The following is a 144,179-nucleotide window of genomic DNA, read 5'->3' as shown; positions in this document are numbered from 1 at the left end:
GAGGGGAAGAGGAGAGTGTCTGGGGCTGATGAGGAAGAGGTGAGCAGAGGGGGAGGGGGAGGGGAGGGGTTGGCTTCTCTCCACCCAAGATTCGTGAGGACATTGGGAGCGATGAGTTTGTCTCATAGCAGGCAGCAGATCCATTTCTGTTCTTTATCGCTCTCCTTTTTGTACTCTTCCTTGATTTACACTGAAGATGGAACTTCAAGGCTGTCTGTCGCTTTACCACCTCCTCCCCAGAGGAGGTCCACCTCCTCACACCCAGATGACCGCCATGGCCTGGACGCTGACTTCCCTGCTTTCTCACCTCTGCTCACAGCTGTCCAAGGGCATCCTATCCCACTTAAAACAAAAAAAAGACTCCTCACTATGGTCTGTATGGCTCGATCTGTTTTTTAAAACAGCTTTATTGAGATATAATTCACATGCCATACAATTCACCCATTTAATGTTACAGTTCAATAAAAGTCTTTAGTATATTCAGAGTTATGCATCAGTTTTAGAACATTTTCCTTCCCCCCAAAAGAAACTCTGCACCCCTTAGCCATCACCCTCCAATGTTCCCTCTGCCCCAAGTTCTAGGCAACCACTTACCGACTTTATGTTTTCGTAGATAGGCCTATTCTGGAAATTTCATATAAATGGAATAGCATCATGTGTGGTCTTTTGTGACTTTTCTTTCACTCAGCATGATATTTTCAAGGCTCATCTCTGTTGTATCATGTATCAGTGCTTCACTCGTTTTTATTGCTGAACAATATTCCATGGATTGGATAGACCACATTTTATTTATCCATTCATTAGTTTATGGACATTTGGGTTGTCTCCACTCTTCCACTGTTATGAGCAATGCTGCTATGAACATTCATGTGCAGTTTTTTGTGTGGACATATAGGTTTTTATTTCTCTTGGGTATGTACCTAGGGGTTGAATTGCTGTATTATATACTAACCCTATGTTTAACCATTTGAGGAACTGCCAGACGTTTTTCCAACACAGCTGCACCATTTCACATTCACACCAACAGTGTAGGAAGGTCCGATTTCTTCACATCCTCACCAACACTTGTTATTATGTGTCTTCCAATTATAGCCATCCTAGTCGGTGTAAAGTGGTATCTCACTGTGGTTTTGATTTGCAGTTCCCTAGTGACTAATGATGTTGAGCATCTTTTCATGTGCTTATTGGCCATTTGTATGTCTTCTTTGGAGAAATGTCTGTTCAAGTCCTTGGCCCAATTTTAATTGAGTAATTTGTCCTTCTATTATTGAGCTGTGATCTTTTTTATACATTCTGGATAGAGGGCTCTAACTCTTTTCAACGTAGGCACAGTTCTTGTACTCTTTCTTAAATGAACAAAGATTACTATTACTTCAATTTAAAATACCCCCCATCTTTTAGAGTATTTTCCCGTAGTGCTTATCACTGCTTCACATTGCACTGTACACTTATTGTTTCCTTGGCTCTGGTTTGGCTCCCAAGAATATAATCCCAAGAATATAATTTCTGTCTTGTCCATCCTTGCTTCTCCATCTCCTCTCTCATGATGATGAAAGGTTGCTGTGATTAAACACATGGACCTTGCAGCGTGAGTCCAATTCCCAGGGCTTCTCATCAAGAGCTGGGTGACTCTGGGCAAGCATTTGACTTCTCTGTGTTTTAATCTCCTCATTTGAAAGATGGGGAAAATTAATAATCCCTGATTCACTTAATTGTTGTGCAAAATGAGTTAATGTATAAAAATATAAAGCATTTACAACAGTATCTAGCACAAAGAAATAATAGAATGAAAAAGTCAACGAAGATTTTTGAATGAATACTTCATGAATTTTCCCACTAACAAAGAAAATGGTCTGTTAAATTTCCAAAGATTTAATCAGCCTCACCAACACATGTCCTCACCATGACCAGGCAGGGTTATTAATTGGGTACCACCTACCTGTGGGCTTTGCATGAAAACTGATCTCTTTGGGGATCATGGCGTTTTATAGAATTTGTACTGTGTGCCATGCCTTTTATGAGTGACATCTCATAAGTCCTCACAGCTCTAGAGGGAGGTTCTATTATGGTATCTTTTTAACAGATGAAGAACCTGAAGATCCAGGGAGGTTAAATACAGACCTGAGATCACAGAACTACCAAATGTTAGAGTTAGGATTTAAATTCAGGTTGGCGTCACCCCTCTACACCTGCTGCCTTGGGCCAGGGCTCAGGGTCTCCTGTCATCAACAAGCATTTCCCAGGTCATTTATCACTGTATTTCCCCACATATGGTTTTATGGTTTTTACCGTATTTCAGAGTCTCCATAATCTTAGCACGCATTACTGATTGTCTAAACATTCTATCCCATTATTTTCAGTCTAAACGAAGCACAGAAGTTCTCATTCCTTGAATTCGTGGGTCTTTCCAGGGTTTGCTCAAAGAAAGACATACAGGCTCCACCTGCCATTTTAGCCAGTGCTACATGGCAGGAGAGACCCTGGCATCGCACATGGTCTTGAGCACCAGCTCAACTTAAATTAGGAATAATAATGTCACCCTCCTTAGGTTGTTGTGAGGCTTAAGTAAGATAATACGACCATGAGATGCCCAGTCTGGTGTGTGAATCAACATCCAGGCACGATTGATGGCAGTGATCGCTGAAAGCCTCCTCTGACTTTGTGTTTACGTCTTGCCTCCTGCAGATCACGTAAAGCATCGTCCACCACTTTCTACTCCCCACCACCTCCTCTGTCTAATTTGAGATCAACATGTTGCTTAGCACATGCATGATTAATAATACTATGTTTCTTCTATTACCTTTTATTTTATTTCATGACATTTTAAGAACTGCCCAATTAAGTTTCTTTAGGCATTTGTAACATGCCAGTCACTCTTCTATTTTTAACACATGACTGAACTGGCAGTGACAGTCCTTAAGTTTTAATTCCCCCCCCCCCCACTTTGAGTTAACATCAATGGTTATTAAGGTTATTAATAGTTATTAATAGTTACATAAGTTTTTTGTCCGTTTTTAATTTGCAAAGTTATTTTTAATTTGTAAAGTTAATCTCAATTCACAAGTAAACTGTTCATAAGATTGTTATTCTGTACATCACTCGTTTTCAGATATTAATAATCTACTTTAAGCATTACGTTTATTAGTCTTACAAGTTGATCTACCCTGTATGTTTTCACCAGCATAACTTTTTGCTACATGCTCTGGATACTTTCATGCTTTATCTCTAGATATTTGATCCATTGTTTTCCTAAAATTCATGTCCCAGAGGCAGTGCCTTGATCACAGTTCCCTATTTTCTTAATAATTGGTCAGTGGTCCTCAAATAGTCAACACTCTCAGTGGGCTTCTGGACTACGGAGAAAGCAGAGAGGAGATTGTCCCGGCCCTGCAGGAGCCTTCAGTGAGCAGGGGAGAGCATGTCGAGGGTGATACATTATGGGGTTAGGGGGGCTTCCTTTGGGAACACAGAACCACGCTTGGGAGGAGGAGTTAAAAGGTGAGAGGAAACCCATCCAGGTTACTTGGAGGCCAAGTCCTCATTTCATGAGCGTTCTCATTATTCACTTTGAAAACACACTGTATAAATTAAGTCTTTAAAAGCAGGAATTCCGTAGTTCTTCCAAGGAATTTTCTTCTTGTACACTTTTCGAAAAATTTAAAGTACCCCCAAAATACGTAGTCTGTTACCTCTGATGGAAAACTAAGATCAGATTCCCTCAGTAACCTGCCACAGATAATGAAACACTGGAATCTAGAGAGAAACCAGCAAAAACGAACGAAAACCAATAAAAATAACAGACCAGAATTGGATAAGCACAGGACAAAGTGCCTGACGTGAACGGTCCTGACCTCTCTGTACAACCAGATGTTCAAATGACCGAAGGCTCTTATTTAGTCTGATTCATTGTAACTCTTAAAAACCGCCCAAGCAGAGAGATCGGTTAGGATCTTGACCCTCACAACAGTCAGCCATGACAGCACCGTGCACAACTGACCTGAATTTGTAGGATTATGAGTTCTTCTCAAACTATACACCCTGTTGTTTGTGCTTCTGCAGGAGAGAGCTCGTCAAACCCATCAGATGGTTCTCCCAACCTACCAAGAAATAAACGCGGCACCCTCTTCTCAAAGATTTTCATTTTATCGCCTCTTTGCTTTATTCGACAGAAGTATCTGTGCTATGAGAGGGGCACACACCTTACACCCCTCTCCACTCTACAGGACCCCACCTGTTTATATAAACACTTTTCCCTCTTCTCCAGAAGAATAGGTGCTTAATGAAGACTTGAGCGAATAAGTTAATGAGTTCATTCAATAATACTGTTCTATACGGAGAAGGTTGGTTATACCGGCATTAATCAAATTCCTTATTTGTGACATTATCTTGTATTTAGATGAGGTTGATACTTTTAAAGTAGCTTTGTTAAATAAATATCAGTGGGGTAGCAAGACATAAGAGGCGGTGAGAATTCAGAAGGGGCATTGATTCCTTTAAAATTGTTCTCATTTGTGAACAAACTTCTGGTTACTGGGGGGGAAGGGTTGGGGGGAGGGATAGATTGGGAGTTTGGGATTGACATGTACACACTGCTGTTTTTAAAACAGATAACCACCAAGGACCTACTGTATCTCACAGGGAACTCTGCCTAATACTCTGAAATAACCTAAATGGGAAAAGAATTTGAAAAAGAATTTGAAAAAACTGTTCTCATTTGCTTCCTGCTATTTCTTATATTGAGCCATATTCTCCCAGCTTTACTGGAGTGTTGTTTAATAAGTTCACGTTTCAGGGCACTAGATAGTTTTTCCTGGCCTGAGCACATCACTGCTAAAGCACCTAACTTCTGCTCCGTGAGTCATTTTCTGTTTGGAGAACCACCCTCCTTCTCGTTACTAAAACACTCTTCACCAGTGTTTCCTTCTACAATTTATTTTACTACCATCTGCTTGTACTCCTAGTTCTAAAATATGTATTCCAATGAACAATGTTGAAAAATGACCTTGTAAGAGCTTTGTCACTGAGGTGTTTACCAGGACAGCGATGTAAATTCATTTTTAGTATTAGATGAAAAGGTGTTTTCATCCTTTGAGAAGTTTTCGGGATAATGTGTTCTTCAAAATAGCAGCGATCAGAACACTTCACGTAGCGTCTATGAGAAACTCGCTGTGCCACTTAGAAATAAGTCAGAATTTACTAGGGCTGGTAAAACATAGAACGTCTCAAGGAAATACGCATCATTGCTTGACATGGAAATTCATTTTTATGATATCGTTTTTAATTAATTCATCCTCTTATTTTATTCGCTTTGGGCCAGTTTAAATGCTGTGCAGTCTTAGATCTGTAATTTGTGAGCTTACATTTGATAATGGCACCTGTAATGAAGAAGTACATAATTGCTGTTTCTTTCTCAACATGAATGGCTTCAACTGAAGGGAAGATCAAGTTCAATAAGCTATAAAGTGGTTCTCAGAATGTACTCCAGTGATGGGCCAGAACATTCACTTTTTATCTGTTCTTTTCTATCATAAACTATTAAATACAGAGCAAATACATAGCTCTGGAATAGAGTGGGGAAGTGCCTCTGTTCCATGTGGATGCAGGGGATTTAGCCTTTGGGATTGGAGTTCTTCAAAGCCTGTATTAGTGACTCTCTAAGGCAACGGTTCTCGAAGTGTGGTCCCCGGACCATCAGCACCTGCATCACCTGGGAACATGTTGAAAAGGTACACTCTCAGGCCCTCTCCAGACGACCCTGCAGGTGACTCTGGCGCTGGCTGATGTTTGAGAACCACTGCTCTGACACTTTGCTGTTCAAAGTGTGGCCTGTGGAGTAGCAGGAGCCCCTGGACCCTCATTAGGATTACAGGGCCTCGGGGTGTCGGAATCAGGACCTGCACTTTAACAAGACACCCAGGTGACCCTGATGCATATTAGCACCTGAAAGCCACTGACCTGAGGGTTAGAGCAGGAAACCTACAGGGGAGGGTACCTGCCATTCAGGGACATTTGGGAGGCTGTCAAAGTGGGATCAGTGGATGCTTTTTTTTCACTGCCCAAAATATATTCAAACACCCTAATTCAACTTATTTATATTAGGGAACTGTGGGAATAACCCTGAGAGTACAGAAAGAAATGTTTACAGATAACAGCATGAAAAAAGAAAAGAGTTCATGTGTTTTGCTTATTTTATAAAGTACTTAATAGGTCATTCAGCCAACAAAATACAAAACCACGATGAAATATTACCTTTAAACCTTAATTATTTTCAAGGCAGTATTACCCATTAAATGTTCCCTAGCTTTTTATATTGTGATTTCTATTTTTTAATTTCTTTTGGTAGAAGTTGTTAATTTTATTCTAGTGTTTACCTTACATCAATATATCAATACTTATGTTTTCTTCTTTATTTCTCTCCTTTTTTAAAAAAATATAATCTTTTACTCTCTGGTTTGTATATTTTAAATGATACACTTTGAATCCCAGATATTATTTATACCACTTCATACCAGTGATTTCATTCCATTTTCCAGTTTTTCTATCCCTTGTCAGAACAAAAAACACTTACATAGTATTCCTCTATCTATAACTCCATCCTTGTTTGTCTTCATTTTGCAATTAAATAAATGAAATTCTGACCATCTATCTTTTTGCCAAAACTTTCAGTCATCTCTAATAGAGGGCTTGGCAAACTACACACATTTTTGTTGAGTGGGATCAGTGGGTACTTCACTGTTTGTGGATCCCTCTCAGTTCCTTCTGGAATAAAAAGGGCGAAGAGATGGGTAAACCTCTTGGCTACAATGTTCAAAAATATGTAAAGGCACCCTGTCTACATTGTGAGATGGAGAGCAGAACCATGATATGAGTAGCAGAGCTATTAACCGGATAATAAATCATATGTGTGCATATATACACACACACATATATACATATATACTCATACACACATATATAGACACATATATATCAATATATCCCACAATGGCCTAGACATTTTAAGAGAAAGCATAGTTTTCGAGTCTAATTTTTTTTGAAAACTCAATTTTCTAATTCACTTTTCATGTACAAATAAATCCAAGATGTGTTTGTGTCTTTCTATCTTATTTTCTACCCTCGAATTTAATTTTCTGGAATGAATCTTTTTAGAAAGTCTTTTTACCAGGGAAGGAGGTTGCAAACTTTCGAGTCCTGCCTCATCCCCACAGGGTCGTTGTTACGATGCTGAGGAATCAGTAAGACAAAGCTTTCTGTGGAGGCCGTGAAGTTTGCCTCTTTCCAGGACTCGGCATTTTCCATCTTCTCGTAGTGAAGCCAGTGGGCAGAAAAGAATAGTTGACCAAGTAAAATCTTATTTGTAAGAATATTTTTAGCGTGGAAACACATGAAAATTAAGGGATCTTTTTTTTTTTAAAAAGCCTTTGGAAATCTTTGCACAACAAACACCCCCATATGTAAATAAGACTGTCACTAGCTGTTTGTCCACAGCGAGGCCTCCAGATGAAGCAGGGCTGTGCTCTGACAGGGACAGCTGACTCATTAGCAGAGAGCAGTGAAAGGTAATTAACCCTGGGAAAAGTACAGCTGCCGTGCGGGCTGTTCCTTTCTGTAGGATCTGATTAGAAATTAGTGTTAAACCACTGATTCTTTTTTTTTTTAAAGAAAAAAAAAAAAGACTGTCATTGATAATTCACTTTCACTCTCAGGTGTGTCCCCAGAAAAGGTTCTCAAATGTACTTGTAGACAAAAGGACTCAAATCTAAAAAGCATTTTCTGATCACAGTAGACACCTGTTTTTCTTGTTGAGGGGGGAGTTCTTTCAAATGAATATTGTTGAACTATTGAAGATTGGTTTGTGCCCTGATCTGTTCTCTCATAGTCAGTATGTAAATTACTTGAAAAGATTGTTTTATACAGTTAATAAGCTGTAGATAATTACCATTTAATTAAGTTTCTCTTTTTCTTTCCATTTTCCCTCCGATGATGCTTCTCGTCACTAGCAATGGAAACTCTCCAGTTCAAATCCAGTGGACGCTAGGGAAGGTAAGCGAAGACTATTTAGAAATAAACTTTCCCCTCCAAAGGAGAAGTATCCCTAACTTTTCAATGGCCTTCGAAAACTTGAGAATTTAAGGAACTTGGTTTTAGGGGACAACCAAAGATGCCTGATTTTGTTAATGTTGGTCTCATCCTGGTCATTTGAGGTACAATTGTGTATTTTTTTTGAGAAGTGTGTACACCTGTTCATCTTGATTTATGACTTCACTTGTCTCATATGAGGAGTATTAATACTTTAACACAGTCAGGATTTACATATGTGGCTGAAGAATGTGGTGGGTAGCATAATGGCCCCCCACCAAAGCATCTATGTCTCAATTCCTGAAACCTGTGAATACGTTACCTTACATGCAAAGGGAGTGTGATTAAATTGCGAGTCTAGAGATGAGGAGATTCTCCTGGATTATCCAGGTGGGCCCAACTAATCCCAGCGACTTTAAGAGAGAAGCAGATGAATGAGTCATGCAGATGCAGACTGAGAAGGACTCAATTCCATCAACCGTTGGAAGAAGGAGGAAGGGATCTTGGGCCCCAGAAAGCAGTGGCTTCGAGATGCTGAGAACGGCCACTGAAAAAACAGGGACCTCAGTCCTATGACAGTAAGGAATTCTGACCTGCAGCCTCCAGCAAGGAGCTCAGCCTGACTTGATTTCAGGCTGGTGAGACCGTCCCAGACTCCGGACCCCCAGAGCTGTAAGATACTGACTTATTTGTGCTGTTTTAAGCCACACAGTTTGAGGACTTTTGTTACAGCAGCAACAGGAAACTAATACAGAAGATAAGCCAACCTATAGATGGGACGTATTTTACAGCTGACAGTATAAATCCTATGAAGAATTTCTTGTGTTTGAATGAAGAGAAGAAAAATTTCTTGAGAGGCCAAGACTAATAAGTCGTTTTTAGGAATTGGAATCTGTAGATTGTAATGATGGTTATCACTAAATCTGAGATTTCTGTCTTCTGCATTGCAACACCCCTGCCCACACCAAAAATGTTCTCCATGTGATATTTTTGTAAACATGATGCCTGTATCCTCTAAGGTACAAAGGAGTACCTGCTTTATTGGAGTGGTGAGTACGTCTGTGTTTCACTGGGCTTGGGTGAGAGGAATGGAATGTCCGTGGGAAAGGCGACCTCTCTGATGCAGAGAGAAAATTGATCTGACCGTTGCAGTGTACGCGGAGCCTGGCGCCTAGAACCACAGGGCTGTCACGCAGAGCCTGGTGCTAGCGTGGGGACGCTGATGTTGTTCCCTTTCTTCACTGTGAAATGGGTAGAGTCTCCCCATAGGCACGGGATGGTGACAGGAAAAGAGTGCATCGTGGTGCTCATAAGAGTGTCTTTCACGGGGTGAGAGTTCAGTCAAGGTGAGCTCAACGTATTTAGAAAATACCATATCATTTTACTATCTTGATAAAAAATAATGGATGACTTTTGTCTTTCCTCGTGGTTCCATTTTTATCTCCAATAGAAAAGTCATCAGTTTGGAGTATATGGACGTACGTTGTTTAACGTAAAACGTAAGTGCGTAGTGGTTAGGACCCTGGCCATACTGACAAATTTTAAGTAAGAAAAGTGAGGTATAGAAACTGGAAACTGGATGGAGTTTAAGTGAGTTGGAGATCTTCCTAAATGGTTTTCTTGCCAAATTTGGAAAAATAAGACTAATACTTCTGTTTTACCTTTGGGTTTTATCCCCACAAAGGGACTGATTTAAATCACATACTGTCATTTTTCATGCAAATTAGATGAAAGTAGACATTGGGGAAGAAATCTGACCATAAAATCTGTTACAATCTACGCTTGCTCCCCTTTGTGTTACGGGAGCTGACTTTTTAACACAAGGGAAGACAACATTGAAGACAAAATCGTGAATTCTGCTTACCTGGCATTGCAATCAAACAGACAAAATCTATAAGTTCCAGATGTTGTGCTGAGAAGTTATGTTCTGAATACAATTAATAGGATAATATCTCAAGCATTTGAAGAGTATTATCTTTGGCTTATTTTAATTGAATTCAGTAATAATATATTGAGCACCTACTTTGGCCACAACATCATGTTGCAATGAAAGGTCAACGCTACACAGCCCCTCACGTCCGTGAGCTTTACCAGCGCCAGGACGATAAAGTGACCTTGAGTCAGCGTGGCGTCAGGCAGCACCTATGAATCCGGGTGGAGGTGCCATCAGAACAGGACTTGGACACAGAATTCTGTGAGATGCGGCCTCTTGCAGCACAGCATGGATGACAAATTGCATTTCAACAGACAGATTTCTCAGCTCTGAAACTGAAGGGAAAAGTTCCTTTGGAAGTTACGAATAACATCAACACATTCTAAACATTGAATTTTAGCTCTGTCATTTGACCAGCTGGTCTCCTTGGACCCTCGCGTAACTATACAAAAATATGGCTTTAATACATTGTTTCACCAAGCCAAGTATGATTTCGACTGTTTGTATTTTTTTCAACTGGTCTTTAGGGATGTTTACTTATTTTAGCCAAAGTCTCTGAATCTCTCAGGATGAATTCTTCAGGATTCATCATTTCTGGAAGCGTTTCCAGGCTGCACTCCCGTCGCTGTTTCTGCCTCTTCCGTTATCATACTTTCTTTCTTTCTTTTTTTTTTTTAACTTGAGAATTTAGGTGTTTTTTTTTAAACTTCTTATTTTATATTGGAATATAGCCAATTAACAATGTTGTGGTAGTTTCAGGTGCACAGCAAAGGACTCAGCTACATATACATGTACCCATTCTCTCCCAAGGCTGCCACATAACATTGAGCAGAGTTCCCGGTGCTATACAGTAGGTCCTTATTATTAGAGAAACGCAAATCAAAACTACAATGAGGTATCACCTCGCACCAGTCAGAATGGCCATCATCCAAAAGTCTACAAATGATAAATCCCGGAGAGGGTGTGGAGAAAAGGGAACCCTCCTATGCTGTTGGTGGGAATGTCAACTGGTGGAGCTACTATGGATAAGAGTATGGAAGTTCCTTAAAAAACTGAAAATAGAGCTACCATATGACCCTGAAATCCCACTCCTGGGCATGTATCTGGAGAAAAACATGTCCCAAAAGGATACATGCACCCCAATGTTCACTGCAGCACTGTTTACAATAGCCAGGACATGGAAGCAACAGTTTTCATACTTTCCACATCCTACTGGAATCCTCAGTTTTCTGGTTTGTACCACGAGGGCAGGAGCTGTGCTTTCTATATCTTTTGATGCCCGAGACTAACATGGAGTTCCCTAGATCAGTTCTCAATAAAAGTGTATTGACCCAATAATAAGTAAAGTGTTTAGGACAAAGAGACTTATATTAATAGAATCCATATTAAATTAAACACTGTAATGAGAACAAAATCCAAAAATCATTCTGCAAAAATCCAGTGCCCATTGGCTTCAGTGTTTGAGAATCAGGTCATTTCTTTGTAAATTTCGTTAGATTCGCCCATCCCGTATTTCCTAGTCAGACAATAAAGATAAATGACTTTATTCTTTTACCTTAATTCAATTGTACAGAATATGGTGAAGACTTTAATGCAAAACGAACAGTTCCTGTTGGGAAAAGCAGCACACTTGTTGAAAAAAAAAATCTAAAAAACCTCTTAAAAACGGGCAAGGAAAATAGAAAATGTCTTAGGATATCAAGCATATTGTGTAACAATCTATAGACTAAAACAGCTTAAATAGAGAAAATTCCCTTTACATAATAAAAAACCTCATTTCTGAATCAACAAGTGCTCTTTGAACGTTATTTAAACTGTTTTGACATTATAGGGTTGTTTAGTATAGATTTACTCAAAATAGCACATTTACTTGCAACACAAGCCTTGAAGTTAAGTGGTTAGTTTGATAAAACAGAGTTTCCATAGTTACCACAGGAGAACAGAGGATAACTTTTATTTCTTTGGAAGCCAGGAAGGGGCTTTAGAGAAAAGATTAAGCAAACAGACCCAAGTAGGTTCATTACGCAGGGCTTTACACCTGATTGGCTTTTTAAAAGCGGAAACTTGATATTACAGGAAATAAAGTTTTCCCACTAAAATCTATAGCAGCACACTGAGAAGTCTGCACATTCCCTTTCCCTGGGCATTTCCAACTAGGTTCTGAGTCAGAGGGAAAGCTAGTTTAATGAGATGATCTCTGTGAGATGCATGTTTGCTCATAGTGTTTTGTTAAGAACCATGCCATAAACAAGTGGTTGAAAAGCCACGCAGGAGAGAGCGCTGCCTTGCTCTCCAAGGCAGATCCTGCCATCTCAGGTCTAACTTGGTTATTCACGATCACCATTCTGTCGAAAGGCCTGATGAAGGGGAAACGGAAACCCACGCTGGCGAAGCCCCCCTCGTGCCAGCTTCACTGAGATGGGCTCTGCGTGCTAAAGACAGTCATCGTTGCGGTGTCCTCTGATGTTTGTAACCCAAGGAGTTCTTCACCGTTGACTGTGGAGAAGCAGAATGACGTGGTTCCTACTGTCTCACCTTCAGCCCGTGAGCAGCAGTGATTAAGAGGACTTTTCCAAAGTTTCTATGTAGTTACAAGGACAGTTTCAATCTTCTGTCATTTTTTTGCATTAGCTCTGATTATGCTTTTACCAGAAAAATGCATTTGTTTTAAAGGTAACAATACAGACTAGGAGAATAGCTTATGTTTCATCTATATTTATCAGCACTCACTGTACATTTGTGTCTTCATTACCAGGAAATATTAAGGGACATTGTGCCATCGATTCCTGTTTACAGTTTATTATGCAGAGATAGGAAACACTTAGCATGTAAAATGAATGTAGAAATTATTCCTGGATAGAAACACGGACATTTCCCACTCGTTGGCTCTTTCTCCTCCATCACCGGATCAGAGTGTAATTGTCAGTAATCAGGCCTGCTTGCTGCTGATAAAACCACTCTGAATGCTAGCAGCCTTCTTTGTGTGATGACTCAATTATTCCAGAAGTGCCTCATCAAATCTGCCCCATCAGCTGGGCTAATAAATAAGGAGAAGAAACTGGCCCCCCAAAGCAAATTATAAATCCATTTGCATTAACCATTTCGCTGGTCCATGATCTAGGCAGAAATAAGCATGGCAGATTGTGTTAAGCTTATTTGAATATGTTTATAATGTTTACAGCATGCAACTTTCTTTCCCCACAAGGTGTTGGAATTATCAGTCATGAATGGCATCTGAATTCAGCTATGTTAATTGCAGCAAGGCTTTAAGTAGCTTTGAGGGCTATTTTGTTACTTAAATCAGGTGAAAGTTAAATCCTCTTGCAGGGAAAGAATCGGGGTCTTGCACAAGTTATTGGCATTGCGTCAGAGTTTAAGGAGAAGAGGCCTGTGGTTTTTTTTATTTTTTTATTTTTTTTATTTTTCTATTTTATTTTATTTTATTTATTTATTTATTTATTTATTTATTTATTTATTTATTTATTTATTTATTTATTTATTTATGGCTGTGTTGGGTCTTCGTTTCTGTGCGAGGGCTTTCTCTAGTTGCGGCAAGCGGGGGCCACTCTTCATCGCGGTGCGCGGGCCTCTCACTGTCGCGGCCTTTCTTGTTGCGGAGCACAGGCTCCAGACGCGCAGACTCAGTAGTTGTGGCTCACGGGCTTAGTTACTCCGCGGCATGTGGGATCTTCCCAGACCAGGGCTCGAACCCATGTCCCCTGCATTGGCAGGCGGATTCCTAACCACTGCGCCACCAGGGAAGCCCCTGTGTTTTATTTTTACAGGTGATGGAAGGACAAACACAAATAATACAATGCCTGCTAGTACAAGGATCAGATGACTTCTTATCCATCTCAGTGGAAACCAGAAGTTATTTTGACGCTCTGTATGACTACAGCAATTTGCAAAGCAAAAAATTACATTTTCTAGAGAAGACCAGAGCTGCCATAGCATTCCTTGTACTTCAAATTCCTTGAAAGACTCCATAGGGCAGAGATTTCAAAAAGCCAGGCAAACCAGTAAAAATCAATTAAATCCGTCAATGGAAATTTTGTACATTGACAAACCTTATTTCTCCTCTTCTTGTAAAATAACAAACTCTACTGCATAACAAGAAGTTTTGTTTGTATTTGAACTTCAGTGATCACTTGGGGGAGCAGAAAAAGTTCAGAATGGATCATGAAAAGCAATTTGGTTGCTGATATCAAAGAATTAGTCTTGTTGAAAATGCAACGACTTGAAATCCAAAACATCCCCCCTAACAGTAAGTGGTACCACCACCCCACTTTGCAGTGGGAGCTGCTTTTCGTGCGGAGCTGTTCCAGTTTTGATGCAGCTCTTCTTTCTACTCCTACGTTGACCAGGAGCCTAATTCTGGGCTGATGGTCAAAGTAAAGCTTGTGGCCAATCAACAGTATATTTCTTTGCCTACAACGACTTAAAAGAAACTCACCACTTCTCTTCATTTGCCCCAGCCAATGAAGCCTAACCCCCTAATATCAACCTGGAAAGCTAAGAAGAAGAAAGTCATCTTTGATGGCATAAATATAAAGTGGCAGTAGGCGAACGTAAATTGTGTGCATCAATTTCTAAATATATAATCTCTTGCTATGATAGGAAAGGCAATTCTATAGCTCATTGACTAGAAACATCAAAATACGGGGTTTAAATTTTCATTCGAAATTTAGTGGCACAACATGGCAAACGGAAAGCCAAAGAATTCGATTGTCTGTCCTGGCAGATTTAAACGAAATTTGACTCTCACTAAAATTATCATGGTGATTAATATAAAAATAATGCTGGAAACTTAGAACTATAAAGGACTTGCCTTCCCATTAAAAGGAAAAAACAAGCAAGAATAATCCCCCTTTTTCATCGTTTCAACTAATGAACAATTGGTGAAGATCCCGAAGTTAGTGACTGAGAGGTAAAAAGTGTGAGAGGTTAGGAGACAGGACCTCAAGGGTCAGCAGTGCTGAGGTTAACATGCTGGCATTCTCCTGTTTTCATTTTACTTGGCAGGAAACTAAATCTGAGAGTGGTGTTTGGAGCTTGAATTAGCATCCCAAACTTCTGAGCCGGCCATGCATTTTGCATCCCACCTGGTTCTGTTGGTAAGCAAATTCCCAAAATAAGAGTTATATCACAGGGCTACCAGTGCTACGACATTTCGTATTCAATGTGCTTGCCCTTTCACCAAATTTTTCACTTCGAGTTTAGTTTGGAGGATTTTTTTTTAATATAGAGTTTTCTTTGAATCGTAAGTAGATCTATGGTTCTCTGCTTTAAGGACACAATTGACGGTTGCATTCTATCACTTTAGGTCACCGCACCACCACCACCAATAAACTATAATCTGATATACCCTTTTTAAAAAATAACATCGCAGATTCATTACATTATATTATAGGTTTAAAGAACCGTCTTTTTCTGAAGCGAGTACTTACCCCTGAAGCGGCTGTAAATTTAGGACTCCATCCGCTATTATTGGCATATGGCAGAGCAGACAAATGGAGAACTCTGTGATGACTCCATTTAACAAGGGAAGCCATGTCTTACTTACTTAGAGCACACACTGAAGGACTGTGTAGCCCATTCCCAACTCCTTGGGTGTCATATAGTTTTACCTTTTAAGATTGCTGTTTCATGAAGAGATGGGCTTCAATAGAAAAGTGTCCATCCTGGTAGGTGGGGGATAGAACTAACTCAGTTACAAGTTGGGGGAGCTTGGTCAAGATTCCAAGTCTTAGGTTAACCGTCTTCCAAAATGTGTATCTCCTATGAAAATTTTAGGAAGTCCTTAAGTTTCACAACATGGTTTAAGGTCATCAAAGAGATGAAAGATGGCAATGAATAAAAATGGGTTTTTTAAGGTATCTCTTTGATATAATAACAGGACACAAGCAGGGAATGGAGGGAACCGATTGCAGTGGAAGATTCCTTTTGGTGTGTTTCCAAAAGGCGGTGGGTGGAGTTACGAATGATGGACGCCTGGAACGGCGAGCGTCCGCGGGCCCCTCTTTCCCATCCGTATTTTGGTGCACTTGGACTTCCCAGCCCGTTTGTGTCAAATCATATTTCTAAACTTATATGTTGTCGGCGCCCTCTGTGCACGGCTCCACGTGGATCTCAGCTGTGCTGCCTTAACTCTCATCCCCCGGGAGGGGAGAGACAGCAGATGGGGTTAGGGCAGAGGGCTGATGCATCTGACAGCAAACGGCCGGGTTGTTGCGTGAAGCCGCGAGCGTCAGGAAGCTACTTTTCCCCTGAGAACCAACTAACCACTGAAGAAAGTTGAAAATGAGCCCTCTGAGAAACGCTATTAAAAGTAGTAAAAAATTGCAATTGTGCAGATGATGTGCTGCTGTGTGCTTATTCGGATGCTAATGAGTTTGACATTAGGGAACTCAGAGGGTTTACAGCTACTCCCTTATGTGATTCAGTTCTTTATTGGCAATCTTTGAGAAAATAAATGGAAAATGTATTGCTAATAAACACACAACACGATAGGGTGTAGACAAAAAGCCATTACTTTCAGGATTTAGAAAGAGCTCTGCCCACCAGTGTTTTCTGGGATCTTTTGTCTTAGGTTAGAGTGTGGCAAACAAAGGGGACAGGCAGGTGGACCGAGGGTGAAGGAGGAGAAGCCAAACACATTTGTAGAGAAAGCTCTTTTTCTTTTTTTTTTTTTTTTTTAGTTGCAATCAAACAAACTAAGAAGTCCCGAGTCCTGTGCTACTTTTCAATCCTTACATCCTGTGCGATAATCTGCTCTATCTCTTGAGGGTTTTATCCGCATTTTTCCCCAGGAACTAGAGTTGCTGAGTTGAGTTGAAGAAGCATCTGCTTAATGTCTGGTCAAAGCTTTCAAGTAACACAGAAACCCATGGTTAAAAAGCCGGGCACGCCAACCTACTGCAAAGGGTAAAACACGGACGAGAGAAATCTTCTGCCAGGAAGGTTGGTGACTTGGGTTCTAGTATGTCAGAATTGACGGGTGAACCATTGTAAATGTGCATTAATATAGATAGTATACGTAGAGTGTTTGTACCAATAGCCACTCTCTTATCAGGCTGAGTGTATTACATTGAGTTTCAGAGTATTCTCTCAAGGGCCAAATGGACTGAAGACAGATTCTATTCCATCCCTGGGACCAAATAGAGGTGACGCAGACCTGTGTATTATGTCTGAAAACAAGGAAGCCACGTGCAAATTGTTTCCACAGGAAGCAGGTTAAAACATTGGCAAAAAGCGTTAGTAGCCTTTTAAGACAGCCTCATTCAAGAGCACCCTGAATACGGATGCCTTTGGAATCTTGTCTTTTGTGACTTCTTGAGTATAACACGTGCCAGACCGTGTCTGAACTTTTTCTTCTGGTGGTTAAAAGTAAAAAATGACAATAATGATACTGAGAATCCCTATTATCCAATTTTCCTAGTAAATTGAAGGCATAACATAAATTATAGAGAGAGAGAGAGAGAGAAAGAGAGAGAGAAAGAGAGAATTTACCAGTTTTTGTTTGGTAAGAAAATTTTCTTACCAATTTTTGTTTGGTAAGAAAAACAAAAATTAATTTGGCTTACCTTAAAAAAGCTAAACATCGTTTTCCCATTGATATGTTAGTATGAAATTTTCATTCTGTTTGTAGTATAGTCCACCAGAATTATAGGTAATTGTTTATTGTTCACTTCACTGTTTATTATTGCTCTTCTATTTATTTGTTCTACCTTATATGCCTTCTCTTACTTTTTATCTTAATAGAATGAATTGCAGGATTTCTCACTAAAGCAGACAAAGGTATTCAGTCACTCTGAGAGAGGAGGGCAAACCAAGTTAGCGTACAAGTTACCTGGAGAAAGAGAGAGGTAAGGCAACGTTTTTATTAAAGAGTAGAATATATTGAAATAAAATGAGTCCGATCAAAGCATTTATATAAAGGCTCTCTTCTACAACAGCGCTTTATCTCTGCCCATTTGCTTTGACAGAAATTTACTGTTAACGCCCAATTTAGAATTATGATCTTTTTCAGAAGTATGGTCACTTTAATCCTTTAAAAAATTAAACAGGTGAAGTTCTCCTCACCTACAGACCCTTTTGCATGTTGATTGGTATGTGTTACTTGTTTAAACACGTTTGCCCTTAGAGAAAGATTCAGCATTAAAATAGTTTTAAAATTCCAATTTGAATTCATTTGTATTTGAAATCAGTTTACTTGAGGATTAAGAGTAAATAAGTGAGATATTTTAAAACATGTTTTTAAAAGCACTATAGCTGACATCTAGAGTTCATTCCTACAGACACTAAAAAGTAAGGAATTGGGTTGTCCTTGGGAAAAATTCTATTTAAAATAACTTATCCCGGTATGAAGGAGCTTGTTTTCTAACATTTACACATTTTTCAACACATGCCTCTCAAAATATCAGCAAGAAAAAAATTTTTTAAGGCCCTTTTAGGGTGTTCCTTACACTGAATTATCTTTAAACAGGGCATATGAAAAAATTTTTTAAGTCTCCGAAAACACAAAGCTGGCGATTGCCCCCTTAGATCACAAAGCTGTGACTCAGAGTCCGTGGTTCGGCGACTAATAGAAATCGTTGGCACACGCTGTCCACCTAAGGGAATAATAGAACTATTTGCTGGAGTCGTTAGGCAAAAGGACACAGACGTATGGCTTTGGTTCATGGTCACGTGGCCACTTGTGCAAAGTTAGAGGGTTAGTCTACACACGGGAGCCGCAGAAACTCCGAAATCAGAAGCAAGAATCAAAACACCTCAGCCTCCTCCTAAAGCCACCCAAGCTCTCCCAGGCCCAAGGTTTCCTTCATTTCCACTTGACTCTAGAAATTCCCTTTGAAAAGCATCTCCTCTGTTGGGGATGTGATGCCCTTGGCCTTCGGGAAGAGCTCTTTCCAGACAGCTGTGCTTCGTCTGAGAGAGCGCTGAACCTGCTTTTCCGTTAGGTGTGGTGTTTGCCAGGCTGGGAGGGATCAGGGGACATGAGACGGGTCACCGATGTAAACGGTACCATCATTCAATTCTTCAGCTTTTTATGCAGAATCAAAGGCAGTACAAATAGAGACGGACAGGAACAGAGAGCTGACATCAGGGATCCTGTGCCCTAAATAGAGGATTCAGAAAATTTTCATTTCATTTAGGATAAAGCATTCAGAAAAGGTTCAGAAAGTTATTAACATGGCATCAAGGGTGATGTCAAAGCTCCCGATTTTATTCATTTAAATGTTTTTACGTTTACTTTCTGAATTACTCTTCCTGAGGAATTAATAAATGTATGAAAGGAGAACCAGGAAAACAATAAAAGGGTAAGAACAGAGAAAAAACATACTTGAACATTCAATCTTGGTATTCTCATCAATGAGTCAAGTATTCTTTTAGGATCACAACTCATTTTCCCCATCTTTTTCTTGTATAACAGGGAAACATCTTTTGCTGCCGTTTTGGGCTGATCCAAAGCTATGTTTAAAACAAAATAATGCCAGAATCATCAAAAGAAAGGGCACTCGGTGTAGGGTTCTTTGTTCTTCAATCTGGCCAAGTTTCATCCCAAGGTACTGGCATCATTTAGCTGTTCCATTTTCTGGGTTTAGCCTTTTCCAACTTCCTGAGTTTCTCTTTGTCGTTTTTTAAAAAATGATTTTTGTAAAGAAAGCATCCGCTGAGGATAAGGTGCTCCTTGTGGGGAGGACCCCTGGACCTCCTCTGGGCAGGCACAGAGCTAACTTCCTCTCGCCGTTGCCGTGAGTTTCCTAAGATTGAAGGGGCAGCCCACAAGAGTCATGAGACACGACAGACAAAACTGCTTTGTCAGTTCCCAACTCTCAGGAGAGGAACACAATGAAATCTTGTTAAAAGTGGGACTTATTATTGCAAATTGAATGTATGTGAAGGACTTCTCAAATTAAAAGTAGCTACCGGCATGAAATTATATGTCACTAAACAGTATGACAGTTAATTGTATAAGGATTTTGAGAAACTATCCTCAAAACGTTATGATCACCATGGCTTTTCTACTAATATTAAGAAACTCAAGACTGCTTATAAATATATATTGAGGACATCAGTGTCCAGAGTTCTGTTGAAAGGAGAAATAAAATGTAATCATTACCGAGAGATTTGTTTTCCCCAAATCTTAAGAAGTGATTAAATATTTACTTGGAGGTTGTTTTTGTTGACAAATAATTTTGTTTGTTTAACCATTAGGTTAAAATAGGATTTTTGAGTGAAAAATAAAATCAAAGGGAACTAAATCTCCTCACATACCTGTAGTTTGCTTGTATGAATGAAAGCAAAATTGAGTTTATCAATTTGGTGTCCTGCTCCTTGAATCTCTCCCTTCCACAAATCAGCAGTTCCAGGGGTCCCTCTTCAGCCCAAAAGAAGGCACCAGATCTGTGCCTTGGAGCGATGCAGAAGGAAGATCTCCTGATCGCCCCTGATGTAACTAACTAAGCACCAGGAGGAAAAGGGGGTCAAGTCCATGTCACTAGGGCATTACTGTGCACACCTGTATGTAGGTCTGTAAATATCTGACGATAGTAAATGAAAGCTTTCCAAATTCAACTAAGTAGTGAAAATTTATTTTATCGTCATTTTTCTTCTTCATCGCCTATCTGCTTATCTCCGTTGTTGGTGCTGGCATATCCTTCCCCCAAGTTTTGCTTCTTTGCCTTCTGTATTTTATAAGTTTCTTTCCCTCTTGCCTCTTCTTGTATTAACTCCTCTCCCCAGAGAACTGGGGAAGAAAGTCTTTAAAATTTTTTTTCACGGCTTTATTATGAAATAGATAGCAAGCAGGAACACTTTTTTTCCTTTCTACATAAATATTATACATAACATATCCATAATTATAGGTTAAAAGGACTTTTCTTAGTTTCAGGAAAAATAAGAGTGGCAAAACTTGCCTTTAATATTTTATCTCGATTGAGTAGATTGTCAAAGCCAGGAGGAACCCATGATAGGAATGTCAGAAAATGTCTTGTCTTGTTCCCATCCATAAACAATGGGATGGAGATAAAGGTCCTAAGAAGTGAGGAGAAGGACAGCTTTTTAGAAAATCAAAGCTCTATTTTGGGAAAAGAAATGATTCTTTAAGTTTCACAAAATCAGTTGCAGGCTTGTCGATAGAATTTGGGACTTTGGTAGTAAAGATGGCCAAGTGTCCTTTTCCAATAGAAAAAAAAAAAAACCCACGTCCCCAACAGGAAGTGGAGTTTTCAAGATACAGGCCATGTGAGTTAGGTCATTGTCCTGAATCGTACGTACTGGTGGCCTCTTCTGTAACGTGGAGAGCTTGAAGGGGTGGCCGTCCCCCTGCCCCGCTGCACGCCCCCTGGGTCTCAGCACCAGCAGTGGGGTAGAACCTCTTTCCCCTTGAATGAACCATCACTGGAACATGGTACCCACTGAATCCGAGGTCCGATTTTACAAAAATTAAGTCTTCCCTTTGGCAATTTATTAACGTCCGTGAGAATAATCCATACAAAGAATATTTAGAGATTCCTGCTCCCATGTGTAAGGTTTTTGAGAACAAAGGCTTATTTTTAAGCTGAGATCTACCAGAGAGCGAGCTTTCTCATGATTGTTGCCCCCCAAAGAAAAGCACGTATGCTCTAGGTGTCTGACGTTCTCATTCCCAAAGAGCTGCAAGACATGACTAGACCCTGAACTTAGTAGCAGCTACGGTCCTTCAGGTGTGAACAGGAGAGAGGAGGTGAAATGGATGGATTGTATGCTGGGGCCTGATCCATCCCACACCTACAACCTGGCCCGCAAGTTAAAGTGAACGCTGAGCTTCGTGGATGAGTTGCCAGTTCTTACAGGGCTTGTGTGGGACGTATGTGCTCCACCAGCAAGAGGACAATAGCCCCACAAAATGCAGGCGTGAGGCTGGCGCTCCAGGCCCCATCAAGCAGAGGCGCATGAATATTTATGCCTCCCTTCCGATGACTTTAACGGGGAGGTGGCTGCATGGGGCGGTGGCAGTCCCCTCAGGTCCTCGGGTAGCTGAATTGTGAAAGAGCACGAGTCTTGGAGCCGTTATGAAGAAGGTTATGCTTAAGCAGTTTTCTGACATTTCTATATGCCTGCTGGCACTCTGCACACCATGTTTCTGTAAAGAAACTCGTGGAGTTCAACCTTCACCTGTGTTTGGGGGCGGGCGAGGGTGGGGACGCCCAGAGTGGCGGGGGGAGCTATCAGAGCACCTGCACGCAGGGTGACTGCAGACCCGTGTTGAGGCGTTGCTCACCCACGGGAGGAGCTCCCTCGGAAATAGTTGATGGTTTGCACCATTTTAACCCTCAAGCTACTGGTTTCTCCTAATCCAGTGACTCGTTTAGCACACAGAAGGGAGTTTGCGTGAACTGAGCCACTTTATATGCAGCAGAGACCCTCACGGAGGAGGACTTCACAACGCGGTGGTCACCGTCCTGTGTAAACCAAGCCACGTTAACCCCAGGCAGTGTCTCATCTGTCATAAGTCTGTGTGGTTTTAGAAGAAGGGAAATCTACAGGAGGAAAAAAAAAAAAATCTCCTCTGTTTTCCTGTTGTTTTCTCTTATCATGTAGTTGGAAAATATTCGTTAACAATGGACCGTTTTATTTAGACTAAAGCAACGGCTGCTCAAAAAAGCAGCGGACACTTTTGTTGGCTAATTTGAAAAACAGTTCAGCGATCGGTGTGGTGTTTATTATGAAATGATGACAAAAGGGTGCTGGTGGTTTTAATAGTTTTAGCTTACGAGAGCTGTCATTAATTTTGTCTGTAGTGTTGCAGGTGAAAAAATGCACAATGGATAAATAGTCTATATTGGTTTAACTGAACATAATATATAGTGTGTTCTGGAGTTGTTTGTCTCAATAGACTATAGTAATCAAAAGTAATGAACCTATTATGTGCAGGACCTTGGAGAGCGTCGAATGGCAGTAAAAGTGTGGCACATAAAAGGTTTATTAAAGGAAATTAAAGTCCATCATTGCCACACCTGCTCCCCTATTATAAGTCTATGGCAGGTCAGTGCTTTCCATCACAACTCAGCCTCGGAAAGCAGAGATGCGTCTCCCATTCTCACTGCAGTCACACCGCATCCCTGCCGGCGTCGGGATTTAAGGATGAGCCACAGAGAGCGCCTTCCGCCTGCTTCTGATCTTCAACAAGCAGAACAACTTCCTTCTGCTTAAGAATTCCTTCTGATAAAGTGCAAAAGTGAATTAAACTATGAGATACTTAGAGGATCCTAGTGGAATGGTTGGGTGTAGTCAGGTCAGACTCTATCTCCGTGTGGACAGAAAGAACAAGCTTTTTATGTCTTGGCATCCCTTTGATAATTAGCTTGATTATATTTAAAATCATTAGTAATGATGTTTTAGGGAATTTGATAGTGACAGACACAACACTCAAATTTTACTCTCCTTATGGATTTGGACGATTATAACCCACATTTATTCTGGAATTATGGGAATAAATGTATGCCATTGTTGATCGTAAACATTTCCAGTGGTATTTTACAATGAGGGCATTTCAGTGTTTTGTGTTCATGTTGGATTTTTACAGTGGGAATTATTTTTCCTAACTTAGAAAGAGGCATGTAGCAGAAAGTTTCTAGAAATGCAAAGGAATCTGGTTTAGTAAATTAATCTGAAACCTTTTGGTTTGGCATTTGAGGTTTTGTCTCTTTCACCATCACTGTTAATCAGACCATCCCTCTTTCTATCTTTGTAATGCCGGAAGTGTTTGAATCAGTAGCAAACACTTGTGGGCAAGGACATCTGCCCTCTTGTCCCTTCCGTCTGGTTCCGGCATCTATAGAAGTGTTTCCAGAACTCATGGGGTGTGAGGCAGTCACAGCCCTATCTCTTCAGAGTCAGATGCTGTTCAAGAGCATGAAAGGCTACTCTGCTTTTCATAATGACCTTCAGAACTTCTAGTGACATGTGTTCGTATTTTGGTCAATGTCAAAGCAGTGACCTCAGGACTTTGTGCTCACGTTGCAGATGGACGCAGAGGCTGAAGATAAAACGCTGCGTACCCGTGCGAAAGGAACCAAGGGTGAGTTAGCAAGCAGATTCCATGACACCGTGCTCAGCACACCATGAAATGTGGGCGTTCCGTGCTCAGTCCCTGACGTGTAGTCAGAAGAATTACAACTTCCTCAGGGCTTCCATTTTTAAATCAAGCCAGGACATTGGATCATGGCATTGAGAGGCTAAGTACTACGAACCAGGAGTAGAGGACTCAGAATAGTCCAAATGATGTAGGATGCTAATTTTTACAAAATGCAATCATGAGTAGATTTAAACATCGTGCAAAATAGCATAAGGGTCAGCAAGGGAAGAACACTTCATGGAGACCTCAAATTATTGACGTGACCTTTAATGTCCAAGGGAAAAGACCGAATTGTTCGTTTATTGCCAAAGCAGGTTTTGATTTTTATGTTATCCGGTTTAGTGGCTTCCAGTCTAAACTTAGTTCAAGTAAAATGACGATGTTTGTTTTTGGACTGTCCCTGCTGGGAATTTCCAGCAGCTCTGCGAAGTAACGTCTGAAAGGTTTAACTTGTCAGTTATCCCTCTCTTTTTGTAACCAACAGATGGTAATGTAATATTGAAATATAAACAGGCCCTTGATGATCTAAACATCTGGAAAACAGGATTGACTGGCAATAATACCCCTAAAGGAAAATAACTTTTATTATAATTAACTATATTTGTGTGACCCTTCATTCTAAATGGAAGGTTCAGCCTGGCCTCTGGAAGGAAGCTGGGCAGCTGTTCCCCACCTGACCCTCCTCGCGTTGGTCTTGCTGAGGAAAGGTCGGGTCGGACAGTTATCAGGCAGTCATTTGTAAGCGTTTTGAGATTTACAGTTGAAAATGTCTAATCAAATTCAATGCTTTCATTAGCTTTGTTTATGTGTGTAGTCAAGGTAAATAATTCCTGTTTCAGTAAAGTCCAGAATCCCCCATTTTTTTAAGATTCCAGGATGATTTTTTTTTTTCAGTTAAAATACAACCCTGGTTATCATTAGCCAGGATAACCAAAATGCGGAGTCATGCTGTACAAGATACGGGACTTTTCTCTACCCAAACTGAAGTTTTACAGTGTTCTATTTTCCAGGTTTAGTTTAAGTTACTTTAAAAGTAATGACATCATATATCCTAATATTTGGAATGCAGTTTTGGAAATATCACATTTTTATGCAGCAAGCTTCTCTATGGAATACAGGTTTTTAAAACAAGAACAGTTTTATCATTATTTAGCATAGGCTCACGTCTGCCATAAACATCAGCATTCTAGGAACTGTGTTTGGATTATTCGAATCTCTTATTCTGACTTCTGAAAGCACACAACTCTATCATACTTCTAAAATGTGAGTATTTTAATTTGCCATTCTTTTTGGACTTTGGATCCTTTTGGCACATACATATACACCCTTAAATAGAGCCAAAATGTTCTTTGAGAACTGAAACAACTGTTTCTTATGCAGCATGAGTCATCTAAAACCACCTGTTGTCTCTCTCAATATGCTGCTTATCCTGGTGTAGGCAGGTATTTATAAACATGAACTTCTTTAGTTCCCATCATCTCAGAAAAATCAAAGCTCTTTTTTTCTATAAATATCTTATTTTTAATAGGATGTTGAAATTAATGTGACTAAAACTTCTCTTTCTACAGGGAAGAAATTGAAGGAACAGAATCTTAGGATATTTATTAATAAAACTTTGCCAGTTTTATTTAAATGCTTGTTTAATGTCAATAAAAAGGTAAAGAGGATTCTTTTGAAATTTTTCCTAGAGACAGTAAAATTGATTTAAAAAATAGTTCAAGTCCTTCGTACTCCTGTACTTTTTCAATGAATCTCTAAAGACAGGTATTTGGAAGTCCAATCCATGACTTCGAAGTCCCAGGGTCACCTGAGGCACTAATCTGGAACCATCTGTTCTGGGCCATGATCACCTGTCCTCTTGTTTCCAAAGAACCAGAACCAGAAAAGATGAATCGGCCCAGAGGGAAATTGAGTGGGGTCTGCACTAATCATACATTGGTCGTTATCTCTAGGCGGTAAGAGGTTTCTGTCATACAGTTTTCAAAATTATAAACTGATTTTCCTTTTCTTTCTTTCTTTTTGTCAATAGCACCAATGGATTCTCTAATCCAGGAGCTCAGGTAAGGGTTGCCCTACTTTACTTTTTCTAAGATTGATCAACTTTAATTATTAGAATGTTTTGTACTTTTCAAGCCTCGGATCCTCATTTTACTGTGAGGAATAAGCCAACAGGCCTATTTCACTTGGCCTCTGTCTCTACACCAAAGAAACTGAGAAAGGGAGAAACTACTGATTGTCGATCCGAAACAATTCAAGCTAATATTTTGATAACAAAACACAAAAACGCTGTTCTGTAACATGGGAAAATCTCCACTTTTTCCTTGGAGGGTGCACTGCCTCTGTGCACACACCCGTGTGTGGTTTGTTTTCCTGCTGATGGAAGTAAGGAACTGAGCTCATCCGAGAACATGAGTGAGGAATAACCCAAGTCCAGAATGCTCCATGTTTCTTTTTAATAATTAGATAATTCTGTTTTAGATTCCACATATAAGTGATATCATATGATATTTGTCTTTCTCTGCCGGGCTTACTTCACTCAGTGTGATCATCTCTAGGTCCATCCGTGTGGCTGCAAATGGCATTATTTCATCCTTTTTTATGGCCGAGTAATATTCCATTGTATCTATGTACCACATCTTCTTTATCCATTCCTCTGTCGATCGACATTTAGGTTGCTTCCATGTCTTGACTGATACAAACAAACTTATTTACAAAACAGAAATAGAACCACAGACATAGAAGACTTATGGTTACCAAAAGGGAAGGGGGAGGAGGGATAAATTAGGAGTTTGGGATGAACAAATACACACTACTATGTATAAACTAGATCATCAACAAGGACCTACTGTGTAGCACAGGGAACTGCACTCAATATTTTGTAATAACTCTATAATGGAAAAGAATATGAAAAGTATGTATATGGTATGTATATATATATATATATTCAGATATATATCTGAATTATTGTGCTGTATACCTGAAACTAACACAACATTGTGAATCAACTATACTTCAATATTTGAAAAAATTTAGATAATTCTATCAGATAATCACGTGAATTTTTGACAGTAGACATTTGAAGATAATGTGATGATGGGGTTTGGGGTGGATCTGAGCACTTCCGCCTTAGATACTGTGCTACGCGCCTCGGGCAATGCTCTGGAAATTCCACCTGACTAGGTTTTGCAGAATAAACTCCAAGTGGGTTTTCTTTCACAGAGTCTTTGCAAGGTATAGTTGTTGTTTTTTCTAAGTGCATATTTAAAGAAACGCATGCTGCCAGTACATTTTCTGTCCTGATGCTACTTTGTAGTGAAATGTTTCAGGAGCAAGAGGAGGCCCTTGTCTCCTCTCTAGGTTTGCAAGCCCAGGAAGCCCCAGACTCAGGGTCTAATCCACCTTTCTGAAAACAGCGATGGTCTATGTGTTCCTCTGGGAAATGTGTGAAAACTGGAGCATGTGTAACAGTGTCTGGATGTGTAACAGTGTCTGGCACACCTTGACGTTTACAATGTATGCATTTATGATTTACGTGGTTGTTTTCCAGGCCACTGTGCTCTGTGATTTCCTTTGGAGGGCTAGCTTAGTACCTTCATTCTGCAAGTTTCGGTTCATCAACTTAGTGGAACTGGATCTATCAGAATTGGGTGCAAGCTTTCATGCTGGTGCTCTTCTCTGTGGAAATGAGTTTGTAGGAAATCCATGGCCCTGCATCTGTTGTCGATTTTATCGTTGAAAATATTACATTTTAAACTACTTTTATGTGAGCAGAACATAGATATACCCACACATCGGGACAGGATTAAATGGCCGGAGTGTCTGGCTGCCTTACGTTCTTGCTTTTTACATCTGCTCTCGTTAACAATTCCTATTTGTCTGGAGACTTGATGTCCTTGTAGAATGATGGAGAGAAGTTGAAAATGGTCAAGACTCCAGAAGCCTGCCATGTGTGCCCTCCCAGGGTGGGTTCCTCGGGCATCCCACAGCTGAAGAACTGTGTTTCCAGTTGGAGTCTTTTTAGGGAATCAAACTATTCAGAGGAGGGAAAAGTCCTTTAGAGTAATGTGTCTTGAAGAATAACTTGAAAAGAAAAAGAGAAATTTGAAGGAATGAATACGTTGTATGCTTTGGATTAAGGAGAAATATAAAATTCATAGAGAAAAAGAAGACATTAGCAGAGAGAAGCAACTTTGAGAGGAAAAATGTTTAATATGACCCTCCTGGAGACACAGAAATTACTGTTTAAGCACTTTATTAGCATCAATAATTACAATAAAACTAATATTTATTGAGACCCAGGCAGTCCTGAGGGTCCTGGAGCAATCTGTCTCATCAATCCTCCAAGAACCTTAGAAGGTAGAAACGATGATACTTCCAATTTTCAGATGAAGAAAGTGAAAATAAGCAGTTTACATAAATAGCCTAAGATTAAACAACTAGTAAGGAATCCAGACTTCTGACTCAGGCCAGCTTCCCACTCACCAGGCCGAGCTTTCTGTCATGCGCGGTTAATACTAATTGTCTAGAATATAGATCAAAAACACGGTCCATTGTTGATGTCCTCAGAACCTGGATTCTTAAAATTCTGCAGTTTAACCCTTATGGTTTATTTTTCAAAGCCTAGTTTTCTGAAATTCAAAAAAAAAAAAAAAAAAAAATTTTAATTAAAAATAGCATTTCCTAGTCTCCTAATTCTCTAAAAAAACTTTTTGTCAGATATTCAATTTTACCTAATTTGTCATTAGACCAATTCAGGAAGCTGGTGATAGATTCTGGGAAAATTCATAAACAAAATGAATTCACCTATTTTTCTTTACTAACAACGAGTTTATAAAAATTACTGATTACTGTTAATTTGATAATTACTTATTTTCAACAGCCGGATCATGCTTAGGCTAAATAGGTCTCAAGTTGTTTCTTAAATGGTTTAAGTTGACCCAGATATGGACCCGAAATGCCATTGTACATAAATCTTGGAAAAAAATTCTGATTCATATGGAAGGTTTATTTTTAGTGTGTTTTTAATTCTGTCCAACTTTATCCATTTGCTACAACTGTTCCTCCAGTTGATTCTGCAGCTTTGTTGTGGTCCAGAATCCAGCATTTTTGTGCACCTGAATTCTGAGTATCTCAGGAAATGTGGCATATTTTCCTCAGTGTAAAAGTTATGGGTCTTTTGTGGAGAACATTGGCAACTTTATTTAGTTCTTCTTTTTAGAATGCGTTGGACATGTTATTGCTTCCAGAGCTACTACCTATAAAAATACTAATACAAATGAAGCTGATTTAAATATACGGCATATTGTTCCTGACACTAATAAAAATTGATACTGGCATTCTCATCTTCTTATGATACTCTGTCTTCACCATTAAAAAAGCAATTTATAACCCCAGACCCACCGTTAATCACGTGCCTTATTAGCATTTCCAGCCTTTTCTCCAGCACAATTCAGGTTACAGGTGGTGCTGCGAAGGCTCTCGTGAGCCCGTCTAAATCATGACCATTGGATTTTCTCTGCTCTTTTCTTTTATTACTATTATCTTTAATCTGATCTGCCTGCAATTGCATCTACTAATATTGGTAATTGTGTCGTGCGTTGGCAAAGTGTTTTATGCCAGTCCCGGCCCCTCTCCTCTAATTAGGAAACTACATTCCAGCCTCTGAAATGGCTTTCCTATGTGACTCCTTAGAGGCACAAGTGAATTCAAGGCTCTTAATTATATTAGAGGCACTTCCCACTGTCCTTTCATGGTCTTCTTGCTGCCTCCCAGTTGGCTTAAGGTTTGTAATAAAATTTTAATTTAGTTGTCTCTTTTTATTTTATTTTACATAATTTGTTCCTTCATTCAAAACCTTATCACTTGGTATTTTCTTGTAAGTTTTAAAATATTAAACATTTTATGAGTTCTATAATCAGCTATAGATTTAATAACAATATTTAATTGACGTGAGAATATTTTGCGACTTACAGGTTTAGATGGCTTTCTCTTCTTTCTTCTATCTTATTTCATGCACTGAAGTCTTTATATCAGTTAAATATGTAATACTTAGTAGTTTTCTTTCCAATTTTTCTTTTTTTCTTGAGACTAAAGTTTCCTTTAATGGTCATGATTTTCTTGGAACTACTTGTTGCACAGAATTTCTGGAGAGGACGTTCAACTGAAGGAAATACACTGAACAGAAACTGATTTCTAAAGTTAAGTGTCATAAATCTATTATCCAGGTTAAAGGAAATACGTTGTTTTAATCACAAGGTTGGAGAAAAGAAGGAAGAAACTCTCTTCTTTCCTTTATTGCTGTGATTTCCAAATGCACGGCTCAGTGCATGTTTGGGATATTTAATAACATATCATATCTATTATGTTCCCGTTAGCCCTGTGTCTCTCTAAATGTGGCCAAACCTATAAATTAGAATCCAAGGAACTGACACCTTAAGGAAAACCCATTTTCCTAAAACCCCTTTGAGGGGAAGTGAGACTGATAACCAAAGAAGGAGATGATAAGGACTTAATTTGGAAGAGAAGTCTCCAGCAAGGGGGTGCCTGAGGCATGACTGTCCATCACCCCCCCGTCCTGGTGGCCCTCATCCGCCTCCGTGTAAAGGGCAGGGGGCTGGTGTCCAGCCTGCGCCTCGGGGGCATGAGTAATCCTTCCAGAGAGTGAGTTAGTTTGTTTTCTGTACTGTACTTACCGGGGTAAGAAAGTGTCTTAAGATATCTTAGGGAGGCTTTCAACAAGAATAAAAATTTGAAAAGAGTTCATTGTTTAACAAGAAAATTCCATTAACTGTGTGCCAGCAGTACTTATGGGCCTGCATTTAGCACTGAGCCTGCCATGAGCGGCCTTCAGTAGGTGTCTCTCGAGTGAGGGGTGGAAATAGTGCGCAGGATCTGATTAGATCCCTACAACCAGCCCTTAGGGTCACTGGGACAAGTGACATTGTCCACAGTTAACTCACAGGCCGGGTTCAGGGAAGTTACATGCTTTACACACGCAAGGTCTTTGACTAAGAAGAGACTGGACCAGAGGCAGAACTTAGGGCCCGTCTGTGGTCCAGGGTGCACCCCACGCCTCCCCAGACCCACTGCAGCCACTGTATTGTCCTCTGTTACTGCAGACCCTAGCATTCCTTTCTTTCCCCGATAGACTTTACTTTTTAGAGCGGTTTTCGGTTCACAGCAAAACTGAGCAGAACAGACAGAACTTCCCACAGACGCCCAGCCTCCTCCACCATCAATATCCCCACTAGGTGGTATGTTCGTTACAACTGATGAACCTGCATTGACACACTGGAATCCTATCTTATCATCCGAATTTTGGGGGAAATATTTACTTCAACTTCATCAGTAAATTGATAAATCAAGGTGGAATATATCAGACCTACAAACTAACCCCAGCACATTTTCTTTCCTTTTTTTTTTTTTAACGTCTTCATTGGACTATAACTGCTTTACATTGTTGTGTTAGTTTCTGCTGTATAACAAAGTGAATCAGCTATACGCATACATATATCCCCATATCCCCTCCCTCTTGCATCTCCCTCCCAGCCTCCCTATCCCACCCCTCTAGGCGGACACAAAGCACCGAGCTGATCTCCCTGCCAGCACATTTTCTTGATTCATAAGAAATATTCACTGCCGATTATAAAGAGGCCACTGTCCTTTCCTTCTGGATTTTTTATTCCATGAACTAATTATGTGATTTTAAGTCTGTTAAAATACCTGGATTTGATACAAATCTCTGTTCGTTCTAGTTGTTTTTCCTTTCGAAGTGCTTCCTCCCAGGTGATGAGCTATCGTGGGCCTTGCCCTGCGGAGACTGATTTCACAGAGTGGCAGGTGTGTGTCCTTTCTGCGTCCACGTGAGGTCAAGGACAGGCATTTAGAACTGGGCCGGCAGCGGGCTCCTGTCCCTTCACAGCTGAGCTTAGAGGCTGAACAGCTATGTGTTTTCCAGTCTGCATATACAAAACGATGATTGCATGGGGCAGAGTGCGCCCTATCTTAACTGTATATGTTTTATTTTACATCATAATGCCCGCATTATGATGTAAAACACCATGGGGCTTATACGTAAATATTCAGTGAAGTTTCTCGGGGGAAAAAAATAAGAACAAGGAAATGCGCTTTCTTTTCTTTACCTTTTCTTTCCATGTTCCAACGTTATCCCAAGGATATCGGTGGCCTGTGTCAGCCAACGGTTCTAGGAATCTAAGGCGCAAACATCTCCAGAAATCAGACCTTTTCTAAAACCGTGACACATGCCACCCCTGCAGGCTGCACATGAAGATTCACTTCACCGTGGTTTTCGGATTTGCAGAGCTCACCCACAGAGATAATTTTTTTATCCATTTAGCTCTTCTTTTCTTGTAACACAAATGAGGGGAAAGAATATCTCCATCTATATTTGTTGCTTCAGCACTTCTTCTGCCCCAGTGTAGTACCAGGTACTGCAGTGGAGACAAAATTAGCGCATGGATGTAATAAACCAGGGAAGTATGTGATAAAAACACTGTGGGTGACACTGCAGCGGGAGAGGTCCCCTCCCACTCGGGGATCACGTGTTACCCGGAGCCAAACCGGCTGCTCCGAGCGTCCCCTGGGCGCTTATTAGAAACGCAGGCTCCCAGGCCCACCCCAGACCGAGTGAACCTGCGTGCTAGCGAGATCTCTGAGCTGTTATCCTGCATATTAAAGTTCCAGAGGCACCCACAAGCTTAGACTTCACTCCGTACTTGGAAAAGCTCTTCTCTCCATTGTTAATTTTCATGGCATGGGTTGGCAGGGAAAGACAAGCGTCTGGGTTTCTTTGGAATTTTCTTGGTCTGTGAACTCTTGGGTTAATGTTAATGACTGTTTGCATTTCTACTTGATGGAGAATAGCAGAACACTGAACAAACAAAACGTTGACAGTAGTGTGGCAAAAAGCACAAGCCTTGGTCTTTTGCGAGTCTTTGTTTTAACCTCTTGGACATGTTTGAAATCAACCAAATCTTCCTTAAATATTTTCCACAGATCATTAGAAAGAGAATTCGTGTAAGGATGCGTTTAAACACCACTTTATATGCCTCTACAGTCATCTAGAGTGTGTTCTCAGGGGATGTCATTATTATGTTTCAAACAAAATCCAGACTCTCCGTCGGCTTCCATAGGTCACGTGACTGCCTTGTCACCTTGATGTATCGATAACCAACGTGCTGAGGTTCCTTTCAACCCACCCAGAAAGTCACAGGTTAGGATGTGGTCGTGATCTTCTCACCCTAATGTGTTCTAGAGCATCTCTAGTGCAACGTGAAACTATTGAATTCCATCTCTTGTTTCTCCTTCATCTTCCGTGAAGGAACGATTAACTTGAATCGCCAGGCAGAGCTCTTCATTTCTGCTGTTATCTCTTAGGTAAGCTAAACCCACTTGAAGTCCCGTTTCAATTACCGTGTATGTTTGCAAACATGAGATTTCTGACAATTGTCGTGTTTTTCCTGCTTGAAGGGTGAACTGAGATAAATGTGTCCCTCAATGTTGACACATCAACTTCCTGCAACCAAAGCGTGTGTGTGCTTTAGTTTTCAGTGTTTCCTCTCCATGGGTGACTTCTCGTAACTCTAACACAAACTTGGACTTTGACGGGTGCGTGTGGTGGCGAGAACGTGGGTGAACAGCAGCCCTGGGTTCTGGGGGTCCGGTCAGACCAGCTGTGGGACCTTGGAGACACGTTCAGATGTCACGTCTTTGCTGCCTTCTTGACTAAGGAAACTGTTCCATACGGCGCTTTGAGTCTTGGCCTCTGGGTTCACCTAACTGCTCCCGCCATCTCCAAGCAGAGCTAAATTGACCTCTGGCTTTATTCAGACGTATCTTCTGATTCGTCTTTGCCATTGAAGCTCTCCTTTGCTACATTTTCACTTGTTTATTTTTCCCCTTGTGTGATCCTTCTCCTTGTTTATTTTATCCTCCTTGAAGGAGAAAGTCCTTTTTTCGAATCACCTCCACTTCCAAATGTTCTTCTTCCAATCTCATCACCAGACTGTTTTCTGCAGGAAATCCCAAGCCTAAAGCTACTTCTTATTTTATTTTATTTTATATTATTATTTTACTATTTTATTTTATTTTATTTTATTTTATTTTATCTTATTTTATGTAATGCTTTTTCCGTCTCAACTCTGTTACAGTCTGTTCCTGGCAAAATTCTTCCCTTCATCTAATCCCCTATGGGATTTGTACTCATTCTTTAAGGCTAATGACTAATGTCATCTCTGCAATGAGCTGTCCCATGACCTCCCAGGCTGACTAATACTTTTTTCCATTGTGTCCCCAAAGCGTTTCTTTTCTTGTCTGTTTTAAAGCACTTATGACTTTGAATTGTAGCTATTTTATTACTCATCCATCCGTCTGTCCACGCATCCAGAAGAAAGCAGATCCCCTGCCTTCAAGTTTAGAATTTGGTTGGGGAGACATCAAAAAAAAAGAATAAACTATTTGAAAAACTTTAATTCATCATATATAATTCTTTTTGATACACTGTAAACTTTTTAAAGACAAGAAATCTATTTTATTCACCGTTGTATCCCTAGGACATGATGTTACTTGAGATATCTTATTTTACATTGTCTACCAATATTTGTTTTGAGAATAATGTAGTTAGGAACTCACTGCCAAGGAATTTCTATTTAACATGTTGATTCTCTTTATCTTTTTACAATGCCTGTAACCTCTTTCCTTCCAGTTCTTAGATTCTTCCCCTACGTCTGTCCCTTTAAAGTCTAGACTGTTTAGTCAACAAAGCTTCTACCGGCCCCTTGACTACAAACCATGCTACTCTTGCTATAATAATCATTTCTAATTTATTTTTCTACCATCAATACATGTCTTCCTCTACAACATAAAAATGAGGTGCTCTTAATTCTGTTAACTTCTCCCTTAGTTTTCATTTGGTCATTTTCAGTCCAGAAAAGAAATCACAACTAGAACAGAAGTGCCTACTGCCCATTTCTGAGTTGCTTGTAGGAAGGAATCAGCCAGCGAGTCTGTGGACAGGAGACCCTGAGGCCACAGGTCAGCAGGTGAAGCCGCCGCTGCTGGACGTGTGAACACTTGGGAGAAACCGAGGGCCGGGGCATCTGATCCTTAAAGGTCCTCACCGTGGTCCCCACCTGAGGTCGGGAGCGCATCCCCACCTGTGGGATCTTCTCGTGGGGTGAGGATGTTGTCCAGGGCTGCGGCAGTAAAACTTGTAGGGAAATGACGGAGCACGCCCGGGGGGACCGCGGAGTGGGCTCTGCTCTTCCCGGTGCCCCGTGAGAACTGAGGGAGTTCAGACCCCTCTGCCCGCGAAGGGTCCGTGGAAATTGCTCCAGAGCCCCTGAGGGCCCATGTCCTTGGAGGTGGAGGCCGACACAGAGCCTGCCGTCTGTCCTGCGATCACGGGGCTCCGCGTTTATTGTACGGGAGGCTTATTGTGCAGGAGCACGATGACATGAGCAGTGAATTCCGGCCAGGTTTTGACCTACGTTGGGAGGGTGAGAACGTGTCCACCCAGGGAACTCCTACGGGCAGGAAACAGGCACTCGGTTAAACCAGATTTAACCAAGGCAGACTCTTCCAGCGGCCTGGTTCTGGGCCAGCTGGGGGTTTGGGTGGCAGGGGATCAAGGGGGAGGGACAGATGAGAACAGAGGGGCGTCCCTTGAGTGTAGATGAAGGCCAGTTCCCTCCAGGACTTCAAACCCACTTCCTCAACAAGATGGCCCCATGTTTTTAAAAGCGATGACAAATCACGTACCAATAGAAAGCCTGGGCTCTGAGATCCCAGTGTCTTCCATTTTGTGCTTCAGTGAATTAAGCTTTGATGTCCAGTTTATTTCTACACCTAAAACAGATGCAGGACAGTTTCTTGACAACACTGTAGACCAAGCCTGCACACAGGTTTCTAACTTCATGATTCCTACTAACCATGGAAACATCTCGAAAACAATGACTTACAGGATAGCTCCCAGCCAGCATGGGGGTGGAACGGTAAAACGGGGGTCCTGAGCACTTCTGGGCCCTGAAGCACTGCTGTGTCTCAGGGGCCACTGTCCACGTCGTCTCGAGGAGTGAACTCTGGCTCGGAAGCGGGTTCCTATCGCTTGGGTGTTCTCAGGGAAGCAGTCGTACAGTATTCTGAATGAGAATATGAATTTCTAAAAAAGGTTACATGATGGAATAGTAAACTACGAGGCAGGCACGGGCAAAGTAGTCACTCCGCCCTGCGCCCACCAGCGAATGGGAGTAAGGGCATCCTGTGAGTGGTCCAGGAAGACGGCCGCCTGCCGGGTCCGGAGGTGGCAGAACCATGTTGGGGCCGAGCCTGCCTGACTTGGTGGGGCCTGGGGACAGAGGTGGGCCAGGAGGGGGGGGGGTCCTCAGGAGCTCTGATGGGAAGGATGGCACAGATACGCTTAAGGGGTGCCTTACGGGAAGTGACGTGTGGATTTGCAGGCTTAATGTAGAAGCTTGAGAGCGTCTAGATCAGGAATAGCCCTTAAAAGCAAGTTATTTCTGATTCAGTTGGATACTTGGCTGCCACAACACTGCACAGATTTGTGTGTGTACATATATATATATATACTTACACATACACATGTATAGCGAGATGACACACATTTATATACACGTAATTTTAATAATATAGCAAAGGAGGTAATCCCTACTAATTCAGCACTCACTTGACTAAAAATTTTAACAGTTGATCCCCCTTTTAAATATTTCTCCGGCATGACAGCAAGTTCTGTGAAATGACTCATAATGTGTCTTGGTGAAGTCGAGAAGGATAAATGGATACCGTCCAAACATCAGATGACCAAAGACCTTGTGTGTATCTGTAGGTTTCTAGTTTTTTTTAGTTCAGGGTACTAAGAACGGAACTGAGATTTATGGACCAAGTATCTGCATTCAGGTAAATGTCAAGAAATAAAATCGGCATTTACGACAGTAGTCATAAAAGAGCCACATGGTCTTAAAGAGTCTTTTGTCATCGTCATGTTAAAAGCCAAAACATTGCCGTATTAGTTGATGAAGTTGTGTCTCTGTGTCTGTGTGTGTGCCTGGTCTGTTTGTTTTCCCTCGGTGGGTGTACCTCTCCCTCGTGTTGGTTGCTTTCGGTGTCTATTTCTGCTGGTCTTTGACATTGTGCCCCCGGCACACGAGGACACGCACACACGCGCGCGCGCCCACACACCCACACACACACACACACACACACACACTTAGTTTCCGCCCCTCCTCCCAGCCTCCCTGCCTCCGTTCACTGACTCTTCCGCCTAACACTCTCTCCCTCTCTCTCACTTTCCTTCTTTTCATATTATCTTTCCTTCTTCTGCAAATTTCTACTCTAAATATTTCTGCTAGACCCCATGCACATACACTCAAAACTGAGAAAACCATTCTTTTGAACATTGAGAAATATCTATAGTAGAAACCACAACAGGAATGGCCGGAAAAAGAAATCAATGAATAATGAAAAAGGTCAACATTGATGAACTCTGTTCTAGGTGACAGAAATAATGTGGCTCTCCTTCTTACTACAAAAATAATCAAATGTAAAGACTACCTGACAAAAGTATTCATACATAAATTTCATCTAAAGAAGCGAATTCATTATATTTGAAAGAGAATGAAGCCACTATGTTAGTTTCTAATATGCAAAATATGGTTATAATTATCTATTGCATGTAAAACCATGTTATTCTTACATCATATTTTTAAACATATGAAGCCTTACTCTGTGTCATTCTCAACAGCCCTTCAGAGCCTGTTCCTTAGAAAGAGTTCACATCTGCACATCTTGGGAAAAAGAAAAAATAAATAAATGTTCACAGTAGAGAACAGAGGACACCTATACTTTACTCATTACGGTGCTAAATAGCTGGTACTTTATGCTTCCTGGTCTTCATTTAAAGATACCGAATGTACTTAGTTTTACTTCTGTGGCCCTGAGGTGAGTTTTTCCGGGAGTGAATCACCCACGGTAAAAAAAAAAAAGGCTACAAACCCCATCACTAGTCCGTGATCTTTACTTTGTGAATAAATGAGATCGTTTTCATTTCCTAAGGATGTGTCTGTGCCACAAACATAAATAGGACCTTGGTATTTGATAGACTTGGACCTGGTGCATAATAGTGTCTTTTATAAGTTGCCCACGATAAACATTTTTCCCCCTGAGTTGTCTGGCTGATTCACACATGATCCTGAGTTTATTCACATGATCGTGAATGAAATATCAATTACCTTTATTATTTTGGTTCAAGAGTAACTTTTGGAGCAGACTTTTCAGTGTGACTTTTACAGTCACTGTCACGTACTCTGTCTGATGTTGCCAGTCAAAGATGAGGGTTGAAATGGCCTTTCTGAACTGAAATTGTTTCCTGTGCCTGGATCCTGGTCCAGCGTTCTAGTCAACAACCTCTGTAAAAACTTAACCTTCTCGTTCTGATTACCAAATAATCAGATTATTCAAATTCACTTTGAATTCCAAGTTTTATGATGAAGTTAAGTGTGTCTTCTTTCCTTGGAAGTGTGCGTGGAAGGTTTCTGGTCCTCGTCCAACTGTAGAAAGTGCTCGCACGGTGCCTACATGATCGTAACCAATGCTCCGTGACCTCCAGGAAGGCCCTGAGTTACACACATGCACATGCATAAAGTACAGATCAGTGTCATAAGGTATAAAGCCAGGGACGAGACATGCAGGATGTCAGTCTCCTGCACGTCTCCAAGCAAGATGAGGTGGGATGCTGATGAAATGGCAGGGTGAATGAAGCATCTCATTCATGGGGGTGACGTGAAAATAACGTGAAGATGCTGGCATTTAAGATTTCTCTTTCTTTCAAGTTTGGGACTTACAACCCTTTCCCCAGGGACGAGCTGAGCAGCACAGCTGGTTCCTCCACAGCAAGCGGGGGCGGGGGAGGGAGCCTGGCAGCCGGCAGCCTGACCATCCAGCCTGGGGAGCAAGGGCAACCCCAGTCCCTGCTGACAGCACCCAAGCCTGTTGCTTTTTTTTTTAATCGAAGTAGAGTTATTTTACAATGTCTCTTGAGTTTTAGGTGTACAGCAAAGTGATTCCATTATACATATATATATTTTTTCAGATTCTTTTCCCTTACAGGTTATTACAAAATATTGAGTATATTTCCCTGTGCTATACAGTAGGTCCTTGTTGGTCCTTTTTTTAATTTAACCATTTTTGCAAGCATATTGTGCTAATAGAATTTCTGCTGGTAACTCAATTGCTACATAAAATTATGTAAAATACTGTGCTAGGGAAATCAGAGGGGATTGCTTTAATTTCTTCTAAAACTAGGTATTTGTGAATACGCACAAAAATGAATGTATATGGTCTTACCATATACTAACATGTTACACAAAGATAATGCACAGTATTTTTATCCTCATTATCATGGAATTTCACCACTCTCATTATTTTATTTCATCTTAATTTTTGGATAGGAATACAAACTAAGTAAAAAAAAAAAATTTCAGATTATTGCCTAATTCATTAAAGCGAAAAGAGTAACTTTGAACTCAGTTCTGCAAATGCATTTAACTTAAATTGTCAAGATGCTATTATTACTCAACCGCATTTAATTTTTTTAGCAGATGCAATCTATGGTAAAATACTTATCAGAGCAACTAAGATGATGTGATAATCATTTAAAGTTTTCTTTTAAAGTAAGGCCATTTTAGGTATCTTCTCCTCAAATATGATATTTTGTTAAGGCAAACATTCATGAACTCTGTGAATTTCATTTTTATATTTCTTCATGATCAAAATAAGATCATTGTTTAATTTTTCTTAATACTTTTAGTTTTATAGTGCTACTTGACAAAGTTAATATAAAACCATATATATCTTATTGTTTTATATACTTTAGAACATATATTTGAAGTATTACTCAATAAATTAAAAAAACAAGCAGTGTGGCTTTAATGAAGCCAAATTTGCTAGCAAACAACAACAAATCTCCTTTTGTGTTGAAGTTCTTTGTGAATTCTTTTGGTATCCTGATTCTAAAATCCACATAATAACCACCTCTTACTGTCTTTACTTTCTAATTTTATCTTAATAGATCCAACTTCTCTTCTTTCGGGGAAATCCCTATGACCTATCATGTTATATTTCTGAAGAGGCCAATGGGCTATTTATGTATTGCATGGCTAAGCTGTGGCTATACATTAATGAATCAATTAGTCAACCTATAGGCAATTACAAGGAACTTGGCAATTCCACATTACTTCACTGAGATGCATCCTTTTCCTTTGGGTATAAATTGGAGGACATTTATATTTTGTTAGACTGTATTCCAAATTTTGGTGTATTCGTTTGTGTTTTAGTTGATGATTAAATATTGTTTCTTTTAAAATTTTGGTTCATGTGAGGATTGAACTGTCTTTAAAACTGACTGATTGTTCTGCCTTCTTGGAGAGCAGAGTTTGGGAATGACCACTTGGTCATTTGGTCAATCCTTGTGTGGGCCAAGTAGGATTTCCTGAGTTATCTGCTCCTGTTAACTTAATTCCCCCTACCCCCCGTACAAAAGCTGGTGTGGATCTGTAACCTTTTGTTCCAAGAGGGTGGGCGGCCACATGGTCTGAACAGCCAATGGGTAGCTTTCTCATGACTCTCCTGGGGAAAGGCAGTTGCATCCAAGTCATCTTTATACGCTTGCATCTGGGTGGAGTTCAACTTCCGGGCACATTTACCAAGCGTGACACCAAGACCCAGGCCTTACAGATGCCCAGGAGATAAGAAATGAACAAGAAGCAGTCTCCGTTCCCTTGTAGATGGTTCCAGTTTCTTGGGAGAGACAATGACAATTCAGAGGGCTAAGTTTTATAATCATGGAAAATGCCAAACCCACAGTGGCGTAAAAAGGATGTGTTCTGACAGCGTTTCCAGAATGACATCCCAGAGGAAGGTGTGTCCGGCCAGCGGGGGGCTGAGAAGGTGGTGGGGCAGCAGGAGGTTTGAGGGAGTCTTCTTACCTCCTTCCACTGTTACTCAGGATTCAGAGCAAGTTTTATCATTATTATTATTATTAATTATTATTATTGCAATGTGGCTTTTAACGGCTCGACTATTTTATGAACAAACTGTTGTAGATGTTATGCAATTAATTTATCACTCATAAAACTTAATCCCAATTAAGTGAGGAAAAAGCATCTATTAGCTCTGGCCTTATGGGAAGAAAAATTCTCCCCTCTTATAAACCTGATATTATCAAATAACCTTGCCAATGGAGTCAGTGTTCCATGACAGCAAACCAACCATCGACAGATAGCAACGACTTAGTCGCTGAATTGATGACATGAGTCATAGGAGAAGCTTAATTATAGGTGTACTGCGGGGTGCACGGCTCAGCTCTGTGAACACGAGCGCAGGCACAAGTTTCTCCGATGCGGCTGAGAGAGCTGGGCGTGGATTCAGGGACCATCCTCCAAGAAAGAACAGTGTCTCAGAGTCTTGTCTGTGTAAAAGTAAATTTGTCACTTGCGGTGGCCTGTACCTCTTGGGAATCAGGAGGCCCGTTTCCAATGAACAAGGGCTTAACTTCCCGCAGGGGCCTGTCTCTTGATTTCGTAAAAGCTGGTCCAGTAGCCATGAGAGGACAGGGCAGAGTGGGAAGCAGACTGCAGTGCAGTTGCTGCGGAAGCCAAGGCCGTTCCTCCTGGGCGCCCTGGGGCTGGGATTGCTCCTCAGAGTTTGTCCCAGTCATTCTCTACTTTCTCTTCCATCCTTGGAAGGAGGCCCTCCCTCCTTGCCAAGCATCTCTGCTCATCTAGGCGGCTTACCTGGCAGTGGAAGTGAGACCCTCGTCCCTAAGGGAGCTGAGCCCTGCTCCCCAGGACCTTCAGATGCTCTGGCTGCCGTCCATGCTGGTTGGCTGTCAGGGCTGGGCCAGAAAGAACCAGGAGACGCCTCAGTGGGTCACTCAAGGGCCAGATGTGTTCTTCTCTGCTCCCCTAAGGTAACAGCAGCCTTGCCGCTCCCAACAATCAGGGCCCATTACGCCTGCCAGGATGGTGACTCTCTCCCTGGCCTGCTGGTCTCCCAGCCCAAGAAGCCCAAGTGACCAAGAGGCAGGCAGAGCCGAAAGTTTGATTGGACTCTTATGTGTCCCCTGGTAGAAGCACTCCCTCAGGGGACCAGGATCTTTAGACCCACGGGGGGTAGATTTGGGGTGAGGGATGTACAGATCCTTCAAGCTGGTCATTGGGAGTCATGGTAAACCAAACCATCCCTAATTCCTGTTAGTTCTTGGGCCCATGTATTCAGACTGTGGAGGGCGTGGCATTACGTAATGATCATCAAGCGTGCATATTGGCCCCAAAGAAGGCACGCCCTCTTGGCAGGGTATCTCCTTCAAGCCAGCATCTCAGCTATGCCTTCGAGAGGTTGTTCTATCACTCCATCAGGACCACAGTTTCCAGGATGTGCGATATGTGATGCCTACGGTGTATCCAATTATTCTCTTCCCATGGTCGTCTTCCTAACTGGGTCTCTTGGTCCGTGAGACGTATGAGAATTCTCGTTGATAGAACATTCAGATAGCGGTACTGTCTGAGGCTCTGAAGACGGGCCAGGCAAATCCATACCCAGAATATGTGTTAATTCCAGTCAAGTTGAATTGCTGCCCCTTCCACAGTGAGAAGTCCAGCGGCTGGTTGGCCTTCTCAAGAGATGGTGTCGTGTTGGGAGGTTGGCATTTATCTCTTCTGCTGACAGGTTGGACGATGGGCTGCGAGAGTAGCTAAATCGGTCTTAGTGGGAGCCCTGCTGTGGGGCCTGTCCTGTCCCTCCATCCCTGCCATGATGTCTCCTCCACTATCAACTCCAGCGTAGGAAAGCCGAAGGCAGAGGCTAGCTGACTTCTCCTGACCAGGCCACTCTGTCTGGTTGGTGGTTGAATGCTTTTTCCCGGGTATGTGCTCTCTGGTGGGTGTCATGCAAGGAAAGACCTTCTCATCTCAATCTAACTCTCACAGGTCCACCGGCAGGCGTCTTCCTTAGATCCCCTCGACCCTGATCTTCTAGGTAAACCATTCATGTCCTTGTCCCTGCTTGACGTTATGACTTAGTAGGTCTAATAGAAACCAGTTCCTGATGGTCAGCTCTGGCCTCCCGGTCAGGGATTCTATCTCTAGAATGTAGTAGTGTAGTTCTTTGCCGCAAATGACGTGGCCTTGCTTCAGAAACCTGTGTCTCTGTGTTGCGATCCTTCCATGAGATCTTGCCGCAAACTCTGTGAGCACCTTTTCCTTTGACCACAGATGCCTACAGACATACCATAGGCTCTACCAGGTTTTATGTCCAACCAGCGAGGCTGTCCTCAGTGCAGCCGGGACCTGCTCTGCAGCCCTGTCAAAGCTGGCCACCTTCCTTGTCACCCAAGCACGAATCAGCGCGGTAGTCCCGAGGGTGCAATATGTGGTCCCCAGAACCTAATCAGGCAATCTGGCATTGTGCCTCCTTCCCAGTGGTGGGAAGAGTAGATGCAATACTTTGTCCTTTATTATCACTGGGGACACCTGAAATGCCCCAGGCCACTGAGCCCTCAAAGTGTCACTGATATGATGTGCCCCTGAATCTTTGCCGGTTTATCGTCTACCCTCTGGGGCACAGATGTCTTCCCAGAGCTTCTAAAATACTTGCCACTTCCTGCTTATCTGTTCTCATCAACACGATGTTATCAACCTCATCTACCCACGTGGTGATTTGTGGGACGCACGGATCGCCCAGGCCCCTTCAGACTGTATTACGGCGGAGGGCAGCTGAATTGGCACACACCTCAGCAGGACTGTGGATCTGCCCTCTTTTCTGTGTTACTGGAATGCTAACACTCCTGGTTTCGCTCTCTGATGGAGATGGAAAAGGATGTAATTGCCGTGTCAGTGACTGCAAAGCACGTAGTTGAGTCTCTGTTAATCTGCAAAGCAAAGATCCCATGTTTCGGTCTAGCAACTGCAGTTAGAACTATTATTTGTCTGGGTTTGTGGCTGCCCGCTCTTAACCCCCAGCATCAGTCTTACTAGGGTCTGCACTGGTGAATTTCAGGGAGAAATTGTAGGGACCACCAGCCATGCATCCTCTAAGTTTTAAGGGAGGCACTAATCATTGTCCTTTCTTCTAGAATATGATGTTTGGGTTTGCTGTTTTGATGATGAGAAGGAGAAGTTTTAAAGGATTCCACTTATAATTCCACTTTATTTGTCAACAAGCGAGTTATGTTTTTGCATTTACCTGGAGAGGAAAGAGCCTGAGCGCCTCTTCATTTGGGTATCAGTTCTTTTGCGATGTGCCTGCCATGTCTTTGCCCACTTTTTAAATTCATTGTCATTTTCTTATTTATTTGGAAGAATTCTTTCTCTTATTGGCCTTTTAATAACTGTTTTGGAGAGTGTAACACACCTATAGAAGCACGTACTTATCATTAAGAGTAGAGCTCAATGAATCTTTATGACCTGAACAAGCTCATGTAAACAGATCAAGAAACAGAATATTGATAGAAAGCTCTCCTTACTGGCTGGTATCTTTTGATGAATAAAGGTCCTTAAGATTAAGGTGTTCTAATTTATCAGTCTTTTCCTTTAAATTAGTGCTTTTTGTAAACTGCTTAAGAAGTCTTTGCCAAGGTCATGAAGGTATCTTCTCACATTTTTTTCTAGAAGTTTTATTGTTTTCCAGTGCATGGTTTAAATCCTTTGGGAATTGTTTGCTGTATATACCGTCAAGTAGAATCAAGCCTTTTTTTTTTTTCAGATAAATATCCAATTGACCCAGTGCCAGTCACTGAAGAAAGAACCCTTTCCCCAATGACACCTTTGCCATAAATTGACCATATATGTGTGAGTCTATTTCTGAACCCAGTAGATGGAACATCTACTCTGTTCCTTTGCTCTATTTTTGTATGTTTGCACCAGAAACACCTATCTCAAGTACTAAGTGTGGCTCATGATAACTTTTACATCCAAGATGCTTTTTGCTATTCTTGGTTCTTTTCATTCCCATTCAAACTTTAGAGTTAACTTGTTAATTGCTAAAAAAAAAAAAAAAAAAAATTCTTCATGGGATTTTGTTTGGGATTGCATTAAATCTAGTAGATAAATTTGAGGAGAATTGAAATCTTGCAGTACTGAGTCTTTTACTCCATGAACATTTTTTATTTCTTCATTTATTAAGATCGTCTTTAATTTTCTCAAAATGTTATTTGTTTTGTGTAAGTTTTACATGTCTTGCGTTAGATTTATTCCTCAGTATTTGGTATTTCTATGCATCATAAATGGTTTTATTTTAAAATTTTTTCTAATGTTTTTATCACTGGTTTATAGAAGTTCAAATCATTTTAATAGTGACTTCACTGAAGTTACTTCCTTATTTTAATATTTTATCTGTAGATTCTTTGGGGTTTTTCTCAAATACAGTCATGTCTCTGAAAATAATAATGGTATAATTTTTTTCTTTTTCAATCATCATACCTTTGTTTTTTCCTGCCAGTCTTTTAAATTCAAATTCATACTTCCTGGTCCCTTCCCATGAGTCTGTGGTATTCTGCCTGATTAAAAGAAATCAGTAGGAATACCCACTATGAATTTTCCATGGAAATGTTGGAGCATGTAAATAGTTTCCTTAGACTCAGGGATTTATAACTTCCATTTGTTTTTCTATTTTATTCTTTTTGGGGGATGTACCCAAAATGTATCTATTGCTGAACCTACATTTTTTAAATTAATTTTTATTGGAGTATAGTTGATTTACAGTGTTGTGTTAGTTTCTGCTGTACAGCAAAGTGATTCAGTTATACGTATGCATATATCCACTCTTTTTTAGATTCTACTCCCATATATGAACCTACATTTTTAATTGTGTTACATATCTTTTGGTAACTTGCATTGAGGATTTATTACTGTGGAAAGTGGAAAATAAGCTGGAAAATCGTTCTAGAGTCCAGTGTTCATTATACAGATTTGGGGGGATTCACAGTTCCCCACTTTATTGTGCTCTCTCCCAAAACCTGAAAGGTCAGTGAATTTGACTTCTAAACAGACCTCCAGCAATGAGACTATCATTAGTGTTATTGACTGTTGTTTTCCTCTATCACCTTTTGAATAAAATTTCAGCCATATGTTGTCATCAAAGGGAGTACCGTTTCCAATTAGAATTCGAGTTTCTACATGGAAGCATTTTTCAAATAGGTAACCAAAAATTTCAGGTAAAACTACAGATCCTTTAAAGATGTTTTAATAAAATCAAAACTGCAGATATGAAATATGGCGCTGAAAGGTATTTGGCTCATTGGTAACGTCCCCTGGAGGACTCTGAATGTTTAAAGCAACAGTTTGATTGAATGGAACAATAAATGCAGGGCTGAGTGTGCTTTTTCCCTTTCTTTCCCATCTACTAGAAAAATATAGATAATAGAGCTCATTTATTTCCTTAACATTTCAGAGCTCCACAGATGGGAAAACACAACCCAGTGGAAATTATTTCTGGCAACCTTGAGAAGATATGTTAGCATTTTGTGGCATTTCTTTCAGTGACATGTAAAGCCTGGCTTTCCCTCATTGCAGTGTCACAGTGAAGTGTCACAATAAAGCCAAAATAGTGTGCCCTCAGGGAAGACGCGGGAAAGGGACCATTTTCCATGCACACACAAAGGGTAATATTTATTATAAAGCCTTCCATTTTAGCTCCAAATGCTGCCTGGGCCATAGCTACTTTGCAGAGGAGAAATGCACAGAAAGGGAGATTTCAAGCAAATGTTATGTATAAATCTAATGTAATTTATGTGAATACAAATACCATGTTTAAAAGTAGAATGCTTTTATGGACACACAAGCTTGGAGAGTCTGTGCAGGTGGTGCTCAGCCTGGTTTTGATGGAGTCCAAGGTGCAGAGAGTCAGAACCAGGAGTCCGAACAGCCCTGTCTTGACCTATTTTTGTCACTCGCAGCACAGATGTCACCTTCTTTACCTATGACATGTGATAACATGGGAATTATTATCCCCCTTTGTTGGCTAAGGAATTTAGTGTTCCAAAAGATTCAATTAATTCATTACAGATGACACAGCCAGTATTATTTAGGGAACTTCATACACAGTGTCAAATACAATAACTTATTTGAAGCTAAATTGGTTTTTTTGGTTTTTTTCCATTTTTTTAATTTAATTTTTTTTTATACAGCAGATTCTTATTAGTCATCTATCTTATACATATTAGTGTGTACATGTACTTTCGATAAAACCTCAACATCCTTTTCGTCCTTCCACAAGTTATTATTTGGACCCAGATACTGAACTTGATTTTTCTTATCATTAATGTCTTCTCGTCACGTTCGTTCTACTGCCCCCGACTGTGGACATGTCGGGGGGCAGGGCGGTGTCTTAGCCACGTTTTGCAGCATTTTTCTTTGCTGCAGCTCGGCCTCATCTGCCGATCTAATGAGTGTCCCGAATCATTGGGAACAGCCCTGTGGTAGGCGGGTTCCTCCGGCTGGAGCGGTGGCTGGTTTATTCGGGTCCCACTCCACCCGGTTGTCAAAGGCAGATGGAAACTACCCAGGTTCCTTGTTCTGATTCGGCAACACGTAGGAGAGCATGAGCTTTGGGGACCAGCAGAGCAGACTCAAATATCAGCCCCACCAATTACGGGTCACGTGATTTGGGGAATGTTCCTTGTCTTTCTATGTAAACTTGGATAATAATATTAGCAAGGCGAAATCTGTAAGGATCTTACCGGAAGTACACGTTCAGCCTCATCCATCACCCCAGCCACCAAAGAAAGGAATGGCGTTTGTCTGACCGACCAAGCCCACCAGCCCGGGTCTCTTTGATCAGTGTTTCCTGGCGCTGACAAAGCTTTGCTTGAATAAACTTTCTCAGCCTTTTCCCCAGTGCCCGTGCTAGGCTAACATGAGCGTTTAGAATCCACCTTCTTCCCCCCGCTTTAATAGCTGCGTGTCATTTGCCGGGAGCCTCTCCTTTTCTCTAAGTCTTCTTGCTTCGGGATGATGGTTAGCGGCCTCGCTTGTGGTATCCCCTGAGCATCCTGGAGGGAAACTCACTCGATTTAGAAGACTTTGGTTTACGGGGCCTTGAACTCTCTGCACATTCCTGGGAACTTTGCCCTCCTGCCCCTCCCCCTTCAGAGGTCTTTCCCCCGGACAGAGCAGGCTCCTGCACGGGGGGGCGGTCTGCTGCTCTGCACGTTGCTGCCCTGACACGGGACGCGCGTGCTGTAGACCGTTCTCTTTGACAGGCCGGGCCCGGGCCGTGCAGGCCTGCCCTTTCCAGTGTCCTCACAGAGGCATGCGCACTCCTGCTCACCTGCTGAGACGCTCTTCCGCTCCATCGCCTGTGCATGGTCACTTTATTTTTTTTTTTAAAGATTTTTTGGATGTGGACCATTTTTTAAAGTCTTCATTGAATTTTTGTGACAACATTGCTTCTGTTTTATGTTTTGGTTTTTTGGCCGCGAGGCATGTGGGAGCTTAGCTCCCCGGCCAGGCATCGAACCCGCACCCCCTGCGTTGGAAGGAGAAGTCTTAACCACTCGCCAGGGAAGTCTCCGTGGTCCCTTTAAATTTGGGCTCATCAGAGAAATTTTGCCAAAGCACGTTAGTTTATTTAGGAAACTCACTGTTCTCTTCCTTACCGGGATAATCTTCAGTTCTCAGTGTTTAATCTTTTGTGAGAGATTTCTAACCCTCTTGGATTATCTCTCCTTCCAGAATCTCTTTCTTTCCCAGAAGGAAGAGCACTTTTTTTCTTCTGAAGTTTTGAAATCTACTCTTCTAAATTCAGGAATTCACGTGTGATGCTAATCAAATAATTTTCACGAATGGGCCACCATTGGTGTTTCTCTGCCTTGATGCTTCAAAACAATTTAAGGCCTTGTCTTAGTAATAATGCTGAATATTCCGTCTTCTTTTAGCGGTGGAGTAATATCTCATTACTCTGAGTCCAGATTCTCTGCTCCGGATCTTTTTATCTTAAGTTTGCACTTCTCTTCAAAGAGCGTTTAATAAATACATGTCAGAGACTCACTGTTGGCTAAACCCTCTGGCCTTCCTGGGTCTTGCCAAGACAATTGTTTGTCTTAACTTCAGCACACAGAGTGAGCTGCGTTAATGCCAAGTGAGCTATATGTAGGAAATCTCTTTTGAAAGGGCCATCCTCAGGAGGACTTCCAAATAAACCTGTACGAGAACAGGAGGAAGGATAAACTGTGGTCCATGTTTGTGAAACCCAATCTTATTTCTCCTCCTTTTATTTGTTTGTTCTGTGTGCCAAATGGGTAAGAACCAAACGGCAGAGTGCCGTAAGCATCTTTCCACTTTTTTCTGGGACTGGAGATGGGCTGATCAGATGTTCACAGCTTGTCCCCCGCTTAATGCCCGGTCTTTCAAGTCAAAGCCCAGGATATGGCATCTCAAGGTTGACATGCAACTGTGGCAGAGATAAGCAGTTTCAGTAGCAAACAACTATCCGAAAAACCTTGTGACTTATCCATACTGGACACGTTTTCTTGTAGCTGGTGGTATATTTTTCACATTAGCTCTTTCTTGGGATTAACAAACCAGTGCAAATCTTGTTTCATCCCTCCCTGGGTATTTAGTGTAGTGCCGGGCAAAGCACAGATTAACGTATGCTTACTCAGGATTAAGGATGATTTTTTTTTTTTTTTTTTTAGCTCTTCTGATCGGCAGTAAAATAGAATCTACACAGTTCAGTGAATTCAGCGGATGGGCTGTTTGCATTAATGCCGACAACTAACCCCAAACCTTGGGTCCCAGGTTTCTTTGGTCGTGCTTGGTGATGGTCGAAGGGCAGACAGCCGTGAACTCTTTCACCATGTTCTTAATCCGTCTCCGTTACTGCAGCGCTGCTCACGACTGCTCCACGGCCAAGAAGAGGAGAGCCGGGGAGCAGGCTTTGGGGGTGCCGGTCAACAAGAGAAAGTCCCTGCTCATGAAGCCCCGACACTACAGCCCCAGCCAGGACTGCGAGGAGGGACGGGCTGAGCGGACGGCGGACGCCTTGGGGCAGGACGGCCCCCCGGAGACCCACCATCACCCCGGCGCAGGTAGCGAGGAGGAGTGGCCCCAGCTTGACTTCCTCCCCGCACACAGAGCCAGGCCCACCTTAGGGGAACATGCCGTTTGTATGGTGGGAAAAGCAAATCCCAGCGTGAGAGCAAAACCAGACATGGGTTTCCCTCAGCATCCGCTAGTGAGGACAGGTTTTCCTTCCAAAACTCTGGGGAGTCTAAGCCCAAGCCACAGGGCACAGAACATCCTTGCCCCCAGGCACGGGTTTGGACCGGGCCTCTTTCCGAAGAAAATAAAAGCGACTAAGCCCCGAAGTTGAAGAGGACCTTGACTCCCTAATGGGGTGGATGTCTAGTCCCTGAAAGATAAAACCCCTGCAAAATAAGCTTTAAGATATTCCTGATATGACGTATGAGATGCAGTCTCTATTTTGAAATTTTATTTTGTTAATTTTTTACTGAAGTACGGTTGATTTACAATATTATATTTGTTTCAGGTGTACAGCACAGTGATTCAGTATTTTTACAGATTATACACCATTAAAAGTTATGACACGATAATGGGTATAATTCCCTGTGCTGTACGGTATATCCTTGTTGCTTATCTGTTTTACACGTAATAGTTTGTGCCTCTTTAATCCCCTGCCCGTAATTTTTTTTTGAAATTTTAGGATGTGCTTCTCCGCAGTTCGCGGTCACCCCCACTAGACCCTGGTTGTCCCAGTGCCTCCAGGACCTGGGCCATCACAGACCACTTTGTGCATGAGGCTAAAATCGAAGGACATGCAAAATGTCTCAAAAGTTTATTTTAGAAAATACATGGAAATCTAAAGCTTGACCTTTTAGGAAATGAAACTAGATGTGTGTATGTTCTATTACATACACATTTTTTTCTGAATGTGAGTTTTTCAGGGATCAAAATATACAAAATAAGTTGTTACTTGAAAAGAAGTATAAATTATACAAACCAAAGGCAACGAGCTTCTTAGATCATAAATATCTATTGCATATAGAATGGTAGTAATGGCAGTAGGTGTTAATAGAAAAGATATAAAAGCATATTGACTGAGTGAGCACAGATCTCAGATCACAATCATCAGCTCTCCAGTAGTCTCGGCTTACAAGTAATTGGAGAGTCTGTAGTTAAAACAGTTATATTCTGATTCGCTAGTGTTTGACTGAATTTTCTGGCTTTTGTGTATTTAACATATGGCTTAAAGCCTCATGGCTCATCTGTAAATTATAATCATCCTTGACTTTTTTTGTTTGTTTCCTTGAGCTGGTCGGTTTTTTGTTGTTGTTGATTCACGAAAATTGTAGGTTGAATCTAGTACTAGGGAAAGTCCTTGAGTCAGTATGGTTAGGTATATGTAATTCATCTCGCTGACATTAATTCACCAAGTATTTAAGAAAATGGGTATCTTTTACACCAACACATTTTGCAGGCGCCCTGAGGACCAGGACTGTACCTGCCCACCAGCTTCCCACCTTCTTTTGTAGCTGACTGATCATTGTAGACGCTTGATAGTAACCAGGAAAATATACTGTCAAATATTCTCAGTTAAATATTCACTTATAAGCACTGATGGACTTCTCTCTGCAGCTTCACAAATGTTCACTCGTTAGTATTAGAGCCACCGCTAATCATAATGAATATGCTAAAACTACAGCCGTAATGTCCATTATTTTTGAATTCTTAATATATTCCGAGCACATAAATCATATCACTTAATCCACCCAACAATGATGTGAGTGTGTATTATTATGGCCACGATATTACAAATGAGACGACTGAGGACAAAGGGATTTAATGCTAAAGGTAACGCAGCTTGTAGGTGTTGGAAAGAAGACAATTAGGAAACAATTGAAGGACAAGCAAAATAACTATTTCCCAGCTAACTGTGCTCTATAATCCAATCCTTCCCACGATCTGACCACCTTTGGAAGGCAAGTTGGGCAAAGTCCCTACGACGTCAAATCACGAAGTCACATTTCCAGAAATGACAGGTCACAGATGCTTCTCTACCTGGTCGAGAGAGGAAAAGTCTAAGCTGCCTTCAGCCATCTGAGCAAGTGGCCCCCAGCCCCCGGAAGGCAAGAGAGCTGAGTATGCACCCAAGCCCAGCATAAGGGCTTTCATCTACCATCTCGGTCACTCCAGGCGCCCCAAGGTCTTCACCTGACCAGGTGTGTGCCCAATTTTGTCTTCAGCAGGAGGTTCAGGTGATGAGAGAGGGTTAGGCTCACGAAGGCTGAGGTCATGAGCTTGAATCCCTTTAATGACAAAATTGTGCCCCACGCCCTCCCCTGGCTGTCTTTTAAAGAGCTGCAGGTGGGCGTTAAGGATGATAGAAGAAAATTTGGACAGAACCATGCAGATGCACATTTTTTTACTGGGGCAACCAGAAGATGACCTTGCAGAGCCCTCTCAGGAGGCAGGACGAACTCGTGTGTTCCCAGTGCAGACGAGGGAAAGAAGCGGGGTGAGCCGGTGTGTGGGATCCTCCCGGGTTGTGAGCACGTGATCGTGATTCCAGGAAACCCGTCACACCTGTGGAGGCTCTGGGAGCTGGGATGATACTTTGAATATCTTATCTCTCAACAAACAGCAAATAAAGGATAAGCCACTCCCATTTTAAAACTTTGAAAGACGAATTCATTTTTTAGGGCTTTTATTCCCAGCAAAATTGACATACTCAGGAGGCCTGGAAAACTAATTTACCTGTAAAAGTCACTTAGATAGTTACAGAAACAGAACTAAAATCTGAAATCCAGTTGTACTAAAGGAATCAAACTCAAAACATGTGATTTTCAGAGGATTTCTTTTGTTTAAGTTGTTTTGATGCAGAACAGTTGATACCTATGGAGAATCCGCTAGCAGGTAACTTCAGGATTGCCAGGCCCCTCAGAGGAGAGACTTTGGTTTAAAGCAAATCAACACATGTGAGCTTTTACATATCAGGCCGAAAGAAAGTTTATTTATTTATTTTTTTGCTCTGTAAGGAAAGTGTTGTCCTGCTCCAGCCCCAGAAGTGCACCTGAGGAATTTTCTACCCTATGTTGTTGTGAGATGCACTTCGTTAGTTTTTGTTTGTTGTTGTGTTTGCCTTTACGTGTTTTTCTTTATACTTTAAGGATTGTTGCTTTTCGTTACAAGTTACCTGACAAGTGTATTCTGGTATTTTCCTATAAATTCACTCTTGAAAGTATCCAAATGTGGGCAAATTGTAGGCACCTGGCCGTGGGTCTGGAACTCAGCCCCCCACTGGCTGGTGGTGTGAACTTGAGCAAGCCCTTGGCTCTTTAGGACCCTGGTTTCCCGCCTGTAACAGGGAGTCGAAAGTACTTTTCTTGTAGTTGTTGTGAAGATTAAATGAAATGAGTAACTGAACACCATGCCAGGAACATACCAGTTCATTGTCTTAGCATGTCACAGGGTCATCCGGTCATTGGGACATCAGATCATCCTCGTTTTAAAGATGAGGACCCAGGACTCGGGAGACATCGGCCTGCCCGAGGCCATACAGGCAGGTGGTGCTGGGCCAACCACACGACCCCAGTCTCTGGACCTCAGACCCGGGAGGTCTCCCTCCACGCCGTGCACGGACCCTCCCATCCCCAAGGCAGTTGGTGAGCATAGCAAGTGTGACGTGGATGATGGTGAACTTGGCTGAGTCCTCTTTACACTTGGGCTGTGACCTTCCACAGCGGGCGTGGTCACCCTTACTCTGAATGAAAAACGGGCCGCACCTTATCTGGGTGGACGCTCCCATGTCTCCTCTGCCATTGCTGACTCTACCGTAGTAACAGGGAAGAGAGAAGGAGCCATCCTTCACCGCATACCTGTTGGGTGGCACCTGCTTTCCTGTGAGGGTGAGGCTCAGAAAGGGTGAGGAACCCATCGGAGTTGGCACAGAGACACACGCCAGGCCCGGAATCAAACGAGGTCCCTAACGCAGGGCTCTTTGGGTTATGTCAGTGGCAAAAGCACAAAAGAGACCACCGGGCCACCCCGGAAAACAAAAACACACAAGCACAGAAAAAGTAGGCAGCCCGTTACAAAGCTGGGGGGGAGGGGCGCCCCGTCGCAGATCTGTCTGCTCAAAAGCGAGCTCAACTTCTCTCTTTGTGACAATGACAGTGATGGCAGAGGGGGGTGGGCGCGTGGGAAGTTGGTCTGCAGGTTTGCAGGGCACCCCTGGAAACCCCGCGGGCGACACATGAAGGCACCTCTACCAGCAGGGCTCCTCTCTTTCTGAAGAATAATTAATAAATATTTTCTTTTAGCATATAACCAACAGTTGAACCAAACAATTATGTAAACTGGAAATGACCCAAAACGCTCGCCTTGGCAGCGGCTCGGTGACACGCATCGTCGGGCACACGTGCATTGCTGTCACCCCCGCCTCTCTGGTGATCTGCACTTAATAGGAATATTTTAAACTATGTAGCTAAGCAACAGAAGTAATTGTTGCTTTCTAGAGCTTTTGTTAGCACTCTCACACAGCCCAAATATGCATAATTAGGTATAATGTCTATAAATCATTATTGTACACATGTGGGTAGTTAAGTGGAGTTGAGAGAATAGTTCAATGAATTGAGCATATTCACTGAAAATGCTTTTTATTTGTTTTCTGTAGTTCATAATATTCTAAAATTATCATAACCCTTTACACTTTCTCTTAACAGCCAACTGTGATACTGAGAAAAACTTCATTTGCATTTTAGACTATGTTTAATATATTATTTAAACCTGGAGTTCCTCTGATATGAATTCAGGAGAGGATACACCATCCTCTCAAATATTATGTGCTGGTTTCGCCAGCCTCTTTTCTAGGAAGTAAAATGTTAAATTTTTCAGTTTATGTTGAATAGATCCCAACAAAAGACTGCACTCTATAATCAGCATTATTTAAAGGGGCTAGTGTTGTGACTGAATTCTTCCCTTCATCCAAAAATGCTTTTAGTTACTATGGCAATATTTACTTGATCCTGGCAGTCCAGTGTTGATTTAGGGAGATAATTACCAGAAAGGAAGATGATGGAGATGCATTTTTGAGTGTCCTTGTCAGACACAATGTTTATAAAAAATTAAACGAGACCCAAAAAGGGCACATTGTCTTCTGCACAGACACCCTCTCCCACAGCCCTTCCACAGGATGGCTGTGCTTTTCTTTCCTCCCAAGATGTTTATTAACACAGAATGCACTTCACCTGGTGTCTTTAACAGTCTTTAAGGGGGCTTATTATTTTGTGTTCCCATCCGCCACCCTGCCTTTAGAGACACAGAAATAGTCCTGCTTCTTCTTCTTCTTTTTTTTTTTTTTTTTTGTCTTAGTGACTGCCAGGGACCACTGCCTGATTATCTGGTGCATTTCACAGCCTGGCGATCGCTGGGCGCCGAGCTCCCTGGACCCCGCCGTGTGCGCGGCCAGGGCTGGGGCACTGGCGAATCTGCACCTCAGGTGGTGTGTTTGCACCGGGACAGGCTTGGGGAAGATGACTGTACACATAAATATATACACACACACAATCTGTCACCCCGACTGGGCCACTGCCAAGAGGGAAGGGGGTGACACGGACAGCTGCTCTGGGCCGGTGGACACCCCATGGACAGACTGGCGCTTGGAGGGTGGGCGCTCTTCTCAGTCCCAGGCCTTCTTGACCATCAGGACTGAGAACAGCTGGTTAACATTCAGCATCCTCCAACCGTCCTCACTCCTGACTCATCTCCTTTTTACACAAGTGCACGCAGGTACCAGGCCAGAAACTGAGCTACTATTCAGGATATTATTCCATCGTGTTCATTCTCCCATTTACTTGTGTTTCCCTCGGCATGGCATCTTCGTGTGACAATTACGACAGTGATCAGGGAGTCTCGAGAACCTCAGGCTTCTTTAGCTACCATCTCGTGTAGATGTGTTGTGTATTTTAGCTAACATTCCGTAAAATCTGAAAGTATGTTTGGGACTCTATGGAGGCAGAGAAAATCAACCAAATAAGCTTTGAAAATATATTACCATGCTAGCAGAGAAATTCGATGAATACTTCCTTTTTATAATGTATCGTAGGACGTATGTTTAATTTTCTTCCGGTTGAGTGAGATTTGCAAATACAAGAGGTACAGTAACACGAATTTCACATTCAGGACTCTGTGATGGTTGAGTATTTATTTCAGTAACTAGACGAGCTTAGCTCTGACATGCTGAAAATTAGAATAGCTCGTCTCTTTGAAGGCAATTCTCAGAATATTAAGGTCCGAGTTTTGTTTTGTTTTGTCAAGAGGGTATATATTTTTCTACCCAATGTTTATATAATTGATGGAGTCCACACATTCACATATTGCATGTATTATATATGTATATGTCTATCTATTTATCTATCACTGTAGTTTCCTTAAAATACTTTTTGTTCTTGTTTTTCAAATATTGGCTTTACTTTTTCCCTACAAGAAATCATGATAAAACCCATGGAAGAGAAGCTTCATTCAACTGCACAAGAAAATTCCGATGGGAAGGAAGACAGATACGGCCTTTATCAAGAGCTCGTGGTCAAATCGCTAACGCATTTGGGGAAATTTGAAAAAAATGCATCTGTTCAGACCATAAGTGAGAACTTAAATGACAGTGGCATCCAGTCTCTAAAAGCAGAGGGGGATGAAGTGGATGAGTGCTTTATGGTTCATTCCGACGATGGAAAAGACAAAATCGATGATTCGCAGCTGCGGTTCTGCTCCTCCGACGACAATGAAAGTAACTCTGAAAGTGCAGAGAATGGTTGGGACAGCGACTCCAACTTCTCAGAAGAAACCAAACCTCAGAGCGTCCCAAAGTATGTTCTAGTGGATGACAGGAAAGACCTATTGGAAGTTCCTGAAATAAAAACTGAAGGTGACAAGCTTATCTCTTGCGAAAGCACGTGTGATTCGGAAACAGAAAGGAGAGACCCACAGAACGCTGCCGTGAACCCGTCAGATGGCCAAGCCCAGCCCTCGTTCCCCGGGAGTAAGGAGGATGATCGCAGCCACGGGTGTCCGGCCGCGGGGGTGGAGGAAGCCGCTGCCCCGGAGAAAGCCGAGGGGAACTTGAGCTTGCTGGAGCAGGCGATCGCCCTGCAGGCTGAGCGAGGCTGTGTTTTCCACAGCACCTACAAGGAGCTAGACAGGTTTCTGCTGGAGCACCTCTCGGGGGACAGGAGGCAAACCAAAGTCATTGACATGGGCGGAAGACAAGTCTTTACCAATAAACGTAAGACACCGTTTTGCTTCTATTTTATTTAAAATTGCTTTAGAGTTGGGGGGGGGGGGAGAAATGAGTAAGATTTGATTGCTTCTCCCAGATAGCTTTTTGACAGCACAATTTAAAAACCTAATTTATATTTTAAAATTAACAAATTTGTTTTCCTACTCTCTAGATTGTTCTCAGATTAAAGCTTGGTCAGTTTGTAGGGTTTTAACTCACACAAAAAAAAGGACCATTGCCTGTGTTTCTTTTTTTTTTTTTTTTTTAATAAATTTATTTATTTATTTATTTTGGGCTGTGCTGGGTCTTGGTAGCCGCGTGTGGGCTTTTCTCCAGTTGCAGCATTGCAGTGAGTGGGCTTCTCATTGTGGTGGCTTCTCTTGTTGCGGAGCACGGAGTCTAGGCACGCGGGCTTCAGTCGTTGTGGCTCGCGGGCTCTAGAGCGCAGGCTCAGTAGTTGTGGCGCATGGGCTTAGCTGCTCCGCAGCATGTGGGATCTTCCTGGACCAGGGCTCGAGCCCGTGTCCCCTGTGTTGGCAGGCAGGTTCTTAACCACTGCGCCACCAGGGAAGCCCAACCTGTGTTTCTTTTAATATGACTGCCTTTAAAAAATGTATCGTACTTGTTAAAAAGTACTATATTGGGTATGTTAGAAGTACATTTGTATTTACTGGATTTTAAATCATTTTATGAATCAAATCAATTCCAGAAATTTAATTTTTCTTTCCCACCCTCTTTCTGGGATCATCTGACTGCTTTTGAGCTTCAAAATAGTGTCAAGCTACTTGTAAGCCAGGCAGGATGCTCTGATCCTTCTTAGGACAAGACTGGATGTTAATGCCTTTATAAGCCTGTGCTTTTACAAGCTCTCTAACTGAGGGTCCACAAACATCTGGACCAAACTTGGATGAGACAGTCAATGTGCTCGGAGGAGACCTGAAAACTGATCCTCAGACTTTGGGAAAACTGTGTTCCGTGTGCCCATAAAGATGCCCCCCACCACTGGGTCTTGCACCAGGTGGGCCTGGTGATGAGGCTTCCAGTTACGTAGAGTTTCCCAAGGGGTGGTCTTTGGCTTGTTAAGATGAGTATTTCCAGGATCCCATCAGACTTACTGCTTCAGAACTTGCTTTTCTTTTTAATCTTTTTAATTTAATTTTTATTTTATATTAGAGTAGATTGATTTACAATGTAGTGTTAGTTTCAGGCATACAGCAAAGTGGTTCAGGTATACATATACCTATATCCATTCTTTTCCAAATTCTTTTCCCATATAGGTTATTACAGAATATTGAGTAGAGTTCCCTGTGCTATACAGCAGGACCTTGTTGCTTATCTATTTCATATATGGTAGTGTGTACATGTTAATCCTGAACTCCTAATTTATCCCTCCCCCCCCTTCCCCCTTTGGTAACTGTAAGTTTGTTTTTGAAGTCTGCAAGTCTGCTTCTGTTTTGTTAAATAAGTTCATTTGTATCATTTTTTTAGATCCCACATATAAGTGATATCATATGATATTTGTCTTTCTCTGTCTGACTTACTTTACCTAGTATGATAATCTCCAGGTCCATCCATGTTGCTACAAATGGCATTATTTCATCCTTTTTTATGGCTGAGTAATATTCCATTGTATTTATGTACCGCATCTTCTTTATCCATTCCTCTGTCGATGGACATTTAAGTTGCTTCCATGTCTTGGCTATTGTGAATAGTGCTGAAATGAACATTGGGGTGCATGTATCTTTTCGAATTATGGTTTTCTCCGGATATATGCCCAGGAGTGGGATTGCTGGATCATATGGTAGCCCTATTTTTAGTTTTTTAAGGAACTTCCATACTGTTCTCCATAGTGACTGCACCTGTTTACATTACCACCCACAGTGTAGGAGGGTTCCCTTTTCTTCACACCTTCTCCGGTGTTTATTGTTTGTAGATTTTTTGATGGTGGCCACTCTGACTGGTGTGAGGTGATACCTCATTGTAGTTTTGATTTGCATTTCTCAGGTAATTAGCAATGTTGAGCATCTTTTCATGTGCATAACTTGCTTGTTTTTAAAAGCAAGTTCCTGAGGTGATTCTTCGGCGCCCTAAAATCTGAGAACCACAGAATTCGGGGAGGAGTATCTTAGAGATAATCAAGGTCATGGACCTAAAGCGCTGACAAGAAAAATGCGCTAGTGTGGTTAGATGTCCTGATTGCTGAGATTTATCCAGAAATCAATTGTGTATTTCAAGTCCATTTTAGTACTCCCCTACAGTCTTGTCAAATACTGTCTTGCAGCTCAGAGTTGAGGAAAAAAAGAATAAAATAGTGTCATTTAGTGAAGAGTAAGATAATAGTTCTGTGCAAACATACTGTAAGGGCTGGGATGGAGACAGAATATTAAGGACTAGTATGTGGTCTGGGGCAGCAGGATGTGTTAGCAGCTCTGAGCGCTCCACTCACACCCAACTTGTGGAACTTACCTGTGTGGGTTTGTTTTTTTTTTTTTTTTATACATAGATTCATTTATAGCATCTTTTTTATTATTTATTTATTTATTTATTTATTTATTTATGGCTGCGTTGGGTCTTTGTTTCTGTGCGAGGGCTTTCTCCAGTTGCGGCAAGCGGGGGCCACTCTTCATCGCGGTGCGCGGGCCTCTCACTATCGCGGCCTCTTGTTGCGGAGCACAGGCTTCAGACGCGCAGGCTCAGTAGTTGTGGCTCACGGGCCTAGTTGCCCCGTGGCATGTGGGATCTTCCCAGACCAGGGCTCGAACCCGTGTTCCCTGCATTGGCAGGCAGACTCTCAACCACTGCACCACCAGGGAAGCCCTTTTTTCTTTTTTTTAATGAACTACAAAATCAGGAAAAAAAAGATGAAATTTACTTCAAATTCCAAAACCCCATCATTTCCAATAAACTATATTTCATCCATTCTAAGATGCACAGTTTTCCCATCTTAGCATCTCTGTGAAATTAGAAACATGTGCCGTTATTCAGTTTTCAATCGTTTTTCCTTCCTTACTAGCACACAAAATGATGTTTCATCTTGCAACAGATAGTATCTTCAGCCAATGAAATCCAGTCTTTGGAGACACTAATTATTTGTGCCATAGCTTGACACTTGACGATACTTTGGTCATTTTTATAGAACTTTTAAAATGGTTTTTTGTTTACAAAAATTAACAAGGCAATAGAATGTGCACGGTGGAGACTTAGAGAATCGCTAATGGGACTGGATGAGTCCACAGTGTAGCCTGTGCATAGGGCGAGGTCCTGCCTTGGGGTGTAAAGTCCACGCAGGAACTGTAGGAAGTTTAGGAACTTTAGACCAGGAAGAAACAGGCAAAACAGTGCAGCCGACTGCAGGGGCCTCCAGGCTTCATGCAGAGGATGTCCAGGTTCACACTCCTGCGCCCATCCCTGGTGTGGGAGCTTAAGAGGAGCTTTTTTCTCTTGTGAGTATTCCATGCTCCTAAATAAGCACTAATCCCCGTGCACCCTGGGCATGTGACTTTGCTCTCAGGGAGAGAACACTAGGATTTCAAAATACCGTTTCACCCAAGCCTTCCGATGAGTCGGCAATTCTAACAGTACCAAGTTTTGCTATCCTGTTGCCACCCAGCAATAGGGAGACTTTGGGTCCCCCTCGTCTAACTAGAGTCGCCATATAATTTATCCTACAGTCTACGACACTTTTGCGGTGAAGGGGAGCCGTGGGAACAATCCCACGAGTCCATCAGGTATGAATTGGACAGTCCCAGGCAAACCAGGACGTCAGGTCACCAGAGTATAAGGTCATTTTCATTAAGCAGCAGCCAGCAAAGAAAACTGAAAAGGAAGAGCCAGGCCTGAGAGCTCCCCCAGAGCCGCAGCTCCAGCTCGTGTCAGGCACAGGCGCCGGCCCCGGAGAGCATCGTGGGGCATCTTTGCTCCTCGCGTTGGAGGGGCTGGCAGGCACAGCACAGGACGGGCAGTCAGCAGCCCACACCTGGTCAGGTGCCAGCCTGCCTTATCTCCCACACCCTCCCTGGCTTCCCGCAGACAGCGTGGCCAAACCGCTCACTGTGGTTTAGAAATGCGGCCCCACCTGGACCAGATAGATCCAAGGGAGGAAGCCCATCAAAATTCACAGCCCCTCTCCTGCTTCCCGATTCTCTCCAAGTCACTCTCCCAGGGTGTCAGCACCCAGCCCCTACCAATTCCATGTTAATCAAACATCGGGGATATTTTTGTTCCCAACTGAAAAGCAATTTATTTTTTCACACATCATAAGAAGTAGTTCTGGTCAAAATTCTATTCAACTGATCTGTATTTCTTGCTATATCCTTCTTTTTTAATTAATTTGTGTTGGAGTGTGGCTGCTGTACAATGTTGTGTTAGTTTCTGCCGTTCCGCAAAGTGAGGCACTGGGGACTTTGAGTAGCATTCTACACACATTAGGTGCCCAAACGGACTTGAAATTCGGCAGCCTTTTTGGACTAAGTAAAAAATACCCCCGCAAAATCATACAGCATGTCAGAACCCTTCGTATGCACCTTTGTCTCTTACAGCAAAGAGTGTAGTCTCCAGCTCGTGGCGTTAAGTCCTGTCTCAGGAAACACGCAGGCCAGCTGCTCGGGTCCTTCCCTTCCCACCCAAGACGCGCATCCCCTCCCTGCTGACCCCGCCCCTCCCTGGCTGCGCGCTAACGTGGAGGGTCCTGGGCTCCTCCCCCTCGGCTGGAACCACGTCCCCAGATAATTGCCTTGCGTACCACCTGCTGTACCCACCTGCCCAGTCCGACGGCCGGGGTGGCGTGGCGACACGGGGGCACGTCTGCCCCCCGCAGTCGTCCGCCCTGGGGACGTCTGTCGCATCCGGCAGCGCTGCCCTGCTCTCGGTGCCACGTTTGGAGCCGGAGCACACGGGCCCTCGTCGTCCTCGCAGCCAGCACCCTGCCCCGTACGCATCGCCGGCAGCTTTCTTGCGGCAGGATGGTACAGACTATTTATTTCCGCTCTCAGCGTCGTGTGTTGGTGATGGCTGATACTTCGCGGCGGGAGAAGCCTGCAACCTGCCGGCCTCCATCCCACGCTGGTCCTGTCTCTGAGGCCGCCTTGCCCGCTCTGGTCCCGGTTCCTCTAGATGCCCCGCATGTGAGGGGCAGGCTGGCCCCAACGCCTGACACTGTCGCTCCGCGCACGAGTTAGGGGGGCAGTTTCGGCTCTAAGAATGCGTTTCTGTTTTGAGCTTATCTACCCTCTCAGTCACGAATATGAGAATATTCATGTTCGTCCCCGTTTATTTTATGTATTTATATATCCCTCTATCTAAGCCAGCAGTGTATGTGCCAGAAAACCAAGACCCCGAGCTGTGTTCAGCCGCCCCGTCTAGGCAGCCCGGCAGCATGGGTTGCAAGGTGTCCCTTTCCTCTGCGGCGGCAGCTGCCCCGCCAGCCCGTGTTCCTGGCAGCGCCCGGCAGACCCCTCACGGCGGTCCCCCGCCGTGTGCTGCCATCCTCTGTAAGTCTCCTGCAAGAACGCCTTCTTGCCAGGCTTCTTCCTGCTGCCTCTGTCTTCTACTTCTGCACTAGGAGTGAAACCAACAGCTTCTCTGCAGCTACTACTGCGCGTTGGGCCAGAGCTTCACACCGCGGGGCTCTGGGCACCTTGGGCCCTCACAGCGCTGCCCGCTGGCCGGGCGTGGCGCGAGATGGCCTTCCGGGCGCCTGTGCTCGCTCTTACTGGAGGAACAGCTGCTCAAACCCAGAGCTCCGGGGCCCCTGGGCCTGCCGCCAGGACCCACTGGACCGCCCAGACGGGCCCTCCTCAGATGTGGCGGCTTCTTCACTGCGTGATTTTTGAATCTTGCTTTTTCCAGATTCCTTCAATAGGAGATAGTTTGGGTTTAAATAAATGCTTTCCTTTTTCCTCTTCTTTTTTTTTTTTTTTTTTCCTTTTCCAGCGCCTATTCCTCCTCTGGTGTAGGGCTGACATTTCATAATGAGGCTCCAACTATGATCTGTGACATGACAACTTAAAACCGTCGCTGTGTTTCAACACTCCCTTGCCCTGTGTCAGCCTCTGCTTAAGAAACCAAGAAAATTGAACACATTCTTTCTGCTTCCGCGGGTCTTAGTTGAGGGTCTTCTTCAAGGCGACGTGAGAAGAACACTTACGATCAGAAGCTTGAGCTGAGCGAGAAGGTTGTCTGCAAGGCCGCTCGGCTGAAGGGGAGGGAAGGGGCATAACCAGATGTCTCTCTCGATTTACTTCCTCTGTAGATTCACCGAGGCCTGAAAAGAGGGAGACCAAGTGCCCCATCCCCGGGTGCGACGGCACGGGGCACGTGACAGGACTGTACCCTCACCACCGCAGCCTTTCGGGGTGCCCTCACAAAGTGCGGGTTCCCCTGGAGAGTGAGTACCGCCCGGCCCTGAAAGAAGTCCACCGAGTTACCCACTTCCTCCTCCAGTTTGGAGTCAGAAACGGAAATACCAAGTTTTCTCCCTCCGCGTCAAGACAATTTCCATCTAGCCGGGTGTTTGAAACAGAGCGTAGTAATAGAGAACTTGGGGTACAGTGAGGCCAGTAGATCAGGAGATGCTGACACTGAAAACCTAATTCGCTACCCACAGTTCCCAAGAGGAGGGGGCGCCTCAGGCCAGGCAGGGCCCCCGGGGGGCACCAGGGCCAGCGGCGGGGAGGGGTGAATTGGGAGCAAGAGGCCTTTTCAGCTTTCGTGGGAGGGAGTGGAGTGAGCTGGCCTCAGGCTGGCCAGCTGGAGTTCCTCCAGTGGGCTCTGGCCTCGGGCGCTGGCTCTGGTTGTCTGGGACCCGGCCCTGGGGGTTAGGGCAGGTGTAGAGTGTCCTGAAGTGTGAGAGTCAGACAGAGGAGAAGGTCAGGTGTGGGCTCCAATTGGGTGGTTTGCACTTGAAAAGTGTTTCTTCTCTCGAAGAATTAGGGAGCCCTGGGAGGGGCCATCTCTCCAGGGTCAGCAAGACCCTGATGTCAAAGCATCAGAATCTGCAGAAAATACGGGGCCTGGTTAACGCCCTGTGTCACCACGGTCCTTTCTCACCTGCGTCCTCAGTGCATCCCCTAAACTCAGGACGTGCACCACCAGTGTCCCCCACCTCCCGTCTGCAGGCAGGGACACCTGGTGTCTGAGATGTCACCCCGGACGTCCTGCAGCTGCTGAGGGCCCCGAGTGAGAGCAGACCTCGTTGGTCTCTCCACTCACAGCCCCACCGTGAGCGCAGAAACTGGAGGGAAAGGAGAGGCCAGGGCTGCTCCTAAGTTTTGAAATAGCTACACGTTCCGTCCTCCACTTTTGAGCCTGCTTATTGCAACTCCTCTTGGGCCACACAACCCACAGTGACGGGAGCGTCTCAGTGTCACCCTTCTCAAAGGCACGGTCCTGCAAAGCACTGAAGCTAGTCAGTTCCGCCCGGTCCTGCCCACACGAGTCACCTGAGTGTCCACTCAGCCGTGCGCTTTCACCAGCCACCCGTGGCAGTGGGGTGGGGATTGGGTGGTGACCGACAAGGAGCCAAAATAACAGCTCTTAGGAGATAAAGGAGACTATGTTCACACAGTGGGGGAAAGACAGAGAGAACTGTTTGGCAAATAATGCCCTCCGTCCACTCCCCCAAGGAAAAGCACATCAATATGAAAGGAAGGTTATGAGCTTCTCAGTTTCAGTTACATATCAGCAGAGAACGGCTCATTTAAGTCTAGTCTTAACCATACGTGAAGTTTAGAGAAACTGATTTAAACAGGCTTGCTGAATTTAATGTTTGAAGTTGTCAAGGACTCGTTTACTTCAACCCGAAGATCTATAGGGAGGGAGCGTGGTGGATGATGTAACTGAATTCCTTTGAATGCAAAGTTGAGACAGTCTGTTGGTGTGTGATGTACTGATGATAAATTGCTCTTTTCTTTTATGTGCTATTTTGTGCTTAGTTCTTGCCATGCATGAAAATGTGCTCAAGTGCCCCACCCCGGGATGCACAGGACGAGGGCATGTGAACAGCAACCGCAACACGCACAGGAGGTAATTGGGATGCGACTCGAGAGAAACTTTCCACCAAGAAAACAAGGAACTTGCTGTGTGTTATCAAAATTGCTGGACCAGCATCAAATATGTTAGCACTTGACATAGGTGACAAATATTCTCAAGGCGTGCAGAGTGAAAAGTAAAAAATACCTCATTATTTACTCCCCTATAAATTTTCATTGAGCAGCCAAGTATGCCAACAAAAAATGTCATATTTGAAGACCAGGGGTAGATACTTATATAGCGATACACAGAGAGCCTGGTCTCTGCTGTGAACCTTCCCTGCCCCAGAGCTGTTTGACCTTGGAAAGAGTGGCTTAGGGGTTATCTTGAATCCCATCCAATACACATTAAAACGGTACCCAAGAGCTTCAGATTACTGAAGGTAAACATCATTTCATTTCATTGAGATTTATTTCACTGAGATCACAACTAACTTAAAACCACATACGTGCATTTATATACAAATATATTGCATATATATAAACATTTTTGGTGAAAATGCTTATCGTTTAATGTGTTTCATGTATAGATTACGTGGTCATGAGATACTAGTTGACTCATAAGCGTATTGCCAGAAAACTTACATTCTGTGCTCTCCATTTAAACTGAGATATAAAATGAAGTCCCTAACATTTTGCAAAAGACCCTAAGCTATCATAGAATTATCGTGCTAACATCTATAGTTGGACAATTGCAGTTGGACGAGCGCATTCTACTTAAAATATCATGAAGTCTCAATAATTTAGTTATTCCTCCCTTACATAATATTTTGATTTTAAAAATGAGTTTGTTTTTTTATCACCTCTGAGATGAGGTTTGGGGACAAACGTTGACACAGTAGTTTGCAAAACCTTTGGGATCTTTTAGGATGAGAACGGTGCTAAGTGAACTATTCATACAACTTAACCTTTGGTGCTTGCCAAGGATACTGTGAGGTAGGTGCCAGAGCAAATTACATTATCTTTTTAACTCGGATCCGCCTACTTTTTTTTTTTTAACAGTCTTTCTGGTTGTCCAATTGCTGCAGCTGAAAAATTGGCAATGTCCCAGGACAAAAGTCAGCTTGATTCTGCCAAAACCGGGCAGTGTCCTGACCAGGGTCACAGGTATGATGCTCCCCTGGGGTTCCCGTTACTCCCTGCGTGCTGAGCGCCTACACAGAGGGTCCCTCTCCTCCCAGGTGCCAGCTCACGGTGGGCCACCTTCGTTCCAATGCCCAGCCACCAGTGTCCACTTGAGAGGCTGGGCCAGCTAATCATGCTGTCACTGAAATGAACTGCTAGACCCTCCAGAAGTTTAACTTGAAATTAGTCTGCATGCAGAGGTCACGTAATATGGATGAATCTAAAAAATGTAAAGTCTACGATAACATAGATTTATCAAATTCTGTGTCGCTAAGCACAAGCCCTCCCACTAGTCAGGCAGGGGCCCCCCTTACGGTTGACGTAATCTTTCCACCTCATAATCCCTCATCACTCAAAATATGTGATGCTGTATGGTCGTCCCACCAGATATGCACACAGATATGTTCCAGATATGCGCACAGATATGTTCCAGATGATATGCGCACAGTTTCTTTAAAACAAAAATTCATTCCAAATTGATAACTATGGATAAAACACCTCCTGTTGGTCCTAGGTCCTTCACAGTCTCTAGTAGTTTGGAGGACCTTACTTACACCTAAATAATAAACTATGGATGAGGACACAGTGTGAGGTGATACACTTATTAATACAAAAATCATGTACATAAGAAAAGTGATTTTGGGATTACAACAGATGACCAGATCTTCATTGCTGTTACTGAGACACTGGAATGAAAAACAGTTATTAGGAACATTTTCAAGATATGGTGTCCCTTAATATTTGCTTCTGTAGATTTAATTAAAAGACTCAAATTGTCATGACTTTGCCGAGAGTCAAAATCACATGAGTGAGGAACATAAATCAAGCAAAGATCATGAATTACTGAATAACGGGTTAAAAATCTTATAACAAGATTCTTGGTTAGTGTTACAGTACTGTATTCTCTAGTTTCTCCCTAAGTAGGTTATTTATCAAACATAGAAATAGCATTAAGTTTCATTTTGCTCATTTCTTAAAAGAGAAGTAGTAGTTTAGACTAGAACACTGTTGCAATATTAGGGGTATAAACCGAGTTACATATACAATAACAAATTCAACTAATCACTCAAATATTTTGACGTAGCCGCTAAAACGTTTTTTACCTAATCCAAGAAACATCATCAAAACTTTGACATTCTGATGAGTAAGGTATGTTCTGGTGAAAAACAAAAGAAAAATATGTATTTTTGATATTGCTAAATTCTGAAAGTATATTTATTTGTGTTCTTTTAGCATTAGACCACAGCACGACAGCATTTGTGTTTTCCGTGGCCGGCATTGTTGCTATACAAATATGATACCCTTGTTTAATCCACACAGTAGTTCTAAAGGAATGTTTAAGTCACATTTAGCTTGGGTTAAGATAATTCTATTGAAAAATGTGATAGCTGTTATAATATAGTAATTTTTATTCATATTGAAACAATGGCAATTTAATAGATAAAATTTGGAAATACTATTTAAAATATTACTTAAAGCAGCAAAAACATTCAGTCTGAAGGTGGCGAAAAAGACGAGGAGCCTAAGAAGAAATTCGCAGTTCAGGAATCCGGTTTCTGGTGCCGACACTGCCGCTGTTAGGCGCCAGGGCCCTGCCAGCTGTGCTGAACAGAATATAATGACACTTCCTCACTAGTTCCAGTCGTGACTTTCCACTGCTACTCTGACGAACGGTCCTGAGCAGCGGGGTGTGCACACCTTATCAGTGCCCTAGCGATGGTTCCATGGCGCTTTTCTCTAAGTAGCTCAGGGTGTGCACACCTCATCAGTGCCCTAGTGATGGTTCCATGGCGCTTTTCTCTAAGTAGCTCAGGGTGTGCACACCTCATCAGTGCCCTAGTGACGGTTCCATGGCGCTTTTCTCTAAGTAGCTCAGGGTGTGCACACCTCATCAGTGCCCTAGTGATGGTTCCATGGCGCTTTTCTCTAAGTAGCTCAGGGTGTGCACACCTCATCAGTGCCCTAGTGATGGTTCCATGGCGCTTTTCTCTAAGTAGCTCGGGGTGTGCACACCTCATCAGTGCCCTAGTGACGGTTCCATGGCGCTTTTCTCTAAGTAGCTCAGGGTGTGCACACCTCATCAGTGCCCTAGTGATGGTTCCATGGCGCTTTTCTCTAAGTAGCTCAGGGTGTGCACACCTTATCAGTGCCCTAGTGATGGTTCCATGGCGCTTTTCTCTAAGTAGCTCGGGGTGTGCACACCTTATCAGTGCCCTAATGATGGTTCCATGGCGCTTTTCTCTAAGTAGCTCAGAGTGCTAGCAGACGTCAAATACCTGCTCCTTAAGCATCCCCATAAATGAATGGAGGATGGCACTTTCTCTCTTACTGATGGGAGACTCGGACACACAATGTGCAGCCTCCCCGAGGCCACCCAGGGCCCGAAGTGCTTCCTTGTCCCTCACCCCGCCTCATCCTGTGTGACCACAGCTCTTTTCCCTAGTGCGTGGCTCAGTGGGAAACTCCAGGTGTGACACACCTGACCTGCTTTAACTTCTGATGCTGGGATGCTCACCAACAGTGTCGTCCTATTTCTTTTGAGCTCTGCCCCTCTCTCTTCAGGACAAGCTTGGTGAAGCAAATCGAATTCAATTTCCGATCACAAGCCATCATCTCTCCCAGAGCTACGGTGTCAAAAGAGCAAGAGAAATTTGGAAAAGTACCTTTCGATTATGCCAGTTTCGATGCCCAGGTTTTTGGTAAACATCCCCTCGTACAAACAGGTCAAGGCCGAAAAACACCACCATTTCCTGAATGTGAGCTTCAAATTCTAATACTTATTCCAAAAAAAATGCATCTTGTGTATGTGCATGTTGGGTGAGGGGCATGTATTTAAATATATAATATACTATTTACTGCTAGGAGGAGAGAAAATATATTGTACAGTGAAATAAAATAAGGATAACAATAATAAGTTGATCAGTACTACTGATCAGCAAAATAATCCCCCAGTTGGAGTCCTCCATAGACCGTGAATTTTTTACAACGTTGTGCAAATCCCTGGAATCCCTTTGATCTCACACGTAGTTAACCCAGATGTAGGGCTCTTAGGAGCACAGGATGCTTCTCCCTTCTGTGCTGTGGTCACCTTTCGTAAAGAACGTGAATGTCGTGTAAAGCCTAACAGTGGATAAACAGACTTGAAAGGAGTTTGTCCACCAACAAGAAGCACGTTAAACTCCAGAAGATAGTTTACCTGTTCCTACTAAAAATAGGGTACAGCCTACATAAGTAACCACTGACAACCTGTTAGACTCAGGAAAGAAGGATATACGCACACAATGTTTTGTATCTATCTGTATAAATATAGATACAGATATAGTTCTAGGGTATATACACAAAATATACACACATACATATATGTTGAATTCAGGTGAAACTAATTAATAAGAGTGTTCTATATACTCATGTAATATGGATTTTGGTTTTAAAATGTAGCACATTCAGTGACATTTTCATATTTTTATAACTACAGGAATAACATTTGGTAATGTTTTAAATTATTTCGTGAAAAATAATGATCAAATATTTAAAGTAAACACTACTTATGGTGAAACAGCTATAACTGCCTTTATATTAGCCCACATTAAATGCTGGGTGTGTTTCCTGGTCCCTGAGTGATGTTTACAAACACCCAGAGTGGAGAGAAACACATTAAATCTCTCAGTAACACCTTGGTACCCACAACGGAACATAAAGCAGCGCTCATTCTCGGTAGCACTGAGAATGGTACCTTTCCGTTGCAGTGCCTTTCCGTCCCCCTTGAAGCTCTGTGCATCCCTCACTCACTGCCCCGCACCGAGCATGAAGATGCCAGCTCAGGAAAGCCTCCGCCACCAACTCCGTTCCCCCGAGTTGGAGGAAGAAAAACTCATGCTGTTTTAAGCACGAAACAAACCTGCACATCCAATAGCAAAACAGTGCAATTCCATGGCTAAGTAAAAACTGTCGTTATGAAAACAAATACGAAAGGTCCGTTTTTCTCCCCTGGGATTACTGGGCCTCACGCATACGCCGTTTGTGGACGTACCGGCCTTAAGCCTGTCTCGTCCCTGATGGGTTTTGAAGCTACCCACGCTGCCAGCGCACCTGCCCGCTAACGTGAGTTCTGGAGTTTCTGTCGTAAGACATGGAAATGCAAAAAAGTATTAAGAGAATAGGCATTCTTTCCCCGCAATCACATCATTTGATCTGTGAACTAATGTGAAAACCATTCTGAATAACCTTCATTTAACGTACCCGGGGAGAATGGAGCGTGTTTTAATTTATTCTTCACGTATTTTCATGCAAGGAAGTTCTATCTTTGAAACAAATCTATCTAATGACTAAATCCATGTACGTGCAATTGCTAATCAAATCTCTCTTCAACAGCGAAGCATTTTTCCAATCCAGGGAAATTTCCTAACCGGCTGCTGAGTGCGGGCATCTGCACACCGAGCCCCGGCCGTGCCAGCTCTCACAGCCACGGTCAGCGCGGCGAAGACACCCACGTAGCGGCAGCTGCTGCCATCCTGAACCTCTCCACCCGCTGCAGGGAAGCCGCAGACATCCTCTCCAACAAACCGCAGAGTCTGCCTGCCAAGGTAGGCCGGCCAAGAGCCCGGAGGGGGGGCAGCAACTCACAGTGAAAATCCACTGCCTGCGTGATCCCGGCCACACTCGCCCCCGCCCCTGCAGCACGGCCCCCCTTGGTTCGGGACGAGAACCTGGGCAGGGATGAGTGAGGTGGGAGGAAGGACCCTGGAGGGAGACAGTGGCGCTTCTGCAGGTTGTGCGCCAGAGCTGGGGCAGGGGCGCGGTATGGAGCTGGTTGGGGGCAGCTCGATAGATTCCAAACCTCTTTTTGTGTTGGGGACTCTGGCACACGAGGAAGGAGATTGCCACTAGAATCACGCTGAACAACTGAAGCTTTTCACTGCCTTCGAATCAAAGATGGTAGGACGTGTTACATTACACAGCCCCCTGTAAAACACTGGCAAAATTCATGAAATTTCACTATTGTACATGTGACTGTCGTATAGCGTAAGATGGTCTGAGTTGCTGTAGTTTTCACGAGGGACACATCCTAAAACCTGGATCCGTTAAATCGACAAGACAGGGCCCCGGGGGCGTCTTGAGAACTCAGGGCCCAAATTCAAATCCAAAATCAAATTCTGTAAAGTTTATGGAGACCCCAGCTTTCTGGAGCTCGCGAAATTAATCACATTTCTCTAATAACCTCTCCTCACCGACTAACGCGGAGAAGTAGACATCTGTGTTTATGATGCCTTGAGGAAAACAAAAAGCAAAGGTCCTTCATGTCTTGCCTTTTGAGGAGGGGGTTGTGATACTCCAAAGTAACAGTGACCCTCAGAGGGAGCGTGAGCTTCCTGCAGTCAGCAGGGACCTGTAACTCCTGCCCACGCAAAGGGCTGGTAAAAGAAGCTATTTTCCTACCTAGACAGCTGAAGCCAGCTGGAGGAGAGCGCCCAGGCTTATTTGGAGAAGAGATGTTACTCTTGCTTTCAGGGGAAGGTCGCCCAGGTTAAACTCTAACCGGAAACTCGGCGAGCACAGGCTCTAGCTCTCTTTTGCCTTTAAGCTCAGCCCGTCCCCGGCGTGGTCAGCTGCCACCTGTGCCGTGTGCCAGGCCTTCAGGAGAGCAGGGCGCACGGTGCATCGAGCCTTTGACAGAAGAATCAGAATTAGCTTCTGGACAAATCTCAGCCAAGTAAACCCCAGGAAGAGTTGGTGGCCAAAAACCACTCAAAAACAATTTTTAAACAAATGAGGTTCTTAAACAAAGAAAAACACACTGCCTCAAAAATATAAAGAAAATGCCAAGCTCTCCAAAATCACAGGCAGAAATTATGTACATAAATGAATGATGTAGGGTCCTTTAAAATGTAACTCTTGTTATTTTTTTAAGTTCATTTTTAAAAACCTGAATACATTTCTTCTTTTTAAAGGGATATTCTAATATACAGCTCGTTGGACAAATACTAAACTATCTTCCTTCTTGGTGCTTTATTCTTTGTCTAGGCTGTCCTACAAGAATAAAAGTGCCGATATTATAATGGTTAAAGCTGCTTAAATGACTTGAGTAAATGGTTGTAGAGTGAAGGCTTTCCATCTGCCCAGGTAGATACGTTTTGTTCCTCAGAATTCTGCCTTTAGCCTTTATATTCTCCATGTTCTATTAATTGCTGGAGCCAAACAATGAATCAAACAAGGATGACTAAAATTTGAAGGTATTTTCCCTTATCGATATATGTTCTTCTCTTTTTAAAACACATTTCTGGTCGGAAAAGTGACTGTTAAATCGGCACATTTCGAAAATTCAAACAGCGGACTCGCTGTGTGTATTTGATGCTCCTGCTGGGAGCGCTGTGTGTGCCGGGGTTGCTCTGTGGAGCTGATACGCCTGCCCCGGGCGACAGGAACCCCCTGCGCGTCTCAGCCTCCAAACTGCCAACCAAGCCCTACCTGCAAAGCCAAACCATTGATGATAAGGGTGGAAGAGACAGAAAGTGCACCAGTCGGCTTTTAGGAAGAGTTTGTGATGCTGGCAGTTTTAGGAACCTTTTTCCCACGAAAAATGTCCTGTTTGACATCGTGGTTGTTAAAATAGTATCACTGTGTTCACCCTACACTGTCACCTGGTACAGAATCCTTCTTCCAGGCCTGCGTTTGCACACAACTGTAACAGTTTGCAGAATTCTATCCTGGTTGGATCCTATTTTCTGAATATAAAAGAGAACCTCATAAATTCCTGAAACCACAAAAGGTAATTATTGTAACAAAAAAAAAAAAAAAAAAAAGAGAAAAAGCCAAAGTAATTAACCCTGAAAAATGGGCTCTGATCAAACAGTGCCCAGTGACAGCCATTTCTTTTTTTTTTTAATAGATCTTTACTGGAGCATAATTGCTTCACAATACCGTGTTAGTTTCTGTTGCACAACAAAGCGAGTCAGCCATATGCATACACATGTCCGCATATCCCCTCCCTCTCGAGCTTCCCTCCCATCCTCCCTATCCCACCCCACTAGGTGGTCACAAAGCACCGAGCTGATCTCCCTGTGCTATGCTGCTGCTTCCCACTAGCTATCTATTTTACATTTGGTCGTGTATATATATGTCGATGCTACTCTCACTTCGCCCCAGCTTCCCCTTCCCACCCCATGTCATCAAGTCCATTCTCTATGTCTACCTCTTTATTCCTGCCCTGCAGCTAAGTTCATCAGAACCTTTTTTTTTTTTTTAGATTCCATATATATGCGTTAGCATACGGTATTTGTTTTTCTCTTTCTGACTTACTTCACGCTGTATGACAGACTCTAGGTCCATCCACCTCACTACAAATAACTGAATTTCGTTTCTTTTTATGGCTGAGTAATATTCCATTGTATATATGTGCCACATCTTCTTTATTTATTCATCTGTCGATGGACATTTAGGTTGGTTCCATGTCCTGGCTATTGTAAATAGTGCTGCAGTGAACATTGTGGTGCATGTCTCTTTTTGAATTATGGTTTTCTCAGGGTATATGCCCAGTAGTGGGATTGCTGGGTCATATGGTAGTTCTATTTTTAGTTTTTTAAGGAACCTCCATACTGTTTTCCATAGTGGTTGTATCAATTTACATTCCCACCAATGGTGCAGGAGGGTTCCCTTTTCACCACACCCTTTCCAGCATTTATTGTTTCTAGCTTTTTTGAAAATGGCCATTCCAACTGGCGTGAGGTGATACCTCATTGTAGTTTTGACTTGCATTTCTCTAATAATTAGTGATGTTGAGCATCTTTTCATGTGCCTCTTGGCCATCTGTATGTCTTCCTTGGTGAAATGTCTGTTAAGATCGTCCACCCATTTCTTAACTGGATTGTTTGTTTTTTTGATATTGAGCTCCATGAGTGGTTTGTATATTTTGGAGATTAATCCTTTGTCTGTTACTTCATTTGCAAATATTTTCTCCCATTCTAAGGGTTGTGTTTTTGTCTTGTTTATGGTTTCCTTTGCTGTGCAAAAGCTTTTAAGTTTAATTAAGTCCCATTTGTTTATTTTTGTTTTTATTTCTGTTACTCTACGAGGTGGGTCAAAAAAGATCTTGCTGTGGTTTATGTCAAAGAGTGTTTTTCCTGTTTACCTCTAAAAGTTTTATAGTGTCTGGTCTTACATTTGAGTCTTTAATCCATTTTGAGTTTATTTTTGTGTATGGTGTTAGGGAGTGTTTTAATTTCATTCTTTTACATGTAGCTGTCCAGTTTTCCCAGCACCACTTATTGAAGAGGCTGTCTTTTCTCCATTGTATATTCTTGCCTCCTTTATCAAAAATAAGTTAACCATGTGTGTGTGGGTTTATCTGGGCTTTCTATCTTGTTCTATTGATCTATATTTCTGTTTTTGTGCCAGTACCATACTGTCCTGATTACTGTAGCTTTGTGGTATAGTTTGGAGTTGGGGAGCCTGATTCCTCCAACTCCGTTTTTCTTTCTCAAGATTGCTTTGGCTATTCTAGGTCTTTTGTGTTTCCATACGAATTGTAAGATCTTTTGTTCTAATTCTGTGAAGAATGCCATTGGTAGTTTGATAGGGATTGCATTGAATCTGTAGATTGCTTTGGGTAGTAGAGTCATTTTCACAATATTGATTCTTCCAATCCAAGAACATGGTGTATTTCTCCATTTGTTTATGTCATCTTTGATCTCTTTCATCAGTGTTTTATGGTATTCTGAGTACAAGTCTTTCGCCTCCTTAGGCAGGTTTATTCCTAGGTATATTATTCTCTTTGTTGCAGTGGTAAATGGGAGTGTTTCCTTAATTTCTCTTTCTGATTTTTCATTGTTGGTGTATAGGAATGCCAGAGATTTCTGTGCATTAATTTTGTATCCTGCAACCTTACCAAATTCGTTGATTAGTTCTAGTAGTTTTCTGGTGGCATCTTTAGGATTTTCTGTGTATAGTATCATGTCATCAGCAAACAGTGACAGTTTTACTTATTTTCCAATTTGTGTTCCTTTTATTTCTTTTTCTTCTCTGATTGCTGTGGCTAGAACTTCCAAAACTATGTTGAATAATAGTGGCGAGAGTGGACATCCTTGTCTTGTTCCTGATCCTAGTGGAAATACTTTCAGTTTTTCACCATTGAGTATGATGCTTGCTGTGGGTTTGTCATATATGGCCTTTATTCTGTTGAGGTAGGTTCCCTCTATGCCCATTTTCTGGAGAGTTTTTATCATAAATGGGTGTTGAATTTTGTCAGAAGCTTTTTCTGCATCTATTGAGATGATCATATGGTTTTTATTCCTTAATTTGTTAATGTGGTGTATCACATTGAATGATTTGCATATATTGAAGAATCTTTGCATCCCTTGGATAAATCCCACTTGATCATGGTGTATGATCCTTTTAATGTGCTGTAGGATTCTGTTTGCTAGTATTTTGTTCAGGATTTTTACATCTCTGTTCGTCAGTGATATTGGTCTATAATTTTCTTTTTTTGTGATATCTTTTTCTGGTTTTGGTATCAGGGTGATGGTGGCTTTGTAGAATGAATTTGGGAGTGTTTCTCCCTCTGCAATCTTTTGCAAGAGTTTGAGAAGGATCGGTGTTAGCTCTTCTCTAAATGTTTGATAGAATTCGCCTGTGAAGCCATGTGACAGCCATTTCTATGGTCCGTGTGGCCCTCTGCTCTGTGCCCTTTGCTTAATGTAGGATTAAGTGTAAACAGTCTTCCCCTCCACATTGAATACTAGCCTGATTCTCTCTCCACCAGGACTTGGTGTTGCCTCCATGGCAGGCTGTTAGTACGTTTGTTTTTTCTAGCCAAAATCCATAGATGTCTTGAGTTCCTAGCTTAGAAAGAAGGATACACAGCTTTTCCCTACTCTTGACTTCTATAGCAGAGCATAGAAGCATTTGTGATGTCCCAGAGATGTTCTGGCAGGTGGACTCAGCTGTCCCACCTGAAAGGTCTGTAGGTGCTGGGCTGCCCAAGTCACAGATTAGAGTGCCTCAGAGACCCTGCCTTCAAGGAGCTTACAGTAAGAGAAGGACGAAAGAAGCGGTCATTCCAGGTGGAGAACTGGGTCTTCAGAGGTGATGTTCCTGAGGTTCAGGGGAAGCATGGGTGGCTCTGTAGGGAATTTGATCAGAATTTGGACAAGGTATTTATTTTCCTTCTGCCTCCATGTCCTTCCCTTTACCCGATGAGCTTCTCCGAAGTTGCTTAAAGAGCCCAAGAGGAGAACAAATTACAGATCATGTGCAGGAGCATGACCTTGTCAAAATCAAGCCAAAGGACACTAACCTTGAGATTGCCTTCATCCACTGGTTGGAACTAATACAGATTGTTTTTCATGCTGTGTGCAGACTCACAGCTGACTCCAGGTTTATTGGGAGACCTGAATCCGTGATTTTCAAAATCCCTACTCTTCTGGAAGATAAGGGGGTGGAGGCAGACTTCAAAGATGCAAGAGAACATCTTCTAAAGACAGTGAAGGACGATAGGCACGTTCCGAAGTGTTCTCCTCCTTCCAAAGTTTCTCAGCCTGAGCATCTGCCCACCCAACACTAAAATGCCTCCTTCATGGCTCCTCCCCAGCACTGAGCTGAGATGCCAGGGCTAACACTGCCCATCGCTGCCCAAGCTTGAGTCCAGCGCATCCTGAAAGTAGATCTTAGAAGGAATTGCTTATTTGTTAAAATCCAGTCCAGCACCTACCCAGCAGGTCTACGCCACCTAAATCACTTGTGCGTGTTTTAAGTATCTCCTTGAGGAATTGAGTCAGGAGGAAAAGTTAGTAGTAGGAATCCTTAATGGAGATTGTCATGGTTACGGGTACTTTTGTCTGAAGGATGAACCCCATCTCGATGCTAGCACGGTCCTTGGTGCTGAGATTTGTATAATGTCCTTTACTTCCATTTGGAATTAATGTGAGTTTGCAGAACTCACATGGACCACAGCTTCAAACACTCCCCCTTTAGTCTGGAGACGGGTGCTCCCGAGATGAGGGCAGGGCTGAGTAGAAGTGGGTGGCAGGAGGAGCGAGCGGCGGGGGTTTGCCACGTTCCCTAAGACCCGAGCTCCATCCTCCTTCCTCCCCATCTTTCTCCTCCTCTTCCTCCCCTCAGCAGAGGTAGGAATAGGCACACAGTCTATCTTTATCCCGATCGCTGCCGCTTGCCAAGCGCTCTGTTGTTTGTTTTGGTGTTTTCCCCACCTGTTTAGACAAAGTGGCATATGCACAGTGTGCCTTGAAAGAAAACAAAAAATTGACACTTGCTTGAAATGTTTAAAGTTCAAAGTCTGTTTTGTGCTTGAACAAGGCTTAGACGCAGCAGGATATCACATCGCCATTCCTGCTGCCTGCTCTCAGAAATAGCCTGGCGGCTCTGGGCGCGGTTAGAATCCAAAAGCAGCCTTTTGCAGTAACCTTAACATGAAGTCAGAGGATGCTATAGAATGTGAGTGAAATGTCCTGAGGGACCTGAGTTGGGCTCTCAAGGAACCAGCTGACATATATGGGGAAACTGCCTCTTTGCCTCAGTGTAGAACAGCATAGGGAGGTATCTTCGGGTCCAAGAACCTAATCAAATTATTCTTATTATCAGTTGTTGTTTGTTGAACACCTACTATGTGCCAGGCACTGTAAATAAGCACTCTGCCCATAATAATCCTTTTTAGTCCTTCTAGAAACTCTGTAAAGCAGATACCATTATCCCATTTTGCAGGTGAAGAAAAGTAGTGTGGAGATACTAAATAATTGCTTCCGAGTGGCACAGCTACAGCCACTGGAGCAAAAATTTGAATACACACACGTCTAACTTCTGACCTTCCTGAAGAGTTTATCATTCCCTGGTGTACAGACTGCTGGCCCACCAAGAGTTTTCACTGTGATTCCAAGTGCCAGACAAAGACTTGGGGGAAATGGTTACGAATTTAAGTTTAATTTTATACCTTATACCAGCCACTTGCTTCTCCTCTGAATTCCATCATTTATATTGAGTACATTTCACAAGTCTATACTCTTAGTAGTTTTAATATTCGATTGCTATTTAGTAAGAATAAGATGTTTTCAGTTCATTGATTTATTTTACTTTATTTTATTTATTTATTTTATATTTTTGTGGCATGCGGGATCTTAGTTCCCGGACCAGGGATCGAACCCGCACCCCCTGCAGTGGAAGCACAGAGTCTTAACCACTGGACCGCCAGGGAAGTCTCTCATTTGTTTATTGTTAATACCCTGCCTACTTATTTTTTTTTTTTTGAGGTTAGGCAAGAGGACTTTTTTAATATTAATTTAATTTTTAATTTAATTTTTATTTTATATTAGAGTATAGTTGATTTACAATGTTGTGTTAGTTTACAGGGTACAGCAAAGTGATTCAGTTGTACATACACATATATCCATTCTTTTTCAGATTCTTTTCCCATTTAGGTTATTACAGATTATTGAGTAGAGTGCCCTGTGCTATAAATAGCACAGGATAAATTAGGAGTTTGGGATTAACATATACACACTACTATATATAACACAGATAACCAACAAGGACCTTCTGTATAGCACAGAGAACTCTACTCGGTACCCTGCCTACTTTGAAAACATATTTCAGAGGACTTTTGATACCCACAAGATACCCCCCAAGCGAACTCCGTGAAGCACGACCAGAAGAGCGCGAGCGGCGAGTTGGAAGCAGAAACCAGGCTGCGGGCCACCTGTCTTCGCACGTCCTCTTAGCCCAGCCACAAAGGCAAGGTGGCGCTGACCTCTCTCGTATTAACAGAAAACCTGCCAAATAAGGAAAACAAGGCTATCTTGTCCTATCAATGTCTTGAAAGTTAATGCTTTTCATAATTAGAACTTTTAAGGTAAAATTACAATTTTGCTTTTTTTTACTTCATCACCGTCTTTGAATGTAAGATCATTTTTAATTGTTGAAACAATATAATATCATCATTTGCCCGGAAAATATTGGAGGAAAACAGCCATCGGCCTATCCTCTAACTACAAATACAAGAATTTTTGTGTTTTCCCGTTTGCTCTTCTTTAGAAAATGAATTTCTCCCCATTTTCCCTAGCTGTACACATAGCCAGCATGCCAGGCTGTCTCCTGCTTTCAGTGACATAAGTCTTTTCCCTGTTGCAACAAACTTCTCATAATTATCATTTGACTGAGCACATAACATGCCCTTTTAAAAAATTTATTTATTTTTATTTTTATTTATTTTTGGCTGCGTTGGGTCTTTGTTGCTGTGCACGGGCTTTCTCTAGTTGCGGCGAGCGGGGGCTACTCTCCGCTGCGGTGCGTGGGCTTCTCATTGCGGTGGCTTCTCTTGTTGCGGAGCACGGGCTCTAGGCGCGTGGGCTTCAGTAGTTGTGGCTCGCGGGCTCAGTAGTTGTGGCACGTGGGCTCAGTAGTTGTGGCTCGCGGGCTCAGTAGTTGTGGCACGTGGGCTCAGCAGTTGTGGCTCGCGGGCTCTAGAGCGCAGGCTCAGTAGTTGTGGCGCACAGGCTTAGTTGCTCCGCGGCATGTGGGGTCTTCCCGGACCAGGGCTCAAACCCGTGTCCCCTGCATTGGCAGGCAGATTCTTAACCACTGCGCCGCCAGGGAAGCCCTTTTTTAAAATTTATTTATTTTTATTTTTATTTTGTTTTATTTTTGTAACGTGCCATTTAATAGATGCAGCGCAGTATCGTTTCTCTGTTGGCAGACATCTGAGTCACTTCGTATTTTATAGCACAGATAAGACTTATAATGAAAAATTATCTCAACTTTCAGTTGAATAATAATTTATAATTGTATAATTTATATATAAATTATATAACTTAAAATAATAATTTATAGTCTATTTCACTAAAAATGTCCTATATGCACAAAATAAGCTCCTTGAAGTCAGGGACACTGTACGTTTCAGTTTTCTTTTCCCCGTAAATATAGTGGCTTGAAAATATTATGTGCTTTCTCAGTCATTTCATGAATAAAGACATCTGTATTATTACAGGTAGCATCTGTAACTCAAAAGTAGCTGAAATAGATGGTCACTGAGGTCGCTCCTAAGTTGGAAAGTGTATGAGTAGTGTTAGACCAGCCTCAAAAAGCTTAAAATTCAAATAATGAAAACAAGGGTCTAAAACAGCCCTTTAAGAAATGAGCGTATTAGGCGTCGGGCTGGGGGTCCATGTCGGGGTGGAGCCGCTCCCTCCCCCTCCTACCGCCTCTCCCACCCCGTCCTCAATGTCCTGCCATTTGGAGTTTCAAGCACAGAGAGAAGTGATGTCTGTTGATACTGCTCTGAATAAAATCCACGCAGTAAACGTGTGATCCACCCATCCACGGGCAGAAAGGGGGGCCCTTCCCTGGTGCTGTGTGTAATTGTTGAACGCATCTGTGCACTCACTTAAAGCCCATCTGTACCCGCACGGCCTCCTGCTCCCCCCAGCCCGGTCAGGTGCTCAGAGCGGCCGGCTGGGGCACGGGGTGCAGAAAAGCACCTCTTTTAAACATTAGGAGTGATTTTTTTTTTTCAATCAGCCCATGATTACTCAAGATGTAGGACCATCACAACTCTGAGAATCTCCGATTTTTTAATTTACTCATTGGAAGTTTTTGTTTTCCCTGTAAAAACCGAAATATATATTAGTGTTGTCTTGGAATAGTCGGTATTTTTTCAGCAAGCTCGAATCTGCACTATTTATGGGTTTTGCGCTATAAAACACTGCAGCCCGGTCACGTGACTCCTTTTTCCTAAGCCATCTGTCACAGAGGTCTGGAATTTTATGTGAATGTTGGTTGTGCAGTCTTAACCCAAGTTTTTTATTTTTTTTATGAAAAATGTCAGCAACTACAATATTTAGCATTTTACTTTACATTGGCCATTAAACTTGATAGCTATAGCTCTGTTTCATTGCTATAGTTACGTATCAGGTTTGAAGCCAAAAATTGGTTTGATGTACTCCTGGCAGAATACATTGTATCATGGAGAGAGCAAGTGGCACTGATATGGTTAATATCTTGGATTTTTGTAACTAAGGTTTATTAATGCTGGTATAAAAACGTATTCGATATTATACAGATGGCATAAGATGTAGTGGTTACTAAGTTATTATCCCGGATAAGCTGTACTGTGAAATTCAGGGCTTAAAACTATCACAGGAGATTAAACTATTTACTGAAAAGGACAGAAAGATATGACCAAACATCTTAGTGCAAATATATTAGAAGTGTATTTACCTCCCACAAATATGATAGAGCATTTCTATCTCATAGGCTGAGAGATTGAGAATAGGAACTTTGCAGGTCAAACAAGCAAACAGAAGAGATGCTTTTATTTTTTAACTCAGGCGGCCGCTACGGTGGATCACATCTCAGGGGGAACCGCTGGGGAGGGGGTATGGGTGCTGTGTAAATGGGGAGTTAAAATAAACCCCTGGGAAGTAACCGTCAGGGATCTTAGGAGCATATTCAGAGAAGATTTTTGCTTTGCCGGCCAAAAGGAAAAGAGAAGAGACATTGTCCAGAAGCTAATTGTGAATTGATGGATGACAGTGACAAAACCGCTCAGGTATTCATTTGACCCACTTGCGAGGGTGACGAGCTCATTCACCCCGGCTTCTGGGAGTTACTGGCTGGCAATGTTCACGATTCAGGGCCATGCACGCCATCCTCGGGCACGTGAATTGTGGAAGGTCCAGGGCACATGGGGACTTTGTTGGCACTTGAACCTTAAAAAGAAAACGAAGCTTAGCCAAAGGTCTCCTGAAGAGAAACGCCGTGAGGTAGAATTAAAGTCTCATACTGAGTATCTGGAAAAGAATCACCTTTATTCTGGAGTTTCCACTGTAGAACTTAACCCCCGCCGTCCGCCCCGTCCTGTCACGTGACAGCTGGTACCTCCACTCCAGGCCCCCAGGGGAACTTTGCTTTACACTGCCCGCCTCTCCCAACCCGCCCGCCACGAGTTAACCAAGCTTTTCTGGCGCAAGGCACCCAGGGTAAAATGTCACTTTCATACTAATCTAATATAGTTCTCGTATTTCCCAGTAAAAAGTCTCTTCCAGCTGGTTATTTGTGCATGTTTTTCACGTTAGATTAATATTGTGATGGGGGAAGAATATTGTGCCTCTTTATAAACTCAAGTGTTAATGCTTCAAAGGATGAATTGGGAGTGATAATTCTGCAAACTAGAAAGGAAGGTTTAAAGCTAAACTTGGGGGAAAAAAAAAAAGATAAAACAGGTTTAGCCAGTACATTTAGTATTTGGACGATCTTATTTATATTAGGCTTACTTTGTTTAAACCCAGAAACACAAAGCTCACTAATGGGGCTGCTCTGAAAAGTCTGCCTAAGAACTGAACATTAACCAAAGCAAATCAGAAAGCTAGATTTAAAATCAGATATACTTACATAAAAGCTTGCATTTAAAATGATCCCTTAAAAGCCCACAAGGCTAGGCTACCACTGCAAACTGCTTAAATGTTTTTCTGTTTCCTATTGTATACCAGGGAGCCGAGATAGAAGTGGATGAAAATGGCACATTGGACTTAAGCATGAAAAAAAACCGAATCCTGGACAAAGCTGCACCCCTAACTTCCACTAACCCTTCTGTTCCAACTGCTTCCTCTTCCCCATTCAAAACCAGCAGCCTATTGGTCAATGCCGCCTTCTACCAGGCCCTCTGTGATCACGAGGGCTGGGACACGCCTATCAACTATAGCAAAGCTCATGGGAAGACAGAGGAGGAGAAAGAGGTATTGTTTCAATGTCGGCCGATAAGCTTGAGACGGAGCGTGAGCGGAGGGTGTGGTCAGCTTTTTCCTCCTGGATTAATTCTCACACTCCTCCTGTGTAGATAATACGTAATTCTGTACCTTGTTTTCGATTTTGGTAAAACGATGGTTTTAAATTTCAGCAGGAATTTATAAATGAATCCAACGTTTCCCATCCCTTGCCTAAAACAATATATCATTAGAGTGCGTTGTACCCCCACTACGGCTGAGTAGTGTGCGCTGCGTGAGAGGTGATGTCATCTCTCCCTCGGACACGGCAGCCTGTGAGGAGCAGGGTGCCACTCGACACCAAGCCGCCAGCCTCCGTGTGCTCTGCACCGGATGCCGGAACACGAGAACGAATCGGGGGCAAGGACGCATCTCGTCAGATCCCCTTCCGTGGTTTCGTGGAGGGATGGTGTTGGCATCCCTGTGTGCAGAGGCGTGGTCTGGGGACTGATCGTGGACGTGGGATGTCTCAGCCATGGCGACTCCAGAGGTGTGGGCTGGCTTATCCTTGGAGGTGGCTTCACGCCTGGAAGCCAGACATGGTGGCCGTGCAGGAATTCATCAGCCCAGATCTCACAGTGGGAGCCCCCTGGCTGGGTCTGATTACCCTTGACTCAGCGTCATCCAAAAGAGTTCATGGCCACACCCTCCACTGGTTAGACTCAGTGACGTTGCAGATGTGACCCCAGCTTTACTGTAGGTGATTCTGTTTGTCAGGGAAGTGGTTGGTACTTGCCAGCTGACATGTTTAAAGAACTGAAATAGACATTTGAAAGTGTGTATCACCACCTTTTTCAGTTGCGTGAAGCTCAGAGACTTTGGTGGAGGACCAATTTGATCTAGCATATGCTTTATTTTTTATTGAAGTCCGGTTGATTTACAATATCATGTAAGTTTCAGGTACAGCACAGCGATTCAGTTATACATATGTGTGTGTGTGTGTATATGTATTCTTTTTCAGATTCTTTTCCCTTATAGGTTATTATATAATACTGAGTATAGTTCCTTGTGTGATTTTAGCATCTCAGGGCATGAGTCAATGTCAATGGCAGTGATGACAAGATTGGGTTGTTTCCTGTTCCCCTTCTTTCCTTCCCTCCCTCCCATCCTCCCTCCGCACACTTCCACTGTGATCCCCACGTCCAGGCAGTAAGATCGGTCCTGAGGATGCAGCACCACCTGGCACATGCGTCCTCCACACGCGTGCTCAGTCTGGTAGGAGGACCGACCTGCAACCAAGCTCACGGGGCAGGGAGTAGCTAAGCAGGCACGCAGAGTAGACGGGAGGGCCTGAGGAGCCCCCAGGACCCAAGGCAGGCTCTGCGTCACCACTGGCCACACCATCACGGGGAGGGTGGGGGGACTGGCACAGCGGCAGCTTCATGTTGTAGTCTGCCATACGGGGTATAGTCATTGTCATTCTGCTTGGCTTTTAAAAATTCACCCAAGAACTTCCCTGGTGGCGCAGTGGTTAAGGATCCATCTGCCAATGCAGGGGACACAGGTTGGAGCCCTGGTCCGGAAGATCCCACATGCCGCGGAGCAACTAAGCCCGTGCGCCACAACTACTGAGCCTGCGCTCTAGAGCCCGCGAGCCACAACTACTGAGCCCACGTGCCACAGCCACTGAAGCCCGCGTGCCTAGAGCCCGTGCTCCGCAACAAGAGAAGCCACCGCAATGAGAAGCCCGTGCACCTCAACGAAGAGTAGCCCCCGCTCTACGCGACTAGAGAAAGCCCACGTGCAACAACGAAGACCCAGTGCAGCCAAAAATAAATAAATTTATAAAAAAAAATTCACCCAAGTATTTAGGGATGGTCTTAGTTAATCTATCATAACACTGTTTTAGAAGAACCGTTTCTTAAATCATATACGTTTGACTCTAATAAATATAGAACTGACCCTGCAGCACACGTGTAAGAAGCTGCTTCGCCGCAGGTGGTGACTGTGAACTGGTGAGTTTGCATCTCTGCCCTCTTCCACGTCCCCGGCTGCTGCAGCCGCGCAAAGTCACAGAAGTTACACCTACACCTGTACGTCATCGTACAATCCAGAAGTCTGCCGGAATTCGCCTTAGTGATCGCTCGGCATGCGGGTCTGAGATGGAAGTCAGGAGGCGGGGGAGTGGGCTGAGAGCAAGTTTGTTGATTCGGTCCAGTCCGTGCACATCAGCTCCTGAGACGGGGGACGCCCCCCGGTCCACGAGACCCCCCGATTGCCAACCGGGCCTATTCCACTCCCCACAGGGGAACCTAATCCCAGTTACGAGGCCTGGAGGTGGAGGTCCAGTCAAAGGCACGGGGCACGGAGGACGGTCCCTTCCGGATACGCATAACGGCGTCCCTGTTCTTGGGTGATCCTGCTGGAAGGAAAGCCCCCGTGTTGGGGAGTCTCGGTGCTGTGTGCAGGGGGCTTAGACTTTCTGTCCTCACCCCTGCGAGCCCACTGTACACAGGCCGAGGTCACCGCTGACGAGCCATCTCCCTTCTGTTCACACAGAGTCAGGCGTCCGGTCCAGTCCCGACCAGTAACGGAGCATAGTGGGTTCTTGTTCCCCTTCAGGGTGCTTGTGTGATTTGACTTCGGTTATAAGTTTGTGCAGCGATGTCTACAGGGTACCCCTCGTATTGTGGGACACTCCTGCCGCTTGGGGGTCTAGTGAGCACCTCAGGGACCTCCTTGTATGTACTTCTGATCCCTCAGATGGCCAGAAAATTCAGTCTCATGACAAATATCCTCTCTTTATCAAAACGTGTGGATTCATCCGGGCGGCTTTATGGAATCAGCTGGAGTACGCTCCTGTCTAAGGCTTACGGACCTGTGACAGTGTTCAACGTGCCAGCAAAATCATGGGGAAGATCATCTGTTTAGATTAGATTTCTGCTCCTTCCAGAATGGCTTACCTCCTTCGGGTCTGATAGTGTAGACTCACTGCTACAAATGGCAACCTAAGTATTCTGACGTCTGGAATTGACAAGCTAAGTGGAAATTCAGTGTTACTGAGAGCAACAAAGAGGACTTTGGAGACATCTACTGAGTTCTTGGGGTCCAAGTGCTTGCACTAGGTCTGAGTTGACAAAATATGGTTTAAGCCTAATGCCTATTGTCACGGTCTGAACATGGGTGGTTCATTGCTGGGGCGCTGTCCCCGTGGGGACACACACAAAGGTGCTTCTGAACCCCTGTAACTCCTGGGGCAGTTTCTCACCCTTGTTCTTTGTGCCTTCGTCCGTGCCAAGGTAATTTACCAATAGAGAGTATTTTTCACATTTTGTTCTGAATCCCTAAATGAAAAATGTGATACTCGATAGTTATTATTTTGAAAAAGTAGATTGTATTCAATGTCCTCGTTGGGAAGGTAGCAGAGGGAGGCCATGTTGAGTAAGAATAAAGATTAAAGATCTTTATAAACAGCGTCTCATTATCCTAACAATTCTGAAAAGCAGGATTATTATCAAAGTTTCTAGAGGAGAAAATTGAGGCTTGCCGGGGTGAAGTTGTTGTTCTTTGGTCATATAGAAAATAAGTAATGGGCATGGGCTTCCCTAAAATGAAGAAAAGGGAGAGGGAGAAAATGGAGAAAAGGAAAAGAAAAAAGTACACGCGAAAATGGAGACAGCTAGGAAATATTGAGAAAAAGCAGGAAGGAAAGAAAAAAGAGAATAATGAAGCAGTGGTACTTGGCCAGGTGTGTGCTGGAGACCACAGTGGTTTTGGTGCTTCTCAGGATGGCAGGACCAGAGCCCCTGAGCCCGGTCACAGGACGTGACCCCACGTGACCACACAAACCAGGGACGGATGGTCCTGGCTGTCGTTCCCGTGAGCTCTGCAGAGACGCTGCTCGGGGCCCCGGCAGTGCTCTGTGAACGTGGGCTGTTCCCACCTCCCCAGCCCCGCACATCCCACACGAGACTCACACCCGTACCCACGACCAGAAACAGGGCGATTATTTCCAATTCATTGTTATCTAGTTCATATGCACAACAGTTGCTTAATTTTGGTGGTAATTTTCAGAAAATATTGTCTGTCTCTCTCAGTGAAATAGCCTGTCCAGATGCCCTCTAAATAAAAAATCCTGAATCTGGAAAAAACTCAAACTATCTCGAAAGGAAAATGCTGAGAAATAACTAGGGCTGTCAGTTTCATTCAACTGTCAGTTCTCCAAAGATTTCAGGGCTTCAAATGTTAAAAGTGCCAGATGCTATTATCTGTTATTCATGTTCCCATTATGTTCTGGTCTTTACTGAAATCTATATAAACTTCTATCTGTACATTAAAGGAATTTCATTGCACCCATATACTCTCTAAACACACACATATATGTATGCCACATTTTCTCTTTATGTCTCCCCAATATAAATTTATTATTTTCAAAATGATACTTTAAATGTTGAAAAAATTCTGACAAATGATGTTGACATATTTTTATGGTGTGCTATTTAGGAGTTTATCCAATATAAAATGCTTCTGTAACAAAATTAAGCATTCTTATAGTGATGGTCACCTGTATTTTAATACCTATGCTCTCTGCAAGCTTCTAGAGGTAGAATGCTGAGCAAAAAAAAGGGGAAAAGACAATTATTTCATAATGCAATCACATACCCAAGAGTTCATAGTTTTTAAAAGAAGTTACAAAATATTTAAAAGGTCATATCCAATAAAATTATCCTATTGAATCATCACCACATACTACTGTGCTAAGTTAAATACCATATATGCTGCAAGCATGAATTTTGAATGCATTTGAGTCAAATAAGTTAAACTTTCATAGTTGACCATTTCTTTCAAAATCCCTTATTCCCTTGTCTTCCATAATGTGCAGATTCAACAAACAACAGCTAATGACCTTTATGTGTTCATCTGTAAATGTACACGCCTCCTTAGAGATACTTTGCTCTTGTTCATCACAAAGAAAATAATAAAATAGCTCTTTTTCACTTTATGCCATTTTTGTGAAAAATTCAGCATCTGAACAGAAAAACAAAAGCTGTTCCACACTGAGACAAAATTGGATTTATCATTTGTATCTACTTTCAAAAGGCCAAGACGTTTGTAAATTATAATGGAAAACACCACCCGGGCTGAATCCAGGTAGCTCCAAATGAAATGGAAGGTAGTGCTAATGCTTCGCTTTAGGCATTTACACTGTGAAACGTGAAAAGGATAAGCCTAATTCGCTTCTTTTCTATAGATTCCACGGAAGCAGCATTAAAATAGCCCTTCTCTTCTACCTTAGTAGACAACTATCATCAAACACCTATTTCTCTTTATTTTTCAGTGGTGTATGATTATCTGCTACTATTTTCAAACATTAATCAATAATATTAAATGGAATACTCAGTATTAAAAATAATATGAAAGAAGAAATTAGACCAAACCAGGTTTTATTAATTTGGTCTGAAGATAATGTTACTTGAGGTAGTGTAAACGTATTTACCACTGTGTGGTCCTATGTAAAATAACTGATTGAACTGTTATCCAAGTAATTAATGAAAGAAATTGCATTTTCCTTTATGACTGAGATGAAGGCTTAGAATTTTTCTTTGGTTGGGAAAATCCAGGGATTTTGTTTTTCCATTGATTTTGGGTGTAGACTCGGGATTATTAAAATTGTATTTGCCCTTGCAATTTCATACTCATTTGATTTAAATGAGATTTACCTTGAATAACTCAAAATTGTTTTCTCACCTTAAATGGATCAATACTTTTTGAGATTTAGGAGACAGTTTTTTTATATTAGTTTATCTGATTTTAATATTAAATCCAGAATGTATTATATTTACTGGATATAAACTTAATGATACAAGTAAGCTAATTATGTGACTGAATAAAACCATCATTAGTTTTCTGTAAGATACTATATCAGGTGGTAAATAAATGATTTGAAAGGATCAATGAGATTTCCTTATGAAATCAGGATCAGTACTAAGCTTAAAATAAGGCCATGAAAATTAGTGATAATCCAACAAGAAATTCCATCCAATGAGTAAAACCATTACAAAATACCAACTTAGCAAAAGAGGTAATTTAAGAAAAACAGGAAGTGATGTGAGACTAAAAGCAATTATCCAGAAAAATCAAACTAAATGTTGCCTAGATATTGTGGACTCAGTGATTACATGTTTAAACAAACAACTTAAATCTTAATTATTTGCTTATCAGAAAGGACATTCTACTAACCTAAATTTGCTTCTTCCTTCTCTGTTTAAAAATTTGTGTGATTCATTTTTTGCAGTGTTTCTTTTGTTTTACCAATGACTGCCGAGTGCATAAAGAACTCTTCCTATGTTCTCTAGGAAATGTTTGCTACACTGTAAAACTTGAAATATATTAAAATATTAACTTATTTACATAGCTCAAGAAATACCTCTGTAGTTATATTTGCCAAAATGCAAACTTTCTAAAGGTGTGCCCATGAGTTATAATTTCTCATTCTTCACCGAGCATAAATGTCCATAGCGGTCCAGATCTACCCTTATACTCATTATCTTATTTATTTTGTGTACAAATCCGATGAGGGATGTCATCTAAGTCTTTAAGCCAAAACTCAAATTTGACCCCAATGACTTCAAATACAGTTGTCTTTCCAGGGTTTCCTAATGCCTTGTGTGCTTCTGTATTTTTTTTTTTTTTTTTCCAGAAAGACCCAGTGAGCTCTCTAGAAAATTTAGAGGAAAAGAAGTTCCCTGGAGAGGCCTCCATACCAAGCCCTAAACCCAAGCTCCACGCAAGAGATCTCAAGAAAGAACTAATCACGTAAGTCATCTGGAATGGCTTACTCTGTGGTTCTAGAACGGAGACGCCAATTTAAAACCTTGAGTAGTAAATAACGCCTTGGCTTATGGAGCTGACTTTGCAAATGTTTTAGGGCAGTTTCAACCAGTTGGTAGTTAAATGTTCTGTATATACCTAGACCTATGCTCAGAACTAAGAGGATTATGAAAAAAATGTACCTGACATGATCTCAGGCTAAGAGAATTAAAAGTCTAATCGACTGAAAAACAAAACATGTAAAACAATTAGAAATGTTTATGTTCTGATCAGAAGATCTTAATCTAACACCCACTGACCTCAGAGGAGCCAAGTCAGGGCTTCAGGGAGTCTACAGACTCACAAAACTTACTGCAGAGTGTTATTTGGGAAGGGGGTTCATGGTTTTCGTCACATTCTCAAGGGGTTCTGTGACTCAGAAGTTGAAAGGACAGGGCAGGAAGTACTAGTCAAGCTGCAGTGGGTTCTGAGACAGGCCCGGTCGTCCGGAGCAGGAGGCCCCAAGCTGAGCCCCAGGACCAGGTGACCTGGAGAGAGAGAGAGAGAGAGAGCAGGACGAGGGCCCTGAGAAGATGGCCAGGTTTCGCGTGAGCAAGCCACAGGGTGTTTGAGCAGAAAAGTGCACTAGGGCTGGGGTATCCTAGGAAGAGCAGTGTGCAGAATTCTTCAGAGGCCGGGTGCGCGTGGGGACCGTCTGGGGTCAGGAAGATCATCTGAAATGTTGACTAGAGATGCAGACGTGAGATCGTGAGGTGTGGCCTGGGAGATGGGGCCTCCAGGGAAGATGTATAAAAGGAAGGGGACAGAGTGCCCGTCCCAGAATTCGAGGGCACACATCCTGCTGGGACCTGACAGGGAAAAAGAAGCCCACAAAGAATAAAGACCTGGGGCCGAGGAGAAGGAGGTGGAGGAGGAAGAGGAAAGTGATGGTCATGGGAGCTGAGAGCTCAGAAAACTCCCACCCGGGCCTTTGATGGTTTCAGATGCCACAGCAAGTTCAAAGAGGTTAAAGCAGAAAAGGCAGGACAAACCCCAGGAGAGTGGGTCTCGGGAATAAGGGAGGCCAGCCAGCGGGGGGACGCGCGGCGGGAACGGGGGGCAGGGGACAGAGATGGGTGCGAGGGACGTGCCACCAAATGACGCAGGGACATAAACTCGGACTGTGGCCTGAGCCCAGCTCGCACACCCTTATTCCTTCTTCACCCCGAGGATCTCTGACCGGGGGCTGTTGGAGTTTAGAGTGTGGCTCGCACAGCTTGCTTATGGATGTGAGTTCACCTGGGCCGTCGCCAGGACACAGGCCGTCCTGGCCTCCTTCCTCCTCATCTGCCGGTCACCACTGTGCGGGGGGACATGGAGACATCAGGGTGGACATTGAGGGAGGGAGGGGGACAGGGAGAGGGAGGGCTTTCAGGCAAAAGCAAGGAGGGAACCGTGGCTTTGGGGCATTTATATCCTCAGCAGATAGCGTAGTCCCGGCGGGGTGGTTGCCGGGAGTGAGTGAGTGAGTGACATGCAGGAAAAGCTTTTCCATAGGAAAGTGATTAAACATTCATGTATATTCTTACCCAAGTACATTTAAAGCTGCCAGTTAATGAGAGTTTCTAGCAAAGAGGTACGCTTGCACTTAGGCCCTGGCATCTGTACCCTCTCTTCTGAATCCCCCAGCATAAAAGTACGTTTACCTTTTTCTACTAAACTAGATTAAGCACCCTCTCCTGAGCAGAATGCTCCGCTCACCGATCTCTGCGGGGCCGCCCTCCCCTCCCTCAGCTCTTCCCCCACGTGTCACCCACCCGAGAGGCCGTCCCGGCTGCTGTGGTCCCCCCTTCCCAGCCCTGCTGCGCCGCCCCCTTTCCCAGGAGGGCAGGCTGTTCCTGCCACTGAGGTTGCTGCTTCCACGTCCCCGCGCACGTCCCTGGTACCACTGCACTGCCGCTCGTTTCCCCAGTGACAGGGACACACCTCAGACGCTGCACAGGCCCTGCACACAGAAGCTGTCGATCAGAAGACCCCGGTCCAGCATCAGTCTGTCCTGTCCACACTCGAGTGGTTTTTTTTTTTTTAACATCTTTATTGGAGTATAATTGCTTTACAATGCTGTGTTAGTTTCTGCTGTATAACAAAGTGAATCAGCTAGACATATACATATATCCCCATATGCCCTCCCTCTTGCATCTCCCTCCCACCCTCCCTATCCCACCCCTCTAGGTGGTCACAAAGCACCGAGCTGATCTCCCTGTGCTATGCGGCTGCTTCCCACTAGCTATCTATTTTACATTTGGTAGCGTATATGTGTCCATGCCACTCTCTCACTTCGTCCCAGCTTCCCCTTCCCCCTCCCCGTGTCCTGAAGTCCATTCTCTACGTCTGCGTCTTTATTCCTGTCCTGCCCCTAGGTTCTTCAGAACCACTTTTTTTTTAGGTTCCATATATATGTGTTAGCACACGGTATTTGTTTTTCTCTCTCTGACTTACTTCACTCTGTATGACAGCCGCTAGGTCCATCCACCTCACTACAGATAACTCAATTTCGTTTCTTTTTATGGTCGAGTGATTTTTAAATAAACAGATATGTTGCATTCCTTAAGGATTTCGTGGGCAGACATTGCTGCCTCGAGCATGATGTTCTCTTAGGAGGTTAACGTTTCCTGATGAGGTAGGGCCCACGTACCAGAGCTGCACGTCACCAAGCACTGCGCCCTCTGGGAGGTGACCTGGAGCAGCCGTGTCAAGGCTGCCATGGGCCTGCTAGTCAAGTTTCTAAAATCTTTGTATGGATGTTGTTTCTGCATATTATCTCAAATATCTTCCAAAAGGGCCAATGTTTATCCTTTGAAGGTAGATTTCGGAAATTTCCAGAGTCGTTCCAAGCTAAATGAAATGTAAAAAACTGGTAATTAACCTGCATCACCATTTTGGACAGAAAAATGAAGTGTGATTATTTTGTAATGGGCGCTTCTCATTGGTGCAAAGAGAAAGGGCTTCAAAAAGATGGTGAACAATTTTTGGAATATAATCATGAATTCCTAGGAAATTGACTCTCTAGAGGCCTCGTGGTTTTCCACTCATTTCAGCACAGGGGAGCGCTTGGGTGGGTACCACGTACTTCTACACACCTGTGTCACACACTGGTTCTGTAAACGTCTCACTGCTTTACAGTTTCACCCTGTCCTTATTATGCTTTGTTTTATGTTTCTAACAGATAAGTGCACCTTAGTTGCTTACCAGAAACTGTTTGGCTAAAATAGGACTTTTTGATGTCATTGATCAACATGAATTTGCTTAGAGTTTGAGCGCCACTTACTGAGGGAACTAGCTAGTTTCCTTTCTCTAAGTTGTGATACTTTCATCTGCAAATCTTCCCAGAATATATCACCCAACTGGGATCTGCAAATGTTATTGTACAAGATTTCTCATTGAAGATCTGTAAATTAAGCCAGCCGTCAGCATCCAAAACAGGATCTTTTCCCACTACATCGCCCCCTTCAATCTTGGCTTTATTCCTTGACCTCTTTATACCATAAAGCTGAAACAAAATAGCCACTATTTAAATGCACACTTTATCATTATACTTCCTAAGTAATTTATGACTGTCTGGTTTAAAAAATCATTGGCACTTTGCCTCTCCTGGCGGTATTAATAGGAATAATTTTAAAATAGAAATGAAATTTAAAGTAGAATAAAATAAATGCAAAGCTATTTTGGCACACCAGGTGGCGATGTATTTCCAAAGTAGGAATTCCCAGGGCACTGTACCCCATCTCTCACGCTCTGAATATTCCAGCTGTGTAATTATCAGAAAAGATTGTTTCTCTGTTTAGCGGGTGAATGGCACTTGCAAGATAACTCAGCTCAGATGTTAGTCATTGTTCTTTTTTTTCTTTACTCGTTTACATATGTTTGTAGCGTCCGCATTTTCCTTCCTGATGTTCCATCTAGGAAAGTGGTGGGCAAAGAGCTGGCTGGCTCAGGTCGGATCAAGCTCTGGAAATCGCGCATCTCTCTGAGAGATGAAGAGGCTCTAACTCCTACAGTTTCTTTAGAGTACTTGAGAATGATTGCAAAGTAACTCACAGGGAAAAAAATACTGAGAAGGTGACATTTCAGAAATCTTGGATGTCATCAATCTATCCCCAGATGCCCCTTTAAAGAGGCAGAGTCTGCATCCCACACGTGGGTGAGCCTTCACGTTAGGCAGGGTGCCGAAAACATCAGAAAGCGCGAGTGACGTAGCTGATGTTTCCCCTGATTAGTGGCACTGACACAAAGACCACCGAGTGGGCTGGGGTCACTCCGCTTACCTCACACCAGCAACTTTCAAGCAGCGTCAGAGGGAAATAAGTGGCTGAGAAACCAAGGAATCTGTTAACTCTGGCAGCAAAACTGCTCAGGATAACTATCCACTTTCACTATTTTTAAAACACACATAAGATGCACAGAATGTGACCAGCTCCTGAGATAAATGAAGTGCCCGGGACAGACTCCGGTCTTGGGCAGACAGCCTGGAGAGCGTACTGCTTAGGTGGTTAATTCCTGATTGTCTTTGCTGGGTTCAAAACTTTGGATGAAACTGATCACAAGCTTTATTAACTAAACTTCGTAACTATTTCTGTACTATCAGCAACTTTCCCACCTAAAGTGTCAGCTTACATTTCAGCCATATGTAGTATTTTCAAAGATCTTCCTTTTCAGGTGTTTTCTAACACGTTTATGAAGTTACTATGTTATCTTTTTCTTTAAAAAAAAGTCACAAAAATTCCTTTCTGACATCTGTGATATAATTGGTACCTTAGAGCGGCTATCATGATAAAGCATGGGTTTTTAATATTCATGTTTTATAACTCATATTTTCAAAGAAATAGAACACCACTGACTGTTGCATCACTGTTCTACATCATCTGAATCAGAGAGCTGATGTGGTGCTGGAAACGAATAACTCAGGATCATGCCAGTTTCCTCTTGTCGCGTCTGCTGGTCCTTATATAATCTACATCTTTAGTTCATTAGCTTCTGCACGTCCCATATGTGTTAACCGGTCTTGAAAAGAGAAGCTACCTCATACCCAGTCAGACAGAGCAAGTGCATCCGTGAACGCACCTGACCCTGATCCTGTGTTTTTATTGACCCAGCTGTCCAACGCCAGGATGCGACGGGAGTGGCCACGTCACGGGCAACTATGCGTCTCATCGCAGGTAGCTCCCCACCTTCTCGCTTAGGCGTTCCTCATCTGTCCTCCCTAAGGACTCACCCTCACCCCCTCTAGAAAGATATTATCTGGATCGGGAGTTGGAGACTGAGTTAGTTGGGGTTTTGGTTCGTTTCGTTTTTCAGAAATAAAGCTAAGTCTTCAGTCTTTTTACTATATTGTAAAGAAAGTGTACTTCTCTGGTCAAAAACGGTTTTCTGATCCTATGATCCACGCTACGACCCAGAAGGTAGAGCTCATGTTGGGCTCGGGTCCTGTCTAGCTTTAGGACTCAAGTGAAGCCCAGGTAGGACAGCAGTGACCCCAGCTGTCCTTTTACGCTGCGGGAGGCTTCAGTAAAGGGTTGGAGGGACGGCAGCGCGGAGGCTGTGCTCGGCCCTTCCTCCCACCTGTGTCACCCATGTGATTCGCTCTCCCTCTGGGCAGGACCTTAACCTCTGAGCACCATCCCTCGGGATGCAGAGGGAGGGTCCTCTGGGTCAGTCATCACTGGAGCCGGGGGTCTCGCTGGGCTAAAGCCCCTGGTTTGGTAAATAGCAAACCAGAGGCTGTGACAAGTAGTCAAGGTGCCCAAAGCCCGGTCTGGCTAGAGCAGCGAAGCCGGGTTCAGACTTTTTCCCAAAACCCGTCGGTGGATTGAACGTGTGTTCACCAGCTCAGGCTGCCCCCGAGTCGGGCCTGTGCGTGTCAGCGCGTGTGTCTCTGTTTTTGCTTTCTCCTCCCTCTTCAGTGTTTCTGGATGTCCTTTGGCAGATAAGACTCTGAAATCCCTCATGGCGGCCAACTCTCAGGAACTCAAGTAAGTGTCCGGCCAGGGTTGCCCTAACCAGGGGCAGACGGCACCTAAGTAAATTACGACCACGCGCTCTCTCACCAAAAACTCAAACAACTGAAACCAAATCACTGTAATTTAGTTTAGTTAATGAGCTGGCCTTGGAGGGCTTGTATTTTACGATGTTTTTAAAAGCAATGATGTTGAACACCTACGACACCTTTTCTCTGTTACTTTCAGAACGTGTATACTAATCAGACCTAGGAGGGTACGGCCAGCATTTTCATCTTCTGACTTTAGGAAGACTGCACAGTACTTCACCTTGTGGGCATTTTGAATCATACGACAGCCTTTCACTTTTGGGGGCGACATACAATTCTGGCTCATTTTCACCTTGTCTACAGGATCTCAAAGTCACACGTATATTGACTTTTGTTGACTGATTTTATTTTTCCTACTATTATCTTCTTTTATCCCAAACTTCTCACTTGTTATTTTCATGTGTTGTTATAATACATGTAGACTAATAAAAAGTTATGATCCACTTTTTACCCTTTAAAAATAATATATAAGGCATACATTTAGAAAAGATGAAGAATAACATTAAGCAAAATCAACAAAATGCATTTGCACATAATATTTTAGGAAAAATCAGTGTTACTAAGTCTAGTGATAAAATAATATTTGTGTAAATAGTAGAATTAACACTTGGTGTCTAAATTACAGGTAAAATTTCGGAGAATATATCTTCTTAATATTTTGTTAGTATTTCCATTTTCTAACTTGTTTAAAATTTATCTAAAAATTATCCCAAAAAAAGTTTATGAAACAAGATGTGATATTAAACAGGTATAAAAATTCAGAATTTTAGTACCATGAAGAGTAAAAACAACTCTAAAATATACAAAGTGAGTGTACAATTGATTGTGTCAGTGTAGATTCTAGAAATCATTTTATTGGCTACCGTTTTTCTAGATTGAAATGTAAGGATGTGAAGTGGAGACTTATTAGCCGATTGAAAGGAGAGAAGAGCTAGGCATACTCACTCAGTCTTACTCAATTGCTCTGAACTTCTATATTGCCGTATCTTAAAAATAGCTATCAGTTCTCCTAAGTATTTTCTCTAAACATTATTTCTAGAAAAAAATGTGGATAATACATTGAAAACATGTAGATTGAGTGGTTCTGTAGCAACGTTCAGTACTTACCTGCTTTATACAGCCACCTAATAAGTAACATCTTTGTGGCTTTTTCTGTACAAAAAGAAAAGGGGACATTTCATTGACCTCTTGTTTGGATATTCAGGGAGAATTTCAAAACAAGGTTTTTTTGGCATAGACTTTTCCAGAATTGCAATATGCTAGTAAACCACTATTTTACTAAAAGTATTAATAGCATCTGAGCCTTTCCTACAGTATAGAGTACATATTAAATCTCTAAATGTTTGATTAGAGAATCATTGCAGGGTTCTCTGGTTAGCTCGAAGAGATGTATGCAGATTTCATATTTCCTTCAAGAAAAGCATTCAGTCCCTATGTTCCGCCTCAAGGTTGTATATGAAAGAATTTCTGTGAAAGTTCAGTGGGTTAGAGTTTAAGAAAAGGAATAGTGTTCACATTCTTCTTTGGATTATTATCTTTCTCAAACTCTTGTTTTAGTAGAAATCTGAACCCGGGTGGGCATACAAGTGAAATAATAACAATGACCTTGCCTACAAGAACTTTCAGGAAAGCAAACATTTTATGACAGCCTCTGCGTTTTTTTTTTTTTTTTAATAAATTTATTTATTTATTTATTTTATTTATACTTTTGGCTGAGTTGGGTCTTTGTTGCTGCGCATGGACTTTCTCTAGTTGCGGCGAGCGGGGGCTACTCTTCGTTGCGGTGCGTGGGCTTCTCATTGCGGTGGCCTCTCTTTGCAGAGCACGGGCTCTAGGCACGCGGGCTTCAGTAGTTGTGGCATGCGGGCTCAGTAGTTGTGGCTCGTGGGCTCTAGAGCGCAGACTCAGTAGTTGTGGCTCGCAGGCTCAGTAGTTGTGGCACAGGGGCTCTAGAGCACAGGCTCAGTATTTGTGGCTCACAGGCTCAGTAGTTGTGGCTCATGGGCTCAGTAGTTGTGGCTCGTGGGCTCTAGAGCGCAGGCCCAGTAGTTGTGGCACACAGGCTTAGTTGCCCCGTGGCACGTGGGATCTTCCCAGACCAGGGATCGAACCCGTGTCCCCTGCATTGGCAGGCAGACTCTTAACCACTGTGCCACCAGGGAAGCCCACCTCTGCGTTTTTATTAGTATCTGGCATTTTTTAAGGCAACAAAAGAGTGAGAATCTCTGTATATTTTTGCATTCAAGTGTATTTTAAACCCTGCTCCTAATTAGCATTCTAAGTAGAATTGGAATCTCCTTCCGCCTTCACTCCCCTGACTCCAAATTTAATGGTTGATTGTCGGTCAGAGTTATTGGTAGAGTTCCCACAAGACCTTTTAAGGTGGACCATGAGGCAGAGAGATCAGGTGCAAATGTCCTAGGTTGTTTGGCAGTTGCATTAATCCACCAGGTCTCTGGCTGTCCCATCCACCACCGTCGTCCATCTGAATGTAAGGGATTATTATCATGGTGGTGGAGCAAATCAAAGGAAATTAATTACACACAGAAACAATTTGGAAACTCTTTCTTCTTAAGCAAAAGATAAGAACTTTGCATGATGTAGACAGAAGCCCAGCAGTAAGTTGTGGGTCGAATTTCAGATTCCTTCCAAAATAAGGTTTAACAACAGGGACCTATTGTGTAGCACAGGGAACTATACTCAATACTTGTAATAACCCATAAGGGAAAAGAATCTGAAAAATTTTATGTATATATATATATATATGTGTATATATATATATATATATATATGGGTATATACATAAATATATATATATATATATATATATATATATATATATATATATATAAAACTGAATCACTCTGCTATACACCTGAAACTAACACAACATTGGAAATCAACTACACTTCAATTAAAAAAATAAGGCTTAAAAAGAAGGAAAAAAAGAATGCAGGATACCAATGAATACAGTGTCTTCCAAACATTGGACAGTAGTTAACACATCTTAACATTTCCTTTAAAAATGGATTCTTAGGGCTTCGCTGATGGCGCAGTGATTAAGAATCCACCTGCCAGTGCAGGGGACACGGGTTCGAGCCCTGGTCCGGGAAGATCCCACAGGCCGCGGGGCAACTAAGCCCGTGCGCCACAACTGCTGAGCTTGCGCTCTAGAGCCCGCAAGGCACAACTACTGAGCCCACGAGCCACAACTACTGAGCCCACGTGCCACAACTACTGAAGCCCGTGTGCCTAGAGCCCGTGCCACCGCAATGAGAAGCCCACGCACCGCAACGAAGAGTAGACCCCGCTCGCCACAACGAGAGAAAGCCCCTGCGCGCAACGGAGACCCAACACAGCCAAAAATAAATAAATTAAAAACAAATAAATTTACTTAAAAAAAAAGGATTCTTAGCCAAAAGCCAGTTCTGTACAAGCAAGAAGAGTCCCACAAATCAGCTCATCCTGTTTGGCTGCTTGGCTCTGTGTGATGTGTCGTGACCCCCTAGCCACTTCCACGCGGCCCCAGCTCCGCGCTCGTGTCTTCCAGGTGTCCCACTCCAGGCTGTGACGGTTCGGGGCACGTGACGGGAAACTATGCCTCCCACCGAAGGTAAGACTGGCCCCACGGCCGAGATGGAAATCAGAGCGGTGGCAGCCGCGCCCATGAGATCACATGCTTCTGTTTTGTTCTTTGTTGGGTCCGTATTTCAGCCTATCCGGCTGCCCTCGTGCCAGGAAAGGTGGTGTCAAGGTGACCCCTACGAAGGAAGAAAAAGAAGACCCTGAACTCAAGTAAGTGTGACGGCTGAGGTGGCAGCATCAGGGCAGAGGCCACTTGTGGGACAAACGGGGGGACTCCGGTTGGGAGGCAACTGCGTGTCCTGTTCATCACGAGGCCCTGGGAGCAGCACAGAGAGCTCAGGGGCTGCAGAACACCTCCCCCTCCCCAGAGGTGCTCACACGGTTCTCTGATGGTGCGAAGGAAAGAAGGACTTCATCCTTTCCCAGCGGCTTTAAAGGAAAGCAGCCTCGTGGACATGCCCTAGTGTGACACCCATGGCTGCGGGCTCCCCTGAAACTTAAGCCGCAATTTTATCTAAGGTGAATTCCCTCCTCTGAGAAATATGCTTCAGGTCTTGGGTGACAGATGCAGATACAGGTGCAAAAATGTACAGAGGCTTGCTCGACAACGTGCAATATTTAGACATTTGGAAACCAGAACTCCCGTTCTCTGAGCCATGGACTCTGTGATGAGGGGGAGCCAGTTGACATGTTAGACCGTTGGTCTTTGTTTGGAGGCAACGTAACCCGTAACAAAGGGCTTCCCTGGTTGTTTCTGGAGCTGAGAAGTGTGGCCACAAACTTGACTCCACTCCTTCTAAACTGGTGGCAAGTCCCCTGAGCTCTAGAAGTCGTTCTCCGCCCCTCTAAAATGGGGTAACAGCGTCTCTGCCCACCAGGTGAGCAGTGAGGGTCTCATGAGATAATGCATGACAGTTGCTTAGCTGGGAGCCTGAGGCCCATCATTACTGCCAGTACTGCTGTCTCCCTGGCTGGAAGGCATCTGGTAGACGCTGTCGTTTCCCCACTTGCCCCCTGTGTGGTCTGCTCTCACCACCACCTTCTCGTTCGCTCGCCTCAGTGCTTCACCTGGCTTATCTCGTCTCTCCCAGCTGCTAACGACCGTGCTGTGTCTCTCCAGATGCCCTGTGATCGGGTGTGACGGCCAAGGTCACATATCAGGTAAATACACATCCCACCGCACGGCTTCTGGCTGTCCCCTGGCTGCCAAGAGACAGAAGGAGAACCCTCTCAATGGGGCCCCCCTCTCCTGGAAGCTGAACAAACAGGAACTTCCCCACTGCCCGCTGCCCGGCTGCAATGGGCTGGGCCACGTGAACAACGTGTTTGTCACCCACAGGAGGTAAGCTTTGCTTCTTAATGTGTGGTTGCTGTGACTGTTTGTCACCTGGATTGTCCGGGGGAGGGGAGAGACCCCCTCAAGGTCATTAATCATAGCACCTTAGATGTCCAAGTAATGAGTCTTGCCAGATAGGTATTTGACCAGTTTGAAGGATGGAAAATGTTATTTTCTCTATTTCTGAAATTCACTGCACGATTTTCAACTGCTTTTGAAACTGTGCTTGTGTTTTTTTAATTCTAAAATATTGCTTGTGCTGCTTTTTTTAACGGTGCTGTCAGTGGTTCACTTCAGTTCTAAGTGGTGATAGCTACTCACTGTTGTGTGATCGTAAACGTTCCCTTTACGCGTTTATGTCACGCCCTTCCGCCCGTGAACTGGCTCCATTTCAGACCAAATGGTAGTTATTTTGCAGCTGGGAAGCTGTGAGTCATCCCCAGCGGCCAGAAAGAAAAAGACACAGCGGTTACTAAGTACACAGAGGACAAGAGAGATTTAGAAAACCCTTTCTAGCTTCACAAGGACTCAGTTCCTTTATCATTGAGTGGCATGTATCTCAACCAGGCACTTTGTCGGGAGCACTGATCTTAGACCAGGCTTTTGTCCACATTCTACATCAAGGAGAGGAGCTAGCAGAATTCCCTGGCGGTCCAGTGGTTAGGACTCCACGCTTTCACTGCCAAGGGTGCAGATTCGATCCCTGGTCAGGGAACTAAGATCCCACAAGCCAAGCGGCATGGCCAAAAAAAAAAAAAAAAAAAAAAAAAAATAAGGAGCGGAGCTAGAAGGTTCACTGCACACGTCTCTGGTCGTGGGGCCGTGGTGCACGATGCAGATTTAAGATCTAACAAAGCTTTGTGAGTCCTGACGCTCTGCTTATGGGCAGGATGCCAACAGAGCAAAGCTGGTTCCGTTTTCGAGGTGCACGTCGACGGTGTCAGGAAATGAAGTTTTCCAAGAGCCACACCTGCTTACGGAGAAAACCCCATCTCTTTAGGTGGTTTATTTTTTGACGGTTCTCGGATGCCTGATCTCGTTCACAATAGTGCACGTTGTTTTCTTCTGGGTCTGTACCATCGTTTCCTGTTCAGGAAGGACAGTCACAAATCAAGTGAGCCTCGTAGCCGCACAGCAGCGGTGCTTTCTCACCACGGACCCTGTAACATCCTTGTTGACATCGATAATGAAATATTAATGCTGGGCTGTGGCGAGTGCATCCCTCAGTTAGAACAACAGATTTCTCTTGAAAAATCCGGGAGTGGTTTTACATGATGACACCAGGCCTGGTGAGGATGTGGGGCCGCAGGGACCCTCAGAGCTGTAAGTGGAAGAGGAATTGGTAGAACCATGTCAGGAAGCTGATGCCTCAGATGTAAGCGAGCAGGTGGGGGTGCCCTGCTGTCCAGCCGCCGGGCGGCCAGGCTCAGTCCCAGAGGCTCTCCTGCACCCGGAGATGGAGACGGACGTGTGCCAGGAGGTCGGCTTCCCGGCTCCAGGCTGGGGACCGCCTGCCCGCCGCCTCGGCCCCTGCAGCGCAGGGCACAGGAGTGGTTCCACCTGCAGGGCCTTGGATCCGTGTGGATGTAAAGGCACCGCGGGCGGATTTGGAGCAGGTGCTGAGTGGGACAGAGTGCTGAGGGATACGTGTGTGGTGTGATTCTGTCCCACAAAGTGAAAAACCGTGTAGCAAAATCACGTTTTAAAAAACTAGGTAATTTTTCATCTGCAGTTGGAGTTAATGGCTGTCTCTGGGGGACAGGAGACAGCAGTTGCTACGGGGCAGGTGAAGCTTCAAAGCGCGTTCTGTGTTTGAAGGTAAATTCAAGGTGTGCCCCTCAAGGGAATTCTTTCAACTGCAAATACACGTTGTATGTATCTGTGTACATACTATTTATTTCATAATAAGAAAAGGATATTATGAGTTCAAAAATATAGGCTGCAGTATTAATGCAGATACATTATTTTCTAGGAGAAGAAAAACAGTTAAGAATTTAGACAAATGAATAATTCAGATTTCACTGTTTTTCACTCTTGCTACTCAAAGGATTTAAGAGCCCAAATTTAACCTGGGGTATCCTCTTTGGGGTGGAATGCTTTTCTTTACTATGTGTAGGATTTAAACAAATAAGATAACAAAATGCCCGGCTTATTGCCTGGTACATAGTAGATGTTCAGCACAGACTATTTCCTTTCCCTTTTGTACAATTATATTAATATATGTGTGGCTATGCAATAATTCATTAAAGTAGAAATGACATGCCGGAATCACACGTACTGACCTACGACACACCTTTATCTGTCCTGTTCTCGACCCTGACGTCCTGAGTTGTTCTGTTCTCTTTCCTGTCCCTGCCAAAGGCCAACTGCTACTCCAGGCTGCTCTGTCCCAGCAGACAGCCTGTTCCAGGTTCCTCACGTGGCTTATCCCTTTAAACCCTTACAAACCCTGTAAGCTACAGGGACTGCGGCGACCCTCAGTTGACAGAAGAATCAGAGCACAGGGAAGTTCAGGGCTTGCCCCGCTCCTGCACAGCTCACAACATCGGGACCCCAGAGCCCCTCTCCCGAGCCGGGTACCAGCCCATCCCCGGTGTTTCCTGGATCCTCCCGACCACCAGGCACCCAGGCGGACTTTCCTCAGCCGTCCTCTAAAGCAAGTTCTGTAACTTTTCCCATTTAAGATTCAGCAAAATGGGAATAATTACAAAACTTACCTTAGAGGATGGCTGAGAACAATTACCTGTGCATTACATCAGCATTTTGTTTACATACTAATTACTTTAAAACCTTTCTTTAAGACTTCATGTTACAGACTTCCACTTTGAAAGAATAGCAACTGAGAAGACAAATGATATTATATTAAATACACATCATTATGGATGTGTGCAGCTTTAAAACCAGAAGTCCTGTGACTAATAGAACTCATTTAGTGCCACACCATAACCGTAATTTTATTGAGGTTTACTAATATATTATAAATAGTGATGTCTACCACACAGATTTGTCACCTGCCGTTTTACTGTAACAGGGCCGATGAAGATATAGTTTTAAATTGCCTTCCCCTGGGGCTTCCCTGGTGGCGCAGTGGTTAAGACTCCGCCTGCCAATGCAGGGGACACGGGTTCGAGCCCTGGTCCGGGAAGATCGCACATGCCGCGGAGCAGCTAAGCCCGTGCGCCACAACTACTGAGCCTGCGCTCTAGAGCCCGCGAGCCACAACTACTGAAGCCCACGTGCCTAGAGCCCGTGCTCCGCAACAAGAGAAGCCACCGTGATGAGAAGCCTGCGCACCGCAATGAAGAGTAGCCCCCGCTCGCCGCAACTAGAGAAAGCCCACGCACAGCAACGAAGACCCAACGCAGCCCAAACTATATATATATATGAATAAATTTTTAAAAAATAAATTTTAAAAAACAATTTTTTTTTAATCTTTTTTTTTTTTTTTAAATTGCCTTTCCCTGCCTTCATAGAATTTTGAATTTGGTCCAAGCCATATAAAGCATGTTTCTCCTGCCTTACAATACGGAGCCCGAACCCCAAAGGTGATGCCCAGCCAACCTCCCCGTTTTCCTGAGAGGCGAGACTGAGCCTTGTGGAGGACGTGACATCCTCAAAAGGAAAAGGGACGTTAAAAATATTTTCTTGCCCCAGTTTTCTTAAATTTAGGATTTGTTTTATATCCTGGAAGATATAACCACATTGGGAGGTACAAAACATCCAGTGGGATTTTTTACACCAAAGCCTCCCTCCCGTCACTTAACTGTACTCGGATCTAACGCGCATGGTCGTGGAGTTTCACTAGCATTCCACACGGCTGTCCCCCCCGGACGCGCACCCTGTGTTGTCTGAACAGTGCAGACCCTTGACGGGAGAGACAGACGTTCTTGGGAGGTATTAACGTCCATCTGGTTACCAACCTCCCGCAGGTGACTTTTAAAATCCAGTTTACCAGCCAAACGTTACTCCTGTTTGTGACCATTTGTTGGAACACAATATGTGACAGAAAACAAGACAGACTTGTACAAAGTTTCCAGGAAAAAGAAAAGAAGATAATGTAGCTTATAGAGGCCACTCTTTTTTTATTTATTTATGGCTGTGTTGGGTCTTCGTCTCTGCGCGAGGGCTTTCTCTAGTTGCGGCAAGCGGGGACCACTCTTCATCGCGGTGCGCGGCCTCTCACTATCGCGGGCTCTCTTGTTGCGGAGCACAGGCTCCAAACGCGCAGGCTCAGCAGTTGTGGCTCACGGGCCTCGTTGCTCCGCGGCATGTGGGATCTTCCCGCACCAGGGCTCGAACCCGTGTCCCCTGCATTGGCAGGCGGATTCTCAACCGCTGCGCCACCAGGGAAGCCCAAGGCCACTCTTTTTAGTGAGCAGCTTCCGAAATAGAAAAATCAGGTTCAAAGTTCAGTTTGTGCTTTTCCATTATTTTATTTCCCTGTGTAAAATATTTCATAATTTATCAAATCTTGGCAAACCACAGAGCCTTCCTTTTATATGTAATATTACATATCTATTATTGTTTTATTTCATATAATCTTAATATAGAACAATTTTAAATTCTTAAAAAAAATATTCATTCTGCAAACATTTATTAAGGGCTTTGTTGCAGAAATATTCTCCTTTCACTCTGCCAAGTGTTCCAATCTTTGGATGGAAAATGATTGTTTCATGCATGAATTGTAACGAAATTGCTCTGGGAAAAAATATTTTCAATGGCTGATTATAATTTTTAATTTTATTTAAAAATGGTATCTTCAAATATATAACCAAATGACAAAAGAATTAAGGGCTGCATAGAGCAGCAAAATCATCTCATCGTGTACTACAGGAAACAAGTATCGGTCAATGTTGTCATTATCATTCTGGTGTAATTTAAACAAAACAGACGACATTATAGGAAGGAAGCAGGGCTGAAGGGTGTGGCTTTTCAGGAAAAGCGTATAAAGAGCCTGCAGGGCAGCGCACTGCCTGGGCAGTGAGGGTGCTTAAATACACCTACAGCCCTGCCTTTTCTCTTCCTTTCAGGTAGAGATTTTTTAATGAAAAATGATGTTTTAAAAGTTAAAGAATAAATTCGAAACTTTCCCCTACCCAAACTGAATTTGCCATGAAGCGGGGGTCGGGGGGGAGGGATATTATTTGGGGCTTGTATCAATTTGAGTCATTCTGTAAAGATCAGATGACAGTGTGTATAAAGACAGGAAGAAGTAGATTTATTATTCATGGCATTTTTGACTAATCTGGAACAAATCTTATGCAAAATATATGCATACAGTTTTACATTTACAGTGAATAAAGTAACCACTACTAAAATAAGGCCCTTACATGAATGCAAAATAGTAACATTTTAACAAAATTAATTAAATGATAATTATCAACAGTAGCTATTTGTATTTTAAGAAAAAAGCACAAAACACTTTACATTATTTGAGGGCCTTTTGCTTTTGTTTTAATAGATATTGTTACTTTCTGCACAGAGGCTGCAGATTGTAATGTAATGAGTAGGCAGGCAAAGACTTAAAAGAGTAAGCAGTGAGTACAAAAGTTTAATTTTTGTAAGAAATAATACGTGTTTCACACATCGGTGTAATTTCTCTTTTCACAGCTTATCTGGATGTCCTCTCAACGCACAAGCCATCAAGAAGGGCAAGGTCTCTGAAGAACTAATGACCATCAAGGTCAAAGCATCTGGAGGTAAGAGGGCAGGGTGGGGCAGCCATCCCCGAGGTCTGGAGCCTGGTCTCCGGCGGGTCCTGTGTCCAAACCATCCTCCGTGCGGGAAGTGCGATTTGACTAGGCAAGAAGGAGGCTTTCCTCAAATTTGGACAAAACTATAACTTTCTCTAAAGAACCATCTCTTGGGGTTTTTTCCTTACCTTTCAATAAGGATCTCCAGCAGAGAAAGTCAAGCAATGAGACTTTCGATGCATTAGGGTACACTGGCTGAACTTTTGTGCTTCAGTCCTGAAAATGATAGTTTTTTTGTGTGAGCCTGCACGTGTGTGTGTGTGTGTGTGTGTGTGTGTGTTCCTGGTATAAGCCCTCTATCAAATTTCAAGTTTTGGGCACCTATGTTTGAATCCTTAAATTCTGCTCTACCCTCAGAATGGTATTTTTATGGAGAATCCACATGGTTTACTTTAGCATCTCTATTTCTCTACATGCCTTCCTAGTGTCAACCCCCGACCACAGTTAATATACACAGTGTCTGAGCTGAGGTCTATATTGGATCTTCCTGTGCCCCTCTGATTCTTGGGTACTTTTCTTGAGTTCTCACCAGCATTATCTCAGGCGTGTGTTGTTTCCTTCGAAGATCATCCTGACGCATCTGGGAAACAAAGGCAGAACAATTACTTTGCTTTGGGGATTTTATCTGATGACGTCTTTAGCACATGGGTAGAACCAAGCCGGAGACTGTGACCTGTTGCTACTTTATTTCTCTGAAAGCATCACTCCATCTTTTAAATCCGTGCGTGACTCTTAAAACGAGTGGCTTGTTTCCAGGTTGTGCTTCCGTGAAGAATATACCACATGCACCTTACACATCCTGCTGTTGTAGGTTTGTCTCAGGTGTGTGCCTAGGAATGGAGTTGCTGGGCCATGGAGCATGTGAGGTCCACCTTCAGTAGGTGATGAACTGTGTTCCAGAGCAGCGACCCAGGAAAGTACCAGAGCCTAGAGCTGTTTCACACAGATTGTCAGTTCTCCCCATCCTGCTCCCATGCGTTGGTCTCATTAAATCTAAATGTTGGCATTCACATTTCTCCCACTGAATTGTCATCTCTTGGTTTAGAGTCATCATTCTGGACTGTTGAAATGGCCTTAAATCCTGCTTCTGGCGTCCTGAATATGAGCTCCTATTCTCAGCTTTTTAAAATCTTTAGAATGTATTCATATCCCTTCTATAAAAGAATGATGGGAAAATAACTCCCGTGCATTGAGAACCTGTTGTATGTTCAGCACTTTATGTTTTATTGCGTTAATTCTCACCACATTTTACTGAAGCACAAGGACGTGAAGTAAGTGACCCAAGTTCAGGAACAAGAGCCAGGCAGCGTTCAAACTCCAAAGCCACACTCTTCCCCAGACGACATTTGCTCCTGATCCTATTCCAAGGAGAAGCCAAGCTGTGTGTCCCTGGGCTCGAGCCCCCCCTGCCGGGACCCCCCTCCACCTCTGATAATGGCTCATAAGCTCCCATGCGTTTGGTCGTTAATCAGCACAATCCAAGTCTTCCTGTCCTGGCAGCATCGTACAAGAGAGAATGCCCGGGCTTTGGAACTCAGGCAGGCTCTGCCCCTTCCTTTGGCCCCCGGGGCAGGTGATGTGGCCCCTTCGGGGGTCACCGTGGCCTCCTTTAGCCTCTGTGAAGCTCTGGCCTTTGTGGGGGGAAGGAAGGGTGATGACACCTGCCCCACAGGGTCCAGCCAAGTTCAAAGGAGAAGTTACTTGTGAACCTGTCCAGCAGCAGACCCGGAACACAGCAGACCTACATTAAACGCTGGGGCATTTCTTACTAAGGAAGTAAATCCTGCAATTCTTTGAACCCTTTTTTTAGAATCTTGGATATGGGTAAAAATTCAGCGTTTCAAATTAAAGTCTCATTTTCACTTAGCAAACCACAAATTCAATGTAAAAGGGCTCAGATTTGTCTCAGTCTCTTATTTTCTGTTTGAACTAAAAGAGTCTGACTTTTTACAGGTATAGAGAGTGATGAAGAAATTAGGCATTTGGATGAAGAAATAAAGGAACTCAATGAGTCCAACCTTAAAATTGAAGCAGATATGATGAAACTCCAGACGCAGGTAAAAAAAAAAAAAAAAAAAAAGGAAGAAGGAAGGGAGGAAGGAAGGAAGGAAGGAGTGGGGGAAGGGATGGAGGAAAGGAGAAGGAAGGAGAGCAATGAGTTGTCTTTAGGTAATCATAATCCTAAATGGAGGGAACACATTGAACTGTTAAACCCTATGATAAAAAACAAACTTATCGGACTTCCCTGGTGGCGTAGTGGTTAAGAATCCGCCTGCCAGTGCAGGGGACATGGGTTCGAGCCCTGGTCCGGGAAGATCCCACATGCCGCGGAGCAACTAAGCCTGCGAGCCACAACTACTGAGCCCACGTGCCACAACTACTGAGCCCACGTGCCACAACTACTGAGCCCACGTGCCACAACTACTGAAGCCCGCGTGCCTAGAGCCCGTGCTCCGCAACAAGAGAAGCCACCACAATGAGAAGCCCGCGCACCACAACGAAGAGTAGCCCCTGCTCGCCGCAACTAGAGAAAGCCCGCACGCAGCAACGAAGACCCAACGCAGCCAAAAATAAATAAAATAAAATAAAATAAATTTTAAGAAAAACAAAAAACATACGGATCTTTTGCAATGAACACACAGAGTGTGTCTCCTGTACACAATCCTTGTGAAGGCTTGAATACATGGATCACCCTGGGCGATCACTGGTTTGGAAGCTGTAGGCCAAGCTGCTCACATTTTTGCCCTGGGTGCACCAAAGGCTTTATCAGCAAGTAAGACGATCATCCTGTAATTGCAGAGCCTCTAGAGTATGTGGTGCTTTAGAAAAACTGTCATGAGAAGATATGGGAGGCCTTAGTTTTATTGGAAATTCAAGTAAAACAGTGCAACTTTTTAAATTTAATTTTTCTAGAACACCTCTGAATGAGACAGTCTTTGATAGAAATGGATCTTTTCCCAGATGTTCCTGACATTCTTTATTGAAAATTCAAGCAATTTCTCAATTCTGCATTCTCCTGGGTCATGTCTGCCCCAGCCCCTGGCTAAATTTACCCACAAGGAAATTAAAAGTTCAGTCCAGGATTTGTTTTTTGTCTCTTTTGGTTTGTTTTTTGGCCGCACCCCAAGGCTTGCGGTATCTTAGCTCCCCGACCAGAGATCGAACCCGGGCCCCAGCAATGAGAGTGCCGAGTCCTAACCACTGGACCACCAGGGAACTCCCCAGTCCAGGATTTTTAAAAACACTCATAATAACTCTATTGCAATAAATCAGAAGGAAAAGAATGAGACAAAGTTAAGTTGAAGTGTCTTTCTCCCTTTTCTCCTTTCCTGAGACGTGGGGTTTGGGCCACCGAGGTCACTGACACTCAGAAGTCTTCACTCACAGGGGCCTAAGACAGAAGCTTTTAGTCCCCCTGAAAAGCAGGTTTCTGCGTGACCAGTGTCGTAATCTTCCATTAATAGCAATCCAAGCTACAAAGAGAGCGTCACGCGTGGTTTTCCCAATCATGAGAACTTGTCTTGAGAACCATTAGTGAAGAAAGCAAAGGCCTTTGCCTTCATGGAGCTTACAGTCTAGAAGGGGAGGTAAACAATAACAAAGAATCATAAGCGATAAATTGCATCGCACGAGGGCAGGGCATGGGGAGAAGCAGCCAGGGTTCGAGGCAGAGAGGAGAGCCGGGCTTAGCCACAGGAAGAAGGAAACATTTGGCAAGACTTGAGGAGCTGAGGGCATTAGCCAAACAGGAAGGGGGAGGAGTGTTTCCAACAGTAGAAACAGCCAATGCAAAACCCCTAACCCTTGAGAAGGGCCAGCGTTTTGAGAAATAGAAGAGTGAGTGTGGCTACAGGTCAGTGACCTGGGGGTTATAGGAGGTGAGTCCCCGGGGACACACAGGGCTTCCCAGGCCCTTTTTAAGACGTTGGTTTTTATTCTGAATGAACGCAGAACCGTTACGGGGTTTAGAGCCGAGGGTTAACGCGATCATATTTGACCTACGATCTGCCTGACATTTGAAGAGACCCGCGTGGGTAGGTGGGGTGAAGACGGGTCAGCAAGAGATTGGGTGGTGCCCAGCCGGGTGCGGGGCCGCCCCTGAGAGGGGGTCCCAGTCCCCACGGTGGCTGGACCTGGGGAGCAGCGGTGCAGGTGGGCGCCGTCTCCATCCTGGGCCTCTGCAGGGGGAGCCCAGTGGACGTGAAGGGCGAGAGAGAGCGCCGTCAGGGACGCCTCCCAGGCCTGCACAGCAAGCAAGCGGCCGTCAGCTGGGAAGGAGGGGGCTGCACGGGCGGCAGGTTTGGGGAAATAGCGAAGGTTTGCCCTTGAACTCCACCTTACAGCCACGTGGAGGTGTGGATCTGCAGCCGTGGGAGAATCTAGGCTGAAGAGACGCGCTTGGGACCGTGTGGTTCCAGCCCTCAGAGCAATGGGGGGCGGCAGGGCTGCTGCTTTGTGAGGACAGGTGGCCATGCCTGGTCAGCACCGGACTCCGCTGAAGCCCGGTCCTTCCAAACTCTGCTTCCCACCTTCCCACGTTCTTTCCATTTCAGATCACGTCTATGGAGAGCAACTTAAAGACGATAGAGGAGGAAAACAAACTGATAGAACAGAGCAACGAGAGCCTGCTGAAGGACCTGGCGGGCCTGAGCCAAGCCCTCATTTCCAGCCTCGCAGACATCCAGCTCCCACAGGTGGTGAGTCTGAGGCCGCGCGGTTCCGTCCCAGGGCTCCCCTTGCTGGCGAGCCGTCACCCGGGGCTCCGAGGGGACAAGCCGCCCACACTTCATCCCTGGGAACGTGATGGATATTTACGTTTACCCTATGTCACGACCAAGGGCTTCTGATACCGCAGGAGTCATTCGAAGATGAGGAGGGTTTATCTGAAACTAGGTTTATAATGTAAATGAAAATTGGAGGCCAAAGTTCCCACTCTCAAAATTTGTTTCCAAATGGAAAGCTGGCTAACGTGGCTTACACAATCTGAGACCCATGCTTTCTTTTTTTTTTTTAACATCTTTATTGGAGTATAGTGGCTTTACAGTGGTGTGTTAGTTTCTGCTGTATAACAAAGTGAATCAGCTATACATATACATATATCCCCATATCCCCTCCCTCTTGCAGATCCCTCCCACCCTCCCTATCCCACCCCTCTAGGTGGTCACAAAGCACCGAGCTGATCTCCCTGGTGCTATGCGGCTGCTTCCCACTAGCTATCTATTTTACATTTGGTAGTGTATATGTGTCCATGCCACTCTCTCACTTCGTCCCAGCTTACCCTTCCCCCTCCCGTGTCCTCAAGTCCATTCTCTACGTCTGTGTCTTTACCTAAGTATGAAGAACATACTTAAGTACTCCTCATATAGAATAAAAAGCACAAGAGTGAGCAAGGCATCCTATTTCCAAAACCTAAACATATGCTTGAGGCATTGCAACTATTTAAAATTCATAGAAAATTAGTTTCCTCTACATTTTCATAAATATAATGAACATTTGGAAGAGGGCTGCATTGTTGAATGCTTTTCATTTCCTCAGTACAGGCATGTTTAGAACAAGTTTTCTAAAGCTGCAAATTTTATATACAGAAGGGTTTGAAAAAGCAGCAATTTAATAAAGAAATAGGATTGGTTTTCCTGAAAGCAAGAAATCTCTCAATTTGTCCAACTTCCCAGCATGGAGCCCTCATCTTCACCAATTCCAGATATGTCACCTGACAATAAGAAAAAAAACCAATATTTTTTTTAAAGAATCAATAATGTAATAAAAAAGAACCCAAAGGAAAATAAATGATTACTTTATGGCCAGTATTAACGTAATTATTGAATATTATTGTTATATTGTTTCTTAACATTTCTCTAACTCATACTTCAAATTTGTATTCTGTAATATTTCTTTCTTCAGTGGTGCCATAAAAATCACTGTTACCGTGCAAGATAAGTGGTACTTTGTATAGTTACATTACATACAAGGCACTCTCGCGGTGATTTGGGGGCAGGTCCCACTAAATGTTCACAATTTATTTCGAGCACTGGTCTCCCATCTTATGGCGGAGGGAATGGAGGCTCTGAGCCTTACGTAATTTGATGGAGGTTCCAAAGCCAGCACAAGCGAGGCGGCCTTTATCACTCTGCCATCCGGGTCCTCGTCCAGCTAGAAACTCGTGACACGGCAAAGGCAGAAATGACAAGGGAACGGAAAGCAGTGTCAGGCAGCTGGTGGAGTCAGTGCTTGGCTGGGCAGAATGAGATCAGCTTCAGGCTGAGAAAGCCGAGCTCTTCAGCAGCAGCAATCACAGTAACGCCCTTTATTCCTTTGCACTGAGACCTTTCACAAGTCCCTTCTTCCAGGGCTCTTGTGCAGTAAGTAAGGCACGTTTCCGAAAAGCTGGGAAACGCGGGCCCAAGAAGTGGCGGAGCGGCAGTCCCCCGGCCGCTCGTTCCTTCCACTCGGGCAGTTGCCACGTCGCGAGGGCTGCTCTGTTTGAGCCACCACGTTAGGGACAGGAGGGGCCCACACGCAAGCAAAGAGGACGAGGTGAACAGACCGGACCCTGTGAATCCCGTGTTCCACCTGGAAAGACAGAGAGAGGGGAAGAGCCCAGCCCTGACCTCGAGGGGGAAATGGACAAAGGAGTCTGAGGATGAAAGAGGACGGTTCCCGCCAGACAGCTGGGGGCACCTCGTCCCGCCTCACAGCCCTGAAACCCTGGCCCAGGGCTGTCAGGGGAAGCTTCTGGGCGAGCAAAGCCCTCCTCCGGCCTGGCCCACACCCCGCTTCTGCAGACGAGGTCTCCGTGCTGAGCACGTGCCTGTGAGGGAGGCCGAGAGCCCCTCTCGGGAGAAGGGTGCAGCTGGGAAGGGCCCAGCCCGGCGGCGGGCCCTCCACCTGGTGTGGCTCCAAGCTGACCCCAAACGACGGGCGGTCGCACTCACCCCATCAACTGAGTGAAGAGCCAGCAGCCGCCTGCCTCGCTGCGTCCCTCCCTGATGCCAGAGTCACGGTGCCCCCCGTGGACTTGCTCCCCTTTTCCCGGCAGCCTGGGTCACGTGCCTGATGCCATGTGTTTTGTTCTCCTTCAGGGGCCCATCAGTGAGCAGAATTTTGAAGCGTACGTCAACACGCTCACGGACATGTACAGCAATCTGGAGCGGGGCTATTCCCCTGAATGCAAGGCTCTGCTGGAGAGCATCAAGCAGGCGGTGAAGGGCATCCACGTGTAGGAGCCCAGCGCCACGGGCCGCGGGACTCGCCGCCAGCAGCCGCGTGTACGGATCTGGAGGGCCCCCCCGGCCGCTAAGGCAGGCAGGTGCCCTACTGCATCTACAATTGCAACATTGCACTAATTTTTTTCCCCCCAGCTAACGTGAAAAGGAAAGAAAAACTATGATAGACTCTTTGGATGAAAAGCAATGCAGTCAAATATTAGATCTTATTTATTTTCATATGCTTTTCTTTTATTTCTTCATTGCACTCTTTTGGGTTTTTTTTGTACAGTATATGTAAAATAAACGTGACATTTTTATATTTTATTTATTTCTAATCAAAGAGTTTTTTTATCTTTTAATTGCATTTTGAAGTCTGCCATATTTTTACAAGTGTGTTTATTAATTTATTTTCCAATAGAATTTAAATAGAAATGCTATTCTCAAATCACATATCTTGCTGGGTTTAAAGGAGAAGACAAAAAAGAATGAAGGAAATCCTTGTCTAAGGACTGCACTGTGGTCCAGTTTGATTTTTATTGCACACTTCTACCCCAACCCCCCGTACCACCTTCACTGGCTTTGTGTTTATAAACGGGCTTAGGTAAGATGCGCAGAAGGGACAGCAAGATAAAAGGCACCCACTCGTGGGATGTGCGCCCTCACAGAAGCACAGTAGACTGGAAAACAGCCTGTTCCGAATTTGTTAGCAATAATTAAATATAGCAATCAGCAAAGTATTCGACGTGGCTGTACGGTTTCAATTCATATGAATTATTTATTTGAAATGAAACAAGCTTTTTTAGTGATGCAGGTCTGTCCATTTGTTTTTCAAGTCACACCAGATAGTTGGCAGCTCTGACCCTGAGATGAGAAATAAGACTTGATGTGACCAGCTGGGCTTTCCTGCCACACGTTGGCACAATATACAAGGGACAATATTGATGTAGATTTGTACTTAGCAAATGTAAACGCATCCAAATGGAAAACTGTGTAGATACCATATCCCCTGAAATAGCATTTATCTTACTGGGTTGACTGGGAAGAAATGGAAAATATAATCACACATGCAAAAATGGTACCCAGATCCGAGTCATTGCTTTAAACACTGGCGACATTGTCTCAGCCTCCTTAGGCAGCCAGCCAGCTTTCAATTTGCCAGAAGTCTTTCTGCAGAACGACAAGTGCTACAAAGCACACACACTCGCAACCCACAGACAGACACACTCACAGACACGAAATTGAGCCCACAATCTCGCATTTCTGGGTGGATCAGAGTTTAGTAGTTGCTATAGTAAAGGCAATGTCTATTTCAGGGATTGTAAAGTAGTTAAGCATTGTTTCAAAAGTTTTTTTATATTTATTTTTTTTAAGAAAAAGGTATAGACAACCAGCTAAACTGCCTTTTTGCTGTGCACACACCCCGGGTGTGCTACGTGCCTCTGTGTAAATGGGCTTGATTTCTGTGCTGTAACGAAGTGTTTATTTTTCTTAGCCTCCTGGGTGTGTAGACCGAATGCGATGGCGCTCGCAGGCTTGATGTTTTCCACTGTTATTACTGTTACTGCACAAACTACAGCACCGTCCACCGTGGTTTCACCCCATGACACTGGTCATTGTTCCGTATTAAGTGGGGCTTATCGTTGGTTTGGGGTTCATTTGAACCCTGACTCTTAGTCTAGTGAAAATGAGATGTCTGTGCTTAGGTAGGAACGGTGGGTATTTAAAAATCAACTTTAAAAAAAAAAGAGCTACCATGTGTGCTGTCTATTATAAACGGGACACCAAACAGAATTTTCTATTAAAGTTATGTACTTGCAAACATTTTGCTATACAGTCCTTGATAGATGCACACAGATGAGTTCACTTATTACAAAGACAAAAGTTTAATTTGCTAAATATTTTAACAAGTTTGTTATATATTTTATTTAATTTAAAAGAAACCTCTTACCGACCTATGTATTTATTATTATAATTTACTGTGACTTCAGGTTCATTAATTTGTGTTTGCGTAGTTTGAACAGGACGTTTCTGTGAAGGATGTTTGTATTTATTTGCCTCCTTTGTACTTGATCTGTTTTGTAATGTGCACTGAATTTTTTTTTCCTTTCCACTATGTGAATGATCGATACTGTAAATTGGATCTTTTGTAAACAACAAAAAGGCAATGATGTACGCATTTTTTTAATTTGAAGTAGTTTGTACACTGTTTCTTCAAACAATTACTATTTCTTACATCAAAGCAACCAACTGTGTTCAGTGCTGTACATTTGGTGTATGGTAGGAAATAAAAATCGATAAGAGTTTCGCTGTGGTCTTTCTTGAGCTACTAGAGACGCTTGTGGCCATCCCATGGTAAGCACTGTGCCCTCCCCCCAAGGAGCTCAGCGTGGGGAGTGCACACCTGAGCCTGTGAGTTGCTCTGATGCTCTGGGGTCTATCTACCAGTCTGCTTGGCTTATTTTTTCACCCCAAGTGGACAGGACTTTTGCCAGTTGGTAGCTGCGCCAGCCTGGGGTTCAGTAAATACACATGCAAACCAGCAGATGCCTCTGAGATCAGGAAACCTTTGCTTGCACCAGCAGGAAATTCACCTGCCTCTAGTGAGAAGTAAGATAGAGGCCCCACCCTCCTGATGCTGACATCACTTTGGGTGCTGAGTATATACGTGCATTCCTGTAAGCCAGTTGAACACAGATTCAAGGAAAATAATCAATTGTGTTTTTTTAATATTTATTTATTTATTTGGTTGTGCTGGGTCTTAGTTGCAGAAGGCGGGCTCCTTAGTTGTGGCTCGCCAGTTCCTTAGTTGTGGCCTGCGAACTCTTAGTTGCGGCTTGCATGTGGGATCTAGTTCCCTGTCCAGGGATGGAACCCGGGCCCCCTGCATCGGGAGTGTGGAATCTTATCCCCTGCACCACCAGGGAAGCCCCGGAAGATAATCAATTCTTGACGGCGCCTGTTTGGCTTGCATGTTTTTCCCATCTCATGTCAAACAGCTTAATTTAACTTTCCAGTTTCTGCTCAGCTTTACACATCTCTAGGCCTGGTTGCCGTTTATACTCAATGTGGTAAAAAAAAAAAAAAAAAGAAAAAAACAAATCCATGTCATTATTGTGATAAAGCAAACTTGACTGAAGGGGAGTCTGGGTCCCCAGAGGAAAGCCAGGGTACTTGGGTAGACCTCTGAGTCACAGGGGTTGGTGCACAGGGGTTAATGCACAGTATATGTAGCTTGCTTTTTTTAAAGTATTTGTTTATTTATTTATTTATGGCTGTGTTGGGTCTCCGTTTCTGTGCGAGGGCTTTCTCTAGTTGCGGCAAGCGGGGGCCACTCTTCATCGCGGTGCGCGGGCCTCTCACTATCGCGGCCTCTCTCATTGGGGAGCACAGGCTCCAGACGCACAGGCTCAGTAGTTGTGGCTCACGGGCCCAGTTGCTCCGCGGCACGTGGGATCTTCCCAGACCGGGGCTCGAACCCGTGTCCCCTGCACTGGCAGGCAGACTCCCAACCACTGCGCCACCAGGGAAGCCCATATAGCTTGCTTTTAATCACCAAGTGTATGTGTGTAAGATGTGCCTAGGACCCATCCTGTAAATGGATCACTGGTCGCAAGTCTGCTCAGCGCTTCTTAGCGCCCCTCCTTGCAGAGAAGGCGCGTCTCGCCCTGCCTGGGATTTTACATCGGCGAGCAGCGCCTGCATCCCTGTCACTCGACGTGGCGGAAGAGGAGAACCGGTCCTACGGAATTACGAAGAGAACAGTAAGGGTCCTATGTTCATACGACAGACGTTTTATCAGAAGGCGTGTGTGCCAGGCCCACCCCCATGTGGGGTCAGCCTGGTGGGGGAGGGGAAATGAGCGATAGGTACACAGGCTCCCGCGGAAACAGTGTGCAGGGTACCACCTGCCTCTGACTTCCTGGGAAAAGGGCTGGTTACAGATGAGCTGGCAAGTCGGGAGAAAGGCATTGCCATTGCACAGCGCGAACGGCACCTACAGAAGATGACAGTGAGACAGTCATCCACCGAGCAGGTAATTAAAATATCCAAAAGTTAGTGAGAAGTGAGGCGAAAAGCCCAGGTAGGTAGGAAAGGGAGTCATACTATAAACATCCAAGGTAAAGAACTGTAATTTCCACAGGCAGACCCCAGAACACCAAAGAAAGATGTAAACCAAAGAATGACAAGATCGGGTTTCCATTAGAGACAATTTATTCCATCAATTCAAGCAATTACTATTTCTTACCTGAAGACAACAAAATTGGGTTCAGTGCTGTACCTCTGATATTTGGTAGGAAATAAAAATTGATAATGTATTTTGCTGTGATCAGTTTCAGGCTGCTGTATGGAAACCCTTGTCACCAGCCCATGAAAGGCCCTAGAGCCTTAGACACAGAAGTAAAACACTTCTACTGGAACCACGTTCTGAGTGAAAAGAAGAGGGTAAATGATTCCTTGATTTGCCTCCCTAGAAAAAGTTTTAAAAATTAACTTGCCATGGTGCATAAGTATTTTACTAATCTTCTTAAAACTCATGTTTTCTACATCTCTTTCCACACATTACGTCCATTTTATTGTGGTCTGGGAATAGTACTCTGCTATTTCCTCTCTTTATTTAGCAGCTAATTACAAAGCAAGCAGATTCAATTGGCTAATCGCTGTCTGCGCTGTCAGACCCCATCAATGATGCCTGGACGCTTCAGCTCCTGAAATCCTCAAACACGCTGATGTAGTAAATATCGTATCAGTGATACTGATGAAGAAACGGCTGCTCAGAAAAGTTAGTAAGTTGCCCAACACCAGAAAAGTGGGAAAAGGCACAGCCAGATTGGAACACTTTCCACTGGTTTTAAGATCTACCCCATGGGGATCTGTCTACTCACCTGTTAGATGCTGTCTCACCTGGAAGAAAGAAAACAAGAATTAGTCAAGATTAAGATATCTGTTATGGGAAGGAAATCCAAAAAAGAGGGGATATATGTATACATATAGCTAATTCACTTTGCTGTGCAGTAGAAACTAACACACATTGTAAAGCAAATATACTCCAATAAAAATTTTAAAAAAAAGATATCTGTTGATCCTCACTCATTTCTATTAGGTCTAAAACTAAGAATGGAATTTTAGGGCCAGCTATGGTAAATACTGCTGTGCAGCTTTCCAAAGTTGAATGTAAAAAACAAAAAAATTTGTTGGGCCCAGACACGTGGAATATCCCTAAATCTTGATGTGACAACAGTGCATCCTGGTGTCCTGAGCTCCTGAATCGCTTCTCTTAGCTTCCTAGACACAACACGACGGAGTGTTTCCATCAGCATCGTGAGACTTGGAGAGTGAAGAATTTGCCTGACACCCCAGAGATAAGTCCAAGGTCAGGATTCAACCCGGTTCTGACCCCCTGAGAAGCTCCTGTTCCTTCTGCAGGCCACCAGCACCGTCTAGCCAACCCCCAACTCCCCGGCCAACATCCCAACCTGCCTCAGATTACAGCCTGCGGGCAGGAGGGGCCAGTTCAATCACCGGTCTGGATAAAGCTGTTCAAAGAAGCATCGCTTTCACATTTTAGCCACATTGTTATGGTGTGTTTTTCTTGTACAGGCACGTCATGCACATGTGACGCCCTAATCATCGATTTGACAAACTGGGATTGAAAATCTTGACACGGGTCACCATTGCCCCCAAAATAAGGAAAATATAAAGAACTCATTTTTTGTAGTTGTTTTTAAGGCAAAACAACATAATTATCGTGTTTGGTCATAAGCTGCTTTGTGTGTGCTTGACAGTTTTGCATTGGCCTCCGACAAGTAAAAAGACACTTTGTATCGACATTTACCAGTTATTAAATATGTAAAAACATAAAGTGACTGTAAATTTCCCTGCTCTTAAGAAACAGCTGCTGTTTCAGAGTTTTCCCCTCAAATATGTATTATCACATATAAATGCAGGCATTTTCCTTCTGTGACTGATTACCTAATTCAGTTTGGAATGAAATCCGTGATTGGGGGAAAGGGCTAGATATCGTAGATGTTCTGAAGTAAGAATGGCACTCTGGGGACAGGACACTAACAATGCTTTTAAAGGATCAAACTTCTAGCCACTGGAAATCATTGTGAACATTTCTCCCCAAGACTAGCGTCCTTGAATTCCAAAAATAAGGCCCGAGGCCCGGAGGACCAGCGGCTTCCACGCCCACCACTGGCTGTGCTGGGCTCTGACGCACCTGGACCACCGGTGTCTCCCTGACATGCCTTTGCCACTCCGGGAAATCCTTGCCCAGGACGGAAAAGTTTAAATATCTTCAGTACTTGTTCAGGAGCTTCTCAACAATACACGTATCCGATCGGGAAGGACTCAGCGTGCTCTCGCTGGAGACACCCTTCCAGGACAACAGACACCCCGAAATGACCGTTAACTCTTGGAGATGCGCCCTGCCGGGAGCACCTCTTCCAAACCTGCCCGTGGGGAAGCCCCCCAGGGGCCAATCACACCCTCACAGGCAGAGCCCTCCTCAAACCACTCAGCGCCTTCCTCAGGGGACTGTCAGGGTTACATTAACCAAGCTTTGTGCCGTCTGTGGGTGGAGCATTTGACAGACCCAAGGAGTCCCTGTGTAGCCACGAGTTACACCTACAGCTCCCGTCTTTCGGTGAGTGGATAAATCGGGGGCTCAATCCGACTCATCAGAAATCTAAAAGCTTAACTCCGAACCTTGCCAACAACCCTCTTGGGTACTTCCATGAACATAAAGGAAAACCAAATGCTTGTGCTCTCCCCACATGCCCTTTGTTTCCCGAGAATCACCTGGATCCGTGGCAAAAACGTAAATAATGAGCAGAAGCAGGGGAGGGAGAAGGAAAGGAGGGAGGGAGGGGAAGAGAGAAACAAGGATAGAAAAATGATCCATCCCTCGTATCATATGGTTTTTTGTTTTTGTTTTTTTAAATTATTTATTTATTTATTTATATTTATTTTTGGCTGTGTTGGGTCTTCGTTTCTGCGCGAGGGCTTTCTCTAGTTGTGGCAAGCGGGGGCCACTCTTCATCGCGGTGCGCGGGCCTCTCACTATCGCGGCCTCTCTCATTGGGGAGCACAGGCTCCAGACGCACAGGCTCAGTAGTTGTGGCTCACGGGCCCAGTTGCTCCGCGGCACGTGGGATCTTCCCAGACCGGGGCTCGAACCCGTGTCCCCTGCACTGGCAGGCAGATTCTCAACCGCTGCGCCACCAGGGAAGCCCATATCATATGGTTTTTTAAAAGTAAATGAAAACTGCACGGAAATTCCTTATGGGCAACAGCAGAAGCTAAGTCCTGGGCCTGGACGAGCCCAGGGCTTGACGGGTTCCCATGGGTCCCGCCAAGCGCCCATGAGGATTTAAAAAGAGGTGTGTGTGCACGTGTGTGTGTGTGTGTGTGTGTGTGACCGCACGCACACGTGTCTGTTTTAACGTGTATTCAGTGCTTAATGTTCACCAGGAGTCTCCCAAGTGCCATGAACACCCAATTTAATTCTCACCACAATTCCGAGAGCTATGGATTATTACACTCATTACACACTTTGAAAAGGAGCCACCCAGTGGCTGAGTCGCGTGAGCTCAGCTGAGGCCGGCCGTCCATGGCACCCCTTTCTAGTCCCCAGAGAACGTGCTTGTCCACACCCGTCCTTCCTGCCCGCCCTCGCCCGCCTGCCCCTTCCGTCTCCCCTCCTCCCCCGTCCTGAGCAGGAGTGGCCCGCATGAGTGCTGGCTGGTGCCACAGGGGGACCTAAAACCAGGCTCGGTATGGTAGCTTGAATAAAATACAGTTTTAAAATTAATTTTCCTTTCGTTGTACTTATTTTCAGTGTAACTGCTAGAAAATGTAAAGTTCACGTGTGGCTCTCACTATTATTTCTCTTGGATGGTGTTATCTGATCATTCCTTCTATAAGAGGCCTGAGAGTTTTCAAGAAGAAAAGCCAAGAGTGAATTTCTGCAGCTTAGAAATCACAATGCCTTTATTCTCCCTTTTCTGCTTTTTTTAGGGAGAAATTGCCAAATTATGAAAACATCTGAGAACATAAGTTTTACATGTTCAGGTAAAAAAACGAAGTGGCTAATCGCACCATTAAATCTATAACTATGTCAAATATGGTCACATAACCTGGAAATCTACTCATTTTCGTTTTTTTAAAAACAATTACCAATCTACAGAAGCAAATTCTGTTTTAAAAGATCACAGTAATGGTTGGAATAATGTTTTTAGTACATATCTGCGTATGATGCTGAATTAGAAGCTTAGGGAACCGATCCGAAATTAGAGAACCAAAAAATATCGAGTGTATTTCTTTTCTTTTAAGCAAGGGTGATCATTTGTGGGAAAGGAGTTTGAGTTTATTGTTCCCACAGCAGGAGATCATCTGCTCCTGAAGGGGAAGGGGAAGGTGGCTATCGTTTAGGGCAGATCTTTCCGTGGACGAGCCTAGCTGGGTAAGTTTTGGGGTGTAATTGCTTACCGTGGACCCTGGTTAAGAGGGGAGGGTAAACGGATATTGAGGTTGATTGGCCAATATTCATGTAAGTGGATATGGGGGAAGTTCCTGAAACGAACAAGGTGGTGATTTGCAGCTTTATCTTCCTGGCAGCATTTCCTAGACTAGTAAAGCCATGTGCCTAAAGACCCTGCAACAGGAAGGTCGTGTTGATGTATGTGGTAGACTATGGGGGTGGTTTCTGCTCACCAAGGTAAAGTTGCGGCGATTTTACTGTGGACTTTAGGAATCCCAGGGCCCGAGAGCTGACAGGGATGGCCTCAGGAAACGAGTGGGGACCAGGTGGCCAGCGTCAGCACGAGTTCCTTGGTGTGACGACGCAGCGTGTTCTCAGAACGTGGCAGGCACAAGCCAGTTACCTACCAGTGGCGACAACATCAGCCTGGACACCATGAAAAGGGCCAATGAGAACGCAGCTGCCACCCCGCCCTTGCCCGTAGCAGATCCACAGGTAAGCCTTGAGTGCGGTGAAATTGATGAGCAGAGGCCTGGGGCAGAACGCACGGGAGGGACGTCTCACGAAAACCAGAGCTGCCAGTTGCTGAACCGTGTGACCTTAGGACATCTTCCACCACGAGGCAGGCCACTGTATTTCTATTTTACTGAAGGCTCCAAAAAGTTAAATAACTTGTCCCCGATCACCCAGCTGGCGAGTGGAACCGCTAGAATTTACACCCAGGTCTGTCTGATTCCAAACACCATGGTTCTCCTACCTCGCCACACTGAACCTGATCCTTGATTGAGAAAAATCTCAGATCTGGGGGCGGGGAGGGGGCGGGGTGTGAAGTACACGGTGGGGCAAATGTGGGAAGATGCCAAAGCTCTTGCAAAGTTGAGCAGATGGTGAGGGCCTGAGCGAAGGTGACCGAGAAGGAAACTGGGAGGAGACCAAGTTCAAGGAAACATTTCAGAGAGTAGAATCAACTATGCTAAGATCAAGTACATTCCAGAATGCTTTCAGAGACACATACAAGCCAGGAATGGGTTAGGAAGCCATTCCCAGCTATCGTCCAAGTTAACATTCAATCTCTCAGTGTTCGAGTGTGAGGCATTTGTCACAGGGATACCTTTGAAGCACTGAAACTAGTAAGAAATGAGAAATCTCAGGATTGTTTCTGCGTCCATGTTCAATCCAAATATCCAGAACTTCCTGCCAGAGACACCGAACAACTGCTATCATCGTAATGACTTATAATTATGTTAGGGTTTTCTAACTTAATAGAAATAAAGAGTAATTATATTAGATAGATTTGGTTCATCTGAACATAACAGTAAAACCCTAATACAAGTGATAGAAAGGTTTCTCTCTCTCTCTCTTGCTTTCTCTCTTTATTCAGGAAGGTGAATGGCAGGCAGTCCAACGTGGCTCTAGTTTCATCTGTCTTTCTGAGCTCTCATCCTATCACTAGGTTGCATCCTCAGGGTCATCACACGAGCCAGGATGGCTGCTAGAGCTCCAGCCATCTCACCTGCATCCTAGACTAAAAGAAGGTTGGAAAGAATGACAAAAGAGCAAAAAAGGGACCCACAAAGCTTAGCAGATCCCTTTAACCATCCATCCCATGCACCACATATAACACTTGTACTTTCTTTTTTTTTTCCTGTTAGCAAATATTTTTATTTATTTTTTTATTGGAGTAAAATTGCTTTACAATGTTGTGTTAGTTTCTGCTGAACAATGAAGTGAATCAGCTATATGTATACCTATATCCCCTCCCTCTTGTGAACCCGATCCCCCCGCCCCGATCTAGGTCATCACAGAGCACCGCGCAGAGCTCCCTGTGCTCTACAGCAGGTTCCCACTAGCTATCTATTTTACACATGGTAGTGTATTTATGTCAAACCTAATATCCCAATTCGTCCCACCGTCCCCTTTCCCCTCTGTGTCCACATGTCCGTTCTCTACGTCTATGTCTCTATTCCTGTCCTACAAATAGGTTCATCTGTACCATTTTTCTAGGTCCCACATATAAGCATTAATATACGATATTTGTTTTTCTCTTTCTGGTTTACTTCACTCTGTATGACAGACTCTAGGTCCATCCACGTCACTACAAATGACCCAATTTCGTTCCTTTTTACGGCTGAGTAATATTCCATTGTATATATGTGCCACATCTTCTTTATCCATCCATCTATCGTTGGACATTTAGGTTGTTTCCATGTCCTAGCTATTGTAAATAGTGCTGCAATGAACTTTGGGGGTACTTACTTTCATTGGCCAGAATTAGTCATGTGAACTTAGCTAACTCTAGAAAAAATCTTTTATTTTGGATAACAATGTACGTAGCCAAAAATTGGAGTTCAGAGTTCTGTTACTCAGTGGGAACAGAATGGATGTTGAGGTACTCATCTCTCATTACCTCTGAGCCCACTTGATGTAGAGTATCACCTGTGACTCATTTACCCAGGGTAGAATTGGGTGAGAGTTCTTCAAATAATAGCATTCCTCTCAATGCAATTTTAAAAATCATTATTTTAAAAATACTTTTTATTTATTATTTTTATAAAACTCTGATAAGTCTTTCTTCTTCCTGAAAAATAGAAGTTTGCAATTCTTGGACTCTTCCTTAAAAGGATTGCATATGCCCAAAGTTTATATGCATTTATGGATATGACTGAATTTGAGGGGCCTAAAAAGTGGTTCCTAAAGGACCCCAATCCTAAAATTCCCACAGGTAACCCAGAGCCAGGACTGTCACCCTCTACACTCCACCCTGAAAAATCCTACTTAACAGGCAAATCACTGAGGTTTTTTTTTCACCCAAAGCATGTAAAACTATGATTCATAATAACAAAAACTGTAGGTGAGGTATTTGGTATAGAGCTAATAACATCTGCATCTGTATGAATGCAGTTTTTTTACTTTGCATCTAGGGGTTTTGGCACTAAGTAGGCAGAGCCAGAAAAATATTATCGCCTGACTCAAGTTCTATAATGTTATACAGATTTAGAGAAACAAATTGGCCAAGACACAGTTTTTCAAAACTGCTATGCCATAATGGAATGCTAATTTCTCCACTGCAATTACACTTGGATCTGGCCCTACACAATGAGTGAATCAAGTTTTCAATAGGCTTTTTTAGCCTGTTCCTATGACTGAATTATGCACATTTCCCACGATGCTCTTGATTCCAAATTCATTTCCTATCATCATGTGCATCTTTTTCCTGAATGTTCCCTCAGGATTGTGAGGCTGTTTCTGCACTCGATTCCTCCAGCACCTGATTTGGTTAGGGCTCAACATGCGTCTGTCACAGAGAGAGGCCTTACTCTTTAGTAGAAAGTCTGGTTTACAGGATCTTAGGGAGGAACTCACTAACAGGGGGGCCAGTTTACATGGATTTCACAGACCATGACAGCTGTCAACAACTCATTTTAATTTGTTTTTCTTCCATCTCTTTTGCACTCAGGACTCTTTTCCAGTCAAACCTACACAATAGTCTATTTGAAGATTAGTCCAACTTATTCTCTGATTGAATTTGGTCAAAAGCTCTGGTCCGTCGATTTATACTCAATTCATCTCCAGCCTCTATTTTGTAGACCCAGAAAATTTTCTCTTAATAATGTCCTTTAATAGCCCCTAAAATATTTGAAGGCTTTTTCTAAAAACACTGGTAATAGGGACTTCCCTGGCGGTCCAGCAGTTAAGACTCTGCACTTCCACGGCAAGGGGGCACGGGTTCATTCCCTGGTAGGGGAACTAAGTCCCACTTGCCGCGCTGTGTGGCCAAACAATTAAAACAAACAAAAATACTGATAATAAAGTCTACATTTTTTTAACTTTGGGAAATCCAAAGAAGTGACCAGAAAAAAAGCATAACGTGCAGTCCTAGTGGGGCACGTCCTGTTTCTCCCAAAGATCCCTGAACAGACATCACCTCCGGTGCATCTTCCTGAGGGGGTGACCCCCCTGCAGGGCATCCTCTCAAGCCGGAAGGAAGGGCCCCCTGCCCTCTGCACTGTGCCCCCTGGAACTGTGGGAGAATCCACCCAGGACGGTTGACCCACGAAGCTGTCGAGCAGATGTCACCCCCACTCTGAGAGGCGGCAGGATAGAGAGGAGGAGGTGGTGGGCTCCAGGAAGCTGTCTCAGCAGCTGTCCGGAGCTGAGTCCACTTGGGATGTGCTCCGGCCACACGACCCCGCCGGCTCCGGCAGGTCCGTGCAGAACTCTAAACGTGGTTTGGCGTCGTAATGCTGGGGACAGAAACCTGGACTCTATTACACCGAGTCTCCATTTCTCCCGCGTCACAGCCCTTAGCCCAGCTCCGCCCTGCAGCCCAGGGATGCCCGACACTCCCAGTGACGCCTGGGACAGTCACACCCCAGCTTCAAAGAAAATTCCCAAAGCTACAGGTAGAGACCACCCCAAAAGGGCCCGGGTTCCGGAGAGCAGTCCATGAAACTGTGAAAGGGAAAGAGAGGACCAGGAGAAGACCACCGGCCACTTCAACAAAGAAGGCTGAACTTCAGCTCAGGGGCAAAGTAGGGCTTCAAACGTGAAGTCCAAGGTGGAGCTAAACTTGATTTGCTTTCATTTTTAGGAAACTATTTTCTATACTAATTCTGCCGGAATCAAGATTTCAGAGACTTGAAGTCACGGGCTTGTGAGTCGGGGGCAGTTGTCCCTAACGAGGGCGGGATGGCCTGCAGCTCCAGCTCCGTTACCCCCGAGCTGCGTGATCTTGGGGACCTTTGTAACCTTCCTTGGCCTCCGTTTCGTCCACTCTCTCGGGCCTGGGTTTGATCTGATTCAGTATTTGTTGCCTTCCCTCCTAGGAATAAAAGGGCCAGTCTCCTGCAGAAATCCTCTCAAGAGCTCAGAGTTACTGCCATGAGCCTGGGGCCCACACTGGACCCCTCTGGCTGCTGGGCTTTGACAGAGGGCGGGGCTGAGAGCCTCTGCTCTGTCCACCCGCCAGCGCGATCTCAGCACCTTCACTGCGGACGCAGGCCAGGGGCCGCCAGCAGCATCCAAGGAGGAAGAGGCGAGGTCCCAGGAAGGAGGCGTTGAGGTGGAAATTGCATGGGGGAAATTTAGTGGGAGGCGCCCTTAGGATCAGGCCCTGTGGAAGCAGGACAGGGCAGAGGGAGGGGCTGAGCAGTGATACAGTCACTGCAGAGACCTCAGCCAAGCCTCAGGGGGGCTCTGAGGCTGGGATGCCCCTGCAGAGCTCGTCCACTTTGGAGCAAGGGGTCTGGGCCTTCAAGACCCGCCTCGAACCCACAGATGAGTCCTGAGACCTAGCAGCCTGTGGGGTGTGGCCTGGCCCAGGGGGCTCCCTCCAGGAAGGGCACCCCCCTCCCCGAAGCTGGGGAAGGGGTGTTGGTGCTTCGGCCCGGGTGCACCCGCCAGGCCCTCCCTTCCAGGCAGTAATATCTGAGCTGGGACTTGAAGGATGGACAGAATCATGCAAAAGAGATGGGAGATGGACCCCTGCACGAAGGAAACGGCAGGAAAAGAGGAAGAAAGCACACAAAGCGCAGGATGGGGCTGGGGGCCAGATAGCGAATGGTCAGATTTGACTAGTGCAGAAGGTAATACAGGGGAAGCACCTGGAGAAAAGGTACGGTAACAAGAGTGAGGCAATGAGAGCAGGACGGAGGAAGACTCAGAACGGGGAGAGTCTGGGGTCTGCAGGAAGTGGTCCCAGCACATCCGTGACACTCGGGAAATGGGGTCCAAGGAGCTAATGGTGTTTAACCTGTAAGGTCTGTTTTACTTAACCGTCTTTCACAAGACAAAACATTAGCTCTGGGCAGCATTTCTTATAAGTATTGTAATGTCTTCAAGTTCTAGCTTCTGAATCATTTGGGTATTAGAGGAAATTGCAAACCAAGTCTCTACCCCATAAGCTATAGGCATTCCAGCACCTTCTCCAATACATATGAGGATCCCCAGAGGGACCACATTCTGCTGGCCTCTCTCTCTACGAATTCCTGCTTGCACGGATCCGGGTGACCCCGCAGAGCCCTCGCAGCTGTGGCCCTGGTCCACGTGGCTCCGTCCCACTGTGAACCTCAGCCATGGCTCCAGAGACATTACTGAGCTCACCTGAGATCACACAGTTCCCGAATCAAAGCCGGGTCCTCTTGCCCCCAGGCCTGTCCCCTCCTCCTTCATAGCAAAGATTCAAGGGTAGGACGTGGCTGGGGAAGTGGGCTGGGCTGGGGGGAGATAATCCTGGTACATGTAAGGATCTTACTGAGCTTTAATGTGGAACAAAGCTCTTTTTAAAAAAAATTTATTGAAGTATGGTTGATTCACAATGTTGTGTTAGTTTCTGCTGGACAGCAAAGCGATCAGTTACACACACACACACACACACACACACACATATATTCTTTTTAACATTCTTTTCCATTATCGTTTATCACAAGATACTGAATAGAGTTCCCTGTGCTACACAGTAGGACCTTGCTGTTATTTGCATCTGCTGACCCCAAACTCCCACTCCATCCCTTCCCCAACCCCCCTCCCCCTTGGTGACCACAAGTCTGTTCTCTATGTCTGTGAGTCTGTTTCTAACATATCTTGTAAAGAAGATACTATAATGTATAAAATATCCTCATTACTAAGGTGTAAGGCAGGCTAGTTATTATAAAAGAATCTCGAGCAAAATCCCTTTCACTGATTCACATTGTATGTCTTTTTAAAATATATATGAAACTTCGTCTATCTTTATGAGTCGCTTTAGCAACAACTGGGTAAGGAATATAGCATTATAAATGCTTACAACTTTGTGACTAATTCATAAACTATTCATTTCGTTTAAAAAGTCAGAGTAATAAACGGATACGATTCCAACTATGTAATTTACAGTAATAGACATATTCTCTTTTGGCTCCGTGGAAAAGCTAGGAGAAATACAAAGCATGTGTTTAATATGCATTGGAAATAGCTCGGCTTTATTATATTTCATGAAGGACACAGGAACAAAGTCTCTGCCACGTTTATTTTGTCTAACCTCCAGTGGAAATAACAGTGATGATGTTGGTTATTATTTAATATTGGGTTGTATTTTTTCTTGCAAATTATTCTCCATTGTCACACAAATACATTAGCAAGTAAACATAGACAAAAGTGCACTGAAAATTAGGAAATACAAAGAAATATTAAAAAGAGATTTTATGAAATGTTAATCTTTAAATGGACACGTTCATCAGCGGCCATTTCCTGGTGGTAGCAAATTCCTTCTCCTCACCTTCTCCCAAATATTTCTCCAATAATTTTCCTAACATAAATGAACACATACATTTGTATTAAAATTTTATCGCTGGAGAGATGAGTGGGAAAATCATATCAGTTAAAGCCTTTCTGATAAACTACTCTGAAGAAAAAAAAAACACGTGTAATTTTATCCAGAAAACATCACTGTAAGTACTCTTGTACTTCCTGCTGCTCTCAGAAAACATGCCAGTTGGAGGTGAATCTTGTTTGTAATTACAGACGCTGGTCTCATCTACCAGAGCAGAATGAAGGGGTGGTGAGTTAAAGCAGGAGACCTACCGTGCAGAGATACGTGTTAAGCTGCATTTCCCGAAACAGTGAGACCCAGCAAGAAGCAAAGCATCACCCTGAGCCGGAAACGGGTGCCCACAGGGCAGTGCCTGAGGGTGCAGATTCTGGGCTCGACTGTGCCTCTGGATGGGAAGGCTGCCTTTTCCTAATTCATCCCCTTCAAGGGGCTCCTGTGTCTGTGATTCACTCAAAGGACGCTGAAGTCCTCGCCATGGCCGCAAAGCAAGTGTGTATAGAGAGCAAAGAGTGGTGAGGACGGTGTCGTTGATGGGATGGAGGGGAGGGGTCCACGCAAGAGGTGAGGATGCAAGAGAAGCGCTGGGCAGAGAGCAGTAGCCCAGAATTCAGGGAAGCAGGCATCTAAGCAGGAAGCGCAAGATGAGCAAACAGGTCTTATAAGGCGATAATGGAAACCCATCCTCCCCACGAGGCCACCTGCAGGCACGTGGGACCTTCCCAGAGAATTGCCTCTGCAGTGTCGGGTGCAAGACAGAAGAAAAGGGGACAGGCCACCACGGGAAGGGCAGGTGTGAGGTGTCCTTTTGTTTCGTTTCTCAGGGAAAAGACTTGAACGTGATTATAGGCCGATGGGAAGGAACTGGTTAGAGGCACAGATATCATCTATAAAGAAATGTGCTTAAATAACAGTTCGGAGATCCTTTTTAACCTCTTTCATCTTCTTTCAACTATCTGTATTTTACATCCCCTACCATCACCCTCATAATATTACTTTCCTGTATCAATTAAACTTCTGATCTATTAATTTGTGTTTATTACAATCACTAGTATAAATTCTGGTTAATAACATCTCATTATGATAATTTTACGCTATTGAAAATATATTTGAAAATTATAGATGTTACAGGCAACATTAATTCTCTCTTTTTAAATAAAATCCACAGAAGCCACACAGATTTTTTTAAATTCATTGTTCTTGTCAAAAGTATTGTTAAGGTCATCCTGTGAGCCTAGGAAAATCTCTATAGAAACTTTCTGCCTAAAATCATCCGACTAGCCATACAGAGAAGGGTTCAATTTCAAGACATTCTAATAGGAGAGGATTAGTACAGAGCTAAACATTTAAATCTGTTAGTACCAGCCTTCTCACTCCTAGGTATTGACCCAAGAGAAGTGAAAGTTATGTCCATGAAAATTTTTGTACATGAATGTTCATAATAGTTTTATCTGTGATAGTCCCAAGTCAGAAACAACCCAAATGTACAGCAACAGGTGAGTGGATAAACAAATTGTGATACATTCATGCAATGGAATATTCTTCCACCATAAAAGGGAGTGAAGCGCTGATACCGGCAACATTATGGTGAGTGAAAGAAGCCAGACAAAAAAGAGGACATTCTGTATGATTCCATTTACACAAAATTCTAGAAAGTGAAAACTACTCTAGTGCCAGAAAGTAGATCAGTGTTGTCCAGGATAAAACGCACTAGACAATTAAAGTTATGATCTCATTTGGCTTATTGCAATAGGGAGAATGTTTGCTTGGGTTGATTTCTGTAAGAATACAGTTTTTGAGAGCATTGAAAGTACCATAAGTTACATTTCCTTAATTTCTGGGAATTTTACAAGTATTCAGTTTATATAGGTATAATCAGAGTATTGTTCCTTTGAGAGATTTTATAATCTAATTTATTAATACCATCAGGAGGTAGGAAAATATTACACACTCACCAGTGTGAGGTAAAAGTCTTTCTGAGTAATAGACATATAAACCTATGACTCAGAGAGAGAAAGCTTACAGCTTCAACTCAAAATTTCATCCATGGGTCCAAGGTAAACACAGGATTAAGAAACTCACTGGTTCATACCAAAGAGCTATTCTCTTCCCAAAGTGTATGAATCCTTAAATGATTTGAGCTCAAAACAGACAAAGCAGACAAACAGAAGAGACTAATATATCAGATTCTTCATGGTCTTTCACCCAAAAGACGCAAGATCTCGACAAACCATCAGTTCATTTAGAGAGATCACCAAATGGGTAGACCATAAAACCAAAAGACGCCAACACCAGAAACAAGTGAGTACACAGAGAGCAGCAGAAACAAATCCTTGCCATCCTACCAGCGTCAAGTTCTGAAGAGTGAGAGCGCAGAACCGGAAGTTAGTTGTGCTGCAGGATCCCCAGATGGACAGTCAGGGACGGAGGCATCTGAAGGCCTCAGGGAAAAGGAAATAACGCAGGCTCTCTTGTCCCTAATTTAATTGACTGTATAGTTAAAACAGTGCTTGGCACACTGGCTATAAATGTTTCATTACTGTTATCGTCCTCAGGAAATGAGAAGTTAAGTTCATCATTTACAGCACCTAAAGTAAAGGCATATTAATAAAGCTTTACTTGGGTCAGTGAGAAATGCACATACGGGCCAAATGGAGGTTGGTTAATCTATCATTAGCTTATTATATTCCTAATATTTTTCTGTGCCTCATTTCTGAAGCGTTTCCCCACAGGTAGCTTATTTGGCCAGACTTGCCACTATAACCTCATTTCTTTAGCAGGTTAGGTTAATTTGCAACAAAATATTAATAGAAAATTAATTATGACTTATATAGGTGATAAAATACATTAATGTGGGTGATATATAATTTAAATCCCCAATTCAGAAAAATTCTATTTAATTCCTTAGGACATCATTTGTATATTATTTCGAATTCTTAGTTTATTTCAAGACTCTAGGTTACATAGCCTGGTGAAAACTGTTTTGAACTTTCTTCCAAATTTAAATCCTTTTAGAGAACAAGATTATACACACACACATACATAGAGAGCCATGATTACATAGATATAGATGTAGATGATAGATAGATAGATAGATAGATAGATAGATAGATAGATAGATGATAGATTGATAGTACATAGATGAAATTCATATCAATCAAAGTAGAAAGGACACTGAATTAAACTCAATTGATCAGATCTGCAACTAACATTGGATAAGCCACTTAATTTCTCTGACCTCCTCCAACAATAACATAAGAGATTGGATTAGATGATCTCTTGGGTAACTTCTTCTTCTAAGGACATATTATTAAAATTCTCCCAGTGAAACAATTTCAAGTCCTGCAGTCTTCTTATTGCTACTTTACTGTTCCTTGTATCTCTCTCTAAACCATTTCTTTTTAACACCAGTGCTAGTAATAGAAAATAGTCCTCTTAACAGAAGTCATCTGGTCCAGGTACAGTTCATAATGAATAAGTCAGATCAAATGAAGTTAAGGTTAGAGTTTGCCTTAAATAACATATTGGAATAAACAAAAGAAATTCTATGTCCATCAAGAAAATTGTTCTGGAACCAGTAAACTCACTTAATCTAATAATTCCACATTAATATCATTTTCTTTCTGGGGCTGAGCCACAAGAAAGCTTATTTATGCAAGAACAGATCAAAACATCTTCATTCTAGACTTTCAGACACTTGTCTAAGATGACCTGAGGGAAGTCATTCTAGTAATGACGGATTATATTAGAATATTGAATTCACAGTAGAAAAAAATTGGCAACATGTGTTGAAATTCCTAAAAGGTGGGTATTTTCTAATGTTAGAATGGATAAACTTTAACAAATGGCAAATTTCTTCTGATTTATACCATGAGTAAGAAATTTGGTTTTGTGACAGTATTTGTGGAGAGAAAAGTAATATTTGTATTTTAATTCAACTATCATAAGTTTGGTTTTTAAAAGTGCTATGGCTAGATGCCTTTGGTGTTGGTCAAAACTAATTGTCTCAACTCTTTAAGCTAAATATTGATTCTGTGAAAACAAACAAGAAGATGGACATTTTGTGACAACAAGAGACTGAGGTAAGTCCAGGATTTTGTATTATTCATTTATCTTGTACCCAAAATACGATTCAACATTTAGATATTGTTTACATTAGTTTCAACCTTCTGCTGGATTTATTTACGCCATCTGCCAGAGAGATTTCTTCTTCTTTTTTTCTTTCAAAAGTCCAAACTGGTTCTGAGCCTCACCCTCTTTTGGAGGGCAAATACAGAGGGTGTAACATGTAACCATATGACACCCCCATAATTCCCTCCCCTGGGACAGAAGTGATCCGCCATTGTACCACTAATCATCCGTACTTGAGTGATGTTCCAAGGGCAAATCCCTCCCTCTGATCTGATAACATTTAAAAGGAAATACCAAGAAGCCAAATTTCACTTTTGCAATAGGCACAATGAACACTTCAGAGAAAGTTGTTAACAGACCTTGATGTGGTTAATTTAAGGACAATAGGTAACAGTCTCAGTTCACCCACCGCACGGACTGTTTCCCTGAGAAAGGAAAAGAGTCGTGCCTGTAGAGCGTCTCTGTGATACTTGGTGTACAGTTAACCAGCTGATCTTATGGGTGGATTAAAGGATGAAGGGGCTTGTGGAGGGACGTCTTTACTCTTGGCCGTGCTTTTCTCGTGTTTTCCCACCCGCGAATCTGTGAACAACCATAATTGCCTCTCTGTGCATGTTGCTTTGTTAGTTGGGTTGGTGGTAAGAAGTCTCCCCAGAAGAAAGCTGTGTTTTCCCCTCTAGGATGGAGGCTGACTTGAGACTAGTGGGAGGAGCCACGTGGACCAAACTCCTCCCCCTGGACTCTCTCAATGCCCGGTATGGATATAGCAGGTGTTCATTTAACTCCAGCGTGTGTCCTTGGGTGAACACACACCCTTCTTCACTCTCACTGGTCAGCTTTATCTTAGGTGCCTTGTATGTAGACTGAAACCTGCATTAATGGCTACGCAAAGATGCTTAAATAATAGCATTTTTGAAATAAGAAAAAAGAGCAAGCTGTGAGTGAGTCCTTCCTTCCCAGATCTCCGTGGTTGAAGCAGGGAGGACAGTGGTTAGAGCTATGAAATGAGCAAAGCTCCAGGCTCCAGGCCACTCTACTCTTCACTCCTGAGGCTATCATGACACCCTCATTCGTCTCCTGTAATAATCTCCTGTTGGGCTCTGTCCCAGTGTTTCTGCCCCCACCACCACAGCTTTCATTCTCCTTCCCCAGGCATCTCCTGGCATCTCATCTTAGGATCTGCCAAAGACTCCTTCATCCTCCAGAATTCCTTGTCCAGCAGGCCCAGAGCCGATGACCAGGGCTGGAGATCCTTCGCCTGCCGCACTCAGACTTCAGGACTCTGACCCTTAGCGAGTCTCACCTCCTATCTGGTCTGAAATCAAAGAGAGCTTTCCTTCCCGTCATGAATTAAACCCATGCAGCCTCAGTACTTACAGTGTATGTTTAACTTCCCCTGCTTTGTGCTGTCTGCCTAAAACTTTAAAAAAAAACAAACACTATACCTTAACATAAAACACCCTAGTATTTAAAATATTTTAAATTAAAAACAATGAGTTGCACGTATTTCAAATTGGTAAAGATAAAAAAAGAGATAAACTAGTCTTGACAAGGGTTTTTGGAAATAAGCCTTTGTTACACTGCTGTCAGAAGCATAAATTGCTATATTTCTGGAAGAAAATTTGGCAAGATGATCCAAAAACTTTACAAGTGTTACTATCGTGGACCCAGCAATTTTATTTCTAAAAATTAGGCCTAATAAAGATGTGTGCAAAGATGTTAATTGTAGCATTGTTTATGATGAAAATATAGAAATATCTTCATTGTCAAATAAGAGGATGGTTTAGTCACTTATGGCATATTCTTCCTACAGTAGAATTCAATAACCATTAAAAGATAATTTGAATTACACACATTAATCTAGAAAAAAATTTTCCTGATATATGCCTAAGAAGAAAATTGTAATCTTTAAAACAATGTAAAAATATAACAAAATATTACCAATGGTTACCTTTGGTTAATGAAATTTCTGTTGAAATATATTTATATTTCTTTTCTTCAATATGGACTTTTAAATTTTACTACCATAAACTTATATTTTTATATCTTCCAAGATTAATTTTTTAAATTTTTTATACAATTTTAAAGGTTACTTTCCATTTACAGGTATTACAAAATATTGGCTCTATTCTCCGTGTTGTACAATACATCCTTGAGCCTGTCTTACACCCAATAGTTTGTACCTCCCACTGCCCCCACCCCGTATTGCCCCTCCCCGCTTCCCTTTCCCCTCTGGTAACCACTAGTTTGTTCTCTATATCTGTGAGTCTGCTTCTTTCATGCTATATTCACTAGTTTGTTGTATTTTTTAGATTTCACGTGCAAGTGATATCATACAGTATTTGTCTTTCTCTGATGACTTATGTCACTTAGCCTAATACCCTCCAAGTCCATCCACGTTGCTGCAAATGGCAAGATTAATTTTTAAAGCTCTCAAGTTGATTCCATTTTTTAAAAGACATCAGGACGGTTAACGTACCTACTCCATAATAATAATGAGTCAAATTATGGGAAAGGCAGATGAACCTCTTCAGAAACAAAAAGAGAGGGCAACCAAGGCATGAATCACTGAAATCTCCAGGTAGTTTAAAACTTACTTTCTTACCTTCTCTTTCTAAGCCAACATGCAAATGAGAAAATTGGTTACAAAGTTGAGTTTCAGCAATTCCTCGTGTTCCCAGACAAAACTGGGGGGTTATGGGGAGCAACCTAGAGCCAGAGGAATCATATATACCCCCCAAAATAACCCACCAGTTATGCATTGATTGACCTATTGGTTCGGTCAAGTTGGCTATAAGCCCTTGATAACCAACATTCATATTAATCAAAAGGGATTGAGAGGGTCCAGGAGTTCTGCTGGGGCTCAGTTACTGGCGTGGGTTGTTAAGGAGAGAAGTGTAGACACCCTGGGTGCTTCTAGTCACAATATTTTCCACACTGCCTGTCACCTCCATGATGATCACCTCCTGTTGGGCTGTCAACTCTTGTGAGAAAGGACACATCACAGTTCCATACCCCATAAGCCCGCTGGCAGCGCACTCTACGTGTTCAGTGAATGAACCAGTGGATCCCGAATGCCCTACAGACGCTCGCCCACCCAGCAAAGCACATCTCCAACCTCCAGTCTCTCTGCTCTGAACCAGGCTGGGCGGGAGCCCCGCCAGCACACATTAGGGGATCCGGTGGGCATCCTCCCATCATCCTCTCCATCCTCTCACTCGGCCTCTGTGTCCTCATCCAGAAAGAGCGATTCCGTCTGTTCTGTCTCTCCAGGAGCTGCTGGGAGACGTGGCGGCCATTGTCACCGACTGCCGGGGGCCCAGCACCCCTGGTCTCGGGGAATGTCACCTCGCTCCCCCCTCCCCTCTTGCAGCTACGAGAGTCCACCAGCAGCCTCCATGAGCTTATTTGTAACAGAGAAGGGAAAACAAATTGCTTTACCGGTGTTTTAATTCAATTCCACACATTTCTCAGTCCCTGAATGTCTCAACTGGAAGAATTGGTCTGAAAGTCTTCTTCCAGCAATTCTCCAAGCTGCCATTTGGTGCCTGGATAATTATTAACACCAATCTAATAATAGGAGAACAGTCTGTTTGTAGAGATTTTCCTGGCAGTGGTTGTGATGGTAGTAGTACACTTTGCATCATTAAAAAAAAAAAAAAGTTTCATCCTTTTATGTTATTATCAAGCTGCTAATTTTTTACAGTTAAAAAAATTCAATTTCGTATGGCAAAGACTTTGGGAGAGTCTCTTTTATTCATTCTCATAAGTGAATCCAAATTTTTGTTTAATGATAAAAAAAATTATGTAGTTTTCCGTAGCATTTTACATATCCTTTGTTTCCCTTGGATTTTAGGACTTTCTTTCCTCAATACATTTTGAACCTTTCTTTTTAGGTAAGCAGCATCAAAATGAATTTTCTTTTCCTGGTTTGAGTGTTGATATATGCATTTTTCCTGTTTTCTGAAATTTCGTTTTATGAATAACATTCAAAAAACTATACACTAGCAATAAATCATAAAAGAGTGAAATAAGTCATTTTAAAAGCAGAGACTATGGTTCATGCTTTTGGTTAAACACAACCTTCCTGAGAGTGTATTTCTGGCTTTATGCCTTTTTACCGTCCCATCACCTCAGCTGTGGGGAGAGTGTGTATTTCATAAAGCGACTGTTTCTGTCGTTGGTAATTGTGATCCCTGCCCTCCAGCTCGTCCCCACAACCCCGTATTGTTATTGCATCACACTCACCCACTACATAATTATAGCTGTCAAACACCTGTTATGTTTTATTCAGAATCCAAAGACATTAAATACCACCTTTTGCTGACGACTTCCATTTATGCTTCCAGCCCTAATGTAACCCAAACCTTCAGCATCAAATTCAGTTGCACAGCTGATATCTATACTTGAATAGCTACTGGAAGTTCAAACTAAAAATCGCAAACACAGTTCTTACAGATAAACCCTTAAACAGAATTTCCCACCTCAGTACCTGTGAGCGCCTCCCACACGATTAAACCTAAAAACCAAAGGATCCCATGAGCTCCTCCCTACCATTCATTCCCTTCCCCACGTCCAATCCAGACAAATCCCAAGTTAACCTACTTTTCCTCCTGGCTGGATTACTAACGAGCTTCTATTTTTGACCTCTTCATTTCATTCTGCTCTCAGGAGTCAAAATGATCTTTATAGAACATAAATCAGATCATTTCACTCCCAACCGCAACTTGAAACGCTTCAAAATCTTCCCATTGCAGCTGGAAAAAAAAAATTAAGTTATTAATGCGTGTTTGTCATGGGTTACCTACATAATATCTTTGTGTCCTACCAGGCACAGGACATGGACACATAGCGGGCAAAGCACCATCTCTACTTCTGATAGCACCGCTGGGGAATGCAGCTCTGGGTGGGAGCCAATGGGGCTGCTGACACTGCCGCCCTGGATTGGACAGTGGCACCGCTGGACGATCCTGGGCTCCAGGACAGCGCAGGCAGACCTCATCACACGGCCAAGCACAGACGTGACACACACCTTCTGCGGGCAAGTTGATTCCCCAACAAAGACAGAGCCCAGAAGGGCTGTGTCTCCCGGTCCCACCATTCAGGGAACTCACGGGTCCCCTTGGGGTGGGAGGGAGCCAGGAGGCTTCCCTGCGGGACAGCGCCCTGCGCAGGGACAGAGGAGGGTCCCAGCAAGGCTACGAGACCCTGTGCCCCCTGGCTCCTGCCCTACTGCACCCCAGAGGGCTCTCCACCACACTGCAGCCTCGGGGACCTGCCTTCTCGTCAGCTTGCCTCCTGCCCCCATGTCTCTGCCTTTGCATCTCTAGTCTCAGCACCACGGGCAAAAGGAAAATTTATGCTGGAACAACAGATAGCACCCCTAGGACCTCTGACCAGCAAGAAGGTAGTCTAGGTGGTGAGGAAGCAAAACCAAGAAACTACTGATATTACCTGCTATTAGAACCTTACCAAAGTGGGCTGTGAGCGTGTCTAACTTAGGGATGGTGGGCTTGGCTCTGCGTGTGGGTGGAGAAAAGAGTTTGGGGCAGAGGGTGCGGCAGGGAGGGCCGTGCACACCTGCACAACCCTCCCTCATGACCGCGACTGTTCCAGGACCAGAGCTCCAGCTGCGGGGCTGGTCCCTCAGCAGGACCTTCACCTTTAAACCCTGACGCTAGAATTGCCACGGGCCTCGAGGGGTGGGTCGTACCTTCACCCCATCTGGCAAAATGAGTATTGGCAGTGAAGGCGGCTGTGGCCCCTGGTGGCGGAGACAGCCCTCGGGTCACGTCCCCGTGCAAACCTGTCCTGTATCCATGGGAGTGGCCCACAGCGACGCACTTGCTAGACAAACACTGCTGCCGGCAAAGGGGCCCAGCACAGTGGCGCGACCGAGTATTTCTTCCAAGTTGGAAAAGTCTGGGTAAAATCAGTGACAAATGGAGGAAAAGAGAAATAGTAGCTGAGGGTAAAGGAACGCATACGTGAGCTACGGAACAAGGGAAACTCAATATTATGTTTCCTGCCTCCAGGGAGGCTCAAAACAAGGAATTACTAGAGAAGAGACGTGTGGTTGCCGAGGGGTGGGGGGAGGAATGGACCGGGAGTCTGGGGTGAGCAGAGGCAAACTCTCACCTACAGGATGGATACGCACCAAGGCCCCACTGTAGAGCGCAGGGAGCCAGAGTCAGTACCCTGTGATGAACGGAAATAATGGAAAAGAATATTTAAAAATGAATGTATATATGAATAACTGATCACTTTGCTGTACAGCAGGAATTAACACAACATTGTAAATCAACTATACTTCAATTAAAAAAAAAAAAAAAAGCAAGGAGTGACTTCATCCTTAGGGTGATTTCACCAGACGCCTGAGCGGGTGAAGCCGTGTGTTTCCCGACCACGCCTGCCCTGAGCCCTACGAGCCTTCATAGGAGCCTGCGAACGCAAGTGGCATCGCTGAGACACGTCCCCACCGCACAGCAGGGTGATACACGAGGCCGGTTGTTAATGGTGAATGCGATTCTAGTCGTGTGTCCACAGCTTTGACGCTCATCTTAACGGTATCATCTGGGAGGGAACCTCTGGGAACTACTCTACCTACAGCCGTTGGACCGTGCAGGATACAACTGCCAGCAGCCGGATCTGTGTAACTATAAACGCTGATGACCAAATGCTTAGAAAGGTCCCTCGTTATAATGGATTAAACATAGCAGCTGGGCTTCTCTGGTGGCGCAGTGGTTGAGAATCTGCCTGCCAATGCAGGGGACACGGGTTCGAGCCCTGGTCTGGGAGGATCCCACATGCCGCAGAGCAACTAGGCCCATGACCCACAACTACTGAGCCTGCGCGTCTGGAGCCTGTGCTCCGCAACAAGAGAGGCCGCGATAGTGAGAGGCCCGCGCACCGCGATGAAGAGTGGCCCCCGCTTGCCGCAACTAGAGAAAGCCCTCGCACAGAAACGAAGACCCAACACAGCCAAAATAAAATAAATAAATAAACAAATGTGGGGTTTAAAAAAAAAAAAAAGAAAGAAAAACCCAAAGCCAAAAAAAAACAAAACAAAACATAGCAGCTGCATGCCGACACGCAACCGTGTGTGTGCACAAATACACACCAGCCCTTTTTTGTGGATGAAAAGCTATGAAACAAGAGAAAAGGATGATGGGAACTAAGCAGTGGGCGTCACATGGTCCAGAATTCCCTGGGAAGTGGCCGCACCTGAGACAAGGAAGGCTGTGGGTGGCATATTCAGACGAAATCACATCTGGGTGTGACTACAGCTCACCTGACCTGCAGGTGGGGGACCTGGGATTTCGGGGTACAGATCAAGTCTCTAACTGCACCCAGGCCATCAGTTCACAAGGGCAATGACGTGCCTGGTGGATTAAACAACGCTGGCGCGCAAGACAGAAAATGGCTTGAGGGGAGATGGTGGCTGGTTTAGGAGTCCCAGGTCAAGGTGAAGTTGCCTTTAAGGAGAAGCAGCATTCACAGGGAGATTTATTAACGAGAAGAAAAAGATTAGAGGGGATTCTCTTCCAGGAAGAGGCACGACAGAAGAGCCACCTGGAAAGAGACTGAGGCTTTAGTGAAGTAGGTCAGGCAGACTCAACACGCATGCTGGCTGCGTAGAGCCCGGGCCCAGCATTGTGGAGGCCGTGCCCTGACCCCCGGGGCCTCCTGACTATTTTAATACAATGGAGGCTGCAGCATCAGTGGGACAGCGGCCTCATTCAAGCTGATGAAGTCCGGGAGGCACTCCTGGGGGAACCCTGCGGACCTGCAAAGCCATGGAAATTCTCAGAGGCCACTTGTAATTAACCTCCATACACTGTGACTGCCTTCGCTCCAAGAGTAAGTCAGAATCAGACATATTCTGTAGCACAGTTGGCAGGGATGGGAGATACTCTGAATGCCACCTGCGTCCTTCCTGTAGAAGGCAGGGGGGCGCACCATGGAAACCAGTCTCAGTAGAAGCCTGTAAGCTAAGGCAGGATGATGAGCTTTGCCCCCAACTAACCTGGAGCCCAGAACTAACCAAATCATGGCCAGCTGTAATCATGCCCGTCCATCGTAATATCTGGACAAGGAAAGAATCTGTTGGGAGAACAGAGTGAATACCTCTGTAATTCTTACTGATTTGTTCTGCAGTGAAGTTGAATTGCACCGTGACCCTACTGCATGTGGGGTAACCCTGGCCTCACTGATGAAGTCCAGCTCCCTTATGTAAATAGGGAATATGATCGTACTGATTCTGTTCTGGAAGCTTTCAGCTGTGCACTTTTGGGAACCCTGAGCTTCCATGTAGGAAGCCTGCTGGAGAGATCAGGTGGGCAGGCCCCAGGGTACAAGAGTGAGTGAGAGAGAGAGAGAGAGGAGAGACCCTGTGACTCCACAGAGGAGAGCAGAGGGGCACAGCCCACGAAGAGACCCCAAGACCTAGACATCCCCCCTAGTCCAGGGTGCCCACCAGCGCCCCCTGTTGGAGCCACCTCAGCCGAGGAACCGGAAACAAGTGAAGAGGACACCCTGGAAGGTCCAGCCCCAGAAGACACCACATGGAGCAGGACGAACCTCTGAATCCCTAACCAGAGTCAAGGGACATCAGAGGGTTGTGGTTTTGGAGGCAAAGTTTCGAGGTCGTTTGTTTGGCAGCAATAAGACACTCTTTACCAAACGCTCTCCCAAGCTGCCACGCACTTTGGTTCTGCAGACTGGTTCCTCCTTCTGATCCAGAATCAAGGTCCAATGTTACTCATTCCTTGGATCGGTCGAGCTCAGGCTTTCAGTCTAAGGACCCGAGTAGGAGTCCAGGTGCCCCAGGCCAGCTTCAAGCTCCCTGTGCTAACGTAGGGATGGGGCTAGTACCGCCTCACTGCCTGGGGATGAGGATGCCGGAAAACAATAACAGCCACGTATCTTTGAAACAGCAAAGCTGATGCTTCAGTTCTCCTGCCCATGATGGAGACTATTAATTTCTAGATGGAGGGGCTCCCGCGCCCCCTATGCCCTCGGCAGGACAGCAGACACGGTGACAGCATGGTGTGTTCAGGGGGCGTCTGTCATGACTGTAAGGTGTCGCTATCACGGCCGTGGAATGAGAGGCCTCGGCCCCAAAGGACACCTCTTAGACTTAGATGTGTGTTAAAGTGACTATTTTGAACACCACTGAGAGTACAGGACCTTTAAGCACCACTTTCCCATTTGGCCTGAGCATGAACTTTGCAATTAGACAAACATGGAGTGAATTCCCGTCTTTGCTAATTACTCTCTGTGTGATTTTGGACGTTGCTTAACCTCCCTGCAATCTACTTCCTTTTTCTATAAAGCGGTAATAAAAAATCCCTGTATCACTATTGATATAACTTTTTTTGTTGATTAGGTATAATATTGTGATATTTATCAAGATCCTATTCAATTTTTCTTTTTTTTTTAAAGTTTTTAATTTTGATGAACCCAATTTATCTACTTTTTCTTTCTTGTGCTTTTTTTTTTCATATCTAAGAACCTATTGCATAATCCAAGTTCATGATTTACTCCAACATTTTTTTTTTTTTAACTTTTGGGTTTATTAATTTATTTATTTATTTATTTTTGGCTGTGTTGGGTCTTCGTTTCTGTGCGAGGGCTTTCTCTAGTTGCGGCGAGCGGGGGCCACTCTTCATCGCGGTGCGCGGGCTTCTCACTGTCGCGGCCTCTCTTGTTGCGGAGCACAGGCTCCAGACGCACAGGCTCAGTAAATTGTGGCTCACGGGCCTGGTTGCTCCGCGGCATGTGGGATCTTCCCAGACCAGGGTTCGAACCCGTGTCCCCTGCATTGGCAGGCAGATTCTCAACCACTGCGCCACCAGGGAAGCCCTATTCAATTTTTCTTTAGTTCTGTCTATAACCTCCATGAAGACAAAATATTTCTAATAAAAATAATTGCACTCAATTAGTGGCACTAAAATTTATGTTCATCTATTCGTTGCAGGGACAGTTTTTGAAAATTTACATAATTCTACAAAGAATGCACCTATTTTCCATTCCCTGAATAGAAGGACTTTTTGTGATGGTTGCTTTTTAATTAATGTTAGAATAAATTCTTATTGCATGAATTAGCCAATAGATGGCAGGACTTCAGAGAAAAATGACGTTCTGCTGTCCCTGTGCAGATAC

General features: G+C 43.6%; 1 protein-coding gene across 1 annotated transcript; it reads left to right on the top strand.

Annotated features, from left to right (window-relative positions):
* Positions 1–49,982: 49,982 nt before the first annotated feature.
* Positions 49,983–114,114, top strand: ST18 (ST18 C2H2C-type zinc finger transcription factor). The gene is made up of 20 exons (XM_068526279.1): positions 49,983–50,250; positions 52,448–52,450; positions 56,667–57,045; positions 57,130–57,461; positions 63,706–63,840; positions 65,387–65,477; positions 66,485–66,589; positions 69,170–69,363; positions 70,979–71,190; positions 83,095–83,340; positions 90,008–90,123; positions 95,271–95,333; positions 96,078–96,146; positions 99,771–99,833; positions 99,935–100,015; positions 100,926–101,147; positions 106,752–106,840; positions 108,848–108,951; positions 111,448–111,591; positions 113,974–114,114. Exons 1-20 carry the CDS (start codon positions 49,983–49,985, stop codon positions 114,112–114,114), a joined length of 3,057 nt encoding a protein of 1,018 aa, XP_068382380.1.
* Positions 114,115–144,179: the final 30,065 nt, after the last annotated feature.

The sequence above is a fragment of the Eschrichtius robustus genome, chromosome 17 (assembly GCF_028021215.1).
Source record: "Eschrichtius robustus isolate mEscRob2 chromosome 17, mEscRob2.pri, whole genome shotgun sequence".
Lineage (NCBI taxonomy): Eukaryota > Metazoa > Chordata > Mammalia > Artiodactyla > Eschrichtiidae > Eschrichtius > Eschrichtius robustus.
This window is presented reverse-complemented; position numbering and strand designations above follow the sequence as displayed.

Coding starts and splice junctions, on each gene's coding strand:
- ST18 (XM_068526279.1), top strand. CDS start 49,983: ATGGTCGAAGGGCAGACAGCCGTGAACTCTTTCACCATGTTCTTAATC. Junction 63,841..65,386: donor AGTGCGGGTTCCCCTGGAGA/GTGAGTACCGCC, acceptor TTTTGTGCTTAG/TTCTTGCCATGCATGAAAAT. Junction 96,147..99,770: donor GCCAACTCTCAGGAACTCAA/GTAAGTGTCCGG, acceptor CGTGTCTTCCAG/GTGTCCCACTCCAGGCTGTG.